This window comes from Tiliqua scincoides, chromosome 8 (assembly GCF_035046505.1).
Source record: "Tiliqua scincoides isolate rTilSci1 chromosome 8, rTilSci1.hap2, whole genome shotgun sequence".
In the NCBI taxonomy this organism is placed as follows: domain Eukaryota; kingdom Metazoa; phylum Chordata; class Lepidosauria; order Squamata; family Scincidae; genus Tiliqua; species Tiliqua scincoides.
Window position 1 is genome coordinate 29,160,867 of NC_089828.1, and position 144,179 is coordinate 29,305,045.

Here is a 144,179-nt window from a genome sequence, read left to right on the forward strand (position 1 = left end):
CAGCAAGACTGCTTGTTGCAGTCCAGAAAGAAACCTATTAGCCCAGAACTTGGGGTCCCAGGGGAAATTCACTCAGGAAAAGCCATCAAGAAAGTTTCTTTCTAACGTAGACGCTTCCACATTGCTGTAATCCAGCCTTTTCCTGTTTTCTTATTTTGGACACAGCTCTTGCTAGGTGGTGGTGGGGTCCTCGTGGGAAGGGGGGTCCACCTTAAGTGATAGATGATATGTCTGGTCATTTGCATGGCTGCAACTGAGATTCTGCCATCATTTTCATTTGCTGCCTGTTTGAAAGAGTTTAGAAATGGCCCCTCAGAAGGACAACTTAAACACATGCAAACATGCTGGGGTTCTTTTGGGATCTAAAACAGAGGAGTGACAGGAGGATGCAGCCATTGCTAACCCCGACAGACTGCCACAGACTACCAGCTGGGCTGGTATAACTCAAGGGAGGCCAGAAGAGAAACCTACGGCTGGGAGAGACAGGCACTCCCCAAGCAGAGCTGCAGAGCAAGTGGAGGAGCTGACCCGGGCCGGTTTGCACCAGCTGGGACTAATGAACCAGAATGTGCTCTAACCCCCAGGAAAGGACAGCAGCCCATGTCAAGGCAGGTGAGAGGCGGAGACAGAGGCTGGGCTCAGTCACTGACATGGGCAGCCACTGGCTCTGCAACTTGGGAGGGAGGAAGGGAGAGTGATAGAAGGAAGGAGCTGCCCGGGCAGGCGATTCCCCACACATCTAGCTCAGCAAAGCCTCGAAAAGCATCTGGATTGACCCTCAAGGAATCTGCCTGGTAGAGACCCTTCATATAGGTAAGTGTGGGTCATGGAGCCCAGTACAGCGAGAAAGAGTCAGATTGTCTCCCTCCCCCATCACCTCCATGCAGACCAAAGCCTCCCTAACCCAAATAAAACAGCAGCCCAGTGGAAGGACCGGGCTGGCTGAGTCCATAGGTTGCCTCCCACCAAATACCTCCAGGCACATCTCCATGTTGACCACCTCATATTTGTAACTGGTCAGCTGGCAGCACCTGGCCCTTCATATCCTTCCAGCAGCTGGCTATCCTTCCATAGCAGCTGGCTATGGGGGTGGGGTCTTTTAGGTCTCTGCTGCTGTGCTGGGCAGAATGTGAGCTGATTCAGGACCCCACTCCACATGACCCAGAAGGAATATCCAGGAACAGGTCCGGTAAGGATGTGAGCAGATTCCTGTTTGGCTTCTCTGCCTGTCAGGGGAGGGCAATGGGAGGGAGCCGGACCCATCCAGGTATGCAAACTGGGGACTATGTCCTTGACATCTGGGACTTGGGCAATTTTTGGAGGGCCAGATTCAGGCTCACCTTTAAGCACCTGCTGGAATCTTTTTGGGATTCCTTCTCCTTTATGTTCAGTTTAGGGCAACATTCTTTCCTTCCTGCCTTCTTTTCCTATGTTGGTGGTGGAAGATTAATGGTGGTGGGGGGTGCTGATTAGCCCAGATCCACACAGCTGTAAAAGACATAGAATTGGGAATGCTTGATCCCAGGAATCAGCACACTCTGCTTGCATGCCTTCTATTTTTAGCATTCTCTGCCTGGGAGCCCCATCTGTCCCTAATCCCAGAGGTGTGAAAACAATATTTTTTTTAAAAAACCACTCTGAATATGAGACCATCTCTTCTTTGGTATGCTTTGTGAAGCAACAATTTTCAAAATGTTTTGTAGGGGCTGGTGGCCAAAGGCTCAAATTAGATTCTGCTCTTGCTTCAACACACACAACATGACAACCCAGGGGGGTCCATGTTTGACCCAGAGTTGCCTCCGGTATGAGGTCGACTTTTGCATTTCACCTCCTTTCCTCTAAGCCGGTTTTATGTCTTGGGTTGCACACCTAATCAGTCACTGCTGCTGCGTGTTGACCCCAAACAGTGCCAGTCCAAAGAGAGATTGCAGTGGAGGAATGTGGCTTCTCCCTAGATGGAGAATGCAGAAGGACAGACAAGTGAGAAAAATGTAGATGAAGCAGCTAAGCAAAGAAGCTGAGCTGGAACTATACCTGAAGTTACCTCTCTTGCTGAACTGAGAGGCTGCTCTGGAGAGGGGTGGCCCACATGCTTCCTTCCTGTTTTTCCTTCTTGGTGGCCAATAAATGCAGCTCCTGTGTACTGTTTCAACATGAGCAGCTATTGCTTCTGTGTAGCAGGAACCAAAACACTGCCCAGGAGATCAGCTCAGCAGGGTTGTGTGCAAGCCTGCTCAAGGTCATGGGAAGGGGATGCTGTGCTGGGTGTACTTGCCTGTGCCTTTGTTTCAGAAGCAGAAAGCTTTTGTGTTTTTCTACTTGGTTGACTTTTGATCAGCTTCCCAGCTTTTATATGTTTCTTTTTTCTTTTAAAGCTATAGCGTTGGTTCTAGTTAGTCTGGCTCTATTTGTTTCTGGATAACTGGGAAAGTTTCCTATACTGGCTAATGGCTGGGAATGGGCATTTGCCAAGAGCTGGACTAGCCCTTACTCTGGAGAGCCCACTAAACAGGGCCAGCCCATCCATGAGGCCAATTGAAGCAGTTGCCTCAGGCAGCAGGTTGGTGGGGGTTACCCATTTCTGTTGGCCAACTTGCCTTCACTGGTGCTCCTTCTCCTTCCACTCCCTGGATTGATAAAGGAAGAGGGGTCAGAGAGGAAGAGGAAGGGATGAAATTGCTGAGCTGGAACAATGGAGAGCAGAAAGTGCAGGGGCTGGCACATCATTGGGTAAGGAGGGCAGCATATCACATGGTAAAGGAGGTGTCAGGAGCTGTTGGGCCTGCCTGCCTCTAGCTTTCGTGTTGCTTATAACTTCAGCATAAAGGCAACTCCCCCTTAGATTGATGGGTGTTTTTGTTCTTGGTCCGCAAGGCAGGACAGCAGTCAGCAAAGGGTTCACAATACTGAAAGGAAATTCAGAACGTTAGACTCACAAGTGTTGTAGCTCACTGGTAGAGCAGGTGTATATCGTGGTCCTGGCTCCTGAGTTCAATTCCTGACATCATTTCCAGATAAGGATGGGAAATATCTGTCTAAAACCCTAGAACAGCCATTTTCATTCCATGTGCCACAAATGGTCTGCAGGTATGCCACAGAAGTTTGGGGGAGGGCCATTTCTTAGTAGGGCCATTGAGTCCCACCCATCAGTACCAATAGGTACCTTGTCTAATGTCAAAAAAACTGATGGTGTGGTGTGAAAATGTTAGCACCTTTTCAGTAAGATGAAAAAGGTTAAAATTTGCTGCTCTAAAGAGCCACTCCTGTATAGTGAAAAATGATGACTTTTCAACCTTTGGGGAGCTTTCTTACAAGTAGCACCACTGCCACAAGAGATGGTATATGCGCATATGAGTGGGTGGTGTGCCCCACAATTGGGGCTTTGCTGTGTATCTTCCTTCCCCAAATCACACCACTTTGGAAAGGCCAGACAGCCACCTCTTGTCTGCTGAAGCATCACCTGGCTAATCACCTGCACTTTCAGTGGGATCAAGCCAGGTGGTGCAGTTCCACACGGTCTCCATGTCAGTGGAGGCAAGAATAACCTGCCATGCTGTGAAATACTACAGGTTGAAAAACCCTGGTGTAGAGAAAAGGAGTGAAATGAATTCATGGTCTGCCACAGTTTGAGGTGGATTCTTATGTAACCTTCCTCCTGCCGGGGCTAACTTTAGGTCAAACGGGGCCCTGTGCTTGTGGGGTGTGTGTGTGTGTGTGTGTGTGTGTGCGCGCGCGCGCGCTGTGGCAGAGAGCGGGCTGTCAGCAACCACAGCTGGCACTCTGCATGGAGGTAAGCCTCCATGCAGAGGCCAGTGTGGCAAGCCTGCTTCTGACTTCTGCCCCTGCTTCTGCCCCCTGACTTCTGCCCCTGCTTCTGACTGGCCTGAAATCAGGCCATTCTGGAAGTGGTTGGTGGTGACCTGATGCTCTGTGCCTGGCCTGGGGCACTCAATATGTTTTGCCCAACAAGAAGCCTCTGTCCAAACTGGTTTTATTCCAGATGCTTCCTTTGAAATACAAGAAATGACTCTGTGTGCAGCTGTTTGCACAGGGGGCATTTCTGGGTCTGGTTTGGTCTTCAGTGTGTGTTGAAGCAAGACCCATAAGTGAGTTTTTATTCCAGCAAGGATGTGTAATTCACCCCACTGACGTCTGCTTACCTGTCTCAGACCCCCCCCCCAAGCCAAACCTGTAGCAACCATCAATACAGTGCAACAAAGAACCAAAAGGGGGGGGGGGAGAGAAGGCAAGAAAAAGACAGAAAAAGCATGAACTTAGGGGAAAGCTTAAAAGAATTAACCGCTCTGCTCATTAACTGCTCTGCTATCAGTTGGCAATGTTTCTTGGCAAACTAACAAAGCGTCTAGCTAACCACAGACACCTGCAAGAGATGAACTTTAGAAGACAGCACACATTTTAATTAGATAAGCAAGCATCCTTGAACAAGTCAAAGTGAGACAAGGCTATTCCCCTTTTGAAAGTAATGAGAGGGCGAGAAGATGAAAGGGACAGAGTGGAAAGTATCACGAAACGTCTGCTTTTGGAGATTCTTTGTTTGAATTGCAACTGAAATAGAGGCAGGCCATAGGGGACTAAAAGTTACTTGAAGAGTTTAAGAGAGCAAAGAAGCTGGCTGAAACCTTAGTTCAGAGAGATTATACTTTAGCAGGTGCTAGGCAACCACTGAAGAGGAATGAGGTCACGTCTTCACAAGGACAGTCTGCCTGTGTCCACTTATAGTTTTAAAATTGTTATTCTTTCATGCTTTTTAAGGCAAAAGAGATATCCCTTAATACCAATGTACTCAAGGTAACTGGTCACAATAGTTATATAGAATTAAGCTATAGAAGTTTTAGTTTAGTAAAGCTTTTGAAAACCCCTTTTTAATAAAAGGAACCAGAGGCTATGTTAAGCAACAAGCGTAAAAGATAAAAGGACCGTATCAGGGCGCGCTAACGAGATAGGCACACCAAGAAACAGGTCTGAAGTTCTGCCAAAGATGAGGTCTTCACACCTGTGTTTGTACCCTCTTTTAATGATGTTACCCGTCAAACAATCTGTATAATTGGAAGGTTCAGCACTGGGTCAACACTGGGTCAATACTGGAAACTTTGTAATTCAATATGTTTAATTTCACCTTTTTTAGAGACCTGTAACTTGAAGCTCACCTATGAGGTGTCTCTAAGGTTATCTACAGCCTATTAAGAGTTTGCCCCATCTATGATGCAGATTTTCAGCGAATAGAAAGTCTAGATTTCAAACAAAGAGCCGAGAATTGTATAAAAAGTGTCCCACGCCTCTGAAAAGGGCCTTCTGGATTTGAGCTGAGTCTCCCAGAGGCTACAGGCATGCCTTGCTGAAACAATAAACAGCCTCCATAGCCTTCCACCTTTCAGTGTCTTGCTTATTTGGTCTCAGCGGCACTGGACAGACCCATCCCTGTCTACCAACTGGCGCTGCCCTTCAAGGCAGGGTATGACACCACCACTGCCACCTTCCCCTCAGAGACATTTCCCTCAACTCTCATCAACAATATTATGTCCAGAACAGAACTTCCTTATTTGACTCAAGTTTGCTATTTGGAATTTGGTGGCAATCACCAGGTCTTCAAAAAGATAATTTCACTCATCTTTTGGAAACTCTTTTAGGTTCCCTCCAAATTTGAATCTTCTGCAGCATCAAAACCAGTTTTTGTGTAATATTTTCTTAACCTTAAAAAAATTCCTCTATTTTTTGTTGTCACATAAAGACTTAAGCTGCCATATTCTGAGTCTGGCCCTTGGGCCATTTTGTTCAGTATTCCACGCTCTGATTGGCAGTGCCTCTCCAGAGGTTCAGGAAGAGAAGGTTCCCCCCCCCCAGTCCTTTCTCAAGATGCTGCTAAGGATTAACATCCCGGTCCTGAAGCCGGTCGCTCTGCCTGGTGCAGCAGCATCAAAATGGACTTTCATCCCCTTCCCCCGAGTAAGGGCACAGGGGCCACAGTGGGTCTCCTCCATTCTGCGCCGGTTATTTTGCCAATGCAAAATTGAGGAGCTCCATGTTGGGTGCCACGAATGTACCTTATGGCATTTTTGTGACACTCAGCGCTGGCACTGAACCTCAGCAGGCACTGAGGAGTAGAATTGAGCCCACATCTGGGACCTTCTGAATCCATGTAAATCTAGCATGCGTGAATAACACTGGAAAAGTTCCATTAAACAAACTCCTGGTTGGTTGGCAACCTTCAGTCTTGAAAGACTATGGTATAAGCCTACAGCACCTGGTATTCCCAGGCGGTCTCCCATCCAAGTACTAACCAGGCCTGACCCTGCTTAGCTTCCGAGATCAGACAAGATTGGGCATAGGGTAAACAAACTCCTAAGTTGTAAGAAATCTTGTACGGAGTGTCTAGTTTGCACAATTGTCATCTTTATGTCTTTTGCCTTTTTAAAAGCATTCTGTATGCAAACCTGTGTACAGATGATATAGTGCTAGAACACTTCTCCCCATCTGTGCACAATCTTTGGGTTCAGTAATTGTCAATGTAATTTTATGCAAGAGTGAAATGATGTAACAGGAGGACAGAACAACCCAACAGAGAATACACAGCAGTGGGGGGTCTTGGTTGTGTGTATTCCCTGCTTGTAGGCAATGCTGTTCTTTCCACTGCTCTGTTTTCCAGCTTGGATGCAACATAAACTATTTTAATTAATATCGTGTCACGAAAAGGGTTTGAGATGGCCAATTGAATTCTACCAAGATAGAGTATTTTGATGAAAACATATCTTTATTGATTGTTGAAGAAGAAAATCATTCTTAAAATGAAATCCAGAGAAAAATCATATCCCTCTGAGAAAATTTCTGAGTGGCAGGCTGAGATTAACATCATAAAATTGAATTTGTGCTTCAAACCTTTGATGTAATCAGCAGCTGGAGGATGGTCTTGCCCTTGCTGTGCTCCTTCTGATTGTGGTGAATTATTGTGGGGAATGAAATAAGTGTTTCTTGTGCCACTCATTCTAGAAATACAAACAAGATATTACTGGCGGCCCCTTGCTAGTTGAAATAGCCTGTATTGATTCTTGGCCCCAGCCTCTGGCTCCCTGTGACAGAAAGGCACTGTGCTTGGGGGGGGGGGGCAGGAGATGTCTCCCTCAGTAGGGACTCCTCTGGCCAATTAAAGGTCACCCTTGGTAGGTCTCAAGTGGTATAGGGGGATAATGCTTAAAGGAGGACCCAAGGGAGATGGGGAACTTGAGGGGGAGGAATAGAAGCAGATTGGCAGGGGGCATCTGTCTCTGCTGGCCTGCCTGCCTACCTCTACCACTCTTTTCTTCTCCACACCTCCTCTTTCTGCACCACTCCCATTCTCTTTTTCAAATCCAGGGAGTGGAAGGAGGAGCAGTGGAGGCAGAAGTTGGGTCCTTCAGCAGTATGGGGAAGATGGTATTTGGCAGGTCACTTCAGGTGCCGAAGGGTTTTTAATCACCCGTGTGTGTGGCCAGAATTTAATCAGGGGGTATAACGGTTTTTTTGGACCCTTTCCCTTCTCCATTGGATCATAATTTCATACCATCTTTGGGTCAATATTTCTTCAAATTATAGTATATAAAACTATGTAGGTTTACACAAAATGTGAATGCTAGTCTTTACACAATATATGCAAACATTTTCTGAGATTCTGGCTCCCCTCCTTTATAGCTCTCAGGCCACCTTTTTTTTTTTTTTTTTTTTTTTTTTACCCTGGGCTCATGTACAATGTACTGCCTGCACTCCCCTCTTATGGGCCCTGTGTGTGACTGATTGAATGAATGATAATAAAAACCATGAGCAGAAAAAGGTTTTACGGGGTATTTGGAGTGTGTATTTGGGGGCTTCCTCCTAAGCGAAAGGTTGCCATTTCTCCAAACACAATCTGCTGGTACCCAACTAATGGTTGTCCCCTGATAGGATAAGGATTGTAGGTCTGGTGGAAGGTTTTTAAAGAATGCTTCCACTCTGCCATTTTCATAATTAAAATCTATGTACACACACACAAGACACATTACAAGAGAAGATGTGTGAGCAGACAGAACATGTGTGAACGTTTGTCTATCTGTCTGTCCACACGTCCTCTCTTGAGCTATTTTGTACATGAAGATAATCAGTCTTTCCAGAGCTGGATATCAACATTACTGAGCCATAGTCCCTGGAAGGGCAGAGGGACTTGATTTTGCAATGAATGATGGGTTAATGCAGAGAAGGAGGCAGACTGGAGTAGATAGCTCTGGTACAATTGAGCACCTGCTGATAAGCTGCATGCAGCCAAGCCTGGAGCAATATCTGACTTTGCAGAAACAAGATGTTGCCTCTTTAAGGAGAGAGACTGATAAAAATCTCTTGATAAAATATTAGAAGTTATGCTTTAGGTGCATCGAATCAACAAGCCCCAATGTGATAAAGCTGATAACATTGAAGAAAGAGTGTTACCCCAAACTTGCTTCTCAACAGATTAACCTTCATATTGTGTATCTCCTGGGTCTCACACATAGTCTGAAGCACACCTTAGAAATTTTTGAGATGGCAGAAGACACCACTAATAATTAAAAGAACATTCCTTTAATGTGGAAAAAGAGCTTTACTGTGTTGGTGGACAGTTAACTTTTACTTTGAAAAGTGGGGAAAAAAATTTAAAGGAAAGAAGATAACCAAACAGGGATGCTTGTCTTCATTGACAATAATAAATTGTGCTTTGCGATGTGGGTATGTTTCTGTGTACAGTGTCATGTTTTAGAGTTCATACGATATTGTTACAATATTGTTACAATTGTCTGGTCTTTATTGGACAGCTTACTGGTCAATGGCCCAGAATGATCACTTGGTGTTCCTTGATGGGAGTGGATTGTTTGGAGCTGGCTGGGAGATAGTTTCAGAACAAACTCTGTATTTGAGGGGACCCTAGGCTTGTGCACTCCTCCGGTGGTCCTCCTACATGGGGTCATCTTGTCCATGAGGCTGAGTGAAGCAGTTCCCTCAGATGAAGAATCAATGCGGGGGGAGGGGTAGTAGTGGCTCAAGATCTCCTAGCACCTGAGGCGATGTGCCAAAATTTTACCTCCCTTACTTGGTGGTGTGCCAGCCTCATGGCTGAGTCCTGGGGGGGGGGGCTCCCTCTTTTGCTCAGAGCAGTCTGACCCTCCTCCTCCTGCTCCCTGAACTTGGAAAGGAAGAGGGGCAAGGAGCAGAAGAGGAAGTATGGAAGAGATTGGTGATTTAGACCATCTTTCTAGCCTGGCTATTTCCTCTCCTCCACACTTCCACTCCCCCTTTTTGGTTTTAAATCCAAGGAGCAGGAGTGGAGGAAGCTGTGACTAGGTAAGGAGTGACATCTGGAGTGCCTCCTCAAGCACAGGGTGTTGGGTCAATCTTGCCTGTTGTGTTCCTACTGAGGTTAGGCCAGCAGCATCCCCTGAGGGGGGCACAGAGCTAAATTTTGCAGGTGCCTCAACATGTCGTGTAAGTGGCCCCTCCCCCTCACTTTCAGAACCATTCCAGGCAATCAGAGCAAAGTGGAGGTGTCTCTTCAGCTTTGCTTCCCGGAATGGCTCTGAAGGAGAGGGCGAGGGGCTGCTTACGTGGCATGTTGAGGTGCCTGCAAAACTTAGTACTGTGCCCCCCCCAGGGATGCTACTGAGTTATGCAGTTGGTGACCGGGGATTGAGCCTTCTAAGAGGTAGTGCCCTGACTCAGGATTGCTCTCCCTAGGAATGCCAACCATTGTGAGTTTCAGGCCCCAGGTAAACACTGTTGCCGTAGACCAGGGGTCTCCAAACTTTTTGGCCAGAGGGCTGCATCAAATGTCTGGCACAGTTTTATATATAAAATTTATATAAATAAATTAGAGATGGAACTTAGATGTGTGCACAATTCATTCATTCAAGCTCTCTGGCCCTTAGAACACCCTCCAGATGCAACCAGAGCATAGTTCCAGTCATGTTCAGCAAAGTGGGCCAGGGGCTTTCAGGGGACAAGAGGCTGGCCACAGGCCGGATAGAGGCTCGCTGCGGGCCGCATCCGGCACCTGGGCCGGGGTTTGGAGACCCCTGCCATAGACCAGACCCCAGCCAGGAGGCCAGATGCGACCCGCGGAGAGCCTCTATCTGGCCCATGGCCAGCCTCTGATCCCCTGAGAGCCTCTACCCAGTTGACCAAACACAACCGGAGTTGTTCTTGTGCGGTGGGGGAATGGGGGTCCATTTAAGTGTGTGCTTTATTTCTTGGGCTGTGTTGGTGCTTGGAGAAATCCTGGACATTTGAGCCCATTCATTTATTCATTCATTTCATCTAAGATCTATCTCTAATGTATTTATTTAAATTTTTTATTTAATTTTTTCCCGGCCTTCAACACTGTGCCAGATATTTGATGCGGCCCTTTGGCGGAAAAGTTTAGAGACGCCTGCTGCAGACCTCTGCAATTCTGCTTAGGCTGCAATCCTAACCACACTTTCCTGAGAGTAAGCCCCATTGAACAAAATAGGACTTACTTCTGAGTACACCTGGTTAGGATTGTGCCCTTAGTGTTTGGTGCATTGTTTTTGAGTAGCTTAAAGGCCAACTCATTTAGTAACTTTTGTGGACAACAGTCCACATCATCAGATGAATGAAGTGCTTGTCCTCAGCTGGCAAGGTGCCAACCGGGTACAGAAAAAAAGAAAAAATGTAAACAGCGAGGTCAAACAGTCTTGACATGCAAGATGTACAAAATGTGACAATTTTCAGGAAATGTGATAAGCACAATGACAATTCACAGCAGCAGGAATTGGTGATAACAGAATCCTCCTAGCTCAGCTTGTGTTAAATAATGTTGTAATTCATTTAGGACACAATCCAAACTGGCCCTTGGGCTGGTGCAAGTCACTTGCGCTGGCCTGGAAGTGTAATGCAAGTGCCATAAGGCACTTTTGAGCCACCTCAGGAGTTGGGAGACCAGGACATGGATGGGCGCTGGCCTCCATAGGTGAGGTAAGTTCGCATCAGCTGTGTCGGGCCGGCACTGGGGTCTGGGGAGGGTGGAACGGAGGTGTTCCAGGGTGGGGGGAGGGTGGGCAGCAAGCAGGCCTGTGGGTGGGCCAGGGCCGAGCAGGGGGATGGGACCAGGTTCTGGCACTTGGGCCGGTTCCTGACCCCACTCCTGGGCGACTGGCGCAACACCCAGCTGGTTGGATGTGTGCCACCTTTTGGTGGCACAGAACTGAGTAACCTCATTGGGGCTGCTGCCGCATTACTGGTAACGGGAATGAGTTCCCTTGCCCCGAGCTGATTCCTCAGCCGGTCGGAACCCTGCGCTGGTTACTGGGAAAGCCAGCTGGCCTGCCCGCTTCAGCTTGGGTTAAGATTGGGCAGCCCCTATTGTACCATCTGCAATGACTTCCAGTTGGTTTCCAGTGCTGGTTATTATTACCTTAAAGCAGGGGTGCTCACACTTTTTTGGCTCGAGAGCTACTTTGAAACCCAGCAAGGCCCGGAGATCTACCAGAGTTTTTTTTACAATGTTTGCGCCATCATAACATATAACATTTATGTGTACAATGTATGTTGGTGTACCTTGAGCCCCACTGAGTATAACAGGACTTACTCCTGAGTAGACATGCCTAGGATTAGGCTGTGAGGCTGCAATCCTAGCCACACTTACCTGGGAGTAAGCCCCATTGAGTACAATGGGCCTTACTCCCGGCGTTTCCTCCCAGAGGCACCTGAAGGGGGGCGGTCGGCACTCCGCGATCTACTCATTTTGCCTCGCGATCTACCGGTAGATCGCGATCCACCTATTGAGCACCCCTGCCTTAAAGCCTTGTGAAGCTTCTGGTCAAGTTATTTGAAGAATCATCTCTCTCCCTGTGAATCTGATCATCCCCTGAGGGGATCTGGAGAGGTTTTCTTGCACATACCATCATTTATGGAGGCACATTTGGTGCTGATGTGTGGAAGGTCCTTTTCTGTTGTAGTACCTCTTAACACTTCTGTACTGCAGCGAGTCATGGACTCTTCGCTCACAACAGGAGAGGAAACTGAGCGCTTTCCACATGCGCTGCCTCCGACGCATCCTCGGCATCACCTGGCAGGACAAAGTTCCAAACAACACAGTCCTGGAACGTGCTGGAATCCCTAGCGTGTATTCACTGCTGAAACAGAGACGCCTGCGTTGGCTTGGTCATGTCGTGAGAATGGATGATGGCCGGATCCCAAAGGATCTCCTCTATGGAGAACTCGTGCAAGGAAAGCGCCCTACAGGTAGACCACAGCTGCGATACAAGGACATCTGCAAGAGGGATCTGAAGGCCTTAGGGATGGACCTCAACAAGTGGGAAACCCTGGCCTCTGAGCGGCCCGCTTGGAGGCAGGCTGTGCAGCATGGCCTTTCCCAGTTTGAAGAGACACTTTGCCAACAGTCTGAGGCTAAGAGGCAAAGAAGGAAGGCCCATAGCCAGGGAGACAGACCAGGGACAGACTGCACTTGCTCCCGGTGTGGAAGGGATTGTCACTCCCGGATTGGCCTTTTCAGCCACACTAGACGCTGTGCCAGAACCACCTTTCAGAGCGCGATACCATAGTCTTTCGAGACTGAAGGTTGCCAATATACCTCTTAACAGAGGATGTTTACCTGTTTTTCAGGACAACATTCCTGTTCTGTGGGGATTATTTGGGCTCACCCTGTTTGGTTGAATTGGCTACTGCTTTTGTTTTATGTCATGTTTTCTATCATGTTTTGTGGTATTTTGTTTTCCCTTGGATTTATTTTATTTATCTGAATTTATTTTATTTATCATTTTAGATTATGAATCCTCCATACTGAGAAGAAATTTAACATAGAAGTACTTTTTATCAATCGGTCAAGCAGATAAATTATGTGTCAGGAGCTCAGGATTCTGATTCAGACCTGTGTGCATACCATCAAATGGTTTGCTTAATTCTCATTCAACAGTTGCATACCACAGTTTCCCTTTGAAGTTCTTTTGCTGGAGAATTGCAACATTCAGAGTAGCAGCAGAGTGTCCAGGAAGACAGAAATGTTCCTCCACTCATATTTGAATGCTGCTGTTTTGGATGTCAGTTTCTTTATTTGTAGAATACTTTTCCTTATTTGTAGAGGCTGATTTGTTTGTCCTTTGTAGACTACAGAAGAGCATTGAGGGCAGGTGACAGTATATATCACACTGGAAGATGAGCAAGAGAATAAGGGCCCAATACTATCCAACTTTCTAGCACTGGTGGAACTGCAATGCAGACCCAAGGTAAGAGAACAAATGTTCCCATACCTTGAGGAGGCATCTGTGACTGCCTTCCCACCAAAGGATGCAGTGTATGCCCCATTGGAACTGCTGCACTGACACTGGAAAATTGGATAGGATTGAGTCCTAAGCCCCCAGAGTGGCTGTAGGTAGGGCCTATGTTTGAGTTACCTGAATGGATCTTGGGATATAGCTGGCATCTATCTGGATATGCAGGGTTTGCATCACAGTTGTATAGTTGGTTGTGGCTAGTGAGCATCTGTTTCAGATTTAGGGTACTGTATATAAGAAATCAGAACTAATTTTGAATTAAGACAAGTAAGAGAGCTCAGTGGTCAACCTGAAGTTCTAAGGCATCATCCCAGAAGAATGAGTCCTTGACTGAGAAGTGGCCTAGGAACAATGAATAATGTTTCAGGTGACTTGGAACCCCTTTTTGTGTAGAATGTTGATGCACAGAGATTCCACATCCATGGTTGTCAGGATGGTTCATTTCCAGTGAGGTCATGTTTCCTCAAGATATCTATGGCATGATTCTCAAACTTTTAGCACCTACCTTTTAGAATGAGAATCTCTCAGGACCCACCGGAAGTGATGGCATGCCCGGAAGTGACATCATCAAGCCAGAAAATTTTTAACAATCCTAGGCTGCAATCCTACATGCTTACCCAGGAGTAAGTCCCATTGACTATCATTGTTAAAAGCATATATAATAGTAGCGTGCTAAAAGTACAGATGTGTAACATTTCCCCAAATGTAGTCACATACCATGTCTAATATATTAAAAATAAAATATTGAAATGAATAGGGACCCACCTGAAATTGGCTTGCAACCCACCAAGTGGGTCCCAACCCACAGTTTGAGAAACACTGATCTATGGCATTCCGTGAATAGCCAGAGGAGCTAGTAGCATCGGCCTCAATTCTGGATCTGCATTGTACAGCCAAAGCTCCTCCGCCATGATGGAGCCAGTGTTTCCAGCTTTTCCTGGCTTGTATGTTTTGTGTCACATATCTTGCATATTTCCCACAGGTGTCTCATTGCTGATCTGTTTACGTATTTGAACAACTCCTGCCCCACCTTTCAGATCAGGCTTCTAATAGAAAACCTATTTAGAAAGATCAATAGTTAAAGCAGAGCTACAGAAGCAACAACACCCAAAAAAGAATCCCAGAAACACTGATTATGCAACACACACAAGCACGACAAGCACGCCCCACACTCTGTTGTAACTAAGCCTTAGTACCTGCAAATGAAATACAGGTTGAGCCTCATTATTCGAGTGGGTTCTGTTCCAAGCACTCACATGGATGGCAAAAAAAACGCACTATAGCAAATCAACTTAAAAAACAAAGTTTCTTTGCTCTGGTGATTTAAAAACAGCCTTGATGACCTTTGTGATGCAAGATAAGAGTCATTAAAAAGACAATCCAGCAATCAGTCATCCTCCAAGAGCTTAGAAAGGAGCTTCACTCAGCCCCTCCCTTCACCAATGCAAAGTGATCACCTTTCTTTCACTGCTCAGGGGGAAGGGAGGGGTCTCCTGGAGAGGGAAGGATTGATGGATTGTCAGCCAGCTGCCCCCCCCCCATTAAGGAGGCTGTTGTTAAAGGACTGTTCAGTTTTTTAAACTGATTTTAAAGGGATGCATTTTTCCCCTTCTCCAGGGCTCAGCACATTCCTTCTCATTTGCAGGGGCCGTTCCTGTTGAGTCAAATCCATGTATAAAAAATCCATGTATAAATAGGCTGGACCTGTAACTGCATATTCCTTCTTAGTTTATCTGAGCCTCCATTTTTCTTCCTGTCTACTGCTGCCTCCCTTGTGCCTGTGCATGAGATTGTAGGTTCCTTGGGACAAGGACCTATCTTGTAGTCAGGGCCAGCCCAATGCCACTAATGCCTGAGGTGGCCTGCCAAGTACTGCCCTTTACCCAGTGATGAGCCGGCCTCTGCTCCTCACATTCCCAGTCTTCTAGTTCAACACTCCCCTCCCCTCCTTATTTCTTCTTCCTCTCTGTTCCCCTTTTCCTTTTACAATCCAGGGAGTGGGAGGAGCAAAGGAGGCAAGTTGGCAGAGATGGGCATTCCCTACCAATCTGCTGCCTGAGACAACTGCTTCAGTTGGCCTCATGGATGGACCAGTCTTGCCGCTCATTCTCTGCAAAGTGTTATGCATGCAAGTGATACCATGTAAATAAAGAAATGAAGCAAAAGCAGGAGTGAATGACAGAATCTATCAAAAACTGGGGAGAACATAGTTGCCTTCACTTATGTGATGGAGCGACCTGCCTGTGGGCAGACTGCTCAAAGCATGGTTGTATGGAGGCAGCACTGCCGGATCAGTCATTTCCGGCTGGTTGTTTTTCAGGTGGACACCCTTGACATCCATCCTGTAACCACAAGCTTGTTTCCTTATGTTCTACGGTTACACCGGTGTTCTGTGTGGTGTGTGGCTAAGTATAGCCCACCTCAGATTGTCCCCTGGGCAGGTGTTGGTAACAGTTACATGAGAAAATGTGGTCTCAGTGCCAACGATAAAAAAAATCAGATATCAAGAGTTCAATATTTGTGTTTTCTTTTTATACTTAAACTTATGGCTTTGAGGCCATTGCATTCTTCATGTATGAGTTGGTACCTGAATTTGCTTATTTTTCTCTTCTTTCTCATCACCTTTTTTTTTTTTTTTTTTGGTATTAGATTTCTAAGTGGTGATATAGCAAGCCACTTTGGATGTACTGTATTTAAAAATGTAGTAAATCTCTCTTCTTTCTGTGTAATGTATGTATAGTAATTTGCTGGTGTGCTTCCTTTTATTTCCAGGTGAACTCACAATGAAGGCCTCTGTGCAGGTTGTGACATTGTGGGGGAAACAAGCCCCAGTCCACAGCATCACGGCCATTCTTATCACAGAGGACCAGAGTACTATTGTGACAGGAAGTCAAGAAGGGCAAATCTGTCTCTGGAATCTGTCTCCAGAACTAAAGGTTTGTGACACTGCAGGCAATCTAGCTGGCTGGCCAGGCAATTGTAGCTTCCCTGAATGGTGTCCTTGTTGCCCACCTTTTCCTGGGTGTCCTTGCCCCCTTTCAGCAAGTGTCGAAGGAGGGCTAGTGTGCTAATTGAACTCCCCTTGCTTCCTTTTTTTCCCTCATCTGTTTCCAACAGGGGGAAGAGGCTTCTCTGAGCCTTGTTTGAACCACACTTTGGTTCTTCCAACACCCAAACCTTTTGTAAGTGTGTTAGGTCTTTTTCTTCTTCCTTGAATTACTCTACCCTGCCTGCCCAGTTTTTTTTTTTTGTTTTAAAAGAACCTTTTATGTTTTAACTCTTCACCTGCCTGTTATTGGTTGAATGCAATCACAGCTATGTGCCAGCCCTCCTAGACCACTGGCTACATGCTACAGTGTGGCTTTCTGAGAATCTTTCATGCAAATTGGAGGGAAGATTTCCAGGATGGTCTCTGACGGACTTTTGTGCTCATGGTAGCCAAGCAGTGCAAATGGTAATTTTGACCCTGGGCAGGGGGCAAATCTGGGGGAAGGCAGGAGGCACCAACATCAAGTCCCCCCCCCCATCCTGTTTGGGACACCTAGTCTAACGGTTAGGCAACTGAACATTTGAGTTTGTAAAATGATTCGTGGTACTATTCTTGGTCCTCCTTCATGTCACAGGCTCAGAGTGGTTTCTACTACCAAAACACACACACACACACACACACACCCTTTCTACAGAGAGCTCCTAATAATCTCAGAAGCCATCCTTGCCCTTCGCTCTCCAATCAGAACCCCACACCCTCTTAGAGAAAAGTACTGCTATCCATTTGTCATAAGAAAACAGCCATACTGATATTGTCATGTTAACTCTTTGCTCTCCTAGATTTCATCCAAGCAAATCCTCTTTGGTCACACTGGCTCAGTGACATGTTTGGCTAAGGCAAGAGATTTTGAGAAGCAGCCATACGTGGTCAGTGCTGCCGAGAATGGGTCAGTCTCTTGAAATTTTTCTTCCACCTGTGTTGTCTTTACTGTATTTCAATAATAGAAAATCCTGGAGTGGCAAGGAAGAATCCAGTCTATTGTTGCACAGAGGACTAGTAACCCATGGCTTTTTTAAAGAGAACTCTTTGCTTACCACAGTGAGCATGATCCACCGGGAGGAACATCTCTGTACCTGCCTCATGAAAGTGGATGGGAGTTGCACAGTTCTGCTTGTCCTTTTTGCATGGCTTGGATAGAAAGATGTTCTCAATGGGAGACTACCCAGCATGTGACAGACTGGTCAGTCTGTGTAAAACAGAACACACCATGCATTATGACACAATAAGCATTAGGATCTTATCTTGTTATTATTGTTGTGTGCTTCCCACTTCTCCAAGGATTAAGAAATTCCAGGGAGAGCACCATTAGATATAGTTACCTTTGGACAAAAAGAGACATGTCTGTAATACTTGCTTAATCTAAAACGCAGAACCCTCTACCTCACATGAGATCTCTAGGGAGGTAGATCATAAAAAGTTCTGCTGAATCAAACCTAAGGCACACTTCAGCAAACCGTTTCTCACCACAGTGTCTAACCAGATGCTTTGGAAGCCCACAAGTGAGTGATGGAGACTTCAGGGTATCTCCATATCTCATGTTATCACTTCGCCTTATCTCTGGGTCAATCAGAGGGCAGAGCCTTTCCACTCTGAACACTTTCTTTCTCAAGGGGCAGGCAGGCACCAGGCAGGCAGGGCAGACCTTCTAATCTTCCTTCTGCTGCAGCCTGGTTCTGCTTGGCAAATGCTTGCAATGCAGGTCTGTTTTTTGAAACACCAGGATGGGACCCTCCTTCCCAGGCTACAATTCAGTGCACCATTACTTAAGAATAACACCCATGGAAAGCAGTGGGTCTACTTCTGAGTAAAAATGGCTGCAAATATATAGTCACCCCCCTAAGTTTAACCCCCGACTTATCCGAGGGCCATAGAAAATTCCATGATTGTTGGTTCAAAACCTCCCCTTGACTTATCTGTGGGGTTGACTTATAGGTGAGTGTCTGCGGTAATTATTTGTTTCAGTTTAATTATTTATACTTATTTATTTTAATTTGCCTGATGTTGTTACTTCCACCATGACATCACTTCTGGTGGGTCTTGGACAGACTGTCATTCTAAAAAATGGGTCTCAGTGCTAAAAGTTTGAGAACTGCTGCAGTAAGGTGTTAGTAAGTTGACACCCTGGGGGGGGTGTGTGTGTGAGAGACACCATTAGTACCAAAATCACTAAAATCATAAATTGGAAGAATAATACCATCATGTTATATATCAATCAAAGTGTAATTTCATGCAGAATGTGTTCTATTTTTGTTCTATCAAAAGGTACAGCCAAATAACCAGTGGGGGCGGAGTGAGGGTACATCACCACACCCACCACCTGGGGTATTGCCCCGCCCACTGCATGGGGGGTGACACGCTGGCATCCCGCACTGAGTGATGCAAACCCTAATGACGCCACTGAAACCACCTCCAATTTCAGAGGTGTTATATAGCCATCACGGCTACTGGCCAAGGATAGATCTGTCCTTTGTGAACTTATCCCATTCTGCACTCATATCCCATTTTTTAAATAACCATCTAAACTATGTACCCCATCTAAACTAAGCACCCCAGCTTATGACAGTAGAGCATATAGAAGGATGATGCACTAGCTGGCGAAATACTTTGTTTTGCCTGCTGTCAAGATCCTGCCAATCAGCTTCACTGAATAAAACACAATTTTAGAAGCCTCAGTCATCATACGCACACCCTGCCTTATTCATCTTTTTTCTAAACTGAAAAGCCCTCAAATGCTTTAGCCTTTCCTTATAAAGAAAATACTACAGCCCTCTGAGCATTTTGGTTGCCCTCTTCTGTGTTGGAAAAGAGGGTTCTGAGGTTTCTAGCAAGCAGTCAGCAGAAGAACCCTTTTTACTAATGGAAATTTCACCACCCATCTCATTTGCTGCTATCAGTAAATACACACAAGAGCAGAGGCAGTTATGGTTCCAGAAAAAATACTTTACTTACAGTTTCTCAAGCGTACACATCTTCTGAAATATCAGAGGCATCTAGTGCTCATGGAACAGAGAACCCTATAATAGTGGCAATCCTGGCCCTGGTACTACCCGGGGCTGTGACCACAAGTTGCACCCCCCCACTGGCCGAGCTGCCACTCCCTGCCTTCCTTCTGGAGGCCAAGGGAAGCCATACACAGCCTCCCCAACACTCCAAAGGCTTTGTAAATCCCTTGGAGGGCCAAAAAAAAATCACTCCTGTTTTTTTAGCCCTTCTAAGGGCTATGCCCTTCCGTGAAACTGGAAGTGATGTTTTTTGTCCCTCCAAGGGCTTTACAAGGCCTTCGGAGGGTCAGGGAGGCGGTGTGCTGCTTCCCCGGCTCTCAGAATGCCTCTGGGCAAAAGGCCCTTGGGGCCAGCCCTCAGATCGGCATGCTGGCAGACTGAGTGCCATGGACAGGGGTGCCACGGGAGGGGGTGGATGGCCCCTCCAAGCTGGGTGCCTGGGGCATTTGTCCCCCTTGCCCCCCCCTCAGGTTCACCACAGCCCTATACTCTTTGGATGTGAGGGGATGCTCATCAATAATGGCTGCCTGCCTCCATTCAGAGAGAGAGAGAGAGATTAGGAAGTTGCATCCTTCTCCCTCAGGTGGTTAGGGAAAGAGCAAAAGCATGTGAGAGAAAGGTAGTTGCACAAAAGAGCACATAGAGGGCAGGTAAAGGGTCTCATATTCTGGACAGTACACTGCTCCCTAAAGTCTTGCACGTTGTGTTCCACCTAAATCCCAGCATTCTTCACCTTGTCCAGCTGTACAATATCATTTTTGAGTTGTAGTGAACAGAGTGACTGCACCGCAGATTTTTCTAGGGGCAATATAATATTTGCAGTTTTATTTTCAATTCCTTTGCTAATGGAATTCCAAGTTGCTTGTGGCATGAGTCAGCCTGCAGGCCTGTCTCTCAGACACACATACCATATACCTTTCAGCAACCTCTCCTCTCTGCTGGGGGAATTTCACCTTCTCCAAAATCTCCTGGGTCTCTCATGAAAACATGGAGATAGATTTCCAACTACCCCCTTAGTATTAGCACCATCAGCCAACCATTCTTGTCTATTAGACCAGCAACATGCATAATAAAGGATTCATGTAAAATCCAGGTAGTGGAAGAAAGAGGAGCAGCAAAGTTGGATGGAGGCTGCTGGGTGGATAAAGGAGGGTGGTTGGTGCCCCTGACAATTTGCTACTGATGAATGGGCTGGCCTTGGGCCTGGGATGTTTACATGGGAAGCCAGTGAGATGCTATGGAAGGCTCAGGGTGGACTAGTTTTGGTGCTAATGAATGCATAGAATCAGAGGCCTTTTGAAATGCTGCAAGGGTTTAAAATTCAACATATGTAATCTAAACCAGACTAGGGGTTGTTTGCTTGACTTTATAATGGTGGCACAGTATAGCAAGGCTGCAATCCTATGCACACTTATTTGGGAGTAAGCCCCATTGACTGTAGTGGGACTTCCTTCTGAGTAGACATGCTGAGGATTGGGCTGTCAATCTTTCTGTACAGCCTTAGCTCCTGCATAATATAAACCATGCTTATTACATTTTAAATAATGTTCATAGTGCAATAAAGCCTTGCCCAAATTAGCTTGCAAAACTACTTCATTCAGTTCATTCATTCCTTTAGTATGGAGTTGCAGGCAGTCCTCTGGTGTGAATGCATGACTCAGTGCTATACGCGTGGTGTGACGCATTAGTAGTTTTGCAGTTGGCCTCTGGGGGGCACTGTTTGTTCTCAGCAGAGATTGATCCCAGACCCTGTTTCTGAGAAGCTAAGGCGCTCTTGGCTTAGAAAGGTATTAGGCTTTGCAAAACGTGTAGTTTAAGTTTAGTGAAATGAAAATCATTTTCCACTCTTCCAGTAAATGATAGCTGTGGTGACACATTGATGAGCTGTAATGGGAGCCATAATGGCTGTTTTTGTCACAGGCCTATCTTGTCCTTGAAGGCAGCCTTGTTGCAAGGCAGCAGCAGGCGAAGGAGGGTGTAATTACCCAAACGAAACAGATACCGCAGTGTGCTGCTGTCAGCCCCCAGTAATGACAGCAACATTTTCACCCCTCGGTCCTCAGCCAACAGTCAGTAGTCCCCACAGAGGAAATGCAGGGTCCCCTGAAATGATTCCAGCCACTTAAATGGAGCGTAACACAGAGCTCTCTTTTGGCAGTGAAATGTGCATTTGGAATGTCACCTGTGGACAATGCATAGAGAAGACAATACTCCCCTTTAGGCACACGGCAATCTGTGTAAGTACCGCGACTCTCTATCCAAGGAAATTGTCATAGCTGCCTTTTCTCTTGCATGTAGATGCTTTTGGGGCCATTCTTGCAAGGCTGGCACATCCATGGGGCCAACTGGTGCAGTTGCCTCAAGCAGCAGATTGGCAGTGGGCGCCTGCCTCCATCTGCCCAGCCATCTGCCTTCACCACTCCTCCACCTTCTGCTCTCTGAATTTGAAAAGGAAGAGGGGATGGGAGCAGAAGAGGAAGTTAGGAGGAGAGAAGAGTGCTGGGCTACAGCATCTCTTGCCCGCTACTCTCTTCTGCTCCATTCCTCTCTTTTCAAATCCAGGGAGTGGAAGGGAGTGGCAGAAGCAGAGGCTGTCACACTGCTGGGTAAGAGGAGGGGGGGATTTGGCATGACACCACAGTTGCTGGGCAGTTTTAGGCTGTTCCTGCACTGTCCTAAAAGCTCAGGCAGAAGAAGGATTCCTGATTGTGTCTCAGCCTTTCAAAGAATCTGGACCCACAGAAACGTTGAACTCAGGCCTTCCCTTCCAGGAGGAGCAGCTGGAGTAAACGGAATCAGCTCAAAGAGTCATATGGCATCCAGGAGCCTCTACCAGCCCTCCAAGCTCTACAAATACTTTGGCATTGCTCAGCTTTGTTTCTGTGCCATGACGTTGCAAAAATGCAGCTGTTCTTATGGGTCCTTTTCTGCCTTCTGCCATTAGATATCTCACCACTGTTCCTTGCTCAGTGTCTCTTGGGCATTGAGGGAGGAGCATCCAAAGACTGATGCCCATCTTCCTTCCCAGTCACCAAAATTGGGAAAGGAGAGAGGATTCAGACACTCCTCCCTCAGAGCTAGTGGCGCTGACAGAGGAGCATCAATCAGCCTCCTCCCCTGACCTCTGCAAATGGGCTTGCCCACTTTTAATGCCATGGCCTCTGGCCCAGTTGTGGGGGGTGCAGAACAAGGCAGTGATGGTGCAAGTTTCTCCCTTGAACAATTTAGGCCACCACTGCCTGCTATGCTGGGAAGCGTCAGCCTGTTGGGCCCCCAGAGTGTAATTGAACCCTATCAGTGATGTAATAGCTCCCTGAAAAGGAGTAAGCAATAACTGGGAAATACCTAGAATTCCCTTCCCTGTCTATCTTTGGTATGGTACAGTTGATTCTGGCTTTTGGGAGGCAGGAATGGTTATACAGGGGCCTGAAGGAGGGGATTGGCCTTTTCTAAAGGCGACCCATTGAGCCATGCAGTGCTTTTGGCTTCACAACCTGTTGGGAGTCAGCGAATTTCCTGTCTCCATCTTCAAGGGTAGCCAAAAGCCATCTGAATGTGCTGGCTGATGTTTTGCTTTCTGTTTCCGGCACACAAACCAGAGGCCTAGAATGTAAAGCAATCTTGGGGTGGGGGGAGGGCTTGGTGTGGTCATGTTGGTTAACCCACTGTGGCTTCTCCCCTTGGCTCAGTATTACCACAGCTCCTTCCGCATGACGGGAGATGGCTGGCTTCTGTGCTGTGGACAGTACAACAACATCCTCATCATTGACGCCAGAATGCTGGCTGTGCTGCACACCTTGACGTCCTCTCAGTCTTCAGACTGGATCAGCTGCATGTGCTTAGTTCACTCCCCAAGGATTCAAGGTACATCTGCTGTGAAAAGCACAAAAAGCTGAAGTTTCTGTAGGAAACGGCAAATAAACGTTCACAAACACAATGAAGAACTGGTGCGGAAATTAATGGACAGACATGTCCATTACTGGTTTGGTAAAAAGGCTGCAGCTATTTTGATCTTGCAGCTTGTAAACTATGTAAGACCATGTGAGTGAGGAGAGGGGCAGCAGCAGAGTGGGGGTTGATTGCCCACCCACATTTTTGATCTCTGATCCCAGCTGGCTTTCGCTTGAACTTGGCTCCCTCTAGTTCCTGACTCTTCAGCCCTCCCAGGGCCAAACGCAACCCCTGCTAGCCCAGTGGCATGCCGGCCAGCAACGAGCCACTCCTCCCATTCCCTAGATTCCCTAGGAATCTATAAGAAAGGAATGGAGTGGAAGTGTGGAGGTCAGCAAGAGATGCCTGAGGTGCCTGCCTCAGTTGGTCTCATGGATAGGCAAGTCCTGCAGTTAGGTTCTCTAACTTCTCTCAGCCCCTTTGCCCCGTCCTTTGACCCTTTTCTTCAGGTCCCTTCCAGCATCTTTTTGCTTTTCTTATCCCCTGAGTGTTCCTCTTTTCCGGATCCATCTATGCCTTCCCTTGGCCTCAGCTTCTACCATGCTTCCTGGTCTAGGCCACTTCCTTTGCCTCATATGTTTCCCATTCTTAGATGCTTTTTAAGGGCACATTTATTCCCCCTTGCTATTGGATCTGTTGTTGGGGATGTAATCCCCATGTGAAGGCAGTGCTGCCTTAGACTGTGCTGGTCATTGAACTTAATGGATGTTACTTCTGAATAGGCTTATAAAGGATTGTGGTATTGATGGCTCAGATTCTGTTTTGCTTTTTTCACAGAGGATTCCTTAATAGCTGTGACTGTAGCGGGAGACCTTCAAGTCTGGGATTTGTCCTCATCAGTGAGCAAGATACAGGTAAGAAACTGGGTGGGACATGAACTAACCCATTTAATGTATTCTGAATGTATTCTGCAAAAAAAAAAAATCTTTGCTGGTTTTCCGAATTAGACATTTATGATTTCATAGTATTTTGAATTATTTGTGATGAGCACAAGGAAGGCAAGAGTAGGCAGAGGAAGGGCTGAGGAAGATGACAGGATGGCATTTGGTTAGAGCTGTGGTTTTCAAACTCTCTGGGAGTTTGAAACCCGCAGTGAGTCTTGGTGGGGGTGGGGGGGAGGCAGCAGGGGCAGGGGGAAGGCAGCGATGCAATCCCCAGAGTGGAGCGATCTGCTCTGCCTCCGCAAAAATGGAAGCGGAGCGCAATCGCCCTACTCTCCCTTTCCCTGACCTGGGGAGCCCTGCAGGTGCTCGCGCAGGGCGCCCCACACACAGGGACGGCTGCTGCAGGGACTGGTGAGTGCATCCCAGTCCCTGCAGCCCCCCTGAGCGGCGCGATCCTGCGAATCGCACCACTGCCTTCCCCGTCTCCTGGCTGCCCCCGTCGCATCGCGACGCCCCAGTTTAAATACCACTGGGTTAGAGGAACATCTTGTGAGTTACACGCAAGAGGAAGGCCATATGAAAGCTTTGAAATTTCCAGTAATTTTCTCTCTGGCTGACGATTTAGTCGTAAATCTATGAAAGCCAAAGAAAAACATTACTATTATTGACATAACATCATCAAAGTACATGGTGCTGTGTAGGCTACCATAAGTCCAGAGGAGCTTACATCAAAACAGTATGAGAAGCTAAGTCAAAGGTACAAATCCAATAGGACAACCATGCTCAATGAAAATCCAACTTGCATTTTTAATTCAAGAAGGCATTTGTGTTGTGTTACATTTCTTCAAAGTGTGCTGGGATATTCTGAACTGTCTTGATCATTCCTCAGGTTAAAGCCTTGGTCACACTGTCCCAAAGCCTGAGTTAGGTGGACCTCTGTACAGGGAGAATTCCACACAGAGGGGAGCACCACTGAGAAGACGCTGCTTCTAATAGTAACTTGTTAAACTTCAGAACATGGAATCTAACATTTTCTTGAGGCATGACTGCAAATAGAGGTTTGCACAAGAGAAGGCAGCCCTGATCTTTTAATATACTGTATAGGAAGTGCTTTATACTGAGTCAGACCATTGAGCCCTTTAGTTCAGTACTGTCAGCACCAACAGACAGTGACTCTCCTGAGGGTCAGACAAGAATTTTGCTCTGCCCTACCTGGAGATGCCAGAGACTGAACCCAGGCCCTTCTGCATGCAAAAACGTTTGCTCTTCCACTGAACAGCAGTCCTGCTTCCAAGGCAGTTTAGGTAGTATACACAGAACAGGCATGCCATCCTCTTGGTCCCCGGTAGCTGCAGAAATTTCGGAGCTGTGTCAGGGCTGTGGAGGCCAAGGAAATAGATCATCTTATTTATTACAGAGCTTCAAGGTGTCCTTCCACTTTCCCCAGCCATCTCTCAGCCCCATGCGCTAACAGAAAAAAAGCATCATTAGAGAGTGATAGAGGTGGCATTTAGATGGATGACTCCATAGCTGCTTCTTCAATTTTTTCCCCCTCCAAACCCCAACCATTCCATCTGACTGCAAGATCCCTTCCAGGGTCTGAGTGACTTTCATCATGCTGCCTCTAATAGTCCTTTGGCCACCCTTCTCAGCCGTGCGAAGAGTGTCATCTTGTGTATAATATCATTTCCGTATACTCCAGAATGCCTTTCATTCTTCCTTTCCTGATTTGGTATTAAGGCAGAGATCTGCACAATAGCTCACTTTTGATAATGATGATTTGGCCTGGCCCATTCATGAGGCCAACTTGGGCTACTGCCATAGGAGGCAGATAGGCAAGGGAGCCCCCTCTGCTTGCTTCTGCCACCCTGTCCCCCCATTCCTTGGATTTGAAAAGGCTCATCACTCTCCTCCATCTTTAGCTCCATTCCTCTCTTCCTTTCCAAATCTAGGGAGTGGGAGGTGATTTGGAACAATGGTGCCTGCTGCACTGGCAAGTAAAAGGGGCAGCAGTGACCCCACAAGGAGGTCCAATTCAGTGTACATCAGGAGATCTTAGGCACTGGTGATCCTGACTGCCCTGCTGCCCAGGAGCCAGGACTGCAAATGCCATCTCCCACCTGGAAGTAATTGTGGTTGCACATGCCTTTTTTGCTGTGCCTTTTTGCTTTCAAAAAGTGATAGAAGTGGGTGGCACAGCAGCCATTCACCTCTAGCATTTTTGAAAAAGCAGCAGCCAAGTGTGCGCTGTGGGGGCCACTGCTGCACCACCATTCAATCCCCCCACAGTGCTCCACATGGTGTGTACTCAGCCGCAGCTTTTTTTTTTTTAAAGCGGTGGCCAAATAAGCACCATGGGGGATTGGATGGTGGCATGGGAGTCCCCCCAAGCATGTCATGGGGGGGGGGGCTTGTACCGGTTGACCCCCAGCCTGCTGATGATGGTTGTGGCAGCAGTTTGTTTCTGTATCTCTTTTGTCTAGCTCTGCAGTGTTCTGTTTTCTTTGGCTTTTGATATGCAGGATAAGCAAACAGTTCATGAAAGGGAATCCAAAGCTCTGGGCTGTGCTCCCTGCCAAGCAATACGATTCTGCACCTACACCGGAAGACTTCTTCTAGTTGTGTTTTCCAGCTGCTGGAAGGTACAAGTCACAGAATCATACGTAGACCTTACATTAACCCTTTCCTCTAGAACCTGTGGAATCCTGTGTGATGACTGGAAAGCCACCTCTTATATGAGACTCACAAAATGAAATTTAGAATCCGTGTGAATTTTATCATGACAAACTCAACCTGATGTTCTCAGTGTGCTCTTTTAACAATAAAGATCATGTTTTTCCCAGCAGTTGAAAAACGAAACTAAGCAAGTGTCGGGGCTTAAATCTGCCAATGTCGTTCTTTTATAAGAGAAACAAAACAGCATTTCTACAAGGTGAAACCCACCCATATTTCAAAATGCCTATGGGCATTCAGCACTGGTCCAAGAACAATTGTTACACAAGGCGGTGTGCTGGGTGCTACATACAGTATTCCCTTATACAGCCATGCACCAGCTGCTGACTCTGCTACTCTCCTCCCATTTCCTACATTTGAAAAAGAAGAGGGGAATGGCCAGGAAGAGGTCATATAGAAGAGAGAAGAGTCTCCAGCTTTGTGGCCCACCACTCTCCTTTCCTCCACACTTCCCGTTCCGCTTAGTTCTCCTCTTCTTCCCCGCCATACTCTTTCCTTCACTTTTCCTCTTTTGTTGTGCTCCCTTCTTCAATCTAGGGAGCAGGAGGAGGAGTGATAGAAGTAGCCAGGTCAGAGGGTAGGGGCGGGATCCGAACCAACTTCCCAGCACTGACAAAGCTGTGCCAATGTGGCGCGCACTACATCCTGCAGTGGGGAGGCAATCTTCTCAAGGTAAGGGCATATCTGTTACCTTACCTTGGGTCTGCCTTGCAGCTAGGTCAGTGCTGGAAAGTTGGTTAGGACTGAGCCCTAGTTTCCTTAAGAGGTCTTGAAGCAGCCTAGCAGATGTGGGGATCTGGTTTGGGTCTTCTGACCTTATTATGAGAATAATTTCAACCTGCCTTTTCATGTTAAAACAAGAACAAGACAGCTCAGTAGCATAGCTAGAGGGGGGAAAAGTAATTACTGCAGGCACTGCAACACACCATGTAGGTGGCCCCTCCCACTCGCTGTCAGAGCCATTCCAGGCAGCGACAACCAAATTGTCTCCTGTGTGTTGCCGTTGCTGCCTGGAATGGCTGTGATGGTGAGTGGGAGGGGGCACTTACATGGCGCACTGCAGTGCCTACAATACTTGCCGTAGTTATGCTACTGAGGCCGTTTACAATGAACAAATATAATTTTAAAATCAACAAAGCACAATATCAAAAATATAAAAGCAATAAAAACCAGCACCAAAGCAATATAAAAGCAACAGCAGCATAAAACAGATTCCAGTTCCATTGATCTTATAAAATTATTCTTCAAAGTCCTGTTGCAGAAGAATATTTTCAGCTGCCATTTAAAGCAGCCAGAAAGGAAGTGACCTATTTCCCCAGGGGAGGGGGGAATTCCACAGGTCTGGCACCTCCACCAAAAGGGCCCTGCCTCTGGTATCCTGTCCTGATCTTGTGTGACCATCCAGATAGTGATTTTGTGTCTTGATCTGCCCTGCAGAGGTACCTCTGTTGATGCCTCTATTTCACTGGGAAAACAACCTTCTTCTCTGCGTGCCCTTTGTTACATTAGGTCTACGATTACTGTGACTTTTCCTTGCTGTGGACAGAGTGTAGCCCCAGTGGCCAGTGCTTTGCTGGGGGTGAAGTCCTGGCTGCTCACAAGCTGATCATTTGGACAGAGGAGGGCCGTGGCTACATCTACCAGCTGCTGAACAGGTGGGCTCAGATGGGAAACACACAAAAAAGTTTCAGGCACCAGCTGAACTTTGGGAGGCTTATTATGGAAAATCTCCCCATGTTACCAGTGATCAAAATGTGGAACAAACCCACTTTGGCATGAGAGGCTTTGCTCTGGACCTGACAGCCGCCCGGCTTTGTTTGGCCTGGCAGGGGGTGAGATTAGCCATGTCAAACATGGGCAGCTGGCACTGGCTGTCTGAGAAGAAAGGGCATGTAATTGCTTTTAACTGAACTTGGGAGCCTTGCACACTCTCTGCGTCTCAACAGAGCTGCATTTCCAAAGTGTTGACTGGTCCCCCCCTCCCTTTTCTCTTGCATTTTTTGTTAGTGGCCTTTCACGCAGCGTCCAGCCGTCTGACGGAAGAGTTCTCAAAGAAACAGTTTACCCGCTCTTGCTTTGTTCTACAGGTGTGGAAGATAATCAGGTAACATGGCTGGTCTGGTCAGGAGCTCCAGGGCTATTTTCTGTGAACTTGAGGGCCAGCAGCCAGCCAAAAACCTTTAAACTCAGCTGGGGGGGGGGCGTTTTCATAAAGAACTTTTAAAAACTTCTGCTTGGGCTTCCTTCCTCTGTAAACAGAAGGAAAGCGCCATGCTGAACACAACATACCTCCTCTGTTGGCCCTTCTGTTACACTTCCTGTGCTGGGGAATTACATAAATGAAGGATGCTTTTGAGACTGAAAGGGACTTTTGAGTGCCATGTGTAAAATCACCCTGAGAGACACTTTCCCCCCCCTGCAGCTAGTCATACTTAGCTCCCTTCCTTCCAAATGGGGTCAGTCCTAAAACCCACTCCAGTTAATTCAGCTCTGCCTTACCTATGAACTCGGAGTGGGAATGAAACTCTTCTGCCATTTTCACTGCAGTCAGTCAAAAAAAGCTTTGCAATGTTGTAGCTGGAGGCAGTAGCATTCTCAGAGGGGGGCCACAGCACTACATTTTGCAGGATGCCTCAACCCATTGTGTAGACTGCCCCTCACCCTTACCATTGGACCCATTCCATGCGGTGAGAGCAACATGGAGGTGTCTCCTTCATGTTGCTCCTGCTGCCCAGAATGGCTCTGATGGCAAAGGGAAGGGGCAGCTTACACAATGCATTGAGATGCCTGGCAAAACGTAGCACTGTGCCCCACCCTCTGGGGTCCTGCTGGCTGTTTGTTCATTAAGAAAGCCGAGTCTCTTGTATGGTTGATGTTGCTAGTTCTTGTTATAGGTTTGCTCGAGTAGGTATGGAAGCAGAGCTGGCAGTGGGGTTTGTTGCAGGGGTTAACTCCTGGGTTTGCATCTCTGCTAGGGGATCCAGTGGTAGTTTCAAGTGGGGGAATGGATGTATGCAAAAATGGGCAAGTCTTCCCCCCATTGCCACTTAAAGTCTGTAAGAGGAGAGGCTGTAGGAGAGGAGAGGCTGTAGATTCTTGATGAGGCAATGTTTCCTGGAAGCTGTAAGTGGTAACCAGTGGCCATCACCTTCTGTACTAGGTCTGTTGTGTGTGTGAAACTCCTGAGTTGCAGATCCTTATGCATATTTGTACATTGTACTGCTTGGCCAAGGCATGACTGGTTGGGAGCAGGTCACACACACTCTTCGATCCTTCACTCTTTGCTTTGGATCTTGTTTGCATTTGATTCTATGTAGTAAAGGGACATGCTTCTGTCTTTAATTATGGCCCCCCCTAGCCTCACTGTGTAACAACATCGCCCCTGCCTGTACTCAGGCCCAGCCCAAGTCCTCCAATAACTGAAGTAATTTGCCAAATGCAACCACCCCCCTTGTGTGGTTCCTTGCTATGCCAAATGACACCCCTTCCCCTTAACCATCCATCGCTCTTTGTCCTCCTCCTGCTCCCTAGATTTGAAATGGAAGAGAGAAATGGAGCAGAAGAGGAAGTATGGAGGAGAGGAGAGGAGTATAATGGGCTAGAGTGTCTCCAGGGAGCAGAGAAAGAGTGGCAAAGGCTGACAGATGGAGGCAGATGGTGGGCACATTCTCTCCCATCTGCTGCCTCGAATAACTTCATGATGGACTGGGCTGGCCCTGCCTGCACTGGTGTATGTGTGGGAGGAGAAAGAGCATATCTATAGGTACAGATAATTATGCTGACCCACAGACAATAAATCTGGTAGTCTTTAAGATGCTACAGGTGTCTTTTGTTATTTACTGTTGCTGACTTACAGCCCAATCCTATCCACACTTTCCTGGGAGTAAGCCCCATTGACTCTAATGAGACTTAGTACTTCTGAGTAGACATGCATAGGATTGGGCTGTCAGGGCCCATTCCTATCCAACTTTCCAGCTCCAGTGTAGCCACAATGCAGCCATGTGGTAAGGGAACGAATGTTCCCTTAAGAAGACCCCGGTGACTGCCCCACCACCACAGGTTGCAGTGCATACCCCAATGGCATAACTGCATCAGCACTGGAAAACTGAATAGGATTGGGCCCTAAAACAGCTAACCCTCTGGGGATTTTTGTTTTTAAACAGAGCTTCTCTTACGTTATGGGCTTCATGAATGAAAGAAAGGAACCTTTTTATAAAATTCTTTATGCTGGAGAAGCTGCTGGAAGAATCACTTTGTGGCATATTCCTGATGTACCCGTTTCAACTCTTGATGGCTCGCCAAAAGGTTAGGACACTGTTCTGTTCTTTCAGGTGCTGCAGAGCTAAAACAATGAAAAAAGAGACCACATCCACAGGTCTCCACTAGGAGGAGCAGATCCAGAGTGGCAGAATACCACAAATTCTAATCTCTGAAGGGACAAGAAAAAGATATATGCTTTAAAAAAAATTAAGAATATATTTGCGAACATTACAGGAGTTTTGGAATCCACACCCCCAAATCCCAAGTCCTTCTGTCTTGGGCAGAAAATATAATATTCTGTTTAATTTGCATGCTTTATTCTGGGTTGCTTTTATCAAAGAATTTGAGGTCCTTTGGAGGTGCCTGCATTGGACACAGAAGGTAGCTGAAGAATACCAGTGCTGCTATAGAGAGTTGAGAGCAGAGACTAGGACATCTTATGGCACAGTCTTATGCATCTCTACTCAGAGGTATGTCCTGTTGAATTTAATGGGACTTACTCTCAGGTAATGTGTATTGGATTGCAGACTTCCCTAAGAGATTTTCTCATTTCATGATGAGAGTTCACAGCACTTTAAACACAGGCTCAGAACAGAAACCACTTTCATTTCTGTTGTCATGGCCTTTGGGTTACACTAAGATCAGGAAGATTGGCAGCATCTTTGGGTGCATTTTACCCTATCTTCCAAAAACTGTTAAGCTTCCTGCCTCTCCTTTGTTTTTCTCACTAGAGATCCCAATAGCAGCATCCTGCACTCTTCAGGAGAACTTTAATGCCCACAGCTCTGTGGCTGGAAGCATCATTGACCATTTCTGTGGAGCTGAGGAGGGGAGCACAAGTACCACCATCTGTTCCTCTGTGTATATTCCTAGTCTGGATAAGCTGGTGTGTGGATGTGAAGATGGCCGCATCTTCATAATACTTGCCCTGCAGGCTGCTAAAGCCAGGCTTTTGGAAGACAACTCCTTGTTGAAAGGTAAGGCTTGCCTGAGCAACACGGTCTCCTTGGCTTTGGTGCTTTCCTTTTTATTACTTCTTGCTTCTTACTCCCAACTTAGTCCTGATTCCTGGCTTCATTCTTGACTCCTGGCTTGCTTCTCAGTCCTGGCTCCTGGTTTTCCATTGGTTGATGAAGACATTTTTATTCCAGCTAATTGATTTAAAAAAATTTTTTTTAACCTGCTGTAGTACGATGCTCTCTGTTTTGATGCTTTGTGTTTTATTGCTACCTCCTTGTCTTGTTGTTTGATTCTCATTTGTTCTATGTGGTGTTTTTATTTGACTTTTTTATAACCCTTGTTGAGCATCATTTTATGACCGAAAGGCAAGGCATAAATGCCTTGAATTAGGAAATCAGCCTCTCTCTTTATGATTATTGCCTTTAAAGCATGTTAACAGTTTGCTGAACATTGAGTGTACTTGTTGCAGAAAAGAGAGTCTATTTAAAACATGCTTTTGCTCCACCTTTCCCCTCCTAAAGGCAGACTCTCAAGGAGGCCTTCAACAAATTAAACTGAATAATAAGAATTAACATGTTCAGACAGAACCAAAAGTAAATCTCAAAAAAAAGTTAACAGAGTAAGAAACCAGTTAAGAAAAGGGACTTTGAAAGCAACCATTAAAACAAAGCAAAATTTAACCCCCCCATAAGCCCCCCCAAGAGAGAATGGATATGTTTTCAGTTTCTGTTAGAGTGGTGGTAAAACTCTGATTGCAAGAGCCAGATTTCAAGAGGCAGAGAGTTCCACGTGACACTGTGGCCATATTCATATGAGCAGTGATGTCATTGTAAATATCGTTAGCTCAAAGTAGTTAATGTTTATGCACAAATGTTTATGCAGTTTATTCACATTTAACTCTTTTTTTCAGACTCCAGCTCTCACCGAATTCTCAGCGGCCACAGCAGCAGTGTCACCTCTTTACTTTACCTCCATGGGCGATCTGCTCGATTTGATCCCAGCTGGCTAGTGTCAGGGAGCCAAGATTCTTCGGTCATCTGGTGGGACCTTTTCACTGGAGAGATTCTCCATCATTTTTCTTTACAAGCTGGTCCTGTCACAAATCTGCTGCTGTCTTCAGAGAACTACAGAGTGAGTAACAAAGAATAAATAAAAGATTAATATACCCACACCCGGGAAGGGAAATGTATTGAGAAAAAAGCTGACATTTCCCACTTCAGTTCTTCTTCTTGCCCTCTTTTTAAATGAATTGCAGAACACATAGGACTTAATAGACAGACTGAGCTGGCTCAAGAGTGTCTGGCACCTTTGCTGGTGTGCAACATTTCGCACACACCCTTATCAGCAGCGCACCTACCACCACCTCCTCTGCTCCCTGGATTGGACAGTGCGGAGAGAGCCAAGATGAAGAAGAAAGAACAGAGTAGAAAATGAAGTGTGGACGAGAGGAGAATGGTAGTGGGCTAGGCTAGAGCATCTGTGAACTCTGGTCTACTACTCTTCTCTACACTTCCTCTAACACTAGTTTTTTCTTCCTATACCTATGCATCCTTGTCAAGGTCACTCCTCTGCTCTGATGTACGTAGGTCGGTACCGCCCTTCTCTGTTTTTACGTGGAACGGAAGGTGGTTTACACAGGCAGGCAATTCATAAAGCCCCCTTTTTCCAAATTGGATTTTTAGAAGTATGTGTTCTGTGAGAAGAACTCACAGAACCCTCAACAAATCAGAAGTTTCCATCCAAGTGCAGCCATCCTCCTGGCTGTGCTCTGCACTGTCCAAGCTCTCACAGCAGCCACAGTTCATAGTTCACAGTTCACAGTTCAGTGGATTCTCAAGATGTTATCCATCTCCAGCTGACTCCTCCACATTCCAGACATTCCATACCCTCTTGCAGTGCCTTCCCAAGGTCCATCAGCAACTTTCTTGCCCTTTCAAGGTGAGAACCTGCTTAGCTTCTTCAGGCAGGGCACCAGCTCATCTACCAGACCACACCTCTTGCCCCTGATGTTGAAATTTGTTGTTTGAAATTCCTTTCACAGAATATTGAAAATTGTCCAGTTTAAAAAAAAAAAAAAAGGTTTTCCACAGAAGATGGTAAGGCAGAGAGCTCCACACTCTTTTTGTTACTGGAGATGATTTTGATTTTCAGGGAGGGATATGCCCAGTTCAGATCTGGACCCAGATGCTCACAGAATCAGGAAATTCTCTTTCCAATTTCAAGGAAAGCAGGACTGGTATCTGCTTTCCTTGAAGTGGAGTATGGGGTGGAGTATGGGATTTGCTTAGAAGTGATCTTATCTTGTTGCAGGGAACTGGATGTCAGGTTAGTGACATGATCTCAGTTTCAGTACCTCAAGAACACCTTGCAGGGAGGCTAATATTCTGTGCCCAGGATAAATTTTGTTGAGCAATGTTGTGTGTGACTTACACACGCGTGCGCGCACACACACACACGCATGCACACACACACACACACACACACACAACATTTACAGATTTGATTCTGTATTTAGAACCTCCATGTAATACTTTTCTTTCCCACTGTGTCCCAAGCAGGGCTGTCCATGATGCAGAGGGAGCAGTCACCTCAGGCAGCAGATTGGCAGGGGGTGACAACGCCTCTTCTTCCTCCTCCATACGTTCAAAAACAAAGGAGAGGGGGATGCTTTAGCCCAGAGGTGCCCAAACCCTGGCCCTGGGGCCACTTATGGCCCTCGAGGACTCCTAATCCGGCCCTCAGGGAGCCCCCAGTCTCCAATGAGTCTCTGGCCCTCCGGAGACTTGCTGGAGCCCACGCTGGCCCAATGCAACTGCTCTCAGCGTGACAGCCAACTGTTTTGCCCTCTCATGTGGTCTGTGGGACGAGGGCTTCCTCCACTGCTTGCTGTTTCACATCTGTGATGCAGCAGCGGCATGAAGGAAAGGCTGGCCTTGCTTTGTGCAAGGCCTTTTATAAGCCTTGAGCTATTGCAAGACCTTCATTCATTCATATCACTTCCATCTCTAATATATTCATTTATGTAAATTTATTCAAATTTGAAATGTAAATTAATTCTTTTTTCCCAGCCCTGGACACAGTGTCAGAGAGATGGTGTGGCCCTCCTGCCAAAAAGTTTGGCCACCCCCGCTCTAGCCCACCATTGTCCTCTCCTCCACACTTCTTCTTTTCTCTCTTCCCCTCTTCCTTTTCAAACCAAGGGAGTGGAAGTGGAAGCTGCAGAATTGGCAGCCATTGCACTGCTAAGGAAGAGGCAGGCAGCGCTGGGCAAACTGCCCCAGGCACAGGGAGATCATGGACCAGTCTTGATCCCAAAGAACGAGGGTGGGTGTCAGTGAAACTTTATCCTAATGTTTCCTTCCAGAAGTTAGGTTGAAGAGCAAAATGGCAATTGGAAGAATGGAGCAACCTCAGGAAACAGAGGCAGGCTGGAGGCACAGGAGCACTTCCTCTTCTAAACGCCTGGACAGTTTTCAGACCTGCCCCTCTAGCAAATGCATTTCTGCCCCCCACCCCAGTTTGTCATGTTAAATGCAACCCATTTCAAAACTTGTGTTTGCCTCCTTTGCCAGTGTTTCATAGAAACAGTTCACAGCACCATGTTCTCTGTTCAGCAGGGCCAGATCTGTGTGTGTATTTAGCATATCTTTAGACCTCCCTCCCTGACTACACTTAGAAGGAGGATGTGGTAAGGTGTTGCACTTAATGACACTGAGGAGTGATTTCACATCACTGTTGTGTGTTGTGTCTGTATGCATGCGTGCACACACCAGCTGGTGGACATGCCAATCACACGCCAATGCATGCTGGAATTATATAGTTATATAGTTGGCAACCTTCAGTCTCGAAAGACTATGGTATCACGCCCTGAAAGGTGGTTCTGGAACAGCGTCTAGTGTGGCTGAAAAGGCCGATTCGGGAGTGACAATCCCTTCCACACTGGGAGCAAGTGCAGTCTGTCCCTGGCCTGTCTCCCTGGCTATGGGCCTTCCTTCTTTGCCTCTTAGCCTCAGACTGTTGGCCAAGTGTCTCTTCAAACTGGGAAAGGCCATGTTGCACAGCCTGCCTCCAAGCGGGCCGCTCAGAGGCCAAGGTTTCCCACTTGTTGAGGTCCACTCCTAAGGCCTTCAGATCCCTCTTGCAGATGTCCTTGTATCGCAAGGATGTATGCTGGAATTATTATCGTTATTTTGATCTCTTTTTGTAGTTTAAAAGCCACAGAATTGTGTGCTGCATGTGCAGCGATCATTCGGTCGCACTCCTGCATATCCAAGAACGAGTCTGCATCTTGCATGCTAGGAAGCATCTTTTCCCTGTGAAGACATTGCGGTGGCACCCCGTGGAAAACTTGCTGATTGTTGGATGTGAAAATGATTCCATTTATATTTGGGATATTGAGACAGGTAAGCGGAAGCCTTCTCTCTTTCCACACCTCTTTTGTTCTTAATACACAAGGCTTCTGTTTGCAGCAAGCATATTGGTTTGTTAATGACTGTCTCTCCCCCCCCCCCCCCAGTCTTTCTCTGCCTGGCCTCCATAGCCTGAGATGGTGGCAGAGGATATAAACTACCAAGGTTCTTCCCCCTTTCTGCTGCCAGTAAAGGGAAAGCGAGGAGCGAAAATGGGTGCATGCACTCTAATCACTAAATACTACTCTCCTTGGAGTCAGCATGTCTTCTTCTAGAACTTGCATTTCTTCCCTTTCCCTGGCAATTCATTTAAAGATCAAACTCATTTCATCCTAAACTTTTGCCACCAAACTTTTCCGAGTGGTAAAGACCAGAAGTGATTGTGAGGAGCTCCAGAAGGATCTCTCCAGACTGGCAGAATGGGCAGCAAAATGGCAGATGCGCTTCAATGTCAGTAAGTGTAAAGTCATGCACATTGGGGCAAAAAATCAAAACTTTAGATATAGGCTGATGGATTCTGAGCTGTCTGTGACAGATCAGGAGAGAGATCTTGGGGTGGTGGTGGACAGGTCGATGAAAGTGTCGACCCAATGTGCGGCGGCAGTGAAAAAGGCTTGGGATCATTAGGAAGGGTATTGAGAACAAAACGGCTAGTATTATAATGCCGTTGTACAAATCTATGGTAAGGCCACACCTGGAGTATTGTGTCCAGTTCTGGTCGCCGCATCTCAAAAAAGACACAGTGGAAATGGAAAAGGTGCAAAAGAGAGAGACTAAGATGATTACGGGGCTGGGGCACCTTCCTTATGAGGAAAGGCTACGGCGTTTGGGCCTCTTCAGCCTAGAAAAGAGACGCTTGAGGGGGGACATGATTGAGACATACAAAATTATGCAGGGAATGGACAGAGTGGATAGGGAGATGCTCTTTACACTCTCACATAATACCAGAACCAGGGGACATCCACTAAAATTGAGTGTTGGGCGGGTTAGGACAGACAAAAGAAAATATTTCTTTACTCAGCGTGTGGCCGGTCTCTGGAACTCCTTGCCACAGGATGTGGTGCTGGCGTCTAGCCTAGACGCCTTTAAAAGGGGATTGGACAAGTTTCTGGAGGAAAAATCCATTATGGGGTACAAGCCATGATGTGTATGCGCAACCTCCTGATTTTAGAAATGGGTTAAGTCAGAATGCCAGATGTAGGGGAGGGCACCAGGATGAGGTCTCTTGTTATCTGGTGTGCTCCCTGGGGCATTTGGTGGGCCGCTGTGAGATACAGGAAGCTGGACTAGATGGGCCTATGGCCTGATCCAGTGGGGCTGTTCTTATGTTCTTATGTTCTTATGTTCTTATGTTTTGGAGGGTTTCACAATAGTTAAACCAAAACCCATAAACATTGGGAAGATTATATACACCTAGGCAAATTTCTCAGTTTGCCTCCTACTAACCCTGCTGCTTTGTTCCATCTAAGGTCCTTTGAAAGACATTTCAAAGGCATCCCCTTAGAGTTCCAGTTGATGTCACCGCTCCTGCTGTAGGAGAAATCCTGAAGCTCCACTCCCCCAGATCCCCTTCAACTACACTCCCACTGAGATACACAGGGCAAGAATTGTGACGAGCACCATAGCGAAGGGCAACTCTTCACATTAGTAACACTGAGATGGTGACACTGGAGAGACTCAACTAGCTCCTTCCTTGTTGGCATTGAGACCTCAGGCAAAAATTGTACTTTTTCAAAAACCTTATCTTCCAGGGAGGCTAATTGGAGGAAAATTTGGGGGATCAGCACCGGTGCTGATCTTTTAGAATGCTCTGCTTCGGATGTCAATTGCTGTGGTACATTTGTTCTATTTTCATCCAGACTTAACTTTGGTTATATTTAACAAAAGTTAATTTTGTTATATAACTTCTGTTATATTTTTATCTTTTTAAATCTGATTTTAGTCATCTTGCAGATTTGGGCAACCTAAAGGCAGGATGTAAAGAAAGATTCCAAACAAACAAACAAACATTTTCCAGAGGAGAGATATGTGCCAGATTTTTCTGGAAGCTATAAATAGAAAACACACACACACGTTATCTATTTTAATTATTAACAAGCAAGAAATCATATCTTGCTTAAGAAGCACATTCAGAATCTCTGCAAGCTTTGGAGCAGCAGTAATTATGGAAGATAATTAATTGCCATGATCTTAAATTTGTGGCCCAAGAAACTAATGTCTCTGAAACTTCGTGATTCAGCTGATTCTGTTTCACATGCATCCGTCATTTGATACTGGGCTTGGTGAGCCAATTGGCTAGTTAGATCTTTATGGTTCTGAAACTCAAATCAGCTGAACCACTAAGGGCACAATCCTAACCAGTTCTACTCAGAAGTAAGTCCTATTTTGTTCAATGGGGCTTACTCTCAGGAAAGTGTGGTTAGGATTGCAGCCTAAGACTCTCCCTGCACCAAACACATTCCTTCCAATTACAATGTGGTTTACTTTAGTGCAGGGAGGTTTGTGGGGTTCCTATTAACACTACACCACAAGGCAAGTGTAATGTTTAAAGGCAGCACCTGCAAAACCAGCTCTGCACATGTGGTCTTCCTGGTGCTCTTGCCATTAATGTGCAAATGCTGCCTGCCCTGAGCATTGCACCTGTGGCAAAGAATTTTGCAATATGATGCTAACAGAGTGTGATGCTTTGCAATATAATACATTTCTTACATCTGGAGTGCATAATGTCAAAATAGCTTTTATATAGGGCAAAAGCAAATGTTTGAGAAGGCAGTGAAAGAAATTTGCAGAGTAGCTTGGGAACCTGTAGATGATACCAACACTGTGGTGGGGAGGTGACCCTTGTGGGCTGACTCCCTCCACTTCCTGATGTGATTTGTGGTTCAGGCTTGTAGCAAGAGAGGACACTGTTTGCACAGTGCTTATCACTGTGTTTGATGAAAAGGGCAAGATAACTTTCAAAGGAATAAAATTTCAGATAAAATGAAGGACATCAAAGACTTCCATCATGTGTAAGGAGATCCCACAATCCCATTCCAAATCCTGTCGGAATCCTGCACATTTTTCTTGGCTGCAATGCAGTATAACTACAGCTTATGGGGTCTGAGACGTATACAAAAAGGCACTTTTACGTTTTTTTGCTGTCATCCCCCCCATACCGGGTGCTAGGGCTCATCTGAGCAGTCATTTTCATGGTGCAAGAAACAAACCTTTCATGGCAGTCCTCGGTGAAAGGTGTTGGCATAGCAGGTTCATATAGCAGGCTGGGCGTCATAGTCGCTAAATGCCCCCATCAGGTATAGGGTCCTTGTTGTTGCTCCTTTCTTCCCTTCCAACAAAAGAGTCATGCTGTCTGAGGGCCCAATCCTATCCAATTTTCCAGTGCCAGTGCAGCTGTACTGGTGGGGCAGAAGTCACAGAGGCCTCCTTAAGTTATGGGAACATTTGTTGCCCATGTGCTGCATTGTGTCTGCACCGGTGCTGGAAAATTGGATAGGATTGGGCCCTGAGCTATCACTCCTCCTGTTCTGGGGGGAGTCCTCGAGCCTTAGGCCAATTCACACACGAGTGAATTGTTGGTAGTGAGTAGGGAAGGGAAGGCACTTTGTACAGGCTCAGATGCATGTTCCTCTTATTACATCCTCGGAAATTGCCTTATACTGAGTCAGACATTTGATCACTCTAGCTCAGCATTGTTTACACTGATTGGCAGTTGCTCTTTGGGATTTTCATATCCCTTTCTGGAGATGCCAGGGATTGAACTGGGGACCTACTGCATGCAAAACATACAGTCTATCTGTGGATCCCCATTCCTTTCAATGTGTATTTTTAATAGATTAATTTGATGCTACCATGGTATGTGACTGCATTTGGGGAAATATTATAGAACTGCACTTTTAACAACTACTATGTACGAGCTTTTAACAATGATAGTCACATAGCCTGTGATATACTGGATCCGCAGCTGCTCCTGGATTCCCAGGTAGCGGCGGTGGCCAGGGGAGCCTTTGCTCAGCTTCAGCTGATTCGCCAGCTGTGACCATACCTGGGTCGCTCAGACCTGGCCACGGTGACCCTTGCCCTGGTGACATCCATATTAGACTACTGCAATGTGCTTTACGTGGGGCTGCCTCTGAAGATGGTCCGGAAACTGCAATTAATGCAGAACTCTCTCCAGAGTGCATCAAGGCTTAAACAGTTTTAAACAGTAATAGAGGCCCAGCAGAAGTGTATACCGCACAGGAAGAAGGGCTCCACTAAGTCCAGGAGGGTGCCCGCCTGGTTAACGAGCCAAGTTAGAGAGGCCATAAAGGGCAAGGAAGCTTCCTTCCATAAATGGAAGTCTTGCCCTAATGAGGAGAATAACAAGGAACATAAACGGTTGCAAAAGAAATGTAAGAAAGTGATACAGGAGGCTAAAAGTGAGACTATGAGGAACACATGGACAGCAACAACTGTTACCCTGCAGGTGCCTGATCTCATCTGATCTTGGAAGCTAAGCAGGGTCAGGCCTGGTTAGTACTTGGATGGGAGACTGCCTGGGAATACCAGGTGCTGTAGGCTTCTACCATAGTCTTTCGAGACTGAAGGTTGCCAACCATTGGACAGCAACATTAAGGGAAATAATAAAAGCTTCTTCAAATAAGTTAGAAGCAGGAAACCCGCTAGAGAAGTGGTTGGTCCTCTGGATGGTCAGGGAGATAAAAGGAGACTTAGAGATGGCAGAGAAATTAAATGAGTTCCTTGCATCTGTCTTCACGGCAGAAGACCTCGGGCAGATACCGCTGCCCGAATGGCCCCTCCTGATCAAGGAATTAAGTCAGATAGAGGTTAAAAGAGAAGATGTTTCAGACCTCATTGATAAATTAAAGATCAATAAGTCACCAGGCCCTGATGGCATCCACCCAAGAGTTATTAAGGAATTGAAGAATGAAGTTGCTGATCTCTTGACTAAAATATGCAACTTGTCCCTCAAAACGGCCACAGTGCCAGAGGATTGGAGGATAGCAAATGTCACACCGATCTTTAAAAAGGGAAAGAGGGGGGACCTGGGAAACTATAGGCCAGTCAGCCTAACATCTATACCGGGTAAGATGGTGGAATGCCTCATCAAAGATAGAATCTCAAAACACATAGACGAACAAACCTTGCTGAGAGGGAATCAGCATGGCTTCTGTAAGGGTAAGTCTTGCTTCACGAACCTTTTAGAATTCTTTGAAAAGGTCAACAGGCATGTGGATGCAGGAGAACCTTTGGATATTATATATCTAGACTTTCAGAAGGCGGTCCCTCACCAAAGGCTACTGAAAAAAACTCCACAGTCAGGGAATTAGAGGGCATGTCCTCTCCTGGACTGAGACCTGGTTGAAGACCAGGAAACAGAGAGTGGGTGTCAATGAGCAATTTTCACAATGAAGAGAGGTGAAAAGCGGTGTGCCCCAAGGATCTGTCCTGGGACCAGTGCTTTTCAACCTCTTCATAAATGACCTGGAGACAGGGTTGAGCAGTGAGGTGGTTAAGTTTACAGACGATACCAAACTTTTCTGAGTGGTGAAGACCAGAAGTGATTGTGAGGAGCTCCAGAAGGTTCTCTCCAAACTGGCAGAATGGGCAGCAAAATGGCAGATGCATTTCAACATAAGTAAGTATAAAGTCATGCACATTGGGGCAAAAAATCAAAACTTCACATATAGGCTAATGGGTTCTGAGCTGTCTGTGACAGATCAGGAGAGAGATCTTGGGGTGGTGGTGGACAGGTCGATGAAAGTGTCGACCCACTGTGCGGCGGCAGTGAAGAAGGCCAATTCTATGCTTGGGATCATTAGAAAAGGTATTGAGAACAAAACGGCTAATATTATAATGCCATTGTACAAATCGATGGTAAGGCCACACCTGGAGTATTGCATCCGGTTCTGGTCACCACATCTCGAAAAGGACATAGTGGAAATGGAAAAGGTACAAAAAAGAGTGACAAAGATGATTACTGGGCTGGGGCACCTTCCTTATGAGGAAAGGCTACTGTGTTTGGGCCTCTTCAGCCTAGAAAAGAGATGCCTGAGGGGGACATGATTGAGACATACAAAATTATGCAGGGGAAGGATAAAGTGGATAGAGAGATGCTCTTTACACTCTCACATAACACCAGAACCAGGGGACATCCACTAAAATTGAGTGTTCGGAGAGTTAGGACAGACAAAAGAAAATATTTCTTTACTCAGCGGGTGGTCGGTCTGTGGAACTCTTTGCCACAGGATGTGGTGACGGCATCTGATCTGGATGCCTTTAAAAGGGGATTGGACAAGTTTCTGGAGGAAAAATCCATTATGGGGTACAAGCCATGATGTGTATGTGCAACCTCCTGATTTTAGAAATGGGTTATGTCAGAATGCCAGATGCAAGGGAGGGCACCAGGATGCAGGTCTCTTGTTGTCAGGTGTGCTCCCTGGGGCATTTGGTGGGCTGCTGTGAGATATAGGAAGCTGGACTTAATGGGCCTATGGCCTGATCCAGTGGGGCTGTTCTTATGTTAATGTGGCCGTTTGTGTGGTTGCTGGGGCTCGTGGGTTCGACTCAGTTGGACCACTGCTTCGGCGGCTACACTGGCTGCCAGTTCATTTCCGGGCTGAATTCAAAGTGCTAGTTTTGACATTTAAAGCCCTACACAGATTGGGTTCAGTTTATTTGAGGGACCGCCTCCTTCCATACAATCCGACCCGTCCTCTCAGGACATCAGAGGGGGCCCTTCTGAATGTGCCATCACCAGTGGAGGTGAAGGGGATGGTGGCAAGAAAGGGCCTTCTTGGTGGTGGCTCCCTGTTTGTGGAATTCCCTTCCCCTGGAGCTGAGAACAGTTCCCTCTCTAGAGTCCTTTAGGCGGGGGCTTAAGACCTTTTTATTTACACAAACCTTTTAATGCTGACACAAGGGGGTATGGCCTTTTCTTCTTTTTGGGGGGATCCAATGTTTTGTTTATTTTAAATGTTTGATTTTTATATTTATTTATATTTTTCATGGTTTTTTATTTTGCTTGTTAGCCGCCTTGAGTGCTCTTTTCTGGAGTGGAAAGGCGGGATATAAATTCTGCAAATAAATAAATAAATAAATAGTCAATGGGGCTTACTCTCTGGTAAGTGTGTATAGGATTGCAGACCTGGGATGTCTGGGGAATTTTTTTTAAATAGATCAGCAACTGCTTGGAAGGGTTAGGAGGGTGCTTCTTTATTTTAATTAAATTTTTAAACTTATACTTATTGTAAACCTTAAATTTACTTACTTGCTTACTTACTTAGGGCCCAACCCTATCCAATTTTCCAATGCCGGTGCAGCCATGCCAATGGGCTGTGCACTACATCCTGTGGTGGGGACGCAGTCACAGAGGCCCCTTCAAGATAAGGGAATGTTTGTTCCCTTACCTTAGGGCTGTATTGCGGCTGCACCGGTGCTGGAAAGTTGGATTGGATTGGACCTTCACTTACTTATTTGATTAGGTTTTGTTGTAAGAGGATGTTAAAAATTTTCCTGCATGATGATGTCATTTCTGATCATGACATCACTTCCAGGTTAATGATGTCACTTCTGGTGGGTCCCAACAGATCTTCATTCTAAAAAGTGGGCCCCAGTGCTAAATAGTTTAAGAACCTCTGCCACACTTTAAGGCTAGGACCTGGGCCTGATTCATTCAGAACAATACCCAGAAGTGAATTTCAGCATCCCTCCCAATAGCTAAGCAGATTAGCTTCAGAAACTGGAAGTATCCACCATCCCCCTTCCACAGCCTATGGAATTAACCAACTTTGCCCTGATGGAAAAGCTACCGTTCACAGAGAGAGGTGCAAAATCCAATTAGGAAGCCATTAGGTCTTTCCTGGGAGCTCTGCAAACAGAACCAAGGCAGAGAACCAGTTTCTGGTATCTTCCCACAGTCTGCTTGATTTGAAGCCATTTCTCAGCATTGCAGGCTTACTTCGTAGTCTGGTAGTCAAAACACTTTTGTCTCTTTTGTGGATTTTAAAAGTACATGTGTTTGTATTACTGTTTGATCATTATTATGTCTGTATGCCAAAGCATTCTAAAAAGTCATTGCACATAGGAGAACCAGTTCCGTGGCAGATAAATTCTGGGGAGTACAACCTTAAATTAAGCCCAGAATCAGAATTGTCACTAATTTGTTTTGTCTTTTTTAATTTTTAAAAGGCTACCCCACTTTCTCACAAGAGTCCAGGGGACTTAGGACAAACAGAATTAAAAACAAAGCAATAATATACAACAAATCAATATTAACGGCAAGGGTATCAGCGGGGCAATATCCTCTTTTCCCTGTCTTTAAATAGATTAGGGAGATGTTGCTTTTTCTGTCCAACTATTCAAGGCTAGGGTTACAACCTCTGCCACTGCTAATTTGCACGTTTTAATTCATCCCATGCATGTTTGTCACCTTAACTCAAGCTGGACAATGAAGAAAAATGGGCAACTTCCTAATGAAAATGTAATTGTTTTCCCTTTGTGCTCACGCTCTCGCTCTCTCTCTTTAAAGGGAAGGCTGTTTGTTTTAGCTGGGTCTCAGATGGGTGTATTAGATACACTTTGTGCCTCAAGAGATTCCTTAACGCTATGCTGGAAGGAGTTTCTATAGGGGAGCCTTTTTGTAGATGAAACCCTGGCGAAGAGCGACTGTAGGAATGTCTAAGGGAGAAAAGATGAACAGGAAAAAGACAATTTGAAAGGGGGGGGCAGTGGAAACCTAGAAAGGGAGAGGAAGGAAACAATCTCTTCAGGGGCTGAGGCTGTCAGTGGCTTTGTTCTTTCAGCTGCAGCAAATCAAAGCATCAGCTAGAGCATCTTGAACTCCTGCAGTCCAGAGTTCCTCTCTGCTCTATGCAAATGTAAAGCATTTGTGAGTTAAGGAAGGAAGACTGTGATTGAGAAGAAAGGAAATAGCAAAAAAAATGCATGTGTCCTGTTGTTTGATGCCTGGAACACTAGAGGACAGCATTCAAATGCTGTATAAATGTTGACTGTTGATCAGAGCATCTGTACTAATAACGTATAAAGTAGGAAGCCTTTCCACAGAGAAATCTATGACAAATTGGACACCCAGTGTTGAGAGTAAAAATCCAACAAGGTAAAGAGATAGCCCTGCTAACGCCCCTTCCCCCAGCCCTTACTCTTGCCCTTCCAATGCCATGGGCAGGTTTTCAGACTTCCTTAACTGATGTGACACTGCACTGAGGTGCCAAATGCAAAGCCGGCCCCATCGAGAAGGCCTCCTGGGGTGCTTGCTTTAGGTGGTGGATCGGGAGGGGGGTCCACCTCCCTTCTTTCTTCTGCTGCCTTGATTTGAAAAGAGGGGAATGAAGCTGAAGAGGAAACGTGGAGAAGAAGAGAGTGTTACCCATAGAGAATCAGAGATGTGCCAGCCAATTCATATACAATCTGTTAGGCGTTGCTAAAAAATCTACTTCCATATGGCTACTTCCAGATCTACTTCCAGATCTACATCAAAATCTACTTCCAGATAGCCACACAGCAGCTGTTTATGAGAAAACCAGTCATGTGTGTGCCTTAAATTGCCTGGTTATTATTTTCCATGCCTTCTCATTCCTGTCAGGGCTTGCTTTGTCTCAACAAGCTTTTGGTCTCCACATTGCAAGTGTAGTCATGTGGTTGGCCTTGAAGATTTATCTACTAGTTGTGGATTCATCTTTTTAAAGGGACTCCCTTTGGGAAGCTCTTAAGTCACTTACTGGCTTTTCAGCAGATCATATAATCCTTTTGCTTCCCCCCTTGCTTTATTGGGTGATTTTTGATGCTCATCTAGGTGGATGGAACTGATGCAGCGACTGCTTACCTGCCTGGGTCTGACCTTGCCAATCCCAGCAAAGTGGCTGCTGCATTTACGTGGAATGTCACCTGCCCAACCACTTTTTGTCCTTGATCTAGGAATTCTAGAACGCCATGAAACTGGGGAAGTAGCCAAGGCCATCCTTGCTTCCTGTGAAGACTCCGCCCTTTCGGTAGCAGATTCTCTGCTCCAACCCTTGGAAGATGACCCGTGCCAGCAGAAAAATGTAGGCAGTCGGTTCTCCAGCTCTTACAAGCTTGGCACTCCTTCCAACAGCAGCCTCATTCAGCAAGAAATACCTTCACTTCCGGTGAGTACACAGAAAGGAGGGCAGCTTCCTCCTCTGAACATTCAGCCAGCTAGTGATGGCTAATGCTCAGGGCTCCCCATCCATGCAGTGGTCCTCTCAGGTGGTATAGTGGGGGTGATATTCCTATCCATCTGCCCTCTGCTGCTCCTCCTCCCCCCCAGATTTAAAGAGGAAGAGGGAACTGGAAAGAAAGAAGTATGGAGGAAAGGAGAATGGCGGGCAGGAGATCCATTCTTCTCTCCTCTACACTTCTTCTTCCACTGCATTTCCTTCATTTTCAATCCAGGTTGTGGACAGAAGGGCAACAGAGGTTAGGACTGACACACTGCTGGGTACAGAGCATTTTGGGATCTGCCTCATTCATAGAGAGATCTTGGGTCAGCCACTGTGCTGCTCCGTAGGAATGTTTACCATGAGCTGGAATATGCATTCAGTTCAGTAATTTTGCTTTCACTCGCATGCCCCCCTTCCACCCACTCTCCTCTCCATGATTTTATTCCTTGTAACACTCACTGTTTGCTGTCGTCCAACAGACAACTCCCTTCATTAAAAACCCACTTCCTTAACAACATCTCTTCTGTGCCAGGATCAATACCCAATCATGGTGATGGGTCTTGCAAATGGGATGTTGAATTCTTCAGAATGTCAGGGTTGCCCCTAAAACCTCTCACCTGAGGCAATATCCCTACCACCCCAAGAGTAATGCATGATCCACTGTCTTACCCTTTCCTTTTCAAATTCAGAGAGCAGGAGAAGAAGGAGCTGTGAGGTGAGTGGATAGACTCAGGCACCCTACCCCCAAAAGAAGGGGGAGGAGGTCTTTTCTTGTCTTATTGTTAGACGAGTAGAGATGAGTCTTTTTGAAAAATTAAGGGCACAATCCTAACCTCGTCTACTCAGAAGTAAGTCCTATTTTGTTCAATGGGGCTTACTCTCAGGAAAGTGTGGTTAGGACTGCAGCCAACAATAATCAAGCCAGAATTTTGCAAAGTGAGCAGAGATGCCTGGCAATACCAGGAGCCAAAAGAAGGCCAAATAAGGTAGGAGGATGGAGGGGGAAGGAGTAGCAGTAAACAGGCAAAAGAACAGGACTTTTTAGAAGGTAATGAAGCTTTTCACATGGTAAACTTTGGTCATATCATATGTTCAGGTGGCTTCTGAAGTGTTGGCTGGTTTTGTGATTGGCTATGTTGGTTAGTGCTCAGTAAGAGCAAGAAGACTGAGGGTGTAATCCTAACCCCTTATGTCATTGCTTTCCAGCACTGGCATAGCGGTGCCAATGGGACATGTGCTGCACTCTGCAGTTGGATGTCACTCACAGAGGCCTCCTCAAAGTAAGGGAATGTTTGTTCCCTTACCTTAGAGCTGCATTGCCCTTATGTCAGTGCTGGAAAGCACTGACATAAGGGATTAGGATTGCACCCTGAATTCCTCTCCTGCCCCTTGGACTCAGGTACCCCACAGTCATGAGCGCACAGCTTGTTGAAAGGTTATGAGTCTTATACATACGCAGTCAGTGGCGTCACTAGAGTTTGCGTCACCCGGTGCGGGATGCCAGCACATCATTCCCCCATGCAGTGGGTGGGGCAACACCCCAGGTGGTGGGCATGGTGATGTGCCATCACTCCGCCCCCACTGTTTTTTTGGCTATACCTTTTGATAGAACAAAGAAAGAACACATTCTGCATAAAATTACGCATTGATTGATATATAACATGATGGTATTATTCCTCCAAACTGTGATTTTAGTGATTTTGGTCACTAGTGGTGTCACCCCCCCCCCTTACTAACACCTTATTGCAGCAGTTCTCAAACTTTTAGCACCAGGACCCACTTTTTAGAATGACAATCTGTCCAAGACTCACCAGAAGTGATGTCTTGGTGGAAGTGAAATCATCAGGCAAATTAAAATAAATAAGTATAAATAATTAAAGTAAAACAAATGATTAAATAAGCCAGCCCTGGTCCACCAAATGAATTTCCTCTGTAGCCTGCCTACAATAACAACCCCTTCCAAAACCAGTAAGGTTTTCAACCCTACCCAGTGCCCAGTTCAATTTAAGAACTTCTGTTTAAACCAGATCACTGTCAGGATCCACCTGGCTTTGCAAGTTTCAAAAAAGTTCACCTTATCAGCTGAAGCTTCTGTTTTGATCCTTTTTAGTGGGGGAGGGGGGGAGGCTGCCTTCTGCAGCACTTGTTTAGCTCCAGGTGTATAGGATCAGGATCATTCTGGTAGCCTTGCACTCTCCTTCACCTGATCTTCTACACCAGCCAAGGCACGTTTGCTTACTTGCGAGTAAACGTGACCGTGAGACTTAGTTTTGCTTTCCATAGGGCTCAATACATTCATCTGCTTCGAGGGAGGGACTTCTTTCTCAGGTGTTTTTGGGGGCTGCATTCATTGGATCAGGACCATTCTGGTGTTGTTGGATTCCTCTCAGCCTGCCCTTTCCAATAGACTAAGGCATGTTCACTTACTCATGAGTAAACGCGCAATATGGCTCACTTTCACTTTCCATAGGGATCCATGCCTTTTTGGTTCTCCAGGTTTTTGGCCATAACTTTTGATAGAAAGGAGATATTTCACTCAGGTGTTTTCATTGCATTACACTCGAAATTCCGCATCCAATGGTATATAATATGTTGGGGTTACTCCTAACCACCGTGTTTTTAGCATGTCACCCCCCAGTGTGTGTCACCCTCCGTGTGCGTCATCTGGTGCTGCCCGCACCCCCCTAGTGATGCCACTGTATGCAGTTATCCTGTTCCTCTTCTTCCAGAGAAACGTGTTCCAAATGCTTTGGCTTTGTGATGAGAAAGGAGCCCCAACTGATAATGGACTTTCTTCTGTGAGGTCTATGATAGTGATTGGCTATCATTGCTACTGCCTGTTTGTCAGGAAGAAGCACGTATTTATTTTCCATTATCACCATCCTTAATATAAAACTAAGGTAAAAGCTAGATCAGGGGTGCCCAAACCCCAGCCCTAGGGCCACTTCTGGCCCTCGAGGACTCCCAATCCGGCCCTCAGGGAGCCCCAAGTCTCCAATGAGCCTCTGGCCCTCCAGAGACTTGCTGGAGCCTGTGCTTGCCTGATGCAGCTGCTCTCAGTGTGATGGCCAACTGTTTGACCTCTTGCATGAGCTGTAGGACATGGGCTCCCTCCACTGCTTGCTGTTTCACATCTGTGAAGCAGCAATGGCAGTAAAGGAAAGGCTGGCCTTGCTTTATGCAAGGCCTTTTATAGGCCTTGAGCTGTTTCAGGACCTTCATTCATTCATATAAGTTCCATCTCGAATGTGTTCATTTATGTAAATTTATTCAAATTTGAACATAAATTAATTCTTTTTTTTCCTGGCCCCCAACACAGTGTCAGAGAGATGATGTGGCCCTCCTGTCAAAAAATTTGGACACCCTGGAGCTAGATGATAGTCTTATTTAAATGCAACTGGCCAGCCCTTAGTGCACATTTTGCCCTTAATGTGCATTGTCAGGGCTGAAGCAGTTGCTTCAGTCAGCAGACAGAAAGATACAATTCTACCTGCTGACTCATCTTAATTGCACCTCCTCTTCACACTTTCATGATTGGAATAGGACAGGGGAAAGATGTGAAATAGGAAGTGTGGAAGAGAAAAGAACTGACACTCTAGCCCTCCACTCTTCTGTCCTCCATACTTCCTCTATGCTCTCCCTCTTCCTATTCTGGCACCAGGAAGTCTTGGGCCAGCCTAACACATCACTCAGTGCAACATCAGAGGTGGTTACTCTGTCTCAGAGTATTTGTTCTCATGTAAATTTCAGCCATCAAGGGTGAGGGCACCAATTTCATGCTGCTCAGATGCTTTTTTAGTGTGGCACGTGTGCCAAGACGTCCAGGGTCGTGTTTCTCCTGGTGTGACAAATGCAGTCAATGCAAAATAAAGCATGAATGTTGTCCAATTCCCTTGATGTACTTAAACAGATTTTAATTATTTTCAGCATCAAAAGTCCCCCTGATGTGACCCATTGTTGTTTGCCAAAGAAAGCTTTGCTTTAATGTGTGAACGCACAGGCAGGCAGAGGCTCTCTCTCCTGAACCTCAAACTTGGATGACTGGCCTTGGCCATTGTCAAGGGGGAGAGTCAGAGAGTCAGCAATTTGTGTGGCAAAGGCCCATTTGAATAGGGTATTGTTGGAATACTTCTGGTCCACTTGACAAGGGCCCTTGCTGTAAATAGCGCAATTTGACTCCAGCTGTTAAAGGGAGGCATTGACAGCCACCGAAGAGAATGGTGTAGGAAAATCGATACCGAGCTCTTGCTTAGAGGAACCTGCTCTTTTGCTTTTTCAGTCATCTTCCCAGGTTTATATAAGGTGATCTACTGCTAAGATAGGAAGGTTAGGATATTGTTGTTGTTGTTGTTGTTATTAAAGCTGGATTTGTGTATGAGTCTATGTGCATTTTACACCTGGAGAGAAAGGGTATAAAGGCAGAGGTTTTGCATCTGGCCAAGCTTACCTGAAAGGCAGTCCCTTGGAAATGAAAGAGGTTCGCTTCTACATATGATAAATGAACTTGGAGTGTTTATGGTTATTCATTTCTGCTCAAGATAGGCCCGCTGTCTGCACAGCCCAGTTTTAGAACTAGAATAATCGGGCAAGCATTCTTGTGACGAAAGCAGAACAAAAGCAGAAAGATTTTCAGTGCCTGCTCATTTTTCCTGGCACCTTTTAAAATAGACAGCACATCTTGTAGCTTCATAAAGATCCACACATTTACTTCAGCAGAAGCTATTGTGGTCTCCGATCTGCCCTTCACATCATCAGATGCGTCTGCTGATGTAATGGACTGTAGTTCGGGGAAGCTTCCTCTGATATAAAGTTGCAAGGTGCCAGAGGTCCCTTTGTTGTTTTTGCTGCTAGAGAAGAACACGGCTGTCCCTAGAAGTATTTAAAATAGAGGTTTCTGCATGCTGCGCTGCCCAGAGTGATTTCTCTCCAGTGGGCAGGGCTTTTTGCTAATTTCCATATGACCAGGAGGGGCTTGCTAAGTGCTGAGGTTGCTATGATACCTGGCCAGCAGCAAAGAGGCATTGGAAACTTGACTTTAATAACAATAGATTTTGTATGCCCGGCCAATTGTTTTGGTGTGCTGCACGAGAGGAGCAGGTCTGCCTTTTCACTGCAGTAATTTTATGGTGCAAGCAACAACCAGATCACCTTTGGAAATGGTTCAAAGAGAAGAGCAGTCTCCCCCCTCCCAGACATCTCGCTCATATCAAAGCAGTGCTCACTTTCCTTCCTGGCAGATCAAGATTTTCTTAGCCTGCCTTGATTAACATGTTCTCGCCTGCAACCTCTTTGGAAATGTTTGAACATATTCAGTTACATCAAGCAGTTTAACATCAACTTGAGATGGACTTAGAGCCCAATCCTATCCAACTTTCCAGCGTTGATGCAGCCATGCCAATGGGGCGTGTGCTACATCCTGTGGGGGAGGGGGTAGTCGCAGAGTCCTCCTCAGGTAAGGGAGTGTTTGTTCCTTTTTCTTGGGGCTGCATTGCAGTTGCATCAGCACAACAATGTTGGATAGGATTGAGCCCTTAACAGCAATACAGTGGAACCTATTCTGGGTAGACATGCATAGGATTGTGCTGTAATGTTTTAGAAAGCATCTACTTCATCCCATGAAGGCTGATCAGCGATTGGTCCTGCTTCAGGATATATCTCTGGAAGGACACATTCATTTTTGCTTTGCAGTTTTGCAGCAGAAATAGGTGCTTTACAAAAAAACAAATGAAGCAGCATACTTCTTTGTATCTATTGGTTTCAGTTGTCCTTCTGGTACATGTGCAGCCTGTAGCGTACCAAGGTCACCTGGAGTCCATAAAGTTTTGGCACACACCCCCCATGGCAAAATTATTTTCAATAATAGCCATGACATAATGAAATGAATAATAATGGCCAGAGAAGAACCACAGACAGTGAACATTTTCTTCTATTGAACTTTCTTCTGTCTGCCTGGCTGCCTTCCTGCCTATGTGTCTGTCCATACACACATACACACTAACTTCGTAAGTTTGTATATTAATATTTATATATAACTTTGTAACTTCATATATATAATCATACGAGTAAACATGCTTCCCTTGTGGGCGGCTGCAGCCAGTGCTAGCTCAATTGTGTCTTCAGCCAGAGTTGCTACTGCTGCCTTCTTGAGACAGCCTCTTGGGCATCCCCTGCAGCCTGACTCCAGGGGCTACCCCGGCTGCCATCTTCATACGCCACTGTGTACAGCATTGATATGCCTATAGTCACACAGAGAGAAATCCTGGTATGTGTATCCAAGAATTGGGTTGACTGCAGCAATTACCTTAGCATTGGTTTGTTAGAAATGTCTGCCTCCTGCCCCCAGCTACTTCTCCTCCTCCTGTTTTCTGGATTTGAAAAGGAAGAAGTTGAAGAGATGGATAAGGAAGTGTAGGGAGAAGAGCATGATGAGCTAGGACATTTCTGATGCTGTAGCCCAGCACTCTCCTCTGCACTTCCTACTCTATTGCCCTCTGACTTTCCTTTGATTCAGGGATCAGAAAGAGGACTGGTTGAGGAAGCAGCTGGGTGCAAAATACATCACCTTGGGGAGGAAGCATGGTGGGGAGGAGCAGGGCGGAAGGGGGCAGGACCGGCAGAGCTTAGCTCCACCAGATCCTGAGCCCCATGTCAGGACTCGCAGCCTGACACAGGACTCGCGGCCTGACACAGGACTCCTTGATTCTGCACCATCTCAAGAGCTGCTGCAGAATCAAGTAGCCCCATTGTGGGGCTACTTCCCTTATCTGGAGGAAGGGAACAAATGTCCCCTTCCCCTGAGGAGCCACCGCGGGCTGCCTGGAGCACACTGGATGCCGCGGTAGCCATTTTGGCGCTGCAGCAGTCTCGTGAGCCAGGCAGCTCAGGATTGGGCTGTGAGAGAACAATCCAAACTGACACTCTGCTGGCCCAAAGAGTCAAAAACATGCTGTAAAGCACATTTGTGTCTACTTGGGAGTCAGCTGTACTGGCCTGCACTGGGCCACCAGCGCCAGATCTGAGTCCCTGAGCGATGCAAGGGCTAGGAGAGAGTGACCAGAGGGACTTTCAGAGACAGGGAGGGGGTGTTTCTGGGCAGAGAAGGATGGAATGGGGGTGGATCGGGCCCAGGAGGGATCAGCAGAGGCCTCCTCCACCGTATCCTATCCTCATTCCCAGATCAGGCAGCCTTACATGGGGCCACTCAGGCTTTGAACAGCCCCATAGAGCTGACTGAGTTCTTACTAGGAATAAGGGGGAAAATATCCCCTTAAGCCAGAGACCTCCAGCTAGCTCCCTACTAGTGCTGGACACAGTGCAGGCCATCTGGCCTGGCTGCACCAGCACTAGTTAGGATTGGGCTGTGATTCTTTTTATAGTTTAGTATTAAGGGTAGCAACTGATTTAACATTTTTTAAGAAAAAAAAATCTATTAATTATAGGGCTTTTAATTAATCCGTTGAAATTGGTGCATTGATTGCCCAAAGTCCAAGATTGTCTCTCTTTTTTCAGAATCCCTCAGGAAGGGACAGGTTCCTTTTCCCTCAAGTGGGGCAGAATGAATGCTTGTTCGTGTGAATATTGTTTTGTTGCAGAGTGCAAATGGCTTTAGAAATAAATACATTTCATGTTCTAGGTGGAAAATGCAGTGACAGATTTGGGCCAGAAGACACAATCAACCATCAATCATTGTTAATATCTGTTTTTGTGAGGTTGCTTGGCCTGGCCAAGGTGAGGTGTCCTTGTTGCGAGAAGGAGGAATGAAGCTCATCCATACCAGTTTCTGACAACTCAAAGAAGGCTGACTGATGTTGCCTTTCCTCCACCCACCCACTCCTGCCACCCCAATCATACAGTCTTCCCCACGTCCCCTTCCTACGTCACCCTCAGCCAGAAGAATGGGGAGAGAAGTTATTATTTACACAGCTCCATCTCCTTTTCCTAAATGTGTGTTTAAAAGCAAATTTAAGTTCTGGCACACTGCAATGTTTTAAGGCCAGATAGTGCCTGGCAGTGTTGGTCTGCTCATCAGACTTTACTGTATGCATTCCCTGCTTACTATGCCAACTAAGAAGCTAATTGAGGAGTTTAGAAACATTGCTAAACTTGAGCTGTGGGAGACCACAAGCCTGAAGTCAAGCAAGGTCTTGCAATATGCTCCCAACTCAATGAGAGTCACGTGCTTGTGTGCTTGGATACATGCTTGGTCTGTGCCTTGTGCATTGCATTCTTGGTGTGCTCATAATCTGTTTGGTCCTTTTCAAATCACATACTACTCATCTGGATCTCTCTCTTGATGAGTTGCTGCTCAGAACTAGTTCAGTGAAAGACTGCTGCATTTGGTGCTTTTCCAGTGGGAGTTTTGGGCTGTAAAGACTGCATGGGAGAGAGGCTTTGGAGCTCTGAATGGGTCAGTTTTTAATTATTGGTAGCTGCTTTTAGCAAAGGGGAAAGGTGGGATAGACACTTTTTGATAAATAAAGTTGGATGAAAGAGTAATCAAAGAAATCCCTACCTATCAAGATGAATAGGTAAATTCAGGTCACATGCTAGATGCAAAAGCTGTCCTCCTCTCTTCCCTGCACATTGACGTCAAACAGATCAAGTTTTCTGGAGTGGTTGTTTTACCTGTCTCTGTTTCTCTGGGTACTTCTAGAGGAGTTGCTTAGTATAGGGTTATCACACATTGTCCACATACAATTTACAGGCTGTTTACCGAGGTGTCTTGACTCTGAGGTGGGAAATGCTACCAAAATCCTATCCCAGGCAGGCATCCCAAATAGATACCATGAGTTGGAGGCATCAAATGATTTTGAAAGGTCCAGTAGAACCAGTAGAACTGTGTTCCCTCAAGTCCATTTCCTGGCATAGGTTCTCCACCAGGGCAATCAAAGCTGACTCTGTCCCATAAATGAGCCTGAAGCCAGATTGAAATGGATCTGACTTTAAAGGATTCTGGAAGGTAAGCAAAGCTTCTTCCCTGGTCTTCTTGCTTGCCCTCTGCCATTTCCATATTAAATTATCTGGCCTTGAGTATCTGCTTTTGAATGCTTTGCTGCTGGACTAGAATCAGTTTCTTTCTGCCTGGAGCGGGGGAGGGGAGTGAGTGAGAGAGATGATAAAACAGAGCTTGCTTAAAACTGTTACCATAGTTAGATGTTTGGAAGTCTGTTTTTGTTTTTGTTTTTTGTAATTGAAAAAGGAAATACATGCAGTATGTATATCTGGTGAGAATTCCAAGAGATGGTCATGAGATAACAACAACCCTGTAAATCCCCCTCTGAAAGTGAGGTTGCAATCCTATGCAGACTTAGCTGGGAGTAAGCCCCATTGAACAGGAGTTACTTCTGCGTAGACATGCATAGGATTATGCTGTAACAGTCAGAACTTTCCATATCATAAGGATCCAAGTCACCATGTCTGGTATAAGCAAAAGGCACAATGCCTCAGATGAAATCCCTGCTAGCCCCTGTAATCAAAAGGGAACGGCTAGCCAGGCGGTGGACTTTCCAATCCAAAATGTTTGCTGAATTTGCCCGGCAATATTTTATGCTCATAAACTGACTGGAAGGTAGAAGCGCCATTCCATTTATCTTGATATTCTTTAGCTTTATAGAGGCTGCCAAAGTGTCCATCTGTTCAGCGGAGATTGCTTCCCATCCTGAGTGGTCAGGGGGAGTTAGCTGGGAAAGGTCAAAGGAGCATCTTGACCCCGTGTTCCTTGCTGGAGCAATTGCACCGAGAGAGGCGCAGTTACGAGATGCAGCTTGCAAAAAGCAGCTTCCACTTTAATGGGTAATGATAGCAGGAATACACAGCCAAGCCATTGCTGGAAGAAAACAAAAGACATCCAACATAGTAATTTATTACCAGTCAGTGGGTTTCACACGCTCGGTTGTTTTACCCCTGCCGTGGCCAGAGAATGTAGGAAGGTGCTGTTGCACTTAATGTGAAATGGGGGTCCTGGTGTGGCGGGGAGGCGTGGGGCTTCCAAGATTGCCTCTGCTATTAGCTTGATGATGTTTTTGCGATTGTAGGTTCAGCTCCCCAGGACTCTCTTCCCTGCGCATCAGCTGCAATTGCTAGCTTTCTTGTTTGCCTTCGATTTGTACTGCCAATCATCAGGCTGCTATCCACCGGGCACGGTTCAAGGAGCTTGGGTTGTTGTTTTTCCTGTATATGTGTGTGTGTGTGTGTGTGGGGGGGGGTGCTTTTCCCTTCTGCCTCCTGTAGTCCAGAGGATTTCAAAACAAATAGCCAGTATTTCCATTGATATGTCTTGCTGGCTCTTTGGGCTGCCACCTTGTTTGATGCTGGTTTGAGAGCCTGTTGTTCACCAAGAAGGCTGCATTTTTCAGACTGAGTAAACAATTGGTGGAGACACTCAGGGCCCAATCCTATCCAGCCTTTCAGCACCGATGCAGCCACAGAACAAACAAGTGTTCCTTTACCTTGAGGAGGCATCCACGGCTGCCCCTCCAATGCAGGATGCAACACACACCCTGTCGGCATGGCTACATCAGCGCAGGAAAATTGGATAAGGTTGGGCCCTCGGCCTTTGTTTTGCAGTTGAAACATTAAAAAGCAGCTTTTGCTACGTACACATTTGTCATAGTGCAAGTGAAAAACTGACATTGGTCAGCATGCTCATGCATCTTACAAACGCCTCTCTTCCGCACCCTCTTCCACATCACTTGCAATAATCAGGCAAGAGTGGCTCAAATGTGCAAAACAGGTGGATGTACACAGCCATTTTGTGGCTTGGAGTCTGCCTCTTTAAAAAAGGGAATGTTGAACAAGAGGTGGACTTTCTGTAGCTCCCAGGAACAGAACTGGAACCAGTGAGTTGGAACTACAGGGAAGTTGATTTAGGTTAGCCAGGCTAATTTTCTAACTGTAGGAGCTATCCAGCACTGGAACAGCCTGCCTCATGCCATTCTGGGCTGTTCTTCCTTAGAAGTTTTCAAGCCGGCGGTTGGATGGTTGCTTGCCAGGATGCTGTCGCAGTTGCCTGTACAGGGTGGGAGGGGGAGGGAGCCTGTGCTACATGACTTCTAAGGTTGCTTTCAAATATTCTGTGATTCCTGTCGTCTGGAAGATATGATCTGAAAGGCTGCCTTCTCCCATATGAACTGGCTTTTCAACTCAGATCATATTCTTGGGCCAATCTCTGGCTTAAGCCTTTCAGCAGTTAGGTGGGTGGTGATGGTTGATCAGGCACCCTGACTTGGGAAACTCATATCAGAAAGGGTTGTCTGCTGCCTACTTATCCTGTAGGTGCCTAGTAAAGATTCTCTTGTTAAAGATTTTTCAGTGGGGCTACTTCAGATACAGAGTGAGCCATCTCAGGCAGTCAGTTGCTATCTCTTTTCATTTTATTTCATTAATTTTCAGTATTATTATTATTACTATACTTAGGGCGCAATCCTAACTCCTTATGTCAGTGCTTTCCAGCGCTGGCATAGCGGTGCCAATGGGACATGTGCTGCATCCTGCAGTTGAGTGTCACTCACGAAGTCCTCCTTAAAGTAAGGGAATGTTTGTTCCCTTATCTCAGAGCTGCATTGCCCTTATGTCAGTACTGGAAAGCACTGACATAAGGGGTTAGGATGGTGCCCTTAATTGCCTAGATTACTATAATTACTATAACCATTGAGCAACAAAAAGCAAGTCCTTCTTGCCACAACCAAGACTGAGAGTGGTTTCATCAAGTTCAATTCCAAATCCGTTTATATCCAAAGTAGTGTATGGACCTACATCTTCTTAACCATTGGTAATCCAATACTGAACAGACTCCACTCTTGAATAAACTGATCATTCAAAAGTCTTCTTTCTCTTGCCCTAACGAAGGGTAACTAAGCTGCAATTCTATTCATGCTTATGTACATATGCTTCCTAAGCCCCATTGGACACAGTGGAACCTACTGCAGTATTACTATCCCTTCTCTACATGAGCAAATATATATAGTATTGCTCTGTACGTTTGGCTCCAATGCTAACTGAATCTGTCCTGCTAACACACACACCCAAAGAGGCACTGATGCCTGCACACTATTCTCCTGGTGCAGAACCAAGTTGTGAAAGGGCGACAGAAAGGGAGAGGAAGAGGGATAGGATCTGACTACACGCTCATGCCACCCCTCCCTCCCCATTCCACCTCCCTTCCCCCCTTGCTGCCCAGAAATTTCCCATTCCTCCCCATCCCTCCCACCCCCTGCATCTACCTCTGGCTTACCCGAGGCTGGCAAACAGTGCCTTTGCTGCTGGCAAGTGCATGCAGCCACCAGTGAAGGTGCTTGTGGTCTTGTCACGCTCACTGGTGGCATCGGCAAATCTGTTGCGCGACATGCACCAGGATCCAGGAGCTTCTGCCTGGGTTCTGATGCTTCTGTCAGTGGAACGTGCGTTCTGCCAGCAGAGCACCTTGGATAGGATTGGGCTGCCCATGAATTTGCAATGCATTCCTAAGCATGTCTCCTCAGAAGTAAGTCCCACTGTGTTTGGTGGACCTTACTCCCAGGAAAGTGTATACAGGATTGCATCCTAAATCACATCCCAATCACAGATATGCCATCAGTGTAATGTTAGGAGTAATTGGCTTCTTCCAGCTCTGATTTATTACCCATCATGCTGCTGTGAAAAAAAACTTATAAGATCATTTCGAGATCCTCCTGATCTATAGACAAATTGAAGATAACCAATAAGCCAATCGAAGGATCCTGTGGTAAAGCATATCTGGTTATATTCTCAGTACCTTCTAGAATTGTTTTCCAACATGGAACAGTCACCTCACAATTCCAATAGTTACAGACCACATTTGGACCAACGCTAACCCATCTTCATTTTATTCCTTGCCCCCCCCACCCCAATCAGCTTTCAAGGAAGAGTCAAATAGTGCATCGTCAACCCCATGAATGGTGGCATTTTTCAAATAATGTCATCTTTGGAATTACAGTTAAAGGTCAGCATATAAAGCTGATACATCAGCTGACAATAGCAAATTTTAAGTACTGTTCGCCCTGTGTCCGATAATGCATGTGTACACCTAATGTGCAGGCCTTTAAAAAAGATACTTGGGAGAAAGTCTCCAGCATCGGTGAATGTTCAAAGGGCACCTGAAAGATGGTAGCAAGGCAATTTCTGTGACATTTGGGCCTTTGATCATAATTTTGCAGAGTGTACAAATATATTGCCTCAGCTGCAATCCTGCATTAAAGGTAGCTGGTGGATTTACTACAGAAGGTGGCATTTTGAGAAAGAGTTGTGTTTTGCAAGGATGCATCAGGCAGAAATCCGTCAGGTACATCTAGCAAGTGTCCAGAGAAGCTACACTTTTGAATTTCTTGCTGGATGCATCTTGCTGATGGTTTCTCATCTGTGGGCTTAGTTATAGAAGTGGGTGTCAAGACACTCAGATTGCATTGCAGGTATAAATAGCCGCGTCAGTGCCAATGTCACTGGGAATCCAGCCCTTTATTTAGAGAGCGATAGGGGTGTGGTGACCTCTCCTTCTAATGGAGGGGAGGAGCAGTGGTTTCCTTTGCAAATCTACCACTTGATTCCATTTCTTCGTTCCCTTGTGGAAGGTGAAAGCTTTGGTAGCTCCCATCGCATCTCTTTTTAGCACTAATCCCACCATAGGATGCCTCGGCATGAGGAAGCTGGAGTGCCTGAAGAATTCAGATGCTCGGCTTCCTAATGGACGTGCGCATTTTAAGTGGGCAAGGCAGAGTTCCTAGAAGCAGGTGAATCCCAGCGGTAAAGAGCCTTTAGAGATGAAAAGGTCGCCTGGTAAAATAGCATTTCCATTGTACTTTCCATAAAATGTTTATGCTGTGTGCCTGACTTGGACCAGTTAAGGTTAATAGCATGTATTGATGTATTTGGGGATGAAGGAGAGGAAAGAGTGACCTTTTTCCCCCTGCAAACGGGGATTAGCCTTCTCTCTGTGTCTCTCTTCTTCTTTCTGCTGAGTTTTGGCTGAGACTTTATTTTCCTAGCTGAATGTGCAGGAAGACCTTGCAGAAATGATTCAACATAGACTCTTTCTGAATGGCATGTAATGGGTTGCCAATGAAGAGCAAAAATATCTTAAGTTGCATTGTCTCACCTTTTAGCCTTTTGCACCAGTCCCCCAAATCATCTCCCAACGGAAGGCAAAGATTTTATCTTTATTCCCTTCCAATCTGCTGTTCTGCCCAGTTCTTCAGAAGAAGTTTTCCCAAATGTTTTAACTTCAGCTGTAGCCTTTAGAATCCTTTAGAATGATGCTTCTGGTTGTCATCCAGGAATGCCATTTTTCCCCTGTACAACATGCCCAGCAGTTGTCTTGCTCCAGGTGCTGCTTAATTATTTTATTTATTGAAAATAGTTAAAAACCACTTCTCTGTTTAAAAAAAACGTACCCAAAAACTTTTACACAGAGCAGTACACAACTTTAAAAACAGGAATGCCAGAGCTTAAAAATACCAGCAGTAACATCAATGCAGCAGTAATCAAGCTCACTGATTGACCGGGTGGGCTGACCAGGGAGATTTGACATCAGCCATTTCCTAATATGCCTCCACTCTCAATGTAAATGTGGCAAGATGTTCATTTCAGCACTTCATTGCAATTTGGACTGACTAATGCCTGCACCACCAAAATGAGTCGGAATCCAAAGTTGGGTACAAATCAAGGAAAATCACACAGTTGTAAAAGAATGGCATAGATGTGAATGCTTTTTGGACTTTGAAGTTATGCCAGAGATATACTGTGCTCCTCCTTTCACACCAGAGCAGTTTATTACATACCAGTCTACTTGTTAATTTGTGGAACTCCTTGCCACAGGACGTGGTGATGGCGTCTGGCCTAGATGCCTTTAAAAGGGGAATAGGCAGGCTTATGGATGAAAGGTCCATCACAGGTTACAAGCCAAGATGGGTGTACACATCATCCTGGTTTTAGAAGTAGGCCATCTTTAAATTCCAGGTGCAAGGGAGTGGCAACAGGGTACAGGTGTCCTGTGTGCTCCCTCGCACACCACTGTGAGATATAAGAAGCCAGACTAGATGGGCCATTAGCCTGAACTAGCAGAGTTCTTCTTATGTTCTTATTTTGTAAAGATATAATGCTTGATGTTGTTGTTTCTTAATTTCAGCTAACTACCGTCTGCCATGCCCAAAGGCCTTTTACAATCTTGCCAGTGAAGACAAAATGGGAAAACACAAATTTTCATGTCCTCCTCTTTGATCCGGAAAAACTAGTGGAACTGCTACATTTAGCTCATCTCAATGGACTGAAGCCATCCCACTCTTTCCACAGCTATGGCACTCTAAAGAGAGCCAAAAGCACTGCCGAGAAAAGGACTCTGATCTTAAAAAGAAATAGAACTTCTGGCTCTCTTTCCCCCTTGGACGGGCAAGTCAAAAGCACTGGCGAAGAGCAAGTCTTTGGGGAGAGTAATGCCATTGGATCTTTGGAACAAAGTGGTGGCATCAAAAGACAGAAAAAACCAAAGAGTTCAAAAAAGATTAGGAGGCAGTCATCAGGAAAAATCAATGTGAATGTCACCACAGATGCAGCAAAACTCCTCTTGTCATGTCTCTTGCCTTGGGGTGTGGATAGGGAGTCAGATGATCTCTGTGTTCAGCATTTAGGTATCTTGAGGCTTCTCCATCCAGTTTCATTTGGAGTGGTATCAAGGGACAATCATCTCTCTCTGTCATTGCCGGGATGGAGCAAGGCCAATCCTGCAGTGCTGGAGCAACAGCGTGAGCGGGTCAACTTGTTTTCTGGCAAAGTTCTGGATTTGTGCAATAAGTACATTAGCATGGCCCAAGAGCAAATGGGCAAGACCCACAGACACGGAAAAAGCGGTGGTGCCATGGAGAGGTCTCCGACTGTGACTTGCTTATTGAGCAGGATATGTTTAGTTCACAGGGTAATTAGCACTCCTTTAGAAAAAACCAGGTAAGAACCTTCCCTTTCTAACTCTCTTCAAAAGAAAGGTAGAAATTGAGAGATGAAAGACAGACAGGCATTCCTTTAGTTTTTGGTCATTTGACTTTCGTGGGAAAATGTAGTGCTATGCCCCGGAGCCTCTGCGGATGTTTTCTAAGCTAGTTTTATTAACTCCCATTTCCACCCACTGATACACTGACGGCATTCTGCATTAATCTCAAGGGAGCTCAATTCCTGCTCCGTTAATGAGAATAATGATTTGTATGTATGTACAGTGTATTTATATTTTGTATACCCTGGCTCCCAGAGCTCAGTGGGGCTTGCGAATGGTTGCAGTGCCTCAGCCAGCCTTATGGATGGGCCTTACCTGTTCTCAGTTTTAAGCTGTAGCAAGGTGTCGGGAAAGAATAAAAACAAAGGCCACGTTCTAAAAGATGCGGAAGGAACAGCTTGATGCCATCTGTCCCATGACAGCATCTTACCCTGCATTCTTGCACCATCTTTGCCATTCTTGTACACAAAATACTGTGTGGCCAAAACAAACTGTAATCCATCATCCTGGATGATGCCAGGTATGAACACCTACTGTCATCCCACATCTGTGCCATCATCAACGTCTCCTGGTTGAAATGTCAATGACCTCACAGGGATAGAGTAGGATCAGTCAATGGGGTAAAGCTCTCCTGTAACCTTCCAGGCATTGATTAGTGTATCTATGTCTTCTTAGGTTGGAAAAAAGATTCAGAACTTGCAAAGCCTTCGATAAGGTTATGTAAATGTTAGCAAACTACAGCCTAGTTATGTAGTTATAAACATATGTAGTTCTAAACATATGTAGTTATAAACTGTCTTCTTTTACCTCTCCCAGGCTGCAAGCCTATCCACACGTACCTGGGAGTAAGCCCCATTGACTACAATGATACTTACTCCTGAGTAGGCATGCACAGGATTGCACTCCTGGTATTCCATTTGTATTTTAAAACCTGGACCTTAGAAATGCTTGTTTTGTTTTATTTTTCACATTTTTATACTGCCCTTCCTCCAAGGGGCTCAGGCTGGTGCATGGAGTTCCTTCTTGTTCTCACAAGAACCCTGTGAGGTAGGTGTGGCCGAGAGAAGGTCACCTAGGAAGCTTTATAGCTGAGCGGGGATTTGAGCTTGGATCTTCCAGGTCTAACTCCCAAACCACTCCACCAATTTGTTAAACATATGAGTAAAAAATCAAAAGATAAATCAAATGTTGGCACACCCAGGAAACCTAGAGCCCCCTTCAGTGCATCTACCTCAACTTCACAAACCAAAGCAGGCATTGGGAGATGGTTTACATGAACACACACACACACACACACACACACACACACACACCAATTAGGTCCATGCTCTCTCTTTTTCCCTTTTGAAAGGCCATCATAAGCTATATTCCTGTTGCACAGAGTGCATTTATTTGGCTGGCTGCTCCTTCAGTATCCAGGGATGATACTGAACAATATGTGCAATAGTTTGGGCCAAGCCAAATGGAGCACACTAATTAGACAATTGGTGTGAATGATTGTCCTTCAAGAAACCTACATGGCTTTTGGGTTTAGTATTATAAAGACTTGACCTGAAGGCAAATGTGGGGGGCGGGGGGGGGGGGGTGGAGATCATCCTTGCTGATTTGGCAAAGGGCTTTTGCTAGAAGAGAGGTGGCCGTAAGGGAGAAAGCTTGTTGCTGATGTGGCAGGCAGCATCAGAAGGCCACTATCACCAGTTCTTCTTTTCGGAGATTATGCTTGTTGCTGGGAGCCTCCCATTAGTGCAGGGGTGTCAAACTCGTTTCATACCGAGGGCCGAATGGCATTCATGATGCCTGCTGAGGGCCAGAAGGGATGTCATTAGGCAGAAAGTAATGTCATTAAACAGGTTATAACCAAAAATAAGTACTTCTTCTCACTTAGAAATTCATTCGCTGCAAATGTCAGAAAAGAAAACAAGCAAATCTTTATCATATTTCAAGATATGGGAGAGCCCAATTTTCGTGCCTGCTGCCCTTTCAGCACTGCTCAGCAGCTGAGAGCCTGAGGGCCAGATAAAAAGCTTCCATGGGCCGCATCCGGCCCCTGGGCCTTATGTTTGACACTCCTGCATTAGTGCCAGATTATCCTGAGCAGCAACAGCTTTTCTCAGCTTTGCTTCCTACAATGCTGGGAATTGAGTCTAAGGTTCTGGGGCATTGTCCTTTGGGCAATTCAAAGTTTTGGTTGTGGGTTCTGACTTCTGTATTGCTGGGGTCATGTCAGCAGTTAACCAGTTTGCAGTGATCAGTGGACTCTTTCTCAGAACCAACTTTTTTTGTTGAAATGATGTTTCACTGAGTAGAGTCATTTCAACAGAGATGATGATTTGCCCAGCATGCTCTGGGTCGCTATCATGGAGTCCCTTTAATGCCCATGTTGCCCATGTTCATGTCCTCTTTGACAAAAAGGACTGCGGTGCCCCGTCATTAAACGGAGTCCATAACTTACAGAAGTGGTAAAAATGTGATAAAGATGCCACAGGTTTATAGGGAATGATTTGGTAGGACAGATGTCATTGTGTGCAGTACAGGTAGTTTTCTTCTGCAGAACTTTCAAAGTACAATACAGCATTCAGTGTTAATACCTGCTGCTGTACAGGCTGAAGGATGGAAGATTAGTCATTAGTCATTCTCTTCCTCTGCCCTGTCCACTCCACTCTGGACAATCGTGATGACCTATTTCTTGGCCACTGGGAAAAGACAACACCAATGATACAAGAGCTGTCTATGGATAGAGTAGTGCTCAGGATTTGGGTTTCTTTCCCCTAAATCAAACCCTGAGCTCACCTTGCAGGCAAGAAGCTGGGACTGGCCACTACTGCTGCTTGTCTAGCTACTGGAGAAAGGAAGAGGAGGAGGTAGACTGCTGAGTCAGCAGCCAAGACAGATCCCTTTTGCCACTTGCCCTGGGCAATTGGATTTCTTTCCCTCTCTCCTTCACCAGCAGTAAGGGCAGAGCTGGCAAATCCCTGAGGCAGATTGAGGCATTCATCTCAGGAAGCAGAGTCTCTGAGGACACCTGCCTCTTGCCTTCACCTGTCTGTGCTGCTGCCCCCCCCTCCACTCCTTGAATTTTATTTTAAAAAGAAAGGAATGGAAGAGAGTATAAAGGAGATAAATGTGGTTGGTGAAGTGCTCCAGCCCTCCACTCTTTTCTCTTCTACGTGTCTCTTCTGCTCTTTTCTCCTCTTTCTGTTCAAATCCAGGTAGTAGCAGGAGGAGTGCACTGATGGCTGGTGCACTGTCAGGTAACGGGGGGGGGGGAGTGGAATTTGGTTTATCATCTCAGGTAGTGAGAGGTCTTGAGCTGGCACTGTGGCCAGGCAAATGCCTCTTCCCTTAATCTCCACTTGGGATAGGGAGGGAGGTACCCACTTGTCTGGCTTCCTTGAAAACCATTATGGTTTTATTGCCTGAGGGTTTTTTGGACTGTGGCTGCCAAAGAACTGAAATGCTTTTCTGTGAGGCTTGCTTAATGTTCTGGGTGTATTTGCGTGTAGAACCCTTGGGAATGCCTGCCCTGGATGTGGGACACTTCTCAGTCCCATTTTGGGCTTGGTCATTCCTTTGGCTGAATCTTTGCTACTTGCAGAGGACTGAAGAGCACAGACTCCTGCCTTCTCCAATTGCCCAAGAAAGCTATTGTGGGTCTTGGCTGCCAAGTTTCATTTTCCTTGCTTGGCTGAGCCACAGCTTCTTTCCCCCACCCCCCATTACATATCGCATATACTACCTGTGTACAGTCCAGTTATTATGGGTGATATCATTGCCAGCCTGCAGCGATCTTTTTAATAGAGGTGTTTCTTTCCAGCCCACAGAAACTAGAGTCCACTCGTACCAAGCGGAAAACTACACTGTCTGTGCGTACAATCAACTCTTATGAACTGTCCTGTGAACGTAAGTATCAGAAAAAGGTGCAGCATCCTTGCAGACATGGTCCATGCTGGCATTCCAAGTGTGATAGGAGATGAAACATATTTCATAAGCTGAAACAATTGGTTCATCCCATAGACTGCAGAATGAAAATCTTGGTTTCTGTTGATTTCCTGAGTGCCTTCTCAACTCTCCTGATGAGCCTTTAGGAAGGACAATAAGGCTAATCTCTTCCATCTGGCTTCTGGTTCAACTAGTTATATATTTATTTGTATTAAAATGTATGTGCCACCTTTCTCCACCAAACAAGGGGATTCAAGACCACTTTCAGAATTAAGAGTCCAATCCCAGCATTGACATACACCAGTGTATGTCCATGTACACTAGTACAACAATGACTCTGACAGTGCAAAACTCCACCCACTAGTGAATTTGCCCCAGCACAACGTGACCATTACGCCACACTGAGATGATGCTGTTCTAAATAGGACTAGGCCATAAAATATTGCCAGCAATATCAAATCAAATTGACAGCATGAAGCAAACAACCAGCTCTGCCCCTGCAAGCACACAAGGCCGCAAAAAAAATTCTGGGCCTTTCAAATAACTTTTGGCTACACTGGTCTGGGACCATAATAAAGATTTGATTGACTGAATAACTGTTGGAACAGGAATGTTTCTCAAGTTCCTGTGAAAGACTACCAAGGAAGAGACTGCACAAATGTACACTGGGGGACACTCCCACAATGTGGATACCACAACAGAGAAGGTTCCCCCATGTGACGCCACAAAGAAGGGCCTCTATAAATGACGGCACATGCAAAAGAGCCTTTCTAGATAACCTCAGCAGTCTGCTGCTAGAGCTAGTGGGAGGGACAGACAATATTAATCCAGGTTTCATGGCATTGTATCTGAATGTTCATAATTGTGGAAGCCAACATGAGATATGAAAAGGTGCCTAAGAAACGTTTTAACTACATAAATAAAACCCTCACAGGGACCTGGATTTCCCCACCTCAATTGTCTTCTTGCATATCAAGGTCAAGCACATTTGTCCTACTGTTTTCAGCTCCTGGGACAGTCAAGCATGTCAGCAAAAAGTTGTCATAAAGTGTATTGTTTTCCTTGGCCATTAGAGGGACTTGAAATGTGTTCGGCCAATAAATCCTTTTCAATGCCCCTTTGAACTCTCTTTCTCTCCCTCCTCCAATTTTTGTATTCCCTGTTTCCTTTCCCACTAGTAGGAGAGAGGAGGGAATCACACAACCTCTACCCCCAGATCAGCCCAAATCTTTTTCCTCCTTCTCTTCCTCCACATGAAACTCAAAATCTGTCATGAGATTAGAACTGATCATGGCCCTGTCATAGCCATGGACTATTCCAGCTTCTTTGCAATCCTTTTCAGAGCTCAGCCACTTTACCCACTCAGGTTGGAGTCTATACAGACCCCAAGGGCGCACTGAATCCTCTCACTAGGTCCTGACAAGGCTCTAGGAAGCTCTGTGACAATCTGGAAGCAGAAAATAGCAGTGGGGCTGGGTAACCAAACTTCTCCCTTTCTTAAAAGCAAAACCATTCCTGATCACATCTAAATCTCAGCGTTCCTTGTTCGGTACTTACTCCAAGGTCAACTTAAAAAGACCATCACACTTTGTTTTACCATATCCTGAATTCTTTACTGATAGGAAAAAAGAGCCATCACAAGTCAAGAATAAAAGCAAGCTACTTCAGTCTTTTAAAGCGAGAGGAAATTGATACTCCATGTTGCATACAGAAATGTAACGTGGACAGTAAGTACATTGGGGACCATAATAAATATTACATTACACAGTTGGATGGACCGTCTTTAAGAGAAGGACTCTGGAAATCCAAAACGGGGTTCAGTCTATCTTCAATTAAGTGTAATTTGGTGTGCCTGTTGTCAAGTGAATGTAATTCAAGCGCAGTGTACGTTGCAAACAGAAATGCCAGATATAGTCAATGCCAGAATTCTTAATTGCACACTTGCTTCCTGTTTAATTGCTGCAAGTGCTTCATGCATCCAGTTCCCCTGTAGCCCCTGTTCTCAACTCCATCATCTCTGACACAGCCAGAGGTGTCACTAGAGGCACTGGCACCTGGTGCAGTGCGGTCATGATATTGTGCGATGTCATGACGTCACCTCCGGGTTCTCCCAGAGGAAGAGGAGGCGGTGGTGATGGCAGCTTTGCAATCAGCTGCTGACCCTGTTCGTTCTCCTTTGGAGGCTCTCGTAGTGAGATTTCAAAGCTGCGGAAACACCAAGAGGCGGAGTTGGCCTTTACATACAACTGCTGTTGCTGCTGCTGCTTCACAAATCGCCACCACCTTGGTTGGGCCTCACACAGCACCCCCTTCCAGCCAGGTACACAGGGTGGACCACCCCCACCACTCACTTGCTATGTCACCAGACACAGTCCTCAAGATAAGTCATTCTGTTTTGGAAGCCTCTTGCATTCTACTACTTGGTACTGTCTGACCAAGAATGTTTTGTGTATTTCCAGACATATTCCAATTTCCTGTGCATGATTCGGAGACTGTTTCACTTGTAAAACTCATCTCTTGTTGGAGAGACCAAGCCATAGAGGTAGGAAATGGAAGATATTTCAAGGTGTTAATACCCTCCATTGTTTCAGCTGTTTAGAACAATTGTTGGAGTTCCCTAGAGTTATTCCCTACATATTCCTTACACATAGAAGACTAACCTGTCATGAAAGCACAAATGTTTTCCCCATTGTATTGGTCACATGTATCACGATTAGTTGGTTGTGAAGAGGAACATGCCAACATTTTGCTTGAAGCAAAACTCCCCGCATGTAGGAAGTGGGAAGGAAGCTCAGGGAGACAGTTCAGGGAGAAGTCTTGGCTAGAACTTTCTTCCTGATGTGCTAGTTCTCTATGTGAAGGGAGTTTTTGACAACTTCAAATATGAAAGAGAAAAAGTATTGGGAGTTGACCATGGCTATATGTAAGGGAGGAGGCTAAAAGTTTCTTGGCTTGCCAAGCTTGAAGGTTAAGAAAGGTTCCATTTATTTCCATATCTCCATTTGCTGTTATATGTCCACCTAGTACTCTAGCTTTCCACTAGCTGCACTCTCCCACTCAGAACAAAGGCAGAACAAAGGTTCAGCTTTGCCAAACTTGGCCCCTTTCTGTTATACTGAGATTGAACACAGCCCCTGCCTTCCCCCCCCCCCCCAGGATTGGATGCATCCCTCCTCTCCCCCCAGAAGCATGCTCTGGAAAGGAATGGCAGGATTATTCTCAATGATAACTCCAAACTTGATCTGTGACAGGTGATTGAGGCTATTCAAGCTGTGCTACTGGCTGAAGTCCAATGGAGCATGAGGAACCTGAAAAAGACGTTGGCCAACGGTCATGGGCAAGTGTTGGTCACTTCAGCAAATGCCAGTGGGGAGCTATCAAAGGCCAACCAGTCAGAGATGACAAACAACCATACTTTGCTGCGTAAGTGCAATGTATATTCTTCTATGGGCTCTCTCTAAGATTTTGGACAAACAAGATCATATATTCCCAATATTTTATTTTATTTTAATTCTGAGATGAGCCAGCCGCTTCACTTCCAGGCTGCTGCTGCTCCCTCAGATGGCTTCTTGTTTGCTCTTCTGCTGTTGTCCTTGTTGACATCTGGTGCGGCATAGTGGCAAGGAGACTGAATCGGGACTTCCCTGCTGCATATCTTGCTTCTGTCATGAACACATTAGAACTTCAGTCCTTTACATACATACAGGGGAGTAAGTCCCATTAAGCTGAGTAGGATTTATTTCTGAGCAGACATGCATAGCAATGCGTTACAGGTGGCCTTAGGCGAGCCACTCCAAGTTACTAGAAAGGCAAGCTACCGGGCCTTTCTAACTGCAACATGATAACTGTTGGAAGGGGGGAAGCAGAGTAATCAGCAAAAGCATCCCTTTCCTATGGTAAGATATCCCACCACCTGGGGATATCAATTAAACATACACAGGAGCAGAGCCTTGGTTAAGGTTTCATAAGAAATACTTTACTCACAGTTCATCATTTTGTACATGCATCTTCTGAAGTGATCATAGGCCCTACTGTTTTAGAACAGGGAACCTTTTTTGTTTAGAACAGAGAACCCTAGAACTGTTCTTTTTGTGTGGGAGTATGATGAGGCTGGCCTGTGGGCATGGAGCCCTGGCAGAGCACATCCTTCTTATCCAATGGTTCCTAAACTTTGTACTGCGGTGCCTTAGGCATATTCTGTGGTGCCTTAGGGTGCTGCACTCACAGGTTTGCTGCGGGATGTCCCCAGTCACCCCTCCTACCTGCTCTCCTGGGAACCACCATCTTGGATCTCACAAGATTTGGGCACCACGGAGATTTCACAAGATTTGGGCAGCATCATATTGGATCTCATGAGATTTAGTGAGATCCAAGATGGCGGCACCCAACTGAGCCAGGAAGAAGAGGCTGGTAAGTTTCGGAACAACTGTTCTAATCTGATGGTCTGAAGAGGAAGAAAGACTGTGAGAAGGAAGAGAGGAAGGAAAATGTGTTAAAGACCATACCACCTGCAAGAGCCATAGAAAGGCAGGCAGATGGTCTCAGGTGACTGGACATTACACAGCTTCCCAAAGTCCTTCAGGCAGCATCGCATCCAAATCCCAAGAACAATATTTATGTTATGGGGTTGATCTAAGGTTTACATCAGGATAATACATGAGATGTGCTTTGAACACTCAGAAGCTGTATAAATGATGAGCATTGTTACTGATTACCTCCATATTTAAGCCATGAACCCAAAAGGGTGTCACCATATATAGATGAGAAATGGTCCCAATATTTCATCCTTTATTGGATGCCAGTGTAATATTGGAAATATGATTGGGAACGATTGATGCGTGTCATTTTATAGATAACGTTAGTGAATGACAAATGATATGGAAATGAGCCAATGTTTTCAGATTTATCTTTTCTTCAATGACAGCAGACTTATACTAAAAATGTTATTGCTTCCATTTTATAACTTCATATTACAAAAAGTGGAGTCTTTATGCCTCAGCAATAGAAGAATCCACACAGTGGAAATGAGTTTTACAGTTGGATCATTTCATTTTACAACAGATCAGTTGCTGTAACTTTTCACGGTGCTCATGTTTATGGGCAGAGGAGTCTGATTCTGAATTTATGTTATGAGGTGATATCCAATTTTCTTTAGCCCATTAGCTGAGCCTTAAAATTAAGTGACCCAAAGTTTACATCCAATCTTATTAGTGAGCCTTCTCTGTGATAGCTAATTTATAATCTCGTGGTGTGGCTGCGTCTGTCATGAAAATTTGTTACCAGCAATTCTCATTCCAGGAATCTAAAAAAAAGGTTCTGTTTTTTTGAGCCATAAAGAACATGGCCATCTATTACTGAGATTGTTGTAATAGTGCCAAAATGGAAACTGTGTATTGAGATTATACTTGTTTACACTGGATTTTCCCTCCTTACACTCTGTTATGCCTCAGTCCTACACAAATTGACTTTGAAGGGATGCAGTGAGCTTTGCCTGCAACTCAGTTTGAAAACAATTTATGTGGGTGGAAGTCCCATTGTTTTTAATGGGGCCTACTCCCAAGAAAGTGTATACAGTGTAGTGTTATAGCTAAAGGTGGGAGAAAATGGTTTGTTTTCTTCACGGATTTCCAAAAGTTAGAAGTGCAGAAAGCGGTGTTATATGTTTTAATTAAAAATTTATAATATATTTATAAATTATAATCACTTTAAAAGTGTACTAGGTAGGTAATATAGGTGGTATAGTGTCAGCAGATGCAGCCACAGTCATTACTCAGGCACCCCCCTTTAAATAATAAATAATAACCAAATAAAACAGTTTTATTTTTTTGAATTTTTGGGGTTTTTTTTACAAAAATGAGAAGTGTAGAAAGTGGTGTTATGTTTTTTTTCCCCCTGTTATCACCGTTTTCCCTCATTTCTAGTTATAAGGCAAGTGTGCTTTGATCACAGCTATTCTTTGCTTTTGAGAAACGGGTTGAGAAGAAAAGAAAGTGGCTGGAACAATCATTGTACTTAAGAGATGCTGCCTGGGTTTAGGAGATGTGTGTGATTCCACCATGTTGCTGTAAATGCAAGAATATTGAGCATGTACAGAGAGGCTTAGCCAGGACTTTAAACCTTAAAAGGCATGGTTCAACCTGCATTAACTGGAGACAAGACTCAGCTCAGATCTCAGGAAGACGTCACAGCTCAATAGTTCACCTTATCTGCAAAAGCAGATTGAATTTTAACCCTTAAAAAAAACTTTCCTAAGAGCCAAATGGGAAAAGATGGAATTTCCTCCTCTTCCAAAGAAGGCATGGATACTTTAGAAAGAAGGAATTTTGTTTTAGGAGGGGAAGGTGACTTGAGGGGAAGGCCTCAAGTGGGCCATGGCAGTGCTGCCACCTCCATTTTGCTTTGAGACTCAGGCTTGCAAAATTTGAACGCTAGTCAAGGCTGGTTACCCTAGATAAAGTAAATCCCAATGGCGACTTTGGATTTGGAGGGATTGCTTTGGCCGAGCCCCTCAATCTTCTGTAGACCACCTCACTCTCCCACCTGTCTGTTCTTCCCTGCCACAGCACTCCCTGCACTCTTTCTCTTACCTCACTTCACTTCTTTCCCTTTCAAAACTAAAAGGTGAGGCAGATCAACATAGTAGCAGTGTGTGCTGATTGGTTGCTACCAGGTGGGTAAAGAAGAGGAACAGTGGCCACCCATTCAGCCCATCACCTTCAGTTGAAGGTGGGATCCATGTTGGGATCTGAAATGGATTCTGGTTTTTGACAAGCTGTAGACCACTGGGTTTGGTGATTCTTCCAAACTTTGGTCTTTGAACAAGAACAGCTTGGGCCAAGCTGGCATAGAACTTGTTCAGAACATCAAGTCAACAGTATATTCAGCAGCTCTTGCCTGAGTTCTGAAGTACTCAAAAATTCTCAGCTGCAGAATGTACAAAGCACTCCCTAAATGGCACTGTCAGGACATCCATGGCCCATCCACTTTCTGCTGCTGGCTGACATTGAAGTAGTCCCTATGAGCCCTGGGTTCGGAAATAGTTCCAGTACAGCCCTGTTCATGCCCTGGAGCCAGAGAGTCAGTCCCCTCCTGTGATGTGATGGGATACTTCTGCACTTGGTACATAATTAATTAACTTGTGGAATTCCACTACCTCCAGATGGTGATGCCCTTGATTTAAAAAGTATCAGGGCTACACGTGCTTATGAGGCTGACTGAGGCCATCCACCTTAAATTGGTGAGGATGCCCACCTGACTGCCTGGACAGCTCCTCCTCCCCCCATTCACTGAATTCAAAAAGGAAGAGAGGAACAGAGTGGAAGACGGTTCGGAGGAGAAGAGAATCCTGGGCTAGCCAAACTTACTCTTCATCCTGGCTCAGCCAGGCACTGCGATGAGATCCAGAATGATGGTGCCCAGGAGAGCCAGTAGGAGTGGCAACTGGGGTCATCCTGTAGCACCCCTGTGAAGGGCAGTTTGGGAAACACTGGGCTAGGGTAGGAAGCTCTAGCCCACCATCTCCTCTTCCACTTCTTTTTTCAAACTATGTAGTGAGAGAAGTTCTGGGACACCCTGTAAGAGCTGACAGTGCCCCCTCAAGTGCAGGGAGTTCTTGGGCATGGATGGCATTTCAAAGAATTAGACAACTTCATGCAGGAGGAGAGGCCTGTCAGCAGCTTTTGGATGTAATAGCTAAATGGAACCTCCAAGCTCTGATCCACATGGCCCGTTGCCCTCTCTTCTCTAGAATATGCATCGGTTTGAGACCATTATGTTGCTGCCTCATATTACAACCCTTTCCTGTAAAGGAATACAACTCAATTGTATATTTTATCATCTAACCTGTGGTTTAACTTGGCTACTGTATCATCTCATGGATGTTCACTTAAAACGGCACCTTGATCAAATATTCTCTAATATTAGTGGTCACATATTGAAGGAAGCAAACTGGAAGACTCCGTAGAACTGCAGCTTATTTCATTCTTTGCTGCATATATTTTACCGGAGAACTCCTTAATGCAACAGAAATCAGATTTGTTGTGTATTTTTACACAAATCCAATTGTGCAGGCGCCATTCCAGGCTCATTCAAAACATTAGAAAGACAAAGGTTCTGATAGAATATCATTCGAGCCCTGTAAGGAAGCTGGACCTTCGGAATGCCAGTGGATGGCACTTGTTTTAAACGTTGGTCTCGCATCTGTTGTAAAATGTCTCTTGTGGGTTATTTGATGTCTTCCCAGGTCCTTCCCAGGGGGTTGTGTGAAACATTAACTGTCCAGAGAGCTACTATAACAGCTTTTGGCGAAGGATGTGCACTTAATTGGTGTTCTCACAAAGCAATGCCAGCATTTTTGCATACATTTCACTTCAGAGTGAACCTTCTGAGGGTCTCTGGTGCAAAAGATGCATTTGATCAACAGCCTGAAATGGGGCACAGAAAGGGAAGGACCCATTTGCATTCACAGCCGTTCACATCAGCTGTGTGGATCCTTCACATGCGGTCTGTACATAGGGCAGATCTTGGAATGAATGAGCAGCAGCTAAAGCTGGGATCTTGTTTGGATTTTGGTCTTGTTTTGGTTTTGGGGTGTGTGTGTGTGCTGGCATTTGGTTGCACCCTTTGTATTTTGGATTCCTTCAGAACTTGATGTGTCCAAGTTATCAGAGCATGCTCACTTAGGTTGATGATGTGATGCAGTGGTGTCACTACAGTTTGCTTGACCCAGTGTGGGAGGCTGGAGCATCACCCCCATGAGGAACCTTCTCCCATGCAGTAGGCAGGGCAACACTCCAGGCAGTGGGAGTATTGATGCACCATTGCCTACCCCCGCTGGTTTTTTGGCTATAACTTTTGATAGATGATGTGATGTGATGTTGGGGGTGTTTTGCTGTGCCAGAGGGGATTACTGTATACAGATTTTGTCCCAGGCAGAGTTAAGGTTGGTTGCCCTAGGTGCGGGGGGGGGGGAGGGCATAAAACTTGGTGTGCACGTCAGCAGTTGTGCTTAGTGACCTCCAAGCATTTTAGAAAGGGGTTAGTATAAGTGGCTGACTTCATTGACCTGATGTCTGCCTTGTATGCATCAATGCAGCCTTAACAGTATACTACAGTATAAGCAAGCAAACACACTTGAGATTGAAAGAGGGGAAGCACATCACCATGACCACCACTGCTGCCATCTCTTCTGTAGTTACCTAATGCTCCTTCCTCCATATCCTCATTACTCTACCTTGAGTCTCTCTCTGTCCTCACTGCCCCTGCCCTGCCTGCCTTACCTTGATTGTTAAGCCATCTGCTTAGAATCCCTCAGGGACAAGAGTATCACTCTTCTCTGCTGCATCTGGTACAGTCCTTGTGTAATGTGCTGGGCTCAAGCTGACATGGCAAGCTCTGAACATAGACTCTGCCAAGGGGCAACTGCCATAGCCTGTCATCGTTCTGAGGATGCAGTACCACTCTATAGAGTTGTATTGTTCCAAAATGCTGGGGCAGGCAGTGTCCTCTTCCCAGTGTGTTCTGTTCCCAGAAATGTCTGTTCTGTCCCAGAAATGTTCTGTTCCCAGAAATGTCTGTACTGCCAAATCCCAATCCACTGTCAGATTCCAAAATCCATAAACCCAGTCAGTCTCCTACCCCCAACCTGCACTCCTCCTACAACCCACAAACCCTTCCTGCCGCAGGTGCTCCTTATATTCCTGAGGGCCCTATTGCCTTCAAGTGGCTGCAGCTGTGCAGCACACTCTGCTGGATGCCCAGGCCTTACCCTTAAAGGGGCCACTGCTGACACCACATCTACCTCCTCACCAGATCTTCCGCAATTCCAATACAGTGTCTTAGATTGGACTCAGGCTGCTGTGCTTTCCAATGTCCCAGTTTTTAAGAACTTTAAGTTTTAAAGAGTGCAAATGTACCTAAAGAATCTCCCCTAGCCCCATTTTCACAGCGGGTTCACAGTGCCTGTGCTGAAGTGCCCCGCAATGAAAAGCTGAAACTGTACCCAGAGTTTGCTCTGGCATTCCAGGCCACCAATGCTACCTTGCCTGCTGCATTCAGGTTTTTCTTTTTTTTCCCTTCAAAAGCAAGCAATGTAGAACCCATTAAAAGTCTTGTTTATTGAATTTTCTTAGCTAAAATTGCCAGCAATAAATTACTGTCTGTTACAACTTCATGCGTTCACCAGAAAAAGCATCTTGATGTATACAATTTTTCCCCCTTTGTGTTGTGATTGGTCCCTTTTTCCAGGGTAGAAAATAATCTTCCAAAGGGAGTATAACTTCAGGACCCTTCACAAAGCTAGCCATGTCATCAGTCCAGTCAGAGATATGTAATTCACTGGTCAAGTGGGTATTTTCCTTACCACAAACCACGGAGACTTCTTTCTCATCATGTGAATCAATCTGAGACTGTGTGAGTGCCTGGCATTTCAGGCCAAGAAGGTGGGCTGCCTCCTTGTCCCATACCCATTCCTAAGGGGATGGAAAAACTGCTGCTTTTCCAATGAGCAATGCTTTTCCAATGCTGGCACTCTTCGGGAGAGAGAAGAAAATGGTGCACCAACCCACTGACCTCCTGCGGTGTCTTTGCTTCTCAAATAGCTCACGGTAATAACAGGGGGATTACTCATACCACTGCAAACAAAACTCTTGCAGTGACCTTATTACTCCAAGAAGCCTTGTGATGAATACCCTGATTTTCCCTATTTTGTGCATGCCGTATCACCCATTTCAGACACTTCCGCCCCCCCCCCAGCAAAGCTAGGGGTGCTGTAGCCTTCCAAAGAGGTTGTCTGGTGTCACAGAAGCCATGAATCTGTGATGCTCCTCTGAGGTTCTTTGCTTGAAAGGCCATTCCCAGAAAGCTACATGTGCAAGATGTGGACTGCTCTGACTTTCATGTATGGGACCGAAACTTGGCTTCCAGGACCACCCAGCTACATTTCCCAAAGTCACTGGTGCCAATGTGCTCCTTGATAGTTGCCTCCTCCCCAGCACTGTCCACAAGCCTATCTAGATGATGAGTAATGTCCATACACTTTGCACCAAACAGGCAAGTCATTATGTGGTCTACATGCTGGCCGTATCTCTCTGAGTTCCTAATGATTGAATCACCCACTACTAGGAGCTCCTCACCTCTGGTACAGTGTCAAGGGCTGGAAAAAAAATTAAATATAAAATTTATTTAAATTTTAAATACATTAGAGATGGAACTTAGATGAATGAATAAATGAATGAATGGGCTCAAATGTTCAGGATTTCTCCAAGCACCAACATAGCCCAACTTAAATGGACCCCCATTCCCCCCACCCTACAAGAACAACTCCGGCTGTGTTTGGTCAGCTGGGCCAGAGGCTCTCAGGAGATCAGAAGCTGGCTGCGGGTGGGATAGAGGCTCGACGTGGGCCGCATCTGGGCTCCGGGCCAAGGTTTGGAGACCCCTGATCTAAACCAGAGTTTCTCAACCAGTGGTACAGGTGCTACCAGTGATACCTGAAGGGGTGTCTGGTGGTACTCCTGGGACCCCTGGACCTCTGCTGCCCAGCAGCGAGACCAGGAATGCAACACAAGAAACAGAAGTAGGAGATTCCAAAGCATGCTTTTCTACTCTTGGAAAAAACCCTCCAGTCCATTCTGAGCTTCTTACTGGTGATTGTCACGTTGCATCTGGCCTCCCAACCCAGAAGTAACTGGCAATGATGTCATTGCCAGTTACTTCCAGTGGTACTTTGAATAGGTGGACCATGTGCAATGGTACAACAGAGAACAAACCTTGAGAAACACTGATCTAAACACAGTTAGTTAATAACTAAATAAATGCCAGTGCTTATTTTCTCCTGAAGCAGAAGCATAATTCACCTGTTTACCTTGATGTTTTGTCACTGGGATGTAATGTCTCTTGAGCTCCCTTGTGCTTATAAAGACCAATTCACAGCTTTGTCTGTTGTTTGGGAGCTGGAGTAAGTCCATGGTGCATACGCATGATCACTAAGCAGCATATAGTTCACAGTCTGCTGGTTCAAACATGCACTCACATACACTGCAGCTGATGGAGTATATTTTGAACTATTGATAACACTCTTAGGGCACAATCCTAACCAGCAGTTAGGCCGGTATAGGTGGCCCTGAAGGGTCGCAAATGTGCCATAAAGCACGTTTGCGCCTCCTTAGGCAGGGGCCGCGTCAGCACATTCAGATGTGCCGCCACGTGGACGGAGGCAGAAGCCTCTGCCGTGGCTCCCGCACCACTGCTTGTGTCGGCGCGAGTGCTTCGACATAAGCGGCAAAGGGAGGCGTGGGGGTGTGTGGGGAGGGGGCGGGAGGGGGTATTACTGGGCAGGGGGAGGGCAGGCCCGGGGGCAGGCGTGCGGGGAGCTGGTGGCGGGACTGGGACCCGGCAGTTATGCTGGATCCCAGCCCCCATTCCCGGGGCGAGTGGAGCGACTTCAAGCTGCTCTGCTCTTCTTGGACTTGCGCCACCTCCGAAGGTGGCGCAGGTCCAAGGAGACCCATAGGGGCGCCCAACCCTTACCCACGGGTAAGGGGAAGAGCCTCCCCCTGCCCGTGGCTGAGCCGCTGCTCGCTGCAATTCCACGTTGGATGCAGCGCAAGCCTCCTGGCTTGCCTGCTCCAGCGCAGGTCAGGATTGCGCCCTTAGTAGGACAATCATATCTAACATTAAGGAAATAGACCCAATGCGCTTCAGAGAGAGACCAACAGCATGTAGATTTCAAACAGAGCAAGCACAACAGCTGGGGAGGAGCTCTTGAGCTCATGTGGATGGGGCCACAGCTCCAAAGGCAAGGACTCGCTCTGCCGGCTGAAGGAGGTTCAATCCCTTAGCAGTATCGCCAAGTGAAAAAGACCTTAAAGCCCTGAAAGGAGGGTTGTTGCCCATTGGAATAGACATTACTGGCCTAGGTAGACCTGACTACAAGGTATCTTTATGTGTCTGCATGCATTTCCAGCCCACCCAAGAACAAATCCGCCTTGACCTGCGAATGAGAAACCAGGATTATTTTCAGTTACTGCTGTTCAACAGAGGGAGGCAGGGGAAGAGAAAACAGTCTTTTAGGCAAGGCAGTCTTCCGTCCCTTTAAATCCTATAAAGATGGCAGACACGTTAACACAGCGGGCTGTTGGAGAAGTTAACCGTGTGCATCGGAAGGTGGCCGAGTCTGGAGCAAGGTGCAACCTTTCTCTGTGCCGTAATAAAGTAGCTGTTCATCTGTGGTCAGAGATTGTCATGAAAGACCTTGAGTTCCTCTGCTTTATTTCACCGAAAGGCCATCAGACAGCTTTGCATCATCTCACTCTATCAATCAAGGGCCTCAACCGCTGCATTCTGCGGGAAGCCTTCCTGTTTTTCACAGACAGCTCAATAACTTGTCTGGGGGATGTGATAAATGCCCACCATGCTTCACAAACTGTCTCCTCCACAGCGAGCTGTAGCTCCACTTTGCAGAGCTGGGGCTTATATTGCCATCCAACGCATTTCATTTCTTTGCACTTGTGTGCACCAGAGTTGGAGCGTTTATATCTGGCGTGGTTGAAAGGGGTACCGCAGATTCCCCATTCATTCCCAACACAGAAGATTAGATTTCTCCTTAAGAACTGTAAGTGGTGAGCAGAGACAGGTAAAATTATAGCAACCCTTCTTCAGAAGTCTCTCTCTCTCTCTCTCTCTCTCTCTCTCTCTCACACACACACACACACACACACACACACACAGAGCCATTTTTTGTTTAACTCCACGCACCGTCATATTTTAAAAATCAACTTTTGGGACTCCAGCTGTCCCAGCTGCAGCATCCTGGGGTTCTGGAACTGGAAGCCCCACAGAATCCCATCTGGGCACAATTGCCTGTTGTTGCTGAGGAGGCTATTATGGTAAATGAATAACTTCTCCCCCTGAAGGAAGGGTGGCTCTTTCAGATCAGGTTGAAGGTCAATGGCAGGGTAGGACAAGGAGGCTCATGTTGCAGCTGTCTGCAAATGTGCTTGGCTTGAGATTCAGGCAGGGTGGGAGGTGGGTAAAGAACCAGAACTTGTTGGAGGCAGAAATTACCCAACTCATAAATGACTGGAACTGGGTTTCAGAGTTGGCAGAGGCAACTGGCAACTGAGAGCTGGAGTTCACAATGTTTGCATTTGTCTTAGGGCACAGTCCTAACCAGGTCTACTCAGAAGTAAGTCCTACTGTGTTCAGTGGGACTAACTCCCAGGAAAGTGAGGTTAGGATTGCAGCCTTAAACTTTTAAAATGCAGTGTGATTAGTCAGGGTAGAAAACCTGTATTTAGAAAATTCCCCAAGTGTTGTCCTATGGGAGTTACTAGTGTGATTTCTTTGACTCCAGGTTGAAATTAGAAGCTGAGCTAAAGGATTGAGTTTTCCTGGACAGCAACTTGGGAGAACCAGCAAGAGCAGCAGCTTTTGGTTTGCTGTAGAATGAAAAAAAAACAATGGCTACCAGGCACAGGCAAACCTGGGCTGCACATTTATTTGTATGATGCAAGGGCAGGGGGGAAATTAAAATGAGAATGAGATCTCAGCAACAATGGACCAGCCAGATGGAGGTGATGGGATGGCTAGGAAACATCCCCAAGATATTCTGCCACTCCTTGGCTCCTAGCTGGAAAAGGAAAAGATGTGAGGAGTTTGCCCCACCCATAAGACCTATCTAATGCAAGAGAGGGATGGAAGAGTTCCTGAGCATAGGCAAAGGGCCATTCAAAAAATGGCATTGGCATAGGAGCTCATGGCTTCTTTCCACACTCTGTCATGTGTAGAGTGTACACGGTATAGTACCACATGAACCAATGCTTTGACCCCCAGATATAAAATCATGGACCATTTTTACTAATCATTTATACCCGGGGTGCCCAAACCCCGGCCCTGGGGCCACTTGCGGCCCTCGAGGGCTCTCAATGCGGCCCTCAGGGAGCCCACAGTCTCCAATGAGACTCTGGCCCTTCGGAGATTTGTTGGAGCCCACACTGGCCCGACACAACTGCTCTCTGCATAAGTGTGACTGTTTGACCTCTCACGTGAGCTGTGGGATGAGGGCTCCTTCCACTGCTTGCTGTTTCAGGTCTGTGATGCAGTAGCAGCAGCAAAGGAAAGGCCAGCCTTGCTTTGTGCAAGGCCTTTTATAGGCCTTGAGCTATTGCAAGACCTTCATTAATTCATATAACTTCATCTTTAATATATTCATTTATGTAAACTTATGTAAATTTATTCAAATTTTAAATGTAAATTACTTCTTTTTTTCCCCTGGCCCCGACACAGTGTCAGAGAGACGATGTGGCCCTCCTGCCAAAGTTTGGACACCCCTGATTTATACCATCAGTTTTCAAACCGGTTGTGGTTACCATGTCCTTTCACAGTGGCCTCTTCTTCCTGGCTCTCTCAGGCGCCGTCATCTTGGATCGCACAAGATCTCACATGACTCGCAGTACCGGGGACAGCCAAAAGAAGAGGCCACCGGGACATCCCATGGTGGCCCCTGTGAGTTTGCCATGATGCCTCAGGTGCTGCGGTGCATAGTTTGGGAAACACTGGTTTATACCATACATGTTTCTTGGCTTTCTCATCCACCCTCAGGTAGCAGTTTTGAGAGGAGTAGCCTCAAATGTTAAGTCTATTGCAGCAAAGATAATGTAGCATATTAAATACTAACCCATTTATTTCAGGATAACCTCTTGAGGGCTGCAGTCCACTTCATCAGATGCATTGAATGGTGGGTTGCAGTCCGTGGAAGCTTATACTGAAATAAGTGGGTTATTCTTTAAGGTGCTACAATGCTCTCATTTTCATTAGAATTTTTATTTTCCCATTTTTACAGAGTGGGAATGTCCAGGCAAGGCCCATGATAGAGGTTCAGGGCTGCTTCTGCTTCAAAGAATTCTGGGAATTGTCATTTTGATAGCACCCAGGGAGCACCTTTACCAATCTCCAAAAGCCTCTCTTCTCATCAAATTCATCTATGGTGTGTCCATAATCTACTCCCCCGGGGACAGGAAACTCTTCCCATTCCTTTTGCTATGGAAATTGTTTTGAGTACTTTTTTTCCTGAAAGGGAGGTATACAAATATTCTCAACAGTAATGATGATGACGATCAAGAGATGGTGCAGAAAAGGCCATTCAAATGATTTAAGGGAGTGGAGAATCTTTTTTTCCAGAAAAGTGCTTGGGTCCTTTTAGTTTAAAAAAAGATAACTCAGGAAGAACATGGCTGTCTTATAATCAGCATCACTCCCACTCCCCCCTCCCCCATGCTAGAACTCAGAATGGCCCAATGAAATTGATTGGCAGCAGGTTCTAACATATAATTAATGTTTGGGATGCACTGCCAGAAGATGTGGTGATGGCTTCTAGCTTGGATGGCACTGAAAGAAGATTAGACAAATGCATGCAGGAGGAGGAGAAGCTATCAGAGTTTATTAAGTATGATGGCTAAATGTAGTCTTCAGAGCCATTCTACTTCTGAGGCTGGGGACAGGCCACAGGGGACAGCTCCCACCATCACACTGTAGGTTGGAAAGGCTTCTTTGAAGCATCAGAGACAGAGTGCTGGAGTGCATCACATCTTGTTCTGATCCAGCACAGACAGTTCTGATGGAGTCTCTAGTTCCTTTCCTGATGCACCTGGGATGGGGGGGGGGGGCAGCATCACTTCTTAGCACTGTTGAGTTTTTCTCTTTCAATTTGACTGAATGAAAGGCCGATTCTTGCCAGATCATCCTCATCCAGGTAATTGCCAAAGGCATGCAGGCTAGCCAGAGGCAGGTAAAGTCATTTGCTGGCCACAAGGAAGAAACAAAGGCACTTGCCTCATTTACTATCTTGGTTGTTACATCCATGAGATATCCATGGAAATATTGCTTTCACTCACAGGCTGTTGAGAAGCCTGCAGCAATGCTGCATCTTCCTCCATGATTTCCAGATTGGCAACTGCTCGATCCAAGAGCTCATTAGTGGAGCTGTCTGTGTATCTCCCGTCAGCATTTGGTGAAAAGGGCTTCCACTGACCCTGCCAGACTCGGGTCACAAGGTCAGCAGGTCTCGTTTATTATTCAAAATTGCTTTCTGACCTTCTCTCAGCTGGGCCAGAGGATGCTGCCTCTGTGTTGGTTGAGTGGACTATAAACCGAAGCAGGTTGGTTGTACTTTGGTTCTTTTGCACAGCCCTAAAGACATAATCTGGGGGGGGGGGATATATATGTATCTCTGTAAACCGCTTTGTGAACTTCCATTGAAAAGCAGTATATATATAAAATATATAAAGAAAATATATAAATATATAAAGAGCATCTCTTTTCCCCTCACATAGCACCAGAACCAGGGGACATCCACGGAGTGTTGGGAGAATCAGGAGAGACAAAAGAAAATATTTCTTTACCCAGCATGTAATTGGTCTGTGGAACCCCTTGCCACAGGAAGTAGTGATGGCATCTTACCTAGATGCCTTTAAGAAGGGATTGGACAAATTTCTGGAGGAAAAGTATATCACGAGTTACAAGTCATGGTAGGTATATACAAGCTCCTGGTTTTAGAGGTAGGCTACTTCAGATTACCTGGTGCAGGGGAGGGCACCAGGACGCAGGTTGTTGTCTTGTGTGCTCCTTGAAGCATTTGGTGGGCCACTGTGAGATACAGGAAGCTGGACTAGATGGGCCTTTGGCCTGATCCAGTGGGGCTCTTCTTATGTTCTAATACTGTTATACTGTTTTCCTGTGTGTGCATGTGTGTGCGTGTGTACTGCTTTTCACAGAGAGAGAGAGAGAGAGAGAGAGAGAGAGAGACAGTATGTTTATTTATTCATAGAATTTATACCCCACCTTTCTGTCCCAGTAAAGGGCACTCAAGGTGGCTTACAAAACAAATCATATAAAAACATAAAATATATAAATATGTACAAAAATAAAATATTTAAAACAAAACACAAAACTTGGAACCCAAAATTAAAATAAATTTTTTAAAAATACACACACACACACATGCTGCATCCAAAGATGGAAGGTGATCAGATAGACAGGAGATAAGCAAAAATATTTTTACCTAATCCCTGGTAGACTGCCCAATCACCTATAGGTCTCCTCAGACATACACCAGCCATTTTGCTGGCATATTTCCGAGGAGATATTTCCAAGGCCTGTTTGGTCTTTGGGTAGTGGAGTTCATCATTACCCTGATCCCCAAAGTGAGAGCTGGCCTCTCTGATTGCAGTGTTGGCATGAGCTTACTGAATCCTGTTGAAAAATACATTTCTTAAAAGTTATAAACTATCCAAAACAAGGACCACCACTTGTATCTTTAGTGTGAAGTTAACTTTTCTTCAGAGAAAAAAAGACAGTTTTAACAGCCTTTCTGTGATGGTTCTGACCATTACAATAAACTTGATCTCAGCACATGTGCTTTACTCCTAATATTAACAGGATGCTAATTGTCAAGGCAATTCCATTAGCAGCCAAAGGAATCAGAGCAGATCTATTCTGTACAAGCTGACCATGGGGGTTGCTGGATAGGAACAAAACTCAGCTGGGAATGCCAGAGAGGGAGAGTCCATCATTCACTCTGATTCCAGCATCTTTTTACCAACTTATATATTGAGAGTCAGGCATTTCCCGCAAAGTGTTTTGTCTCTGTAAGCTATAAATGAACCCAAATAGTTCACTTTTGTGGAATTTAAGAATAAAATGCCATTTATTTTGTCTTTCTACATCAAAGAAAGACCTAGAAAAATCACTTGGGAATTTCTGATCCAGCAGCAGTGGTTAATTTGGGACATAATGAATCCACACAAACATCTGATAGGCAGGTCAGCATAGCTGAAATGAGCAGGAGCTGCAGATGTTTCGGCCTGTGCCTCACACCACTTGCAATCCTGGCCCATATGCTGCCCAGGGCCAGGATTGCAGAATTCCACCCCCCCCCCCAAGAGACTGCCATTTCCCATACTTATGGTTGGTCCAGAGTCTCGCGTAGCATTCTCTGTCCCTCTGAAAGACCTCTGGAGGGCCTTTAAGCATTATTTCTGGTTTTTATTGGAAAACTGGAAGTACTGTTTAAGGACCCTCCAAGTACTAGGGCCAGGTACTAGGGCCTATCCAAGACCAGCTGAGGCAGTATATCAGTGCCACTCACCTGTACCCAGTAGTGTGCTAGCCACTGTCTCTGCTGCTCATCCCACTTCCTGGAGTCAAAAAGAAAGAGAGAAACAGAGCAGAAGAGGGTGTGGTAGAGAACAGAGTGCTGTGCTAGAGTGCCCAAACATGAAGCTTTAGCCCACCACTCTCCTCTTCTACTCTGTTCCCATCTTCTTCAGAACAACATTTTGAAATCTTCCTTCACATATTACAGTGATCCCCATTGATGCATGCACTGCGCAAAGAGGCATATGGAGTTTGCCAGAGTGAGCATAATGGCTCTGGGATAGGTTCAAGAAAACACAAGGGCTGTGTGCATAGCAAATGAGACCCTGCTTTGCAGCTTATTCAACAACTTACTTGTCATGGAGGCTTCAATTAAGCCATGTTCTTAGAAGAGAAATCCCTGGATATCCAGGTACAACCCTTGCCAAATATCTAGACACAATTGCAGGCTTTTAGGATTACAAGTAACTTAATAAAGGATAATGACGACTCCCCAAGTGGCGTGCACCAGTACCAAAAGCCAGCTTGCCATGTGCACAATAAAGCAGAAGGTTGATGTTAGGATTTAAGTCTGATTAAGCTGTTGTATAACCCACAATTAAAGTTTTTCATTTAAAAAATTAAGATGATTGGGCTCAAAAGACCCTTCTTTATATTGACTTTGATTTAATTGGATTGGGAGCTGCTGAAACATCTTGGAGGTGGAATCTCTAAGAAGATGATCCTGGCTGTTTTTGCAAAGCTTAAGACAACAGACAGATAATGTGATCAAGCAAAGACTCACACTAAGCAAAGCTTTAATCCTAGTTTTTCATCAGCTTGTTCTGCTACAGATACTTAAACCACACGAGTATTAATTTTGCTCTGACTTTTTCACATTTGTGAGCAAAGGAGCTTGCCCACAAAAAAGAATGAGTTTGACTTCAGGTTCCTTAGATGGAGGCTGAATTGTACCACTTGGTTAGTTAGCAAGAATCAAAATGAACCTAGCTTTCCTTTTTCATAGAATGCACATGCTTTTTCTTAGAATCTGGGCTGGCCTGTCCCTCAGGCCACATGAGACAGTTGCCTCAAGCAGCAGATTGGTGGGGAGTGCTCAACTCTGTTTCTCCTCCCACCTACACCACTTCTCTTGCTCCCTAGATTTGCACAGGAAGAGGGGAACAAAATGGAAGAAGAAGTGGTATGGAAGAGAGGAGAAGGATGAGCTAGAGCATCTCTAGCCTACCACTCTCCTCTACATCTACTTATAACAAATCATTTCCCCTCGCAATGGCGACACAAGTTGAATGGTCACGTGCTACAATGGTTGTTCTCACAAGTATTCTATAGATCTCTGAAAAGGGCACCTATACACCAATGCTTGTTGCCTCTCCCGCCTATTCAGAACCTCAGAACCAGCAACATAGGAAACTCTGAGGGGGGAGATGTCTGGGGTTGGACTTACCCCTGGCAGAGGTAAATGTGAGGGGTGTGTGAGTCCCGTTTCCCCCCCCCCCAACTCTGATTCGTCATGGTTTGTCATTTTAAAACTCATGCAGGCAGCATCTTCCAATCTGTCATTATCAGTCGCTGCTAGGGGACCTTCCAGCAGATAAATGGAATCTGTGTGAAGGAAATGAGCACGAGCCTCTCTCTGTTGAGTGTCAGCCTTGAGCCTCTCTCCTATGAATAACTGTTTGCTGCCTGAGAAGAGGTAAACAGGCTTTCACCAGCCAGAAAACAACTGCATTTCTTTCTTCCTTTCTTCAATTATCTTCTAGTACCTGAAGTTCCTGATTGCCTACTACAGAGCCTGGGCTTATTTCCAAGTCAGGCAATGTTTGAGCAGTGGGGAACATCTGAGGACTGGCTTCAGACAGCAGCCCTCCTCCACTTCCTTGCAGCATGCTCTGACTGTTCTGTACCTGTCCACTTCCCTATCTGTGCTAAAACCTCAACATCATAATACAAAGCAAACAACAAGACAAGGCTTAGGCTGTCTGTTAACTCCATAGGATCCTGTGTTAGGAGCAGGGAGGAGTATGCTAGCAAGAATGAGCAAACAGGGCAATGAAACAGAACTTACTTAAAGGGGCTGCTTCCTGATTTTTTCCAAGAGGGTTTAACTTCAACCTCTTTAATTCAGATGTAGCTGGAAGGAGTTTGTCTCAGGGAAAGTGATTTCATCTGGTCTAAATGTATAGAGGCTGGTGGGCAGCCACAGAATTTCTGTGGCTCTGAATCATTCAGATATGATTTCCCCTGAACTACAATTAATTGTTCAGCATCCAGTTGGGTTAGGGTAGAAACAGCATCTTTGGTAGGGTTGTCAAAACTGTACAGTATCATGTTATAAAGCAGACTGTGATCAATTTTCTTTCAGTTGAGTCCCACCAGACCCCACCATTGGCCATGTCAGTGTAAACTGTTCAGTCCAACCAGGCATTTTAGGACTTCGTTCAATGAACTTCGTTTCTGCAAGTTTACATGGCATCTTTTAAGAGTGCCTCTGATTGATGTTTTATGAACGATGACTGTTTTTCTTGCAAGCTATTTTGAGACACCAAGAGAAGTGAGGTTAAACAAATCTAAATAAATGGGAACTGGAAGTATTTCTGTGGCCCCGTCAACATGACACCTGAGACCCACCTACGATTATATATTATCCCAGTAAAGCAGGTTTTCCAGATTGTGCTGCTTCGTCCCATCCCTGGAACTTGATGAGGCTGGCATAGTTAAAGTGTGGATGACACAAGGAGAGGACTTAGCTTAGGAGAAAGGCTTTATGCATACTTCATTTTGTGCAACATGCCTTTTTAAAGTTATAGGTTTGAAGGGTTGTGACAGCCAGTGTGGCGAATGGTATATTGGGGAGCCAGTAAAAGTCTGGCACTGAGTGAGCTTTGACCCAAATTGAAATCTCACAACCACATGGATTCTGTATTTCTTTCATGAAATGTATCTTGATGATGTTGCAGTTAGACTTTGCATGAGGCTTCCTCCATCTTGTAAGAAACTGTCCACAGGAAATGACAGTGATGTAATAAAAATATCACTGGTGCCTTTTGGGAAAAGAGTGTTTCATGTGTTTATTTTTCTGAAGATCTTGAGAAGCCCACTTTTAGCCATTGACTTGTCATCCACATTTCGTTCACTTATCACATTTGTGTCCTTCCTCCCAAACATACAGAGTGGCATACACCTTCAATTTTACCCTCTCAACAATGTTGTGAGGAAGGATAGGTTGAAAGATAGTGGCTGATTCAAGGTCACCCAGTGAGCTTCATAGCTGAGTGAGGATTTGAGTTTAGTTCAAGTCCGCTGTCCACTGCACCGTGCTCCTTGCTTTATATAGTAAACTTGTATGGAGTTTTAGTCTGACATTATTCACATTTTATAAATGGGCTAACCAAGGCTTCAAGTGCCAAGCCCATGAATCAAAATGGGCTTGAACCCAAGTCTTGTGGGGCCAAGTGTAGTTTTCTAACCACTGGACCACACTGGATCTGTACTAAAGAGAAAGAAGCACCCTGTTCCTCCTTTCTGACTACTTCCACATCCTCCAAATATGCAGGTGCCAAATATATACTTCTCTTGGGTAAAAAAAGATCTTCTCCCCACCTTCATAGGAAGGAACGAGATTACCCTTAAAACAGAGCTGGAACAATCTGCTGCTTGGCCCCAGATCAGTGTCAACACCAGAGTCCTGGCTGACGCCTTCCACACTGATGACTGAGAGAGAGTCCCCATGGCCATATGGTGCTGTATGCACTTCAGAGTTCTAATTTAAAGATTTCTCCAAATTAATTCCTTAATCTGCTCTCAGAAAAAGAAATTGTAATGAAGACATTGACAACCTGCCATTTAATCATTGCAACCACAACAGCCTATTCCCCAACTACAGTCAGATGTCAACTGCACTACTCAGAAAACCCCCTTTTAAAAATGATACCCAGTTGAGTGTTGGCTTTGGAGCTATTTGTGCCTCTGCTTGTTCTGATTTTGATGCTGACCACTGGAGGTTTTACAAACAGCCCTCTTCAGTACATTACTAGAGTATCCTGAGGTCTAATCTAGGCTGGCCTCACCCACCAGACTGTTAACAGTATACATATATGTTTGTATTTATATCAGCTTCCAATTCCTGTTAATTCCTTGCAGCTGAATAAAGAACTCCTTGATTTAACGCGGAACAAGTTTACTTAAAACATCATTGCTCTATGTTAATCCCTACTTTTCCATGCTTTTTCTGTAACTGTGAAGACGATGCCATACTCTAATTGGCTGAAAGCTCAATCCGTGATTAGATCAGTGAATTGCAAAGCAGGAATTGGGTAGGAGAGATTACAGTATCCAGAGGGTTCACTTGTCACAGGAGCTGGTGCTGAGAGCAGTTTGCTTTTCATTCCCATGGCTGATTAAGACTAGCTACAAATCCATGTCACTGTTACTTTTGAATAGTGACAGCCATGTCAGTTTTGCTCCAACAACCATCCTTGGTCTTCCTGCTTCCAGGAAGGTGTTTTCAGGGATGAATTTGATATCAGAGGGACTGATACTCATCCAACTCTTCAGAACTTGTCATCACTTTGACATAGGTCTTAAAAAATAGACCGTAAGATTGATGCCAATCAATCTTAAGATTGATGAGCCTGGGGAGTGTGATAGGGGACAGGGAGCCTGCAGGAGGGGGTAGATCCAGTGGTGATGGCGCATGCCAGATCCTATCCCCCTTTTTAGCAACCTTCCCACCCCTTTCTTTCCTTGGACTTCCAGGAAAGAAGTCCAGGAAAGAAGTCAGGAGGCTTACAGAGGTGTAAGGGGATTTAAATCCCCTTTAGCCTCTGAAGCCTCTGAAGCCATCTCCCTCCTCATGGACAGAGTATGCCTGTTTTTGGAGCAGGAGAAGGACAGGATTGGGCTCTTTGACTCTTCGATGGATTTGTTGGAAGCAAATGGCATTTGTGTAAACAGCTGGCAAATTTCGATGCAAGTGGCTGAAACTAGTGGTAGTTGTGCAATAGGTGGGCCAAATCCTGGCTTCTCCCCATTTCAGCAGCAAAAATAATAATTGTGTAGAGGTTTATTATTTAGTTCCCACAAGCACTCTCTGGATCTATCTCCCTCCATCTCAAATCACTGGTTCTACAGCCAAAGGTCATGTTGACAGACACAACTCAGATGCACAGAGTGCCACTTGTGTGCTTTTAACTCCCTGTCTTGATGCTTCCATTGTGTAACCACTTTGAAAGTCATCCTGTATGTAGGGCAAGTTGTTCTCTTTTTCTTTTCTTGTCCCAAGTTTCTTTTATCTTTTGGAAGACGATGAAGGAGGACCTGGCATCCTGCATTGCAGAAAGGACGCAACTGTAACGTGGCTCATCATCAACTAGCTGCAGGGGGATACTTGTGTTTTGTCCCCTCACAAAGGAGGCAAAATGAACAAAGTGACTCCGGGCTTTATTAATGATTTTCTTACAAGCCTCTGTGTGGAAATAGTTCAGAGGAATTTGATTTGAAGCTGCACAGAAGTCCCACTCAACTTGTAACTCAAATTAAGGTTACAATAGTGATTGCATCTTGCATCTACATAGTGATGGCATCTTGCCTAGATGCCTCGTAAGAGGGGATTGGACAAATTTCTGGAGAAAAAGTTCATTACAGATTACAAGTCATAGCATGTATGTGCAAGCTCTTGGTTTTAGAGGCAGGCTGTCTCTGATTGCCAGATGCAGGGGAGGGCACCTGGATGCAGATTGTCTGTTGTCTTGTGTGCTCCCTGGAGCATTTGGTGGGCCACTGTGAGATACAGGAAGCTGGACTAGATGGACCTTTGGCCTGATCCAGCAGGGCTCTTCTTATGTTCTTATGTTAATTCTATGCACACTTTCCTGAGAGTAGACCCCCCCTCCCCCAAACACAATGAGACTTACTTCTGGGTAGACCTGCATAGGACTGGGCTGAGAGTTATTTAAGCTTCTGGTGATGTACCGTGATTTCTAATTTACAATTAAATTTATTCTTATTTATTTAACTTATTTATTTATAAACTTATTTATTTAAGTTTGCTCCCATAAGCTTTAAAACCTTCCAACAGTTTGAGATAGATTTGCCTGCTTGCCTACTGCATGTAACATACCAAAGGGCTGTGTCACTGTGTCCCAGTGATATGGTTGTTGAGAACTATGACAATCTTTTACGCTAAGAGGAGTATCACAAAAGCCTTACTCTGATTTATGTATTTCCAACAAATGCCAGCCTGCCTGCAGGAATGAAAATTCAAATTCAAAATCAGCTTAAGATCCTTCTAGGCTAGGATGTTTGTCAAATGCAAATGATCTTCCATTCACAACTGGTTCCTCCATGAGGCCAATTGAGGCAGTTGCCTTAGGAGGTGGATTGTGGGGGGTGACGGCGACACACCCATCTCAATCCACCTTCCTGCCTCCACCTTTCTCTGGATCTGAAAAGAAAGATGGGAACCCTGTCACTGTCCTCTCTGTCTCTGTCCTGGGTTGATTGAGCTATTATAGCCAGTGGGAGCACTGCATACTGGCCAATCAGTGCCAGTTTTTTAAAATGACATCTCCTATAGTGCTGTTTCAGATAGATCTTGGATTTTCAGGAATGGATCTAGGTGTTAACAGAGGTATTACTATATACAAAGCAGATTGAAAGTCAACTGTCTCTGTTATCTCTGTCCTCCCCTTTTAATTGTTTAAATTGTTGTGTTTATTGGTTTTTAAATTGTTATTATGATGGATCATTAGCTGCATGGGCAATCCCTTGCATAGGATGTAAAGTTGGGATACAAATGTTTTTGAATGGAATTAATAAGAGTTGTTTGCTAGCACATTATAATTCTATTCCTCCCCTGTAGCTGCCACTGGTGAGAGCACCTTGACCCCTGCAAACTTTCAAGAAGGAGAGGATGCTGTTGAGAAGCGGGTCTTGGAAGAGTTGGATAACCCAGGTGAGAACCTGCTTCATGTGGCCACATGATAAAGTGGACAATAATTTGGGTCTCTAAGATAATGTGTCCGTTTTCAGCCAAGTCTGGATCAAGTTAAGGGGGTTAGAGTTTGGAGCTCCTTTCACTGAGACTCCAGGCATGAAAAAAGCTGGTACAACAAGTTCCAGGGAGATGCCATTGCTCAGTAATTCAGCATCTGTTTTGCATGCAGAAGGTCCCAGTTTCAGTTCCCAGCATCTCAGGTAATAGGATTGGAAACAGCCCTTCTCTGCCTGAAACCTGGAGAAGAGTCTGCCAATCAATGAGGAGCAGGGCAACAATTTCCTTTAAAGAGCCAAGATATTCAGCAATGATGTTATCATGTGACAGCAGCTTCTGGGTTGCTGAGCAACGTCGAGCTCAGCTTTGGAGATAAAACCTCCTGCCCAAGTCACCGTGTGCCAGGTGGGAAATGGTGGAGCCACCTGCCTAGGTTTGCAGAGTCCCTGTGCCATGCAGCTTCACCTCCCAAACCAAGCTCCGTGTGGCCCAGACTTTGGCTGGTGGGCTGGATGGCTGACTGGTGTTTAGAATCCAGCCTGCAGGCCATAGGTTGCCGACCCCTGTTGTAGAGGATACTGGACTGCATGGACCAACGGTCTGACTCAGTGCAAGCATCTGCTTATGTTCATAATATGTTAGTTATAACCATTAGTTCTCGACTGCTTGTCTCATATATGTATACCTGAGCCCTGAGCAAAGAACAAGAATTTTTAAAATGCCATTTCTTTTTGAAAATCTAATGGGACGTTATTGTTGCAGTTAACTTTGTTCCAGCACATTGTTCATTAAAACATGAATTAATATAAACGTAAAAGGAGAAGAAGAAAATAAAAATCTCAGTAGCATCCCATAAATGCACAGGCAACCCACTGTTATTGTCTGGTGCTGCAATGAGAAACAGCAGCTCCAAAATGGATACCACTGCGCAGAGCAGGATAGCAGCGCAGGATACCACTGTATCCAGGCCAGGTACTGGAATTTCCTTGGAGTAAGGGTTCCTTTAACCCATGTTGAGCCTCACTGGCAGCAGATCTCTGCCTGCTTTCTAGAAGGTGCAGAGCCGAGGAGGCCCATGTCGGGCAGAGCAGCTCAGGAGGAGGCAGATTAAGTGGTAGACTCTGTCCCCACCCCCTCTCAGGCCTGATCCTCCCTCTGGCCCACCCTCTTTCTGCTCAGTTCTGCCTTCCTCCCACCCTCCTCACCACCCCTGAAAGTCTCCCCACTGCCTGGCAGGGACACTTACCACCACGGGCTCCTTGGAGGTGTCTCCGACTGGCACTGGCCTCACCATCGGCGCAGCGTTCTAACTGCCAGCAGTGAAGTGGCTTATGGCACTCACATGACGGTGGTCACCAGGGCAGCGCACCAGTCCCCAGCACTAACTTGGCTTAGGATTGGGCCCTAAATCTGTTTACAACTTCATAAAAATATGAACCACCCTGTCTTTGAAAAATGGAGTCAGGACTGCATGCAGGCAGATCACTAGAGTGCACAGTTCTCCCACTTGTGAAAGAGTTAAACAACCTTATTGATGTTTTGTGTGTTGATCTTTTTAACCTGGTATTTTCTTCTCCTGCATCTTTGTGCGCTGATCTGTGTGTATCATATTTTTGATTCATCCCTTCTGTGGTCTGTCAGCTTAGTTAAGAGCTCCCCAAATCTGGCAGCCTGTACTGACAGGGGCAGCTGCCAAGCGTCCCTGATCCTTCCCCAAGGAGCCTTGCTGAGATTTAATTTTCAGTGAGAGGGTGCAGCCTGGAATCCATGTCAGGTCCCCAAAGTCATCTCAGAACCTGGCTAGGGCCTGAGCTGCGCGATTGGATTTCAGATTCTCCATGAGGAGGAGAGGAGGAGCTGCTGTCATTTACCTGCCCTGGGCTGTGCTTGATTCCCATCGCTGCCCATGGATAAGGCAGAATGAGCCTCTTTTATGCTAATTAGGGAATAGCAGGAGACAAGTTTCTTTTCCGGCTTGTCACTATTTTAAAGCACAGGCAAAACGGCCAATTTTTAAAATTGCAATCAGCGTGACCAAATTCTCTTGCTTCATTTGGCTGCATCAAATAGACGGCAGCACCAGCAAGTGATCTCCAGGAATTGGCTGTTTTGCCCTTTGAAGGAAATGTATATCTTGACTTTTGATCTTTTCTGGGCTGGAGCAACCAGGAATTAATGTATGTTCTGAGGCTGTAATTAGCTCCAGTGAAATGGAGCCTCCCTTTTCTTATGACGGCACATCCGATTTGAAATCTAAGAGACTCCCAGAGGCGGAATACACAGAGAGGAATTTCGGGTGATTCAGAATACAAAAGCTGCAGAACCATCAGGAGGGAAAAAGAATTTTTTAGATAAAAGAATCTCAGCTTCAAATGACAGCCAAGTGCAGCCTGGCATTGTGGTCATTAGTACCTCTGCAATAAGTCGTGAATTCCTCCAGCGTTTGCCTCAGTCCATTCCTGCATTTTAAGACAACTTGCCTCGTAGGTCGGGAAGCCTCTGGAGAGTTCTGTTCGGGTCTCACTGCTTCCCACTGAGAATTTGTGGCTTGGTTGTCATGGCGACATCGTATTTCTCCAGGAATTGCTCATATTGATCTGTGGACAGGCGTAAATGGACAGGCGAGTGTGAAGAAGAAAGGGGGGCTGGTTGAGTCCTCTAACGTGACCAGAGGTTATGGGAGGGGAAAATAAGCTCATAGCCGGAGAAAGATAGAAACAGCTTCATTTCGTTCCCCCGGTTTTGTTTTCGCACTTTGTGCAATTGTCGACTTCCACCATCGACTGGGAAAAAAACTTGTTAGTCACTTGTCACATCAGATCTGTGGCGCTTGTCCTGACACAGCTGTCAGCCTTCCAGTGCTGTGCAGTTCGGGGACCCACAACAAAGAGCCGGGGACATGAATTATTTATTGCTGCTTGTATGGATGGAATTATGTGATAAGAAATTAAGACACTTCTGACAGAAGCCCTGGTTTGAAAAGGGAGATTTGATGAGCGGGGGCTGTTCCTTGACGTCGGCCTCCAAACTCCTTGGCAGGCCAGCATTAGTGCCACAACCCCACAGCAGCTACAACGAAGGATCGTCCAGGTAGGCAGCTCACACTGAGGAGTCTGGACTGGAGGGTGGAAGAAAGTCAGAATCCCATGGCCCTCGGAAGCAAAGCTGAATGTTGGAAAAGAAGGAAAAACTGAAACGTGGGCAGTTCCCACAGGCTGATCAATGAGAGTTAGTTGGGCTATGTCTGATTACAGGGTCCAAGGCAACCCTGCCCAATAAGTTGAATGATGAAGTCACCTCAGGCTCCAAATTGATAAGGCGGGCACTTGTTTACCTGTTTACCTACCCACTTCTACTCTTAATGCTCCCAGGATGCCCAAGTCCCAGCCCACAGGTAAGGCCTTGAAAAGGTCCCCACAACTTTGGGCCACAGCAGGGATCAGGGTCTTGGGATAACCTCATGCTGAGCTAGGAGAGCTGGGGCCCAGGGCCTGAGATTTTTCCCTCTTGCAATGTTGGCCTTAGTTACGACCCGGAGAGGAGATTCACACATTGTCGTCCTCCTTCCAGAGCTTGGCTCTCTTTGTGGGACCCTGGAGGCTTAGACCAGCTGCTGGTCTGGCCTCCTCTCCTTCATTAAGCCATCTCCTCATCTGCCTGTTGGAGTTTACATAGGGTTTAGCTGTCCTCGAGGACTGCCCCTTCCCCTTCGGGAAGAGGGGAATTGGAGGCTTTCCCTACCCCTGCAGCTCCCACCCACCCCCTCTGAGGCTGGGGCTGTGTTGCTGGACATAGCACACTGAGAGTGCCATGGGCGAGACTCCCATGCTCATCCATAGCCTGGCCCAGGCATCTGGCACCCATGCCTGGAAGTTGCCTCAGGAGCCTCTGCCATGTGAATGCCAGCATTTGCCTCCACCAGCCCAGATCACGAGCCGCCTTGCAGGCCCATAAAAGTCTGTAGGTTAGGATGAGGCCAGCTGAGCCTCACTGTTGCCCTGAGGCTCACCAACCATGTCAGGTAAGCTGGACCCTGGACACAGAATTTGAAAAGGGAAAGGGGAACAGGACAGAAGAGGAAGTGAGGAGGAAAAGAGAGCTGACGTCTCTAAAGTGTGACACTTCTGTTTCTCCTCTTTTCTTTTCCTATTCCAATCCAGAGAGCAGAAAGAGAAGCAGTGGCAGCTGGTGCACTCCAGGATGAGGGCTGAGGGTGTTTTGCATGCGATCTCAGGTGCCAGGAGATCTCGAACCAACCTGACAGGATTGGCTGAGTCCAGCCTTATTCTCCCCCATTGCCCAAAGTTGCAGGGCTCCACGTCCTGCCTGCAACCTCTGTCCAGCTCTCATCTGGGATGGGGCACTTCCCTTATGAGGAAAGGTTACAGTGTTTGGGGCTCTTCAGTCTAGAAAAAAGGTGCCTGAGGGCGAACATGATTGAGACATACAAAATTATGCAGGGAATGGATAAAGTGGATAGAGGGATGTTCTTTTCCCCCTCACACAACACCAGAATGAGGCGGCATCCACAAAAATTGAGTGTTGGGAGAGTTAGGACAGACAAAAGAAAATATTTCTTTATCCAGCGTGTATTTAGTCAGTGGAACTGCTTGCCGCAAGATGTGGTGACGGCATCTGACCTGGATGCCTTTAAAAGGGGATTGGACAAATTTTTGGAGGATACGCCCATCATAGGTTACAAGTTGAGATGGGATGTGCAACTTCCTGATTTTAGAAGTAGGATACCTCAGAATGCCAATGCAAGGGAGGGCACAGCATGCAGGTTTCTTGATGTCTTGTATGTTCCCTGAGGCATGAGGTGCACCACTGTGAGATAACAGGAAACTGGGCTAGATGGGTCTTTGCCCTGATCCAGCAGGACTCTTCTTAGGTTCTTATGTTCTTCTCAGCAGGTTTCTTATGCCCCCACCATCACCATCCCTTTTCCACACATCTAGATTGTGAAGCTGAAGCACTTCCCCTCATTGCCTCCCCTCACTGCACAAGGCAATTAGGGTTGATTCTTGCATACTATCCACTGAATTCTGGGAGCTTACAACACAGCACTGTGTCTGTTGTGAAGCATCTCCCCACATTGTACTGACCACAATCCTCAACTAAGAGGAGCCTCGTGAGTCAGGTGTGCATCTGGAACTGCTCTGGGAGCTGCTTCACATGCACATACACACCCCACCTGGGACCACTGATCCCCAGGGACTTTTGAGAGTCTGTCCACCTGTCCACATCTGGCAGTCAGATTTTGACAAAAGACAGAATGTCTAAGAGAGCTTGGAGGTGTCAGCAATTCACCTTTAACAAGGTTGTCACTCCCAGTATGTAAACTCAGTCTCAGACCTCCTAGTTCTTGGGCTGGTGAGATATATACCAATGCCCTTTTGCCGGCCACCATGCCACCACCTCTTCCTGCTCCCCAGCATTGAAAAGGAAGAAGAGAAGGGCCTGGAAGAGAGGAGGGTGATGGGCTAGAATGTGACACTCTAACCCGCCATTCTCTTCTCCTCCACCCTTCCTTTTCAGCTTCATTCCTCCCCCCTTTTTTTCAAAGCCAGGGAGGGGGAGGAGCCCCAGCAGAAGAAGTATGTGGAGGTGAGTGGTGGGCACACCGTGTAATCCACTGTCTAAGGCAGGGGTGTCCTAACTTTTGGGCAAGAGAGCCACATCATCTCTCTGACACTGTGTTAAGGGCCAGGGGGGAAAAAAGAATTAATTTACATTTAAAATTTGAATAAATTTCCTTAAATGAATATATGAGAGATCGAACTTATATGAATGAATGAATGAAGGTCTCACGATAGCTCAAGGCCTATAAAAGACCTTGTGCAATAAAGCCTGGCCTTTCTTTGCTGCTGCTGCTTCATAGGCGTGAAACAGGAAGAGGAAAGAGCCAAGGAAGCCCTTGGCCCACAGCTTGCGCAAGAGGTCAAACAGTCAGCCCTCACACTGAGAGTAGTTGCGTCGGGTCAGTGTGGGCTCCAGCAAGTCTCCAGAGGGCCAGAGGCTCATTGGAGACTGGGGGCTCCCTGTGGGCCGGATTGGGGGTCATCGAGGGCCACAAGTGGCCAATGGGCCGGCGTTTGGGCACCCCTGGTCTAAGGCAACCACCTCAGTCAGACTCATGGAAAAGCCAGTGCTGTTTGAGATCAGTATAAATAAAATAAATAAGCAAACAATTTGAAGAGATTGGTAATGTTGTGACTGAGGGACTGTAGTCCGCTAAAGCTGTTGACTCTGCACATGATCTAATCAAACTTGGATAATGTAGGGAAACAGTAACCAAATGTCATTGAAAAATCTTTATTAACGACACCAGATCAGAAGAGAAATTGCTCTCTTGATATTATCCGGCTTTCCTGGTGAATCCCTGATTATCCAGATCCTGTGTCTATTATCCATCTGTTGGGCTTTGAAATCAAATTAACCAAGCAAGAACATAATCCAGGATTTATCTGTGATCCTGAGTCTAAGATAGACTCAAGGAGGTCATTGGGACCTCCAGCCTCCTCAGTCACTCTTTTGCTAACACTTATCATTTGTGAGGGACTCAAGTAAATTTCAGACAGGTCTTGCTTCATCTCCAACTTCAATCATGCAGGTCCATAGCTCTGTTCTTCCTGAGATGGGCAACCTGTACCCAAAAGCAGTGGCGTCACTAGGGTTTGCGACACCTGGTGCGAGAGGTGGACCTCCTCCCATGGGTGGGGCAATAACATGGGTGGTGGGTATGGTGGTGTACCATTGTACCACCCTACTGGTTTTCTGGCTATACCTTTTGATAGAACACAAATATTTCAATGTGGTTTTTTTCCCACTGCATTCTGCTGTAAATTACACATCAAATGGTATATAACATGATGGTATTATTCCTACAAATCCCAATTTTAGCCATTTTGGTCACTAGTGGTGTCACCACCCCCCAGGGTGTCACCTTACGTACATCTTATTGATTTTATGCTGTGTCATAATAACATTCATTTGCTCTTCAAGCAATCAGTCTCATTGGTTCATTTTGAATTAAGGAAATGTACTTTTTTGTTTTTTGTTGTGATCTTAGCTATTTTGGTCACTAGTGCATGTCACCCCCCCCCCATATCTGTCACCCGGTGTGGCCTGCATCCCCTGCACTCCCTAGCGACGCCACTGCCCAAAAGAAAAATCCCTCCTCATAGAAGTGTCAGTGAGAAAGCTACTCACCTAGGCTTCCCTCTGACATTCTAGTTTTCTAGTTTTACTATAAAGGGAGAAACCACAGCTGTGGCAGCAAAAACTCCACCTCCCCTGTGATTGTGTGTGGTAGCCCCCAAAATGTCTTGCTATGCCACAGCAAGTGCTTCTTCAGCCATACACTTCACCGCATGTCACTGCCAGTCCTATTAGCTTTTGCCTCACTCAACCTGGACTCCCACCTTCCTCTGTCCACCTGCCTTCACTCCTTCTGTTCCCTTGATTCAGAGGAGGAGGAGGGGAATGAAGCAAAGAGGACATCTTGAGGAGATGAGATGGTGACATAAAGTGCTTTAGTAGTGCACTCTCATCTTCTCCATACTTGTCATCTGTTTCCCTCTTCCATTTCAAATCCAGGAAGATGAGGGGTAATGGAGGAGGCAGTTAGAACACTGCTGGATAGAGTGAGGCAACATTTGGTGCACCACCTCAAACAGAGAGAAGTCCTAGGCAAGCTCTGCTTCCAGGAGTCTGAGTGTTGTCACTCCAATGACATGACTCTTCTGTACCACCTCTTTCCCTCCCTTGTCCTCTGGTGTTTGGAGGAATCCTTTGCAGATGACCTAATTTGGGGTCATGACCTCTAAATCAAGGAGAAATCCTCTCACAAAGGATTCACCTTTTGTGCAAAAAATGAGCAGAAAGTTAAAAAAAAAAAAACACATAATGAATATTTTTGTTCTTCAGATGAGAAGAAGCCACATCCTTGGATGTTCAAGGTGTGTTCCTGCAAGGTCTGTTAGAAGACAGTATCGCTCTTCCAAGGAAACCAGGAGATGGAGAATTACGACAAAAATGGAAACACATTCAACAACCCATCAAATAACTCCTGTCATTTCCTTTGTCCAAAATACATTCAGCAGCAGATTATGTCTCTCAATGCACCCACTGAACCTTCCTTGGTTCCTGCATTCCTTCCCCAGTTCCTGCACTCCCACACAGTCCTCACATCTGTCTGTTTTACCAGGATGGGGTTCCTCTTTCCGTGGACAGAAACAGGACAAGACCCAAAGACACATTCACCTGGTATGGCATGTAGCCCTTTCAGGATGGAAAAATAGTACTGTGATATTAATAATAAATATTATTATTTATAATAACAAATAATGCCACCTCATGCCACTTCAATATTTACATAATGCTTTCGCTTCACCTGGAGTGTCTCAGTAATTCTTGCAACGGACCTGTAAAGTAGTCCACTATTAATTACCAACATATTATTGTTCAATCCACATTAAGAGCGTGTCTTGCCTATAACTACCCAGAGGGTTTGTGACTAGGATAAAATTTGAATCAGTGATTTTCCTGGCTTGAAGCACCTGCTCTTAAATAGGTGTGGTGAAAGGTGGAGGGATGTGGGGGGAGGGCAGAGAGTCAGTCAGTGCACAGTGGTTAGTGAGAGTTCTCTCGCCATTGGTCTCCCACTTGCCCCTTTCCACTGATCACTGGGTTTACTGAAACTCAATAGCTTTCTCTGTCACCACCTAAGGAAGACACCACCTCAGGAAAGCCTATCCCCCAGTTTGGTGAGGAGCCCCTTAAAATCTGAGGAAGTCTCTCTTCAAACCAAACAGTATCTGTAAGTTAAGCAGTCTTAAAGAGTGGTAACCACTCCTTTTCCAGTGAATTCAGACCAGGCAGGTAATCCATTAAAAAAAAGGGCTAGAAGACCACAACAACAGATGAGAAAAAAACAAGGAGGAAAAACAGGCATAGTTTAGTAACAGTAACTAGATGCAAAGCAGAGAGGAGAAGCTGCTGGCAAAAAAAGGACACAGAGGTTAAAAAGCAAGCAAAACAAAACATACAATACTGATGCAAATATCTGAGTACTTTTTGCCCTCCTCTTTCATCCTCACATTGCTCCAGGAATCTGGTCCTTTTGCTCATCCAGTGAATGGAAGTCCCTTTCGCAAAAAAGTAGCTGCTTTTAATGACAGATCAAGACATCCCCCAGAGCATCTCTGTGCATCACCGTATAAAACTTTGGGTTGATGATGTCATGGGTTAATCTGATTGGTTGACTTATGACCTCTTGGGAATCTCTGCCTGCCTCCTGGTGTCAGGTGAGTTGAGGTGGCCAAGGGTAAGCATATGCCAGCCCTAGCAGGAAGGCTGGCTTTGAGCTATTGTTCACTGAAAGACCTTTGCTGCTCTGACATGTGGCTCTTTGGTAATGGTGGTGAATTCAAAAAGGACTAGGGGGCCTCCTGCAGAAGGATGTTTCAGCAGCTGTTATGATGCTGAGGGATCACAAAGCCTTGCGGGGGGGGGGTTAGAAATGTCTGAAAATAGTGCAAAGTTTGGGGGAAAGCATAAATTGTCACCATATCAGAGCTGACCTGATGCTACCCGTCTTACCTGGTGGAGCATGAACTCTGTTCTGAGAAAAAGAATAGTGTGGAGTCCAAAGCCAAAGCAGGCATGAAAATCCTTCAACTGCACATGATCAAGCTGTGCAACAAACCTGCAACAAGGATTCCAGATGAAAATGTGGCATGTCTAAAATGACCCGTCCAGAGTTTATTGGTGGGCCTTGTCACAAGGGCGAGTCCCTCTAGAGAGAAAGTCTGAGAAGACAGGCAGGCAGGCAGGGCTCCAGATCTATGCAAATGGCACAAGGCGGCTAGTGCCCAAATTCAGAAAAGTGAAGAGACCATAATGCACATTTTTTCCTGCTGTGGAAAAGAACAAGGGAACAAGGGAAAGATTCCAAGGGAACCACCTGCAAGATAATGCTGTGTGCTTAAGCCCAGTTATAAGCACAAAGTGTGGTTTCAGAGGATTCACTCTCTGCTAACCAGAAAGGTGAAACTGCCCTGTCAGACTTCCTGAACCAGCAACTGTGTGCTTCTGCCTAGAAAGCTTTCTCTCCCGTCAAAAGGCTGCCAAGGCCCAAATCAAAACAAAAGCCACATTTTCTGCAAATAGACAGTTGTGCTCTGCGTCCAAGAAAGAAACTCTTTGCAAAGACAGGCCGCAATTTATTTTGTATATATTTAAAAGATGCTTTTATCCCATTTAGCAGATGCTAAAAATTACAATTTTTAAAGGTTAAAACCAAAACAGCATAACAGCCACGCAAAGCCAAAAACTGCAGGAAAACTATAAACGAATGATTGAATGAAATAGTTAGAGCAGAAAATGGCATAATAAAACATCGCCCACTGAAAGCTCAGGAGAACAAGATAGCTTTTAGGCACCAGCTAAAAGGCTAGAGGAGCCAGTCAAGGGTCCCTGGGGAAGAAATTCCGTGAAAGGTGGTGGCTCCCAGCCCAAGACCTCCAATGATGTGCCTACCAAACAGGCAAGTCCAGAGGAAAGCAAGCAGCCCTTCAGTTGCTCCTCAAGCCATAGAGCACCTTGAGTTATGCCTGGAGTAGAAAGAAGGGGGGCAATGCCATGGTGGAGGAGAAATCAGCTGTGGGGAACCTGCAGCACAGTCTGCACAGTCTGCAGCACAGTTGGCCCAAGATCTCCTGGCTCCCAAGGTAGCATGCCACCTCTTTACCATGTGATGGTAGAAGAGGAAGAGGGGGCTGGAGTAGAAGAGGAAGTGTGGAGAAGAGGAGAGTGGCAGACTAGTCAAATGGATTAGCTGGGAGGTGAGTGAGCAGATGAAAGTGAATGCCACCCTCCAAACTAAAGTGACTGGCTTCATGGATGGGCCCACCCTGGTGTGCAGATGGCTTTGAGCTCCAGCACCTGGCAAACATGACCTGCCCTACAATCCCTCTTTGTCAGCACTTGAAATAACAAAGGAAGGAAATTATTAAGCCATACCTGGAGTCAGCACCTTTCGTTTTATCTCCTTAATTCTCAGTCTAGTTGAGCTCACCTGAATTGTGAAGTGGTTGGTGAATCAAGGGGATAATAGGCACTTGCACAAGACCCAAAGCTGAGGCCCAGTGGTGGCCAAGTCGTAATTGGCATGGTCCACAGTATTCTTGGGTGTCTGTATAGAAACAATTACATTTATGCAACATGATGTTTCACTGCTTGCTTTTCGTTTTACATTGCAGTCGTCTGCCAATACCAATAACTCTTTGGAATGCTTCCTGCGAGAAAGTTCAGGGCTTGGCCACTGCTTGAGGGTCCCATCATTCATGCAGCAGCTTGTGATGTTTCTGTGAATTCAGAAGAAGAGCCTTGTTGATTGGCTGCAGCAAAGCCAACCTGTAGCATGAGGGCAGAGCCATAACTCAGGCAATGAGTACCAGCACTGGCCTGCCTAGGAGGTCTACTGAGGCCGTTGGTTAAGGCATGTGACTGAAAGGCAATCGTGTGCATCTGTCTATATGCCTCCTCCCACTCCCTGGATTCATAAAAGAAGAGGGGAACAGACACTCTAGCCCAACATTCTCCTCTCCCCCACACTTCCAACATCTTCTCCTCTACATCTCCATTGCAGGGAGTGGCAGAAGTAGTGGTGGTTGGCATACCACCTGGGTAAGAGGGAGTGACATTTGGATGCTACCTCAGGCTCCAGGAAGTCTTGGACCCCAGCCCCATAGAGCAATGCCTCTCAACCTATAGAATGTACGCATATCACTGGTGCCACTTCACATTATGGCAAGTGGTACTTGGTCATGCAGATTATTCTACATGTGTGTGAATTGCTGCCTCTCCCACAGGGAAAGAACTAGAAGAGACTCTCCCTTCTTGCAGGAATGACTGTGTAGTAAGCTGTCCCTGAAGGAAGTGGTACATGCAAAAGTGCTGAAAAGTGCTCTGTAGACCACATGCACTGCATAGTCTTTGGTACCTTTGAGACATACAAAATTATGGTACTTTGAGACATACAAAATTATGCAGGGGATGGACAGAGTGGATAGGGAGATGCTCTTTACACTCTCACATAATACCAGAACCAGGGGACATCCACTAAAATTGAGTGTTGGGCGGGTTAGGACAGACAAAAGAAAATATTTCTTTACTCAGCGCGTGGTCGGTCTGTGGAACTCCTTGCCACAGGATGTGGTGCTGGCGTCTAGCCTAGACGCCTTTAAAAGGGGATTGGACGAGTTTCTGGAGGAAAAATCCATTATGGGGTACAAGCCATGATGTGTATGCGCAACCTCCTGATTTTAGGAATGGGTTAAGTCAGAATGCCAGATGCAAGGGAGCGCACCAGGATGAGGTCTCTTGTTATCTGGTGTGCTCCCTGGGGCATTTGGTGGGCCGCTGTGAGATACAGGAAGCTGGACTAGATGGGCCTATGGCCTGATCCAGTGGGGCTGTTCTTATGTTCTTATGTTCTTATGTACCTCCAGCTAGGGCAGGGGTGCCAAAGCGCGACTTGAGAGCCACATACAAAAAGGAAGAGCCACATTCAAAAAACACAATATATTTGACATACAATGTGTGTATTACAGTAATAAGTTGGTTGAGCTCCTTTTTGCATCACAATTAATACAAAAGGTAAATAAATAAGAAATTTTCAAGCTTTATAATTATTTACTGAGTTTATACCCAGTAATTAATTATAAAGCTTGAAAAATTTTTATTGAGAGTCTGCTGAGAGTCTGCTGGATTAAAATGTAAATATAAACATTGTGAGTAAATATATTTAAGAATTTTAATGCTTCTTAAATATTGCAGCTCTCAAACCTCTCTCTTGTGGGTCTCAATCATCTGAAGTTCATCATATGTGGCTCTTATGTTAACCAAGTGTGCCCTAAGCTAGAAGGATCTTAGGATGCAAGGATGGGGAAAGGATCTCTTTTTGCCTGACACCCTGAAGTGCCACTGCCAATCAAAGTGAAAAGAATGGGACAAAAGAGCCAAGGATCTGACTCTCTTTAAGGCAGCTTCACTTGAGCTTCCAAAGGCTCTAGCTTTCTTCATCAGATGCATGAAAGGGTTTGGAAACTTGTCAGGTTTATAAACCTGCAGTGGATGTAGCTTTAAACTTCTGCGCATAAAATCAGGACCGGAGGAGCAGCTAGAGAGGTGCAGGGTGGTGTGAGGGAAGGAAGACATGCAGTATAAGGATGCTGTTGACTGTAACTTGTTGGCTAATGTTTGTCAATGGTCATATTTTTACACAACATTGAATAAATCACCCCAAACGAAAAGCAAATATTTTACAGCCAGATAGCTCTACAGTGGCTTGCCCATTATCAGTGCTGTGTGTTTGCTCTTTGTCCTAACTAATAGACATTGTAAATGTTTGATTCATGTTACCTTTTAATTCTTGATAACATAATGAGCATGTAAGGGAATGTTCCTGAAAATAATCTCTTCCTAATCTGAACAAATGTATTTACTATGAAAAGATTAATAGCTGACTAGGGGACAGTGACTTAATTTGGGCAAAGAAAAAAAAAAGTGCTTGTTATACCCAGACTTTTATCTCATTTTCTTCAAGGCCAGAGATAAGATTCTTTATTGTTGTGCTTGCTGGACAACGCTAAGCAGCCCAAAGGTCTCTCTTCTTGTGACCAAATATTTGTGTGTACAAATGTACAAAAATGCTGTCATGATAAATCCATGGTGCGACGCCAGAATGAAAGATTTGGGGACAATTGTTTCTGCTGTCTGAGCCTAGCCAGAAACAAATTCCTTGATAAGTATCAGGGGAGTGGACTTTGAATGAACAAACCTGAAGTGGGCCTTGGGGAGGGGGTGGAAACAGGGGTACAGGCTAGAAATGCTTTCTGGGCATACCTGAAAATTTTTGAAGAAACCACACAAGGAGCTTGGTAAGGACGTAGCTGACCCATTTCTACTCACTTTTAGTAGACGAAAAGCAGATCTGTGCAGCTCATGTCCACACAGGCTAGAGGGAGGTGTCAGCAGCCTTGGGATGAAAGGTACCCTGAATTGGCTGTCCTCTCATCCTTCTTGCAATCTGCTGCTGATGAAACCTGCATCATCTCACCTAATGGATGGACTGCCCCCGATTAAATGCAATGCACAGTTTGGTCTGACGTGGCTTCAGGATGATGAAACACATGAAGCTGCCTTAGACTGAAACAGACTCTTTGTCCATTGAACTCAGTATTGTCTAGATCAGTGTTTCTCAAACTGTGGGTCAGGACCCACGAGGTGGGTCACGAGCCAATTTCAGGTGGGTCCCCATTCATTTCAATATTTTATTTTTAATGTATTAGACTTGATACTCCCATGGTATGTGACTGCATTTAGGGAAATGTTACAGACCTGTACTTTTAACAAGCTACTATGTATGTATATTCTTTTAACAATGATAGTAAATGGGATTTACTCCTGGGTAAGTATGGGTGGGATTGCAGCCTAGGATTGTTAAAAATTTTCCTGCTTGATGATGTCACTTCCAATTATGGCATCACTTCCGGTGGGTCCTGACAGAATCTCATTCTAAAAAGTGGCTCCAGGTGCTAAACGTGTGAGAATCACTGATCTGTAGACCCTATACTACAATAATCTCCTGCGTCGCAGGCAGGAACGGCTCTTTCCCAGACTTATCGAAAGATGCTGCCAGGGGATCGTATCTGGGACCTCGTGCATGCAAAGTATGTGCTACAGCACTGAACTAGAACCTTCCCCAAAATGATAATGATGTGAGTCATTTTAATCTAAAATAATCCTTTTAAATCTAAAATAAAGAGATCTCCACCTAGTGTAGAAAAGAGATCAAACTGGGTGCCAGGTAAGCCTCTCTGAGGAGAGACAGCAGTCCAGTGCTCAGGGTACCACCACCAAGGTGGTATTTTCTCTGATCACAGTAGTGGCAAAAGAAAGGGCCAATGGATTCCTGTCTGAAAGAGACATTTAGAATCATGGCCATAGCTAAGGGAAAGTGGTGGAGGGGGGCAGTCAGCTGGAAGCGACCAAGATTTTCTCTCACTCTTCTATAATCTCATAGATGGAAACTGAATACTTCTGAACTGTGAAAGAGTTGTTATATTGAATAATCTTAGATTTTTTTTTAAGTTTTACATTGAAACTTTCTTGTTCACTTGCTGAGTTTCTCTCTGCCATTTTGCTGCCGTCATAGGCACAGGAGCTAGGAAGAAAAGGTGGCAACTTCTGCATTGTGTCACCACTTTCCACAAAGAGCAAATTTCTCCACAGCATCATCAACACGTCAGTGTATTGGTGGACATAAATACATGATTGAGGGGAAAACTTTTTTTCAAAAGATTCTAGGAAATATACTGTATATATGAACTGCAAATATGCCTGGTAGGGAAGAGAGGTGCTTCCTTGTTCTGTGATGAAGCTTGTTCCACCAGTCATTTTGGTTGTACGTACTTTGCTATTATTATCTGGGTGATGGCTGTGACATATTGAGTACATGTAGCAGTGAGAACATTGATTTCCCTCAACAGAAATGCTTCCAATTTTCTCAGGGCCATAATTTTATGTCCACAACAAAATAAAAGGGTTATTTTCCTTAAGATGAAGGGAATTGAAATCTTCGATAAAAGCCATGGTCAATGCCGTATTTTTGATTGTGGAAACGACAGTTTCGAGAGACGCTGGGCCTGTGGTTTGTGAAGAAAAAAAGAAACTCTTTTGATTCTGAAAAGAGCTGAATTGGTTGAGGAATCTTGGCCAATTCATAATGTTACCTCAGTCAGACCCAGAGAGAGAGAGAGAAAGAGAGAGAGAGAGAGAGAGAGAGAGAGCCGAAAGAAGACAAATCAGCTTGTCCCACCTGTTTTTAGCCCAGAAACAACAGTTGATGACCGAACACTCCTAGAAGGAAAACCTTTTCAGATCTGAGTGTTGAAAAGCTTTCGAAAATATATTTGAGAAAGGCACAAAAAGACCCCAGCTAACAGGGCAAAGAGGGGCTTTTAAAAATGGTGTTCCACTTAACAGGGGGGTAGCAACTGTCCCTCTTCATCCCAGAATAGCATCTTTTCTAATGGCTGTTTCCTGGTTTTTATTCTTTGTCTTTTTTTTTTGGATTGTGTGCCCTTTATGATTGGGCTTACTATTTATAGATCTATTTGGCTATGTAAAATGCAAAATACTTTTTGTTGAAAAGCTGTATATTAATATTAATATTGTTGTTGTTGATGATGATGATGATGATGATGATGATAATTATCATCAATCACATTGGCAAGCAGGTGACCAGGAACTTCTGCAAGCCATTTTGTAATACTCCTCACACAAAAGCATTGCACATGTGCAACATGAAACATCTTCTCTTGTTCTACTTAAACAGAATTTTGTCATTCTGAGTCAATAATAGTTTGTTTCCTCCCCGGGTTTATGCATGGGCAAAAATGTCTGCTTCCTTTCCCAATGTTAAAGTTTTAGGGTGCAATCCTAACCCACTTTCCAGTACCGAGATAAGGGCAATGCAGTTCCAAGGTTAGGGAACAAACATACCCTTACTTTGAAGAGGCCTCTGTGAGTGCCACCCAACTGCAGGATGCAGCATACATCCCATTGGCACAGCTATGCCAGTGCTGGAAAGTCGGTTAGGATTTGGACCTTAGAGTGTTAGAGACACTCTAGCCCACCACTCTCCTCTCCTCTGCCCCATTCCCTCTTCCTTTTCCAATCCAGGAAGGAGCAGCAGTGGCAGCAGTTGATATGCTGCTGGGTAAGGGAGGGGCAACATTTGGCATGCTGGCTCAGGTGCTGGACGGTCTTGGGCCAACTCTGTGTAATCCTTAAAAAGTGTAAGGATAAGAGACGATTGAACAAACAACTTTGTATTTAAACTATTTCAACAGTTTGAAGCAGATCTGGAAACACAAACTGTGGTTCTAAACAAGGGGGAGTATGTCTACGGCCATGGCCATGTTCTCACCTTATTGCCCTTTCTCCACACACCCATCTTTGTGGCTTTTAGTATTGGTCAGATAATTTTATAACAGGCTAATGTTGATGTCCCATTAGGATCCAGTCCTACCCAACTTTCCAGCACCAGTGCAGCCACAGTGTAGCCCCAAGCTAAGGGAATAAATGTTCCCATACCTTGAGGAGGCCTCTGTGCCCACCGCCCCACTACAGAATGCAGTGCACACCCCATTGGCACAGCTGCAACAGCACTGGAAAATTGGATAGCATTTGACCCTTAATCCACACCACAATTTATTTAACCACAAATATTTATATTGTCAGTTGGGAAATAAGAAAAATGTATCACGTTCACAAGTTTCCACCCCACCCCCCACTTTTGACTAACTGCAACTTGTCAAGAGAATCTTCAGGGGGTGGCAAATTGGAAGGCCTTCAAGCAGCCCCACTTTCAGAATCTGCTTTGGGTCTGTTGGTTGAGGACCTCTTGGTCATCCTGTCTGGGTGACATCTAGGATCATGATGAATTGTCTCCAACTCTGGCCTCAGATTGTTTTTTAACATTTAATTTAGTTTCTTCCTGTGCTTGGATGAACAGGGCCATGTTATGGATTTCTGCTCTAATGTACACCAGCAGGTCAGAAGAACAAGCCTCAGCAAGCTGTGGAAATTAGAGAGGGTGGATCAATAGGAGTGAAGGTCATGACCCTGGCTCTGAGTTTGCACACTGTCCTGAGATTTTCTGCCCCTTGCAAGCCTCTGATTACCTCCTATGTAAATCCAAGTGAACATCAAACAGAAGAGTCAAGCCAAACTCCGCAGACCCACACATAAAAGGGTGGTGTCAGGGAGATTGGCTGTACTCCCAATGAACCTGGAGATTTTTGGATAATGTGGAATTCCTCCTTTGAGCAAAATTGCATTCATTGTATAATTCTGAAAGAAGCAAGCCCTGCTTGCAGAAGCAGGGGGTAAGACACCATACCTGACTGCCTGCTCTGTCATGTAATTATTCTCAATGCTGTGATAGAATTTTGCTTACAGGTAAGTTCCAAAACAGCAAAGGTCAAAATATAAACTGGGCAAAGTGCAGATATGAAAGAGGGCACCCTCTTTCACAAAGCCAGTCCAAGGTCTCCTGATGTCTGAGGCAGCACACCAAATCTTCCCCTTCTCATCTAGAGATGTGCTAGCTGTTGCTTCTGCTCCTTTCCTTGGTTTCAAAAAGAAGGGAAATTGAATGGGAGGAAAAAGTGTGGCAGAGAGGAGTTGATAGACTGACACTCTAGCCTGCAACTCTCCTATACACTTCCTCTCCATTCTTATGCTCTAGCCCGCTACTCTCCTCTCTTCCACATTCTTTTTCCTCTCCATTCTTCACTTCAAATTCAGGGAGAAGGAGTAGAAGTGGCTAGAGGTGGTTGGGCAGGTGCCCCCTCTCAATATGCCACCTCAGACGACTCTTCAGTAGTACCCATGGACAGACCAGCCCTGCTCTTTCATGATTAAGCATCAAGGATCTATGGAACAGATATGACTTTATAATTTATATTACCAAAGTGCAGCATGCCAACATTTCAGTCACCAGGCGAATGGGACATTTCCTAAAATTGGAAGGGGACATGTTGCAAAATTAAGGGAGAGAGCTTTCCAAGGGAGAACTACAGTTGACTTACTTGGAAATAGAATTGTTGCCCCATTTTTTTTCCTCATTAACAAGACATATCTAGCTATGAGCAACAGCTGACCTCCTCAGCCCCCGCGCCTGGGGCAAAGGTCCATGAAGGCGCCCCCGCGCGGGCTGTCAGCAACCCCTCGCTCGAAAAGCAACCTGTGAGGTTCCCCAATGCTTTTCCGCCCCTGTCAGGAGCCTCAGAGAGGCTTCTGCAGGGTCCTAGCAGACAGCGCCTGGAGCTTTTGCCCCATCTTGCCTATGGGAGGTCCGCTGCTGGCTGTGAGAGCCATGTCAGTATCTTTTGCCTCAGGGCTACTTGGGGGCTTGCAAGTTCTAAAGTTAGCCATTATTTGGCTAAGACCAGGGGAAATGACAGACAAAATGGAATTGTGGGTGAGAAATGGAAGGATTATATACCCCTGTGCAAGCTAACCAATTCAGGAGGTTCCTGGGGGCGCTTGTGGCCGTCTGCCCACCCACCTCCAATATTCCTCCTCCTGCTCCCTCAAAAGAAAGAGTTTCTGATGCTCTAGACTACTACTCGCCTCCATACTTCCTCTTCCACTGTTTCCCCTCTTCCTTTTCTAATCCAGGGAGTGAGAGGAGGAGCAGCAGAGACAGCAGCTGGAGCTCTGCTGAATAAGAAGGGACGTGGCATTAGCCCTAGAGGTGTTGGCCTAGCCCTGAGGAGGTTCTTCCCGTGACTCCAATAGTGCCTCATGGGGGGGCATTCCACTCTGAGACATCCACATTGAATCAGTGTTCCCCATCATGGGCCCTAAATTTGGAGGAGAAGGAGCTGATGTACCACCCTGATTCAACTGCTATGGAATTCTTACCTAGAAAGCAGTTCTGCTTAGGAAAGAACCTGCAAGCTTCTTTCAGAAGCAAGCTGCAGATCAGACTTTCTGCTTTTTCATAATGATCATATGACACTTACTCCTTGAGGTGCTTGATAAATAAAGCTCATCAGATATGTAATTCCTGTACACATGGACACTTCCCTGCATGTATGGCTCTGGGCATCCCTGTTCGACGAGGGCTTCCTAGATTCTCTACACAGTCCTTCTTTCACATAGCATTTTGTTGACACTTGGCTCTCTCTGATTTCCTGCAGTGGGAGAAACGCCCCTTTAAGAGCCATGGTGAGTCTAGAATCTTAATTTATAGTATTTTACCATTTGATGGTCTTCTTTGAGACATTACAAGTGATTAAAAGGAAGATAACAGATAAATGCAGCCTTTAAAGCTACTCATGCATTCTTAATGGACAGCCTGTTAATCTGAGGTCTAGGTCATGGATTTGAATGCTCTTCACTAAACACCTCTTTGGCAAGGAAAGACAATTTCCCCTTAGGGTAAACTGTAATTCATTAATTGTAATTAAATTAAACATCTGTGACTAACTGGGAATCCCAATTTGTCTCCTGTGCAGGGCACAACAGCTACTTGGCCTCCTGGCTCTCTCTTGTTGTGTCTGACTCCTGGGAAGATGGGAAAAAAACAGGGGAGCCCGGGTGGGGGGGGGGGCTGGGCACACACTGTCACAAGCCCTGGGAAATTCCCTGCCTCCTTCTTCATTTTCATTCAGTTCTTTACTGGGGGTGGGAGGAGTTAAGACTGGCATTTCCAGTCTGTCATTGATGCATCTGGGGAAAAATGAGAGTAATATTAAATAGGCACAAAATTTAGTATGCTTTGTCTTCATTGTCATGAAGTGTGCCCGAAAAGAGAGACAGTGACAACACTGGGGTAATCTGGCTTTTGGCCATGAGGCCGATGGTCAAAAGTGCTGGATTCCAAACATGTAATGGTTCATATCAGAGATCAGTCACATCGTTTCAATTGGGAAACACTTATAGTAGCTACTAGAGAGGGAGGGAGGGAGGGAGGGGGAGAGAGATCGAGATCTAGCCCACTACTCTTCTCTCTTGAGTGTTGGGAGAGTTAGGACAGGCAGAAGAAAATATTTCTTTACCCAGCGTGTAATTAATCTGTGGAACTCCTTGCCATAGAAAGTAGTAGGAAGTAGTAGGAAGTGATGGCATTTTGCCTAGATGCCTTTAAGAGGGAATTGGACAAATTTCTGGAGGAAAAGTTCATCATGGGTTACAAGTCATGGTAGGTATGTGCAAGCTTCTGGTTTTAGAGGTAGGCTACCTCAGATTGCCAGATGCAGGGGAGGGCACCAGGATGCAGGTTGTGTCTTGTTGTCTTGTGTGCTCCCTGAAGCATTTGGTGGGCCGCTGTGAGGTACAGGAAGTTGGACTAGATGGGCCTTTGGCCTGATCCAGTGGGGCTCTTCTTCCATACTTCCACTCTGCTCCCATTTCCTTTTGCATCTATGGAATAGGAAGAGCAGTGGAGGATGAGGATGACAGGCTGCCAAGTAAGGGGACAGCATTTAGCACTCTTGGGATGGCCCTGCAGATATTTCATATCTTCTCCCTGTGTAGCCAAATTGCTCGACTCTCATATACGAATCTCAAGAATGCTGTCTGTATTTCCTTGTAGGTATTTCAGCTGCTTCTTCATAAGAGAGATGAAAAGATATCCACAATGAAATTGTGTTACGTGACATGACTACTGGAGAAGTGCAGCTGCATGCTAAAAATATCACCTGTGATGAGAAGATGTGGATGCTTTCAAATTTATCCACATGCACATGTCGATGTTCTCATCGTGTTTGCTGAGTTGAGGGACATGTTCACGAAAATTCAGCTGCGCGTTACTGGAGGCTTCACATCATCAACACAGCATGGACACGTCTCTGCTTAAAACACACTTTTATGGGTATGTCTTGGAGCAAGAAAACATTGCAAGCAAACAGGTTGGAGAGAAATACACATTCTGAAATTGAGTTTGGTTAAGGCTGAAGAGAGGGAGAGAGAGAAGAGAAAACATTGATAGTGGGAGGTGAATGTTGGGACAACACAGACGTGTTGTTCTATTTCAAGAGGTATTTACAGAGCTTCTCCACTTAAGAACAGGTTACGTTTCAGGGGTCGGTTTGTAAGTTGCTTTGTTCTTAAGTCCAACATCACTCTTATCGGTGGTGAACATATGGTGAAATATGAAATTGACAGTACACCTACAGTACAGTATTCTATATTGTGTGGTCTTGCCATGAAAAATGGGATGACAGGGCTTTCTGGGGCTGGCTGGAATAAAATGGAGAACGTTTGGGAATGCTGGGAATGGCCATATGCCATCTATGAACCTATGGGCAGGCATGTTTGTATCTTGAAACTTTCATGTTTTTAAGTAGAGGAGTTTATTGTCCACTGCAGCTGGGTACTTTAAATAAAAATAATCTACAATGTGAGAACCTCTCCCTCTGTCAGCGCTGCTGGGGGAGGGACGGCTATTCCCAGGGCAACCGATACTGGGGTATTGTGAGAGGTTGCTGCTGGAGCTGGAGAAGGTTGTGGCTGGGCTTCCTCAAGTCACCCAGCCTGTTAAAGGGTTCAATAGCCTCAGAGATAGGCAGGAGGAGTGGGTTCCATCACCCACTGGTCCTCCTCCCTGCCAGCACCAGGTTCATGGGCTAGCTAGCTTCCTACCTGCTAACCAGCCTCCTCCAGACTGCCCTCATCACTGGCTAGTCTGGGGTTGTATGGAATATCCCTGCCCCTTTGCTCCACCCCTCTCTCTCCAGGTAGCAGGCAGCAGAAGCCTGACCTGAAAGCCTCCCAGCACCCCGATCCTGCACGCACTAGCCGTTTCTCCCCTCCTGGTGATGGCAGTTGCACTGCCTGATGATGGCAGCTCTGCTTCCCTTGCACCAGATGTAAGTTGCCTAACCAGGCTTCTCCCTCGATCTCAGGGGGACCAGTCCACCTGCGATCAAGGAGGGAGGGGAAGGGCACTCGTGCTTATTATCAGAAGCTGTTGTGGAGCTGGTTGTCCCACTGCTGGGCTTGCCATAATCACAGCCATCCTTGTTCATCTGTCAAGCAGACTGTGGGGGCAAGCTCTCGCTGGACCTGGTGTGCCCTCCTTGTGGCTGGCTCTGCTGGTGAGGTGAGGAGGCCCTGCATCACTGCTACCACCACCACAGGAAAGTCAGCTGATGAGGAGCTTGCCCATGTCAGGTTGCATCCTGGGCCAGATCCCAGACACCCACTCTTTCCCAATTGAGTTTTTCCCAGATCGATTTTTCCCCCAGATCCTCTTCTTACTGGTTTCCCTCTTCTTACCTCTTCTTACTGGTTTCCCTATAAGACAAAGATCACATTTAGATGAGCCTCAGGAAAGTGTTATTTTCAACCTTATTGATATGACACCAAATTATTATGCAAGGTGGGGAAATCCCAAACAGCCTGTGAAAGCCTTCCAAAGGATCTCTCTAAACCTGGCAAATGGTCAACAAATTGGCAGATGACAAATCCTCAGAAGGACTGTGGGCCAAATGGTGCTATCCAGCTCCCATTATAATTGGGTTCTCCCAGCATGATAATTGGGCTCTCTCATACCTTGAAAATATGAACAAGATTTGAACATTTTCTCTTCGGTCATTTGTAACAAATGAGTTTCTATGTGAGAACGAAGTGCTTATTTCTGGCCATCATCTGCTTAATGATGTCACTTTCTGCTTACTGTTGTCACTTCCAGCCTTCAGCAGGCACCATGAATGTTAGCTTTGGCCCTCTGTATGAAATGAGTTTGAGACCCCTGCCCTAGAGGCTGCTGTCTGATTTATAAATGCCAAGGGGTGTGATTATAATGGTGATTGGGCAGCAGTGCGCCCCCTCCCCCGTAACAGCTTGTTCAGCCCTTGATGCACGTAGCCGAATCTACTCTGTCAGTTTTGCAACCCAACAAAAATTGGGTCACAACCCACTGGTGGTTCCCAGACACACAGTTGGGGAACCATTGGCCTACAGCATTCGTGACTCAAAAGTCAAGAGCTCATAAAGGGCCATTCCTTAACCTGGAAACTTTCCTTCTGAGGCAGCTTGTATACCCCCGAGGCTCGCTGTGCTGGGAACAGACAGCAGAGGGGGGCAGCTGTTCTTTCTATTTAGTTATGAGCTCTCATGGGAACCCGACTTGCCATGGATGGAGGAAGATGTTGGGCTGGATCCACTGCAGCAGAATGTCAGCCAAAAGGCAATGCTGAGGTTTCCTCTGCCATTCGTTCTCCTCCCACATCCTTCCAGAGGTAGTGACACAAGGCAGAGGTGTTTGCCAGTGTCCCCTTCTGAGGGTTATGGGCTCATCCCTGTCAGAGTCATTTCTGATGCGCTCCTGAATGCGGCTGCTCACTTTCCTCCCTGCAATTTTCCCTCCAGGCCATCTCCCAGCAAAGAATAATGGCAATTTCTCTGAACTCTGACACTTTCCTAGAACTACCCAAGGAAAAAAAATAGCATCATTTTTTCCCCTTCCCCTCTGCATTTAGCTTTGTGAGATTAAATGACTCCTTTGCTCAATTATGTGTTAAATATGGAGAGGGGGACAATGAATGTTTTTGCATCCATGGAACATCCCTGGGCACACCCCTAATGGAAGAACAATGGGAATGTACAAACCGGATAAAAATGAATACTTGAAGCAATTGCCGTCACCATTAACATGAGTGCGCCATTCCCCTGAATTCGGTTCCACTTTCCAAGCCTCACCTTCATCACCCACACACACACAGCAAGTGTTCAAGGCTTGCAAGGAAAATGCAAACCCATTGACCAGGAAAGCAGGAATGGCCCAGTGAGATTCATGGAGAAGTGGAAGAGGCACATTATAAATAATGCTTCAGTGGAGACAAAGGTCAAGGGGGGGCAGAGGTGGCTGAGAGAGGAGAGATGGAAGTTATTCATCTCTCATCCTGATGAAGTTAAAAAAGATCTTAAGGGCATTCAGATGTGCTCTGAAGGTTTCAATGAGGGCCATCCCAGAAAATGAAAACACCCCTGACAATGAGCAGGTTTATAGAAAATATGAAACTGTAAGCCCTTCCCAATCTAGCACCTGAAAGAACAAGTCATGGATGACCCATGAGAAGGCAGATGCTTCATGGGTTGGATGAGGGGCGAATCCACCCTCATTCACCCATCTTCTTCCCCCTGCTCTCTACATTTGAAAAGAAGCAAGGGAACAGAGTAGAATAGGAAGTGTGAAGGAGACACTTCTTCTTTTGTTCTGTTCCTTTCTTTTTTGATCCAGTAGCTGCATCCTGGGGCCTCATGGTGTCCAGCGCAGGGTGACACAGTGATGCAGCAATGTGACCCTCCCCGCATCATCATGTTACCCCATGCCTGTGCACTACAACTTCCTCCCAGAAGGACTCAATTTCTGAGCCAAACAGACCCTCAGAAAGGCAAATGGGCCCACTTGCAGGCAATAAGCACCCCTCCCCCCTGTGGAAAGGGAGGGGACCATCTGGAACACCATGAACGGGGGCACACCGCTGCCACTGTTCACTGCCCAGGTAAGTCCATGCCTGGCACCCCCCTTTCAGTGGCACCCAGGGCAAATGCCAAGGCTTGCCACACCTTAGATATGCCTCTGTGATCCAGGGAAGTGGAAGAGAAGAAGCTGAGGCCATAGCTGGTGTGCTGGTGGCTGATGAGGTGGGCAGCATTTGGCATGTCAGGCACCAGGAGGTCTAGGGTTAGCCCTGGGGTAAGCTCAGTGGGCGCTCTATGCCATGCCTTTTGTCCTTTAGGAACCTCCTGGGGGGGGCACAATCACACTTTTTCCCCTCCTGGAAGGACACACCTTAATTCAATCAAGCCCAGGAAACTCCTGGCTGCAGACCCAGAAGGTGTTCTACATACCGTTATTCATCCTGGAATGTCTTTGTATTCTCTGTTCAGATACCTATAATTGCCTCTGCTCTGCAAGCAGAACTTGGTTGTTTCATTTCTACACTGGCCTTTTGGTAGTCTCTCCCTTCATTACAGACTTCCACTTGGTCTATTTTTGAGAGGTTTTTTCCCCACCTGGAAAGCCCCAGTTGCCTTCATCTCCAGAGGAACTGCCCCTTCCATCAAGGTGCACCTTTTTGGCTGCTGTGCAGCACAGCCTTGCTTCATAGAAGACATCATATTCAAGTCTACCCAGCAGATTAAGGAAAGGAAATTTCCCTTCTCTCATCTTACAACTTCCCTCACAACTTCTTCCTTCCTTCTAAAACCTCCATTCACCAGTGCTTGTCCCACTGATCTTCTTCCCTCCCATTAGATCATCTTGGACAAACTCAACCCAGCTGCTGAACTCCCTTCCTTCTTTCCTTTCTTTCACTGTAATCCATGCCTGTCCAAACAGAACCATTTTTGATCACCATTCCCTCATAAGCATTAAAACTCCATGCGACTGATCTCAAGTAAATGTTGCCTTTTCTTGTCTTCATCTTGCAGTATCTTTTTTGGCAAAAATTCTGTCTTGTGCTTACTGTTAACTGAGTTTTAACTTTTAACTAAGTTAACTGAGTTAACTTTACTGTTAACTGAGTTTTAGTGTTTGCTCCACTCTCCAGTCAATGGTCCCAAAAGTGCCATTCTCAGCATTCTGACCTCTCTGGTTATCAAGGCAAACCTGGACCCAAGATGGTGTGCTTGCATGTGCAGTGGTAGAAGTGTGTGTGTGTGTGTGTGTGTGTGTGAGAGAGAGAGAGAGAGAGAGAGAGAGAGAGAGAGAGAGAGAGGTGCTAGCAATAATGCACCAGGTCAAAAACATTAATGGTGTAGCAAGCCACAGGGCGCTCTCTCTCTCTCTCTCTCTCTCTCTCTCTCTCTCTGTGTGTGTGTGTGTGTGTGTGTGTGTGAGAGAGAGAGAGAGAGAGAGAGAGAGAGAGAGAGAGAGAGGTGCTAGCAATAATGCACCAGGTCAAAAACATTAATGGTGTAGCAAGCCACAGGGCGCTCTCTCTCTCTCTCTCTCTCTCTCTCTCTCTCTCTCTCTCTGTGTGTGTGTGTGTGTGTGTGTGAGAGAGAGAGAGAGAGAGAGAGAGAGAGGAGCACATATGCACACAAATCAGGGATTCTGTTTTTGGTCTGACTGTTTCTGAAGCATCACCGAGAGCAGTAATCTGTAATGAACATGTCATGGGGGGCAGAACCCTCCAGGGTTCTGGTTCAATCTTCTGAGTTATGGGATCAGAACAAAATTAACTGTTTTTCAGGCTTGTAAATAGGTGACAAATGACAGTGCAGGAACTATTGATTCCAATCACAGTGACAGAATGCTTCATAGCCAGGGCCAACTTTGGCTCCGCAAGCATCTTGCAAGCTGAACAGAAAACCCACATGGAGGAATCCTTTGAACTGTGTCGAGTTTTTCAAGCAATTTCTTCTCTTGCATCAATCAGTCTTTGGATTTCAATACATAACTAAAAATAGAAAAAAATCTGAATGTTTGGCTGATGAAATTGCTTTGGAACAAGCTCACTAGGAAGGCGGCACCATCTGTAATTACGCTTTGCCCCTCCTCCAGGTATGTGCAGTGGTGTGCAAGCCTCTGGTCTATGTCCTTAAGGTTCTTCTCCAGGAACATATTTCTATGGAATCAAATAGACTCTTTTTCAGGGAAATGTACTTAGGGTTAAGAGTTCAGGGACAGTCCAAACCTTCCCAGTGCCTAACATCAAATGCCACCCCCTTTCCAGCATTGTGCTATCTGCCGCCACCTCTACTTCTTCTGCTCCCTAACTTTGAAAAGGAAGAAGGGGACAGGGAAGTGTGAAGGAGAGGAAAGTGGTGGGCTAGAGTGTGACACTTCCTCTTCTGCTCTAGCCCACCACTCTCCTCCTCTCCACACTTACTCTTCCTTGTCAAAATCAGGAAGTGGTAGGAGGAGGAGCATGGAGGTGGGCAAGCAGAGGAAGGCGTCCCCCATCTGCCCCCTCCCCCAAGACAGCCACCTCAGTCATCTCTTGGACTGGACAGACCACATCCAGCCCCATGGATAAACTAGCACTTTCAAGTGTTTTAAGTATTCCGTCCGGTTCTGAAATGGAAAATAGCTTTCGACAGTTTTAGAGTGGTCACCCTGATGGGACTGCAGCCCTGAATAAGGGCTTGTATGATAATGTTACTCACTTCCTTTGTGCTAATCATTATTGTATCCCACCTTTCCCCCAAGGAGCACAGTTTGTCATACAGGACTCCTTTTTTATCCTCGCCTTATGAGGTAGATTCAAATGAGAGAAGTCAACCCAAATCACCCTGTGACTTTCATTGCCAAGTGGAAAACAGTTAAAAGGGTGACATGGCCAGCAGGGGATGTGTGGATGCTGACCGCTAACCACTAGGCACTGCACCCAAGTTGCCCTCTGTCTTTCCTAGCGTTAGGTCTCCCCAATCTTAGTTCAACTCTCTAAGCCAGAGGTTCCAAAATTGTGGCTCAGGACCCACTAGTGGGTTGTGACCTGATTTTTGGTGGGTTGTCAAAGGTTGATGGAAAGATCAAATTGCCTCAAAAATCTGTATACTGTAGCTGCTAACTACCCTGCAAAGGGCTCCGCTTCCCAGTTTGCAAGACAGCAGCTCATTGCCCATTGCTGTGCTCCTAAACTTGCAAGCATGTGTAAATATAGGGAGATAAATGTTTGAGGGTCTTTTTTCTCAAGGGTATTACTTACAAATAAAATGTCATGTCTTTCTAGAGCTCATTTTTTTAAAAGTCAGGTAAACCTAGGTGGACAGTAATAGGGTGTTGTTTTAAAAATGGTGCTAAAAAGTTTGAGAACAACTGCTCTAAGCACTACACCATATTTCTTGTTCTTACACTAGCTCATAATAGCTGGTTGTCATCCTACTGCCATTGCTGAATGGACAGGAACTTGGAGTGACTGAGAGCCCAATCCTGAGCATTACACCGGAGCACACACCGTAAGGCACGTCTGCGAGGCTTACCACCAAGCGGGCACCCGTGCTAGCCCAGCACTAGCCGGCGCTGGGCAAGTGCTAGGCAGGCACCTGTCCTCTGCTGCTCGGTGGTCTCACGGACTGCCGAGCTGTGGCATGGAAAGCAAGGGCAGGGAGGAGGCGTCCTGGGTAGGGGAAGGCAGGCAGAGGGTAGAGAGAGGGCAGGGAGGAGACATGACAGGGAAGTGGGAGGCGGAGAAAGTACGGGCAGGAGGTGTGCCGGGGAGGGAGGGAGATGGGTCCCATGGAGCTTCACTCCATTGGATCCAAGGCATTTGTGCGGGGCTGTGGGGCTCGTGTGGGGCTCAGCACACTATTGCGGGGCTGCTTCCCTTACCTGGGAGAAGGGGACGAAAGTCCCCTTCTCCAAGGTGCCACCCGCAGCAGGATGCGGCCCTACACGAACACCTTTACCTGTGTAACCCCATTGCTACTGTGTACTGTGTAGCCCCATTGCAGGGCTGCTGCCCTTACCTGGGAGAAGGGGACAAAAGTTCCCTTCTCCCGAGGCGCTGCCCGCTGCAGGCTGAGGTGCACAGGATGTGGCGGGAGCCATTTTTGGTGTCGCTGCAGCTGCGTGTCCCGGGCAGCTCAGGATTGGGCTACTCGTGTCTTAACTTATTGGGGCTGCAATCCTAAACAGAGTTTCCCAGCCCCACTGAATACAATGGGACTTACTTCTTAGTAGGCATGCAAAGAATTCCACTGTGGGTGAGATCAGGACTCTTGGTAATCTTTTTCCAGCAGATCAGCCTATCTGCATCCAAGGGAATAGCTGATTATTCTATCAAGGCTCCTGTGTGGTTTGTACCATATATCTGAAGAATATGGGGTGCTACCAAACAATGGTATAGGGCAGTTAAGATCTAAGCAAGAAAAAGAAGAGTGGAGAACCATTTTGCAAAATTGCAGATCACAGACTATTTATTTTCTAAATCAGAACTGACAATTCGAAGGCAGTGGGCAGAAAACAGCTCCTTTAGCTGGTAAAAACTTAAACAAGGTTGCAGTGAGTCTCATCCAGGGAGAAGTTAATAGCTGGCTTAACCTTCCTTCCGTCACAGAGGATTAGCTAGCAGCATGGATAAGTAATAGGAAGGGCCCTCCCATTTGGCCTCTCAGGAGAATGGAGAAAATAACTCCTGTGTGTTTCCCCAGGCAGAGGAACAGCAGGGCAGCCGTTTCATCATCTCTGCATATTTAAGACTTCCGCGCCCACCAGTGTGTAAATAGTGCTTTACAGGCTAGCAACGTAGGCAAAATAACAGGCCTTGGGTCCTCCTTCATATATTCCTTCTCATACATTCCAACCAACCTCAGAGATCTTGCTCAATGTTGGCCCATAAACTGAGGAATATGAGAACAGGCCTTTTCAGCCATGGTCCCCTGCTCTGGAATGTCCTCCTTAGGGGAGCTCACCTGACTCTATCAGCATTTCATTGTTGATTAAGACATGGCAATTCTATTTCGGAGGATTTTGGCAGCGATTAACAGCTGATCATGGCCAGCCCACCCATAAGGCTGCTTGAGACACTTGCCTCATTGGTAAAGGACCCCTTCCTCCATCACTCTTCCTCTGCCTGCTCCCTAAATTTCAAAGGAAGATAGAAAATGAGCAGAAGAGGAAGTGCGGAGGAGAGATGAGTAATAGACTAGAATAGAAGCGCTCTCACCCACCATTCTCTCCTTCACACTTCCTCTTCTGCTCATTTTTCCTCTTTTTGAATTCAGAGAGAGGAAGAGGAGGAGCCGTAGAGCCAAGCAGGCAGAAGCAGGTGTCCCCCTTGCAAGTCCACTGCCTGAGGACACAATAAGCTTATGGGCAGCCCAGCCCTGGCAGTGACTCACTGAAATCTGGACCCAGCAGCTCAAATCACAAGTGCCAGAACTTGACCTGGTCTATGCAGGCCTTGATCAAAGCACAAAGAATTCTGACCTGCTAAGCCACAGTTACAGCTTCCCTTATGATATTTGCCCCCCCCCCCCGCTCAAATCCATTTCTTGCTGCTTCACTTGGCTGATCAATGGGTGCCATTCAGTGGTAATATTGACTCAGAAAACTAGCCTGGAATGTCAGATGAAGTCAAACCACTCCAGTCAACAGGAGGCAACAACAATAATCACCACTTTAGAACATCACAAAATTGGTAGGAATTTTCTTTAAATGGAGGCCTCTTGGAGATTTATGTGGAGAAGACCTTTCGGTTTGTTTCGCACATACAAAAGAACATTCGGCTTGCCTTGACTGGAGGCTATACAGCCCCACGCAAGCAAATATTGCTGTAATCATATAGGCAGATGTTTAATACCTTGAAGTCCCACTAGAGGCACTGGAAAGACAAACACGGCACTGGGCCGTTGGGTCCATCTGGTCCCACACCATCTGCTCCCTCAGTTGCAGATCTTACGCTGCATTAAAAGGGAAAAAAAAGAAAACTGAATGGGTAGGAGGACAGAGTAAAAGGGAATCTCTATCCAGTCCCAGTAACATTTGCTACTTTGCCTGCTAAGTTAGGGGAGTGGCTGCAAAGGCGGTGGAGTGTGTAGACAGCCTAATTCCTCTGAAAGGATCCTTTTGGTGGTGGACGGGGCCTGGTCCTTCACAACGGAAAAATTCACAAATGGACGGGAAACTTCCCTTATGGCCCAATCCTAATGAGGGCCAGCACTGTTGGAACGCCTTTTTGGTCAGTACAGGCTGTCATAAAAGAACTGTAAACTGCTTTGCCACCGCACAAAGCCTAGGTATGGCAGCGGGTAGGCCGGAGGAGCCTTTCCATATGCATTAGCAGTTGTTAGGAAGCCCACTGAGCAGGTAAGTCCAGCGCAGGGGCAGGGGGTGGGCAGGGGAGGGTGGGGAAGGGTTTGAACAGGGTGGGTGAGGGTGGAACGGGTCCTGGAGAGGGGCGGGATCAGCAGCGTCAGCCTGGTCTGCCTGCACAGATCAATGCACCAGCAATATCAAGTTGAGCTGTTACATCTGCTAGGTCTTACCCCAGGGCAAGGCGACAAATGTCCTACCCCGAGAAGACCTCCGGCAGCCAAAATCCCTTGCAGGATGCAGCATAGCTCATGCAGTGTAGCCTCATGTAAGGATAAGGCCGGCCCATCATGAGATGACCTGAGGCAGTGGCTTGGCAGACAGCACATTCCACTTGCCTCTGCTCACTCCCTGAATTCTTAAAGGAAGACAAAAACAGAGCCGAACTGAAAGTGGAGAAGAGAGGAGAGTGGTGGGCTAGAGTGTCAAAGACACTCAAGTCCACTATTCTTCTCTCCTCCACACTTCTTCTGCTCTGTTCCCATCCCTCTTTTCAAATCCAGGGAGTGGGGAAAACACTATGACATCTTGGGCTGGCCCTGTTTGTATAATCCTAATTTCAACAACTGAATTTGCCCATGGTGCTGTTGCATTCAACACAGAGTCGCAGAGTTGCTGAACCATGGCCCATGTTGTGGTTCTCCAAACACCTTGAGTGAGAATCATTGTAAGGAACATCCCATTTATGATTTCAGCAATCTGCCGCTTACCACAGTTTGTGCCCAGAGAGATACATTTTCAGAGTTCAACACTCAATTTTGTTAGTTAGTAGAGAACACGATTTTCTTATGCCAGCCCCATCAGGCATGTATTCTAAAACAAAGGAGGACAAGACTCAAGAAGGCAGACAAAATACATAGTAATCAAGTGGTTTTTATATATCTCTGAGTGGTGGAACATGCATTAAACATCATTGGTCAGCACAAAACATATTTTAACATCTCTATAATCAGCAGTTGTTACAAACCTGGAGAAAAAGTCAGAAGACTTATGAAAAATGGCATTTGCTACAGCAAGACCAAAGTGAAATGACTGAGTAGGAGGAATAAATTTGTTTCTGTCATTGTCAAGAGGTAGCTCTTCTCTGCACTTCCAGGTCTAAACTTTTGAATGCACATTGTGCTCTCGAGTGGAAACTGGGGATGTGACATTGTGTGGCAAGCCAAGTGAAGCAAGGTGAATACACAGGCAGTGGGCACAGCTCAGGCACACAGCAGGGTCAGCTTAAGTGGATGCAGCTGCTGCAGGGCAAATGGCAGCCAGTCAGTCTTCTGCGGCCTAAGTAAGGGCTCTGCCTTGGGAGTACATCCCCTCAAAACCACAGGGGCTGGCTTAACCCGCAAGGGAGCACCGCTTTGACTGCAACCCACAAACTAGCCCTGTTCAAGTCAGGCGGCTGCCAAAGAATAGTGAGTGACACATTTCCATATGCGAAGTACCAGGACAAAAGTCCAAAGACTCACATTTTAATGGGCATTTGTCATGAGAGAACTGCATGTGTGGATGTCAAACCCATATGAGTTTCCTTATCCATGAGGTTTTTTTCTTCCATGGAATAAGCAAAGTACCTTTCTCACCTTTTATTCCATCACTACTGAAACTTCCATGTGGGTTTTGAATGTATGACAAGAAAACTCACATGGTTTTTGATAACCATGAGCTTTGAGTCCTTGAAGGAGGTGAGATTGCATTGGCCTCGCCATATCTCATCCTCTCCTTGTTTTAGGCAGCTGCCTCCTCTCTTTGCTTCTGGTGAGTAGGTGAGAAAGGTGTGAAGGAGATGGGGATATGGGGGTGGACCGGACTCAGGAGAGGGGTGGGTTTGGAAGTGGAAGCACCCACCAATCTCAACTCCCTTCCTGGGCCTGATCCACCTGCATGGATTAACATGGACTTGTGCCAGTAATTTGCTGGCGCAGGTCCAAGTTGACCTGTTGCGGCTGCTGGGGCTTACCCGGGGACAAGGGGACAAATGTCCCCTAACCCAGAGGAGACCTCTAGCAGCCAAAAATCCCCCACTGGATGCAGTGGAAGCTGAGCCAGCACTTCGGCATCACTGGAGAGGGATTTTGGGAGGATTGGGATGTTGTTGTAGGTAAATATTTAGACTAGAGCATCTTGGGCATAGAGTATTCTTGGAAACATTTACTTTTAAAAGTCCCAAACATGTGGAATATGCAGTTTTTCCTCCCCCTCCTCCCTTTGCCCATGTTCTCCCCTATTCAAAAATGACCTCAGACTTGTGGCAGTTCCCACTTAAAATGTGGGTAAAGATATAGTGGTCGGAGGCAGATTGTTCCACCACCAAATAATTCTTACCATTTGGGAATTCTTTTTAATGGAGAGGAAGTGTCAAGAGAAGAGTGGTGAGCTAGTACATGAGGAGGTTTGAGCATCTCGTTCTAGCCCACAACTCTCCTCCACATTTTCTCTTCCACTTCAAAGACCTTCCGGAGGCAGGAGGAACTGGGGAAAGTGAGACACAGTTCACTAATTGCATGAGGTAGTGCCACCTCTGCTGCTTGGGAGTAAGCAAATTCATGAGGGGCGACCGAGCAAATGCAGAGGGTTGACTACAGATCTCTAAGATTCTACAGACTTTGGCTGTGAATCTGAGGTCCTGCATAAAATGTTTCCAATTGGGCCTTGCGGCTCCTAAGGCCAGCTCTGAGTATAGAAGAGAACCCATGGATGAAAAAAGTGATTGTCCCACAAATCAACATCCCAAACAGGTGGAGCAACACTGATTGGAGGGGGGGGGCAATCAGCTCTGTATTCAACCATCTCCATTCCTCCCTCTTTTCCTTGTAGGCCCATGTAGTGATGTACTGTACTTCACTGAGCTTCAGGGCAGACCATGGACCCAAATCCATGCGGTTGACCTATATAGTTAAACACAGAGGCAAGAAGGCCTTCTCTGTGCATATGGATTGTCCAGAATTTATTAGGAGTGCTTCAAACGGCAATATGCAACAGCTGCTTCTCCTGTTCATTCTTATATTATTCTCTTTGATGGAATGAAGCAGGCCTCACTTGCCATACATGCGGGTTGGCTTTTACAGTGACCTTTATTATCCCCAGATCTCCTTCTGACACTCAAAATGTCTTTCAAGGATGCTCCTCTAAAACAGATTCAGTGTGTTTGCAATAAATCCATGAGAAAAAGTGTTGCCCAAAGGGGAAATCCAAATTCAAAATAGCATTCTAAGTTGGGGGGGGAGGGGCAGCGGCACAGTTTTTGATAACTTTTTTTTTAAGGCTGAATAATTTAAATAGGCCAAACTAAGAACAACATGCTAATTAGAATAATTCTTGTCAAACATGTTAGAGCGAATTCTGTGCAAGGTTGGTTCACCCATGAGGCTGAATGAGCCAGTTGCCTCAGGCAGCAAGTTTGTAGAGGTACTCATCATTGTTCACCCACCCATCTCCACTCCTCTTCCTCCTGCCCCCTGAATTCGAAAAGGAAGAGGGGAAAGGAGTGGAAGTATGGAGAAGATGAAATAATGGGCTAGAGTGCCACCTTTTCAAACCTAGGAATGGAAGGAGGGGTAACCGATGAGTATATGCCAGTGTGCCATCAGGTAAATTGGAGGTGGCATTGGCACACCACCGCAGGCACTAGAAAGTCTTGGGCCACCATGATTTTATGATCATGAGGAAAGGCCTGTCCTGGTACAGATCCAATCTTTTCTCCCCCTAGGATGCTCTGAGTGAGACCCTCCTAGTGCATGGCATCAACATGTCGCCTAGGATACCTTTGTACCTTAAACACTGAGCCCCTCACTATACCAACTGCCTCCTGGCCAACACCTCTTTCCTGCCTCAGTCTTATTGCAAGCAATGTCATCCCACCCCCTCAAGCATCAAAAGAAATGGTAGATATATGTCAAATTGACAGGCAGTAGATTCCATCCTTGTATTCTAGGAAAAGTTAGACCAGTGGTTCCCAAACTGTGAACTGTGGCTACCAGCAGAGCCAGGGGTGTCATGGAATCTTTGCAAAAAAAACTGCAACTCCTATATAAAAAACCTATACAATATATAGGATTGTAGCACTAATGGGGAGCTATAGCCAATAGCCCAGTTCGTCAAGGGAGCTGCCAGATTTGGGAACCACTGAATTAGACAATCCTCCCATTTGGACTCAATCTTGACCCTGCACAGTTTACATTACTCCAGCATTGGGATGCAGAAGGAAATATTCTGAGAAAAGGGCTGGATGGCAAATGGATGACATTCTATAAAAGAACAGGTATGTCAGCAAGCAGTTATTTCCTCCAATTTTTTTCCTAAGGACACTGCCATCCAGACAGGCTCTTTGTAGTACCAGGCAGTTGTAGCCTTCCTGCTGGCAGATACAGCATGTTTGCAGGACACAGAAGACTGACACTCCCTCCTTCCTGCTTCTGCTGTTGTATCTGGGCATGCTTCTCTCTCAACAAAACAAACAAGCAAAACTGAAAAAGTAATGCTAACAATACCCTGCACCTGGATGAGCGACAGATTTTCCCCATCAATAAATGTGATGCTTTAACCACAGGGAACATATGAAAGGAGCAAGGATGGATGATAATGTTGTGAAAATCTGTAAATAGTGCATGACCACTGTGTGATAATCTTGTACTAAACACCCCACCTGGAAGTACCCCTAGACCAATCTCCTCATTATGACCCATTGAGGAAGACAAATTACTCCATATTTCTTAACAACCCCATGAATGGCAAGTTAAAGCCCAAAGACTCGGTGTGCGCATTTAATTTCTTGCACCCGGATGCATAGGCTCTGATGTTTATTGAATAACCTGTACTGGAAGCCTCTGTCACATCTTTGCTGCAGATTTAAGCTAAAAAGACTGACTCGTTTCCAAAGAATCCCCCAGGAAACAGTTTTAGCGTGGGCTATTATCTTGATAGTTCACAATTAGGTTCAATAATAAAGCTTGTTTTGCCAACCCAGGTCAGATCCCCGTGTCCGCTGCGTCTCTATTCAGTGACCTTGTTCCGAGAGTGTATTGTTAGAAAATCCATTATTATCATCACACACACTTTGGAGAAGTGGCTATTTTGCGAATTGATGGTGTGATGTTGCCACTTTAGATAAAAGAATCCATGAATTATTGACTTAATGAGTTAATGTTGCTTGATTCTCCAAAGAGGTCTTTATGGGCTGGGTGCTATTTAGCGAAAGACATCATCACAACATCTGAGGCAAAACACAGAGAGAGTAGGCTGCCTGGTCCATGTGGTTTTTCTGGAGTAAGAAAGCATTGCCTCCTTCTCTCTTTCTTTCTCTGCTCAAAGGAAGTTCATCTGCATTCAGTTATCATATGCATATTTGTTCAACAATTGGCATCCCATATATAATCCTTTTGTTTATTATGCAGACACTTCCTGGTTAGATCATATTTGTAGTGGAATGGGAAAAAGGCATATCCTACAGAAATGTAAGTGACACACATACAATTTTCTGTAACTGGTACAGGCTTCCTTCCCCTTATCTCCAGGACATTCCTGTCCCCTTTCTTTCACAGAAAAGAGTCTTCCCTGCAAAGGCTCTGCTGAGCTAGGCCTTCCAGCCCCACAATCTTCCACTACCTTCTGGATTCCTTTAGACACATGTTTGAGCTGGGTGCTAATGTCACATTAGTCACTTGCCATCCCAGTTGTTAAAATGAATTCAAATGAATTAATAATGATCATCTAATTGTTTTGAAAGTGTCACCCTACTTTAGAAGCCATTTGACAACATCACGGGGAGTGGGGGGGGAGAGTTAATGACTCCACTTACTTCCTGTCATAAATCATGTGGGAAAACTGAAGTGGGGGGGAGAGAAGGGTGGTGGGAAAATATGGACTCTGTGTGAAATGACACACTCCATATAACACCCTAATTAGCAAATTCCTCACTGCTGGTTGCACATGTCCCGTTTTACAGAAAAGTTGTCACTACAAGATCCATTCATTGTTCCTCAAACAGTGATGATATTCTCTGAGATAGGAGAAAGTGGGGGAACTAAAGAGTTTGCCCTTAAATTAATCCAGAAGGAAAAGCAGAGAGTGGGGGATCAGTCTGCATTGACTTCTTCACTTAGGCAAATGCAAACTTCCTATGCACTTTGCACTCCCTGAGAGCCCATCCAAGTCCCAGAAGCTCCCCATTCCCATGAGGCAGAACAGTCAAAGCAGACACAAGGTAGTTTGTCACTCTGTTTTGTTTGCAAGGGCAAAAAAACCAGCAGGAGGTCAAAGGAGCAGGCTGCCCACATGGGATAATCTGTGGCTTTTACCGTGATCCTACTACTACATCCAGCTAAATGTTCCAATACTGAGCCAGAAAGGAGAGCATAGGGAACTTAAACGTGGTGCACAAAGACCTTTTAGGTATATTTTAATTGATTGTGTCTATCCGCAGGAATATGACATCCTAATGATAATTAATTACCACTATTTATTGCTCTCTGTAGCCAGCTCCATCAGAATGACTTGGGCAGGTAATCAAAGGGAAATGCCTGCACCCAAGAACACAGAAATCCAACCGAGTAAACAATCATTACAGCATCCCACACTGACTTCACGTTGAGTTTCAAAAGTCAGCTACCCTGGGCAGGTAGATCTTACAACATTTCCAAAGGATACTGCTCAGTCTTGGATATGGCAAGTTTCAAGTAGGCTGATGTTCCATAACTGCAGAGAGGAGGAGAGGACCAAGCATGCCTCTTTTCATGCCCTTGATGTACAGTGAACAGGATGCATAGATGGTATAAATAGGAAGGCATGTATATAAGACCATAAGAAGAGCCCCACTGGATCAGGCCAAAGGCCCATCTAGTTTCAGCTTCCTGTACCTCACAGTGGCCCACCAAATGCTTCAGGGAGCATACAAGACAACAAGACACAACCTGAGTCCTGGTGTCTTTCCCAGCGTCAGGCACTCTGAGGTAGCCTACCTCTAGAACCAGAAGCTGTAGCCCGTAATGGACTTTTCCTCCAGAAATTTGTCCGGTCCCCTCTTAAAGGTATCTAGGCACAATGCCATCACTATTTTCTGTGGCAAGGAGTTCCACAGACTAATTACACACTGGGTAAGGAAATATTTTCTTTTTGTCTGTCCTAACTCTCCCAGCACTCAAATTTAGTGGATGTCTCCTGGTGTTGGGGATATCCAATTGGTGTTGGTGTTGGCAATGGTTGCATAGGAGGATGACATTCTCCAATGTATTGCTGTACCTAAATTATGTAGATTTGTACCTGCAAGGTTCGTTAGATGACTTTCCAAAATGATCAAGGTGAACCGCAACTTGAAAACCAAGAGAACCATTTAAGCAAGAGAAGAAACAGCAAATAACCAACTCAATATACAAGCAACAACTGCGGAAGCAAGTTCTTTCGTCAATACAAAATATCTTTTCTTAACCATCTGCTGGAATGGGGCTAGCAGATATTCCCAACAATGCTAAAATGGCTGCCTTGGGTACCCTTTGGGAAGAAAGGCAGAATATAATAATAATAATAATAATAATAATAATAATAATAATAATAATAATAATAATAATAGAATGGGCATGGTATATGAAAAGAAAAAAAACCAGCAGTTTGAATTATGTCTGAAAGAGAACAGGAAGTTGGTGAATACTGGTACACTTCCCCCCACCCACCCACCAGTTAGGAGGTGAGCAGCCACATTCTAAATCAGTCTTCAAGGGCATCTGTGCCAAGAGCTGTAGAAAGGTTTAAGGAGATCAATCCAATCGGCATTCATAGGAATGAAATATTCCTATTTCTAAGGACAATCATTGGAATTAAAAATGCCTGTTCCCCGCATCTTGTGCCACTGTAACGATATGCACTAGTTCAAATGAGAAGCACAAATGACCTTCTTGGCATCCGGAGTCTTTCTGCTGCTGCTGCTGCTGCGGGCCAGACCACCGAACAGGAGGACAGAGTGGGAGCTGCCGGCGTGGAAGCCATTTGCTGATGGAGATGGAGATGTCAAAAGGCAATCTGCAGCTGGAATGACAGTGTGATTAACTGGAATGAGGCCTAAGTCACAAGCAGCCCAGACCACTGGGAAATTAAGGCACCAATTTTCACCATCAAGATCAGCACTGATAGCGTGGCATATCCTAGCAACGGCGGGAACGTTAACCTTGCCATCCCAGGTGGAGACTAATTTTGCAGCCTCATCATAGCAGCATCTTTTCATCCCAGAATTCTTCAAATGAAGAGTAAATATGGACTCACGTGCTGCAGTCTCAGGAAAAATGGAATGGCTTTTCTCCATTTATTGGGGCGATCCCTAACTAAGTGAATATTCCATCCTGAAGGCCGAGTTCAACAACCTTGCTTTTGCAGGGAGGGAAGGGTAGAGGCAGAATCAACAAAACTCACATCTAGGGGAAAATGTTGGCGCAGGGGCAGCAGGGATGGCCCACCCAGGAAACTGGATGATGTGGCTGCCTAGGGCAGTGAACTGAAAAGGGGCACTACTTCTAGCTGCCAACATCCTCTGCATCTCCTCTCCCTCCGCACCAACCACACCACCAACTTACTGGCACCAATAGAGTGTCCAGAAGCCATTGCTGTGTGCTTTGTGCCACTGTGGTATGCCACTGTACTTTGCGGCAGTGACCCAGAAGCATGCAATGGTGGCCTGGCTTTTGCACCACTGCAAAGAGGCTTGGGCTGCTAAAATGTGAGTTCTGGCAGCGCAAGGCCCCAGGCAGGACTGGCCTGTGAGTCTTCTGCTCAAGAATCCCTATCCAATCAAGGCAATCAGAATATGTTCATTAGAAGTAGCAAACAAAATAAGTTTTTCTCTCTGTCCTGCTAATAATGGAGGGGGAGGGAGGAAAACATGAACGTGTTAGTCCTACATGACAGAAGAGTCATGATTAATCTTCATGTAAACATGTAAACAGGGCCATTTTTCTTCCCCTGACATCAAGCCCAAGCATGTGTGATGGATTTTATAAATATGTCGCTGCCCCTTTCCTGCCATCAGTCTTTCTTCTAATGTACTCAGCGTTGAGATTGTACTTCTGCCCAGCTCCATTTCATTTCAGCCCCTTCCCCATAGAAAGCAATGGCTAGCAGGTCTTTCAGTGCAGCAAGTACCTTCCCCTCCAGAAATCAGGGAAAGGTGTAGAGCAGCCGGAATGCGTGTGCAAATCCAAGCTTGATTTGATTTAACATGAAAGTGCTTTTCTGTAGCAAGAAAGATTTTCTTGTCCTAATAGTTAACATGGTTCAATCATTTGTCCTGTTCTCTTTCCAGGGGTGGCCCACATTTCCTCCCACTAAGCAGCAGGAAGGTGTTGCACCACCCCCTTGCTTTAGCATGTGCACATCTCTTCCTTTTCCGCCACTGCTCCTCATCCCCTGCTTCTTCCAACTCGAGCTTTTTTGCCCTTAGTAGGAAGAGGAGAGTGGAAGAGGAAGTGTGGGGGAAGGAACAAAGAGTGGTAGCCTAGAGTGTTCATTAGGAAAAGTGAAGTTCAAAGGGAGAAAGAGTGGTGACATAGAGTTGGAAGATGCTCTACACCGTGGTTCTTTCTCTTCGCACATATCTTTTTCTGCTCTTTGCTTCCTGCTTTTCAGAAATAGCGCTAGCAGGAAGAGGAAGCAGCTGATGTGGTGATAAGGGAGGCAGGCAGACTGGGCACTGGCTGATGTGACTGACAGAGATGCAAGGTATGCATGGGTGCACATGAAGCACGCTGCCACCACCCTTCACGTAGACAGTAGTTTCACCTAGCTTCTTTCTCCTCCTAATATGCAATTGCTTTCTGACTCCGACTGCAAATTTCCAGGGTTTTGTGACTGTCAGGGGTAGAAACTGGCCTCTCTTGTTGGGACTGCTTGGGCCATCAGTCTCAGTGAATTCCCTCAGGAGTAGCAATAGCAGGAATCTCTGATCATTATTACTGGGAGCTGTGCAGTCCATGACTTGTGTGCCAAGGCGACAGTGCCTTCCATGAAGAGAAGTGGCAGTATCTGGTGCAGAGCAAAAGATCAGGCAGGGCAGGACTCACCATGAGGCCAACTGAGGTTGCCTCAGGGTGTGATTTGGTGGGGTCTAGCCTCCATCTGATCACCCATCTTCATCACTCTTACTTCTTTTCCTCCCTAGATCTGAAAAAGGAGAGGAAAAAGGAATGGAAGAGAAAGTGTGAAAGAGGAGAGTGGTGGGCTAGAGTGTCTCTGATTCCCTTCTTCCTTTTCTAATCCAGGGAGAGAGAGAAGGAGCAGTAAAAATGGTGGATGGCACACAATGGATCAAGGAAGGCTGCATTTGGCATGCTGTCTCAGGTACCAAGAGGTTCTGGACCTGGTATCACCTAGTAGTTGAGCTGCCATAGACTCAAGGTAGACTTGGAGAGACTCTGAAGGGAGTTGTCTATCCTCCAAGGCTGACATTCTGAAGCACAAGCAGGGGGCCCAGGGGGCAAGCAGGCTGGACTGTGCAACCCATACCATTCCTGCTAGCTGTGTTGACAAAAGGGACTGGAAGCAGTGCATGGCAACTAAACCCCCAAGCTGGAGCCATGTCTGCATGTGTCAAGCCAAGCCAAGCCAAGCCCTCTGTGTCCCAGGGTGTGAGCAACCTGCAATGCTTCCAAGCATGATATCTCCTGTGTGCTGACACATCACTGGCCTTGCAGTTGGGCCAGAGTACTGCGCCCCCTTCCCCCCCTACACTTTTTTTTCATCACGGGAGACAAAAACAATGTGAAACCTCTTCCTTTGTGATCATCTACTTCTGGGTCCCGCTGATTTATTTGATGTCAACCAGCAGAGAGCTTTTTATATAATGAAACACTGCCTGCGCACCATTCGTCATCCATCACCAAAACTGGAGCTCCATTTTTTAAAGGTTTTCATATGTGCGTGCGGGGGGGGGGAAGTGGGGGGCGCAAGGGATGCACCTATTACTGATTCACATGATCCCAGGAGGCAACTGGAGAGCCCTGAAATATGCGTCTCAAGCCGCAGCTGGACTTGTGGGCCTACGTGGTGTTCAGGGCTGCTATCCCATGGCAGAATTACTCTGTTCAGAGTGGCTGCAGCCTGATAATTATTATTGATTCACTCTCAGGCTGTCAATCTGGGGACAGCTCTAAAGTAGTCCATGATGGACAGAGAGAGGATTGGACAGCTACCATCCAACGAAGAAACTTCATCTTGAAAATGAACTTTGATGAGATGGTTCAGGTGGATAAGGGTAATTGATGATTGTTTCAGAGTGGAAGGAGGAGAGATTTTTTTTAATCTCTTTTTTTGGTCTTCATTCTACAAACTCTGGTGTGCTCATAAGACACTCTTACGAGCCATAAAGCTTAGAATTTCTATTTCGAGGATTGGCTAAGTCTGCCACAGGAAGCAAGTCATCAGTGCGCAGAATGCACAAGGATGCGCCAAACCTTCTTGGAAAACAAAGTCTTCCAAGCTAAAAGAATGAGCTGATGAGAAACTTGCACATACCCTTCATGCTTACGTACACTCAGACACCAAAGTGTGGCTCATTTAAAATCTTCTTAATTTCCATGTATCCATGGTAAGAATGGCATTTTGCCAGAATTTTAAGGTTTCCCTTTTGTTGCATCCAGGACCAGTCTTAGGGTGATTTGGCCAAGTGGACTGAATTTTTTGGAGGGGCCTGTGCACCACTGCTGCCACCTCCTTGCTCTGTCGCTGAACACCCCTCCATGCCGTGCCGAGGTGCGGCAAGTGGAGCACTGCCACACACCCCTTGGTCCAAATGGCCCAAAATGGGCATTCTGGAATCAGTTGGTGGTGATGTCATCACATCACTGCTACCTTCGGGGCACCATTAGCCCTGTGCTGCATTCATCCCAGTGAGTGAGGGGCCCCACAAATGTTTAGCGTTGGGCTCCGTAGCTCTTAAGACCAGCATTGGTTGCATCTCCTGATATTCTCTATTTGTAAAAGCTCTCTATATGAGTGTTTGTCAAACTGTGGGTCTGGACCCACTAGGTGGGTCACGAGCCAATTTCAGGTGGGTTCCCATTCATTTCAATAGTTTATTTTTAATATATTAGACTTGATGCTACCATAGCATGTGACTGCAAATGTTACAGACCTGTACTTTTAACAACTATGTATATGCTTTCAACAATGATAGTAAACAGGACTTACTCCTGGGTGAGTGTAGGTAGGATTGCAGCCTAGGATTGTAAAAATTTCCCTGCTCGATGATGCCACTTACGGGCATGACATCACTTACGGTGGGTCCCGACAAGATTCTTTTTCTAAAAAGTGGGTCCCGATGCTAAATGTGTGAGAACCACTGCTCTGTATTGTTAGATTATCAGCACAGAGTGTTCAAACAGAAAGAAGCTTTCAAATAGAGGAGAGACAGGTTTTTCAAAACAGAAACAGGGTGGCATCGTGGTTAGAATAGTTGACTTGGAGAAACCTGGGTTCAAATTCCTGTGTTCAGATATGGAACTCGTAGTATGACCTTAGGCAAACCTTATATGGCAAGATACTATGTTGTCTTCTCCAAAGTCTTTATGGCAGGTACTCTGCCCCAGGAGGCCTCCACACACAAACTAGAACTTCTGTCTCACCTGAAGAGGAGAAGAACAAAGCACCCCCGACAGGTTACTGTCCTTAATTAATGACAGTATTTATATACCGCTTTTCAACGAAAAGTTCACAAAGTGGTTTACAAAGAAAATCAAAAAAACTAATGGCTCCCTGTGCCAAAAGGGCTCACAATCTAAAAGAATTCCTTCTTCATGTGAGCACAGTGTTTTTACTAGTGTTTGAGATTGTGAGCCCTCTTAGGACAGGGAGCTATTTAGTTATTTGATTTTGGTTGTAAACCGCTTTGTAAACTTTGTTGAAAAGTAGTATATAAATAAGTTAACAGCAGCAGCAGAAGCAGCAGCAACTACTACTACTACTACTACTACTACTACTACTACTACTACTACTTGCAAAAGCACAACAGTCCTGCTAGGAGGAGATGGTTGGCAACCACACTTGTTTCCTTTTCACATACTGCTCTACCACTGCTTCTGTTCAATAAAAACCTTGACTGACCACACTTGTCTTTGTCAGCTGATTGGGATCCCTTCTTCCCACCTCACTTGTGTCTTACCTCAGTAGGCCTCAGGGTGGGACTTTGCGGTGACCTAGTTGATGGGCTAGGCCTCAATGTTTCACACTTCATTGGTAAATTAAAGATCAATAAGTCACCAGGCCCGGATGGCATCCACCCAAGAGTAATTAAGGAATTTGACCTGGAGACAGGGGTGAGCAGTGAGGTGGCAAAGTCTGCAGACAACACCAAACTTTTACGAGTGGTGAAGACCAGAAGTCATTGTGAGGAGCTGCAGAAGGATCTCTCCAAACTGGCAGAAAAATGGGCAGCAAAATGGCAGATGCGTTTCAATGTAAGTAAGTGTAAAGTCATGCACATTGGGGCAAAAAATCAAAACTTCACATATAGGCTAATGGATTCTGAGCTGTCTGTGACAGATCAGGAGAGAGATCTTGGGGTGGTGGTGGATAAGTCGATGAAAGTGTCGACCCAAAGTGTGGTGGCAGTAAAGAAGGCCAATTCTATGCTTGGGATCATTAGAAAAGGTATTGAGAACAAAACGGTGAATATTATAATGCCGTTGTACAAATCGATGGTAAGGCCACACCTGGAGTATTGTGTCTAGTTCTGGTCGCCGCATCTCAAAAAGGATATAGTGGAAATGGAAAAGGTGCAAAAGAAAGCGACTAAGATGATTACGGGGCTGGGGCACCTTCCTTATGAGGAAAGGCTACGGCTACAAAATTATGCATGGGAAGGATAAAGTGGATAGAGAGATGCTCTTTACACTCTCAAATAACACCAGAACCAGGGGACATCCACTAAAATTGAGTGTTGGGAGAGTTAGGACAGACAAAAGAAAATATTTCTTTACTCAGCGTGTGGTTGGTCTGTGGAACTCCTTGCCGCAGGATGTGGTGATGGCATCTGGCCTGGATGCCTTTAAAAGGGAATTGGACACGTTTCTGGAGGAAAAATCCATTATGGGTTACAAGCCATGATGCGTATGTACAACCTCCTGATTTTAGAAATGGGCTATGTCAGAATGCCAATGCAAGGGAGGGCACCAGGATGCAGGTCTCTTGTTATCTGGTGTGCTCCCTGGGGCATTTGGTGGGCCACTGTGAGATACAGGAAGCTGGACTAGATGGGCCTATGGGGCTGTTCTTATGGCTAGCCCTGCCCCTCCAAGCTAAAAGAATGAAGCCCGGACTTCTGCATATCAACCAGCCCAGTCTCATCACTAGAGAGTTATTGAACATGTTTTTGCATGACTAAAGAAATCTGCTCCTTGGCTGTTGCTATGGGAGGTGCCATTATGGCTCAGGAGAGACTGCCCTCTAAGATGCACGGCCACGCAGTTGCACAGTTAAAGAGTCGGAGCTCCATGCAGCTTCTGTCACTGCACTCCAGAGCTCGGCAGTGACAAGGATGCCATTGTAGAGGGCTCCATGCACTCCAGATAAAACATAGAGGGAACATTGGCTCAGGGTGGTCCACAAGGGTGACTGAAGTCACCGTCTCAGATGGCAAATTGGGGGCATACCTGCCTCCACCCACCTGCCCACCTCCACCACTCCTCTTCCTCTTGCTCCCAGGACTTGAAAAGACAGAAGGGAACAGAGCAGAAGAGAAAGTGGGGTGGAGTGGAATGCAGTGGGCCTCAGCATCGGAGGCACTTTAGCCCACCACTCTTCCCTCTTCCAGCTTCCATTTTTGCCCTTTTTTGAATTCAGGGAGGAGACACAACAGAGGCAGTGGCTGGTGCACTGCCAAATAGGGAGGGTGACATTGGCACTGGGAGGTGCTGGGCTGACCATACTGTTAATGCTGCTCTGTTGGCAAAGAAGCATCTCTCTCTCTCTCTCTCTCTCTCTCTCTCTCTCTCTCTCTCTCTCTCTCTCTCTTTCCCTCCCTGCCTCCCTCCCTCCTCCTCCTCATCTTTCTCATCATCATCAAACAAAATGAACATGGCACTTTGCAGGGCACTGCTGGGCATGGCATACTTTACAATACTCTTTCATTTCTAGAGTGAGAATGGAAGCAGCTCTTCTGATGCCAAGACGATACTTGGGTGTTGTGCATTAGAGTGTAATGATCCTGTAGTCACGGCAGCTTTTGTTAACCTTAATGAGTATGTATAAAATGTTTGGGCGCAGCGCTTCGCATTACACCGTATGATGCATTATGCAATAACAGAGAGAAAGGGTTGAGCGGGCTGAACTCCCTTTCACTCATCCCGATGTTAAACAATGCAGGAAATCAATTCTGAAGTTTAACGTTATTAAAAGGCAGTAAAAGGTCCTTCTCAGCAAGAATGCAGATGGTAAGCACACTTGTTAGTGCAACGCCCCCTGCCATTGATGAAAGGGCCTGTCGGAGAGCTATCAGAGGGGACGGGAGGCCTCAGGTGTTGCAGTGGCTGTGGGTGTCGCTGCTCACACAAGGGGCACAGCCAGGGCTGGTACAAGACCTCCTGGCATCTGAGGCAGTGTGCCAACAGTGTGCCTGCTGGTGATCCGCCTCCCCACCCCACTTCCTGAATTAGAAAGGGAAGAGGGGAGTAGATGAGAAAATATGGAGGTGTGTCTCCCAACACTCTAAGCCACTACTCTCCTTCACCCCCCCCCCTTTTTCTCCTAATTCAAGGAGTGGGGAAAGTGGGCACCTTCTGCCAGTTGCTCTCTGAGACACAGGGCTCCACAGGATCACAGGGACACTGAACTTCAAAAGTGCACTCAGCTTGCCTTTCAGATAGGACATGTGGGAGCAATGTTGAAACTCCATCCAGGGTTTCAGACACTCTTTCCCAGCCCTACCTGGAGATGATTCCAAGAACTGGACCTGAGACTTTTTGAATGCAATGCAGGTGCTTTACCTCCCCCAAAGGTGACAAAGAATCCACTCGATTACCTGGACTAACCCTTGTGCTAAGGCAGGATCTCTTAGGGCCAAACTGCACATTAGATGTCCCTCCCCCCACTGTGGCTTCAATTGGGATTGCACCCTCTCCCTTGCCTGCTGTTTTCAGAAGGGAAAAATGCAGGGGAAGGCCACAAACTGGGGAAGCATTAAGGCTGTCCTACTCCACCACTGTGTTTTTCACCGACAGATTAAGCAGAAGAAGAGGAGGAGGAGGAGACCAAAACATGAGTTTATGACAGCTTGTAGTTTTGGCCCTTACAACCGCAGAATTGTACAGAGTTTGGCAAGGGTTTGGGACAAAAAGAACAGAAAGATATGGAGAGATGGGTTGCCTGCAGGGTATGCAACTGGAAGCTGTTCCAATGTGCTCCCTCCCCACATTGCTACTGCTTGTCCTCCTGCTGCCTTTCGCTGTTCTTGTTGAGCTGCAGACAGACAAGGACTAGCATTTACCTGATTAAAAAGCAACAATTCCCCTGTAGAAGTGGGTACAAAGAAGACACAGCACCTGAATTCCACTTTCAGCTCTCACATGAGCCAATGCTTTCCCTGCAGGGTCCTGCCTTCAGCAGCCTGTTCTGCCCTCAGTCTGGATCAGAGAGCCTCAGATGGCTAATTTGTGGATTAAAAGAAATGGTCCTGATAGTCAAAGGAAGTGCAGCAGAGGATGAAGAGCCCATTCGGTGTCACGCTCTGCCATGACACACACTGCACGTTGAAAGGAGGAGCTGGGAAAAAGCAAGTCCTTTCCTTCCAGGGGTTGATTTCTTTGTATTAAGAGAAGAACTATGGATTGCCTGCAGTGGCAGAGATCAGAGGGTTGGACTGGTGATCTGTTAGGTCCCTTCCAACTTTGTTTCCAGGTTAGGAAGGAAGGAAGGAAGGAAGGAAGGAAGGAAGGAAGGAAGGAAGGAAGGAAGGAATTGTAGCTCTGAAATATCACATTATTTGCATGCCGAAGGTTCCTGAGTTCAATCCCTGCATCCCCAGGCAGGGCTGGGAAAGACTCTTGTCTGAAACCTTGGAGAGTCCCTGTCAGTCCGTGCTGAGACGGTCCAACGGTCTGACCCAGTCTAAGGCAGTAAAAGCAGGCAATGCATCTCCCATCCCAGAGACAGTGGATACAATTAAGCAACACAGTTGTGTTACCTTGAAATCAATGGCAGAGGGGAACTCAGGGCCCAGTCCTCCAATTTTCTAGTGCCGGTGCAGCTGTGCCAATGGAGTGTGCACTGCATCCTGTGGTGGGGAGGCAGTCACAGAAGCCTACTCAAGGTATGGGAGCATTTGTTCCCTTATCTCTGGGCTGCACTGTGGTTGCACTGGTGCTGGATTGGATTGGGCCCTCAGTCATGGATGACTGAGCATGTCTCAAGTGGTGATATACAAAACCTTCATGAGCCACTTAGCTGCTCTGACACTAACTTTGGCTGCCTTGTGCCCCTCATGTAGAGGATAAGTTCCATGAAAATCAGTGCTGCCGGAAGCAGCTTTAGGGTCCTACACCGGATGGGAAAAAATTGATTCTCAGCAAGTACAAGTTCCTATAGTGCTCATACCGACCACATGTTCAAGGGAGGGTTATATGCTCTTAATCCCCCATATAACTTGGAATTTTCTCATACAGGCTCACTGCTTTAACGCTACCATGGTTCTAACACTTATAAGTCTCTTGAGCAACCTAATGGGTTTCCATCAGGAGTTGTGCTGCTATTTTGTTCTGTGGACTGACCTTCCTATGCATCAAAAGAGTTATGACCAAGAACATGCTTTGCTGGGTTCAGACCAAGGGTTCAACTAGCCCTTGATGTTTGTTTCCAGCTAGTTGCATCTGAAAAGTTCAGGAAAGTGGCAGCCCACCCTAACTGACTGTCTTTGGTGCTCAGAGGGAGTAGTCACTGCCCCTATTCACTTCACTATGAAGGCTGTTGAACATTCAGGGTAGTAGCACCAAAGACAGCTCTTCTAACAGGTGAAGCAGAAACTCTCAGGTCCTTCAACTATAATTTGTACAGGGCACTTGCTATCACCTCCCTTACCCAAATTCCTGCAATGACAAACTAAAAGAGCATCATGTCGCTCTTGGGTTCATCTTTTTCTACTGGAGCACGGCCTATGTTTGGCACCTCCCGTTTCTCAAGCAAATGGTAAGAAAGACTCACAAGAGTCACCTGATTGACAACACATATAAAATCTTGAGCTTGTTACTCCCTCAACATGCTGGGTGCAGGTGAGGAATGTTTCGATTATTAGAAACATAGAGAGGGAGGTTTGTGACGGATGTGAGGACCGCATGGCGACTTGGTGCGAAGGTTGCGGACATCACTTCTCGTCTAGACAGGCTGGTAGACAGTGCTGGGGAGGAGGTAGTGGTTGTGGTGCATGTCGGCACCAACGACATGGGCAAATGTAGCCAGGAGGTCCTGGAGGCCAAATTTAGGCTATTAGGTAGGAAGCTGAAAGCCAGGACCTCAAAGGTAGCGTTCTCTGGAGTGCTACCTGTTCCACGCGCAGGGCCAGCTAGGCAGGCGGAAATCAGGTGTCTCAATGCGTGGATGAGACAGTCGTGTAGGGAGGAGGGGTTTAGATTCGTTAGGCACTGGGAATGTTTTGGGACAAGCGGGGCCTGTACAAGAGGGATGGGCTTCACTTGAACCAGAATGGAACCAGACTGCTGGCGCATAACATTAAAAAGGTGGCAGAGCAGCTTTTAAACTGATCCCTGGGGAAGGCCAACAGGAGCTGAGGGGCATCCGGTTTGGGACTCCTCATCCTATGGGACGAGGATGGGGAGGTTAGAGAGCAAGGCAAAGACAGAGTAGGAGAAGAAATTGGGAATGGTAGCATGATGCGATGTGATAGATGGTTTGGCACAATGAGAGGATTCAGGGATAAAGGAGTGAATAAGCAGCCCATCCTGGGACATTCCATGTACAAATGTTTTTATGCAAATGCCCAAAGTCTCTGAGCAAAGATGGGAGAACTGTGTCCAGTTCTGGTCACTGCATCTCAAAAAAGACATAGTGGAAATGGAAAAGGTGCAAAAGAGAGTGACTAAGATGATTACGGGGCTGGGGCACCTTCCTTATGAGGAAAGGCTACGGCGTTTGGGCCTCTTCAGCCTAGAAAAGAGACGCCTGAGGGGGGACATGATTGAGACATACAAAATTATGCAGGGGATGGGCAGAGTGGATAGGGAAATGCTCTTTACACTCTTGCATAACATCAGAACCAGGGGACATCCACTAAAATTGAGTGTTGGGAGAGTTAGAACAGACAAAAGAAAATATTTCTTTACTCAGCATGTGGTTGGTCTGTGGAACTCCTTGCCACAGGATGTGGTGATGGCGTCTAGCCTGGACGCCTTTAAAAGGGGATTGGACAAGTTTCTGGAGGAAAAATCCATTACGGGGTACAAGCCATGATGTGTATGTGCAACCTCCTGATTTTAGAAATGGGCTATGTCAGAATGCCAGATGCAAGGGAGGGCACCAGGATGAGGTCTCTTGTTATCTGGTGTGCTCCCTGGGGCATTTGGTGGGCCGCTGTGAGATACAGGAAGCCGGACTAGATGGGCCTATGGCCTGATCCAATGGGGCTGTTCTTATGTTCTTATATTAACTGGAATGTCTGGTGACAAGGGAAAACATTGACATAGTGGGCATAACGGAAACCTGGTGGAATGCGGAGAATCAGTGGAATACCACAATCCCAGGCTATAAACTCTACGGGAGGGACAGGGAAGGGCATGTTGGAGGTGGGGTGGCCATTTATGTTAAGGATGGGATAGAATCCAGCAAAGTAGAGATTGAAGGTGGGTCCAACTCCATAGAATCTCTATGGGTTAAATTAAAAGGCCTGAGGAGTGATGTAATACTGAGGGTGTACTATCGTCCTCCAGACCAGAAACCGGAAGGGGACCTTGAAATGAGGAAACAGATCAGGGAGGTGACAAGGAGGGACAGGGTTGTAATCATGGGGGACTTCAATTATCCTCA

At 46.0% G+C, this 144,179-nt stretch overlaps 1 protein-coding gene and 1 pseudogene across 2 annotated transcripts; both read left to right on the forward strand.

Moving 5' to 3' along the window:
- The first annotated feature begins 694 nt into the window (after positions 1-694).
- On the forward strand, positions 695-101,179 carry WDR72 (WD repeat domain 72). 2 transcript variants are annotated; one of them, XM_066636658.1, is made up of 20 exons: positions 695-813; positions 16,074-16,237; positions 17,130-17,236; positions 21,511-21,589; positions 23,042-23,216; positions 24,081-24,157; positions 26,710-26,829; positions 28,430-28,575; positions 28,928-29,024; positions 31,084-31,225; positions 31,912-32,157; positions 33,051-33,271; positions 36,348-36,543; positions 46,489-46,700; positions 61,891-62,702; positions 66,560-66,645; positions 69,144-69,226; positions 69,936-70,107; positions 92,699-92,791; positions 100,760-101,179. In XM_066636658.1, exons 2-20 carry the CDS (start codon positions 16,085-16,087, stop codon positions 100,813-100,815), a joined length of 3,273 nt encoding a protein of 1,090 aa, XP_066492755.1. In that variant the 5' UTR covers positions 695-813; positions 16,074-16,084; the 3' UTR covers positions 100,816-101,179. The 2 variants fall into 2 exon arrangements, with proteins under 2 accessions (XP_066492755.1, XP_066492756.1); XM_066636659.1 differs by lacking the exons at positions 695-813; positions 16,074-16,237; positions 21,511-21,589; positions 23,042-23,216 and having other exon boundaries at positions 17,150-17,236.
- Positions 40,993-41,112, forward strand: LOC136659665 (5S ribosomal RNA; annotated as a pseudogene).
- Positions 101,180-144,179: the final 43,000 nt, after the last annotated feature.

Coding starts and splice junctions, on each gene's coding strand:
- WDR72 (XM_066636658.1), top strand. CDS start 16,085: ATGAAGGCCTCTGTGCAGGTTGTGACATTGTGGGGGAAACAAGCCCCA. Junction 21,590..23,041: donor TTAGGCACACGGCAATCTGT/GTAAGTACCGCG, acceptor CCCTTGGCTCAG/TATTACCACAGCTCCTTCCG. Junction 26,830..28,429: donor TGTTTTCCAGCTGCTGGAAG/GTACAAGTCACA, acceptor TTGTTACATTAG/GTCTACGATTACTGTGACTT.